The sequence below is a fragment of the Phyllostomus hastatus genome, unplaced genomic scaffold (genome assembly GCF_019186645.2).
Source record: "Phyllostomus hastatus isolate PE091 unplaced genomic scaffold, TTU_PhHast_1.1 phas_contig_40, whole genome shotgun sequence".
In the NCBI taxonomy this organism is placed as follows: domain Eukaryota; kingdom Metazoa; phylum Chordata; class Mammalia; order Chiroptera; family Phyllostomidae; genus Phyllostomus; species Phyllostomus hastatus.
The window spans coordinates 16,929,982-17,074,160 of NW_025333872.1; the positions used below are offsets into that span (position 1 = coordinate 16,929,982).

Here is a 144,179-nt window from a genome sequence, read left to right on the forward strand (position 1 = left end):
TCTGTCTATGAATTTGGCTGTTCTAGGCAGCACAAGAAGTAGAATCATGCAATATTTGTCCTTTTGTGTCAGGTTTATTTTACTTTTCATAATATTTTCAATGTTTATCAATGTTGTATTATGTATCAGAATTTTATTCCTTTTTAATTCTGAATAATATTCTATTTTGTGGATATACCATATTTTATTTATGCATACATCTGTTGGTAGACATGTGTTTTCTACCTTTTGGTTATTGTAAATAATAATTTTTGGTTATTGGTCAAATCTGCTTTCAACTCTTTTTTGTAAATTACTAGAAGTGAATTTCTGGATCATATGGTAATTAAGTAATCAAAGTGAAATATTATTTTCTATAGCAGCTGCACCATTTTACATTTCCATCAGCAATGTACAGTGGTTCCAATTGCTCTATACCCAGTTTTTGTAAAAAACTTTATAGACCTCCTAGTCAGTGTGAGGATATATTTTTTAATCTCAGAATGAGAAAACATTTCTAAATATAATATGGGAAAAAACAGAAGCCATGAAATGATAAATTTGTGAATTTGATTACCTGAAAACAAAAAATTTTTAAGTTTCTGCATGGCTGAAATCACCATAAGGAAAAATAAACTAGAAAATAATTGCAACTTTTAGACAGCAGTTGATTTTCTTAATTTACAAGAAGCTTCTTCAAATAAATAAAACAATTATTACCAACCAACTGAAAAGTGGAAAAAAGAGTGTGATTAAAAAGTTAATAGAAGAGAAAATGCAAATATGAGTTTCTGGTTATGAGATAGTATGAGTTTCAGGTTACCCATCTTCAAAATGGGCTAATGATATCTACTACAGTAAACTAGTAGATTAAATGGTAGGTTATTAATGAAAAAAGTCATATGCTTTAATTAGCAATATAGAGTCTCTTGGAAGTAAAGCAATGCTGTCTACTTAGGGCTGGGACAAAAAAAATAGTTGTTAACTTGGAACTCAGCTAAAAAAATAATTTCTTCAGAACCAAGCTTTAAGAGATAACCAACCAACATAAAGTATTAAAATATAAACCAGATTATTGAATTAGTTTGTCAAGTGAGTTTCAATTAACTTGTCACTTATGGAACAGATGCTGCAAAAATTATATGTATAGGAAATATGTACAGGAAATTTTTCAACTGAGTATCTATCTATGAGAAGAAATCATAGAACTTTTTGATATTAGCAATATAAAATTATGGAAAGAAAAACTATTAAAGTTTCTTTTAACACCCTCATCATCATAGATTGAAATAGCATGAGGCTCCCTAAAATATTCACTCACCAAATGTGTCTTTAGTGAGTCTTGTAACTATTTTAGTGTAATTCTAAGGAGCCTCATTAACTTTGAGGATGATTCTTCCTGAGCAGAACTTCTTGGTAAGAAAAATCTATTTAAATTTCATAAATATTTTGTATGGGAGGTTTGTGTTTAATTGTCATGTTTCACACCAGAGGATCAGAATAATAAAGAACATGCACGTGTGTAGCAGCACTTCTAGTCTCACCTATGAGGCTATTATTAAATGAGTAATTAATAATTTTGTTAAGTATATAGAAAAGCAAAGATAATGAGCTCAAAAATTATTTTTAGGATAGATATTAACTTTTTTAACTCCAATTAATAAACTTAACTTACTCCTTCATTATATATTGAATGCCTTCTGTTTGCTAAATGCTATTCTTGTTTTTTCTGGGTAGAATAGTAAATAAAAATAGGGAATTTCCTGCCCTTGAAAAGACTATATGCTAATAGGAAAAGGTCATAAAAATCATGAGGAAAAACAACAAAGGCAATATAAAAATAAGTAAACAAAATTAAGTAAAGAAGGGTGAAAGAAATTAGAAAATGACTATGGATATTTCTCATATGTAGAGTGGTGGGGGAAGCCTTCACTGTGAGGTCACATCTAGTAAGCCGTATGAGTATTTAGGGAAGGATATTCCACCAGAAGATGGAGAGTGCAAAGGTGCTGCAGTGAGAAGATGTGTGAAATGTATGAAGACGATGTGTGTGTGGAATAGTGAGCAAAAGTGAAAGCCAATGGCAAGGAAATCAGAGAGGCAGTAAGAGGGAAATTTATATACCTTACAGGCTATCGTAAAAACACTGAATGTTACTCTGAGTGGGAAGAAGTGCCATTACAAAGTTTTATAATGAAGAATTATATAATCAGATATATTTTTAAATTTTTACTCTTGTTGCTGTGTGAGAAGAGACATCACGGGACAAGGGTATGGAGAGCAGCTGCTGGAAATAACTGCAGATGCCAAAGAGTACACTATAAGAAAGCACAGCAAAAACTGCTAGATGCACTACAATATTTACTTTCCTCTTATTCTCTAGTAGTAGATTATTAGATCAGCACATTGATGAGAAGTTCACTTACTTCCTCACTTCTTTCATAGTTAGGCATGGCCAAGTGATGAACTCCCTGCTATTAAATAGGGAGTAGAAACATTATGTGAGGAGTCCTAGAAATACTCCTTAAAGGGCTTGAGCCCCCTTTTCTTTGTGCTTTCTTCTCTCCTTGCTCCTAAAAATGCAGACAGGTGCTGGGCTGAAGCATACATCTTTGATTGTGAGAGCATTCAATTCATACAGTGGGACAGTGAGATAGAAGAACTCCTGGTGCCTGGAACCTCCTGAAAATTTCTATCTTGTTCATGCCATTGCTTGTATATTTCTATTAAATACAGCAAAATCCAAGCTTAGCAAAAATAGGAGCAAAAGTGACCAAAAGTTAACAAGTTTGAAGACTTCTATAATAGTTCAAGTAAGAAATGATCAGAGTTAAGACATAATGGAATAATAATAAGTAGTAAGATTTAGGATGTATTTTAAAGGATAATCTAGCAGGATTTGTTGTTGTATTGAATGTAGATTATAATATAAAGGGGAAATCAAGCATGCATCCATATTTTTTTTGCTGAAATAAAAGAAATGGAATATTTAGTGATTTGGGGAAGATTACAAGTGGGGCAGGATTGTTTTCTTTTGTTTAATTTTTGAAGGTCAGGCCTAACCAAGACTTTATTTTGGATATGTTGGTTTTAGTGCTATTATATATCCAACTTGAAATATGGTAAAGACGTCTAATAAATAATTCTGCAGTTCAAGGGAGAAGACCAGGGTGGAGATAAAATTATGGACTTATCAGAGATCATCTAAAGGAATACATATAGATAAAGAAGAGGTAAATGGATGATCTGAGGTGTACCAGTGTTATAAATCCAAAAAATGAGGATGAATTAGTAAAGAAATTCAAAAGCAGCCAGTGAAGCATCTTAGAGACCTGAGGGCATGGGGCAGAGGGTTGTGTTTCAAGAAGAATATAGTGATCAACTGTGGCAAATGCTGCTGATAGATCCAATTAAACACAAATCAAGAAATGACCATTGGATTTGGCAATGTGAATGATGTGCACAATTTTGTCAACAACTGCTTTCATTAGTGGTAGGGGGAAAGACTCAATAGAATGAATTCTAGAAAGAATGAGAAGATAAACACTAGAAACTCCTGGTACAGACAACACTCTTTGGAACATTTGTTGTAAAGAGGAGTAGAGAAATGAGGAAGTCGTTTTTTAAATTTTTTCATTTTTTAGATGGGAATACTATAACATGTTATAATATCTGTACATTCACAGAAAATGTTCAATAGAGAGAGTTGGTGGAAAGGATGAAACAGGAGAGGGGAAGCCACTTCCTGTGCATAAGTGGGCGACAGGGGATGGAATCTAGTGCACCTGTGGAGGGACTGAACTTTTGCAGGACTAAGGATAGTTCATTCAAAGGTTAGAGCAATATTTAATTTTTAGGTTTTTATATTTGGTTGGGACATTTTCTTCTGATTTCTTCAGTTTTCTCAGAGGGTGCCATTATTAGTAATGGCAAGGTCCAGGATACGACCATGGGAGCGGTTACTAAGGTAGGTTGGAGAAGAGATAAACAATAACACAACACAGCACAAACAAACAAACAGCAAAAAACAGTGACCAAGGTATATTGGAAAGATAATCTATGTGTATACTGTGCTCACTAAGAATTAGATACAGCTGCTGGAATCGTCAAGAGAATTAAAGAGAGTGACTGAGAAATCATAGATAACCATAATAAGAGGAGACAATAAGTGGCCAAATTACTCGTGCATTGCACTCCTTAAATTGAACTATCTTAGCTATATCAATGCACTGGCACCTTGAAATAATTCTACATTTGATACAATATTGAATTATTTTATGCAATTTTATCAAGTGCTCACATTGTGCTAGGCCCTGAAGAAAGAAAGGTGAATTAGAATGGCACAGTCTCTGATATTAGATATATCTATCTAACAGAGGAAACAGATGTGAAAATAAATGATAATGTAGAGAAAATATATTACAGCAACCTGCAGAACATTAACAACAAGACATTAGGGTAGTAGTGAATTTTTTAAATGAAAGCCTTCTGGATCATGCAGTCATCCCTAGATGCAGTTCAAAAATAGATCCACCTTTCATTGATTTTCTCAAAAATATCTAGTGAGAACCATATAAAAGTGCACAAAGTACAGAAGAAGATGCAGTGATATACTAGATTCAAATCCCATCTTCATATTGAGTTATATTATGGGAGGTCATGTCATAGGTGAGATTTCCCATGGTTAATTTTTTTCCTGACTTTTTATTTAGGCAGCCATGTAAGTTCTGTTCAGCTAGGGGAAAGTGGTTTTTTTGTGTTACATCAAATTGTCTGAGTCATATAAGTATTTGTTTAAAATTTAAAGCCAGATCTTCAGATAAGAAAAATATTAGGGGAAAACAAAACTAGATACTGAAGACAGTGTGCACCAAGTGTTATCTCTCCAAACATATTCACAAGATTATCTGTGAGAACTTAACAAAGGCTCAGTGTCAGCAGGATATCATTTTTTTTCTTTTTTTGGATTAAATAATAATACAGCTCAAGATGACTCATAATGCCACATGACGGTTAGTATTTACTTCTTTTTTTTTTCCATACCAGATTGTGACACTTGACTAATTCTTCCCACAGGAAACTTTTTAATGATTTTTAAAAATTAATATAAGTAATATTAAAGTTAAGGAAAATAAAAGAGGTATAAAATACAAAGCTGCTTCCAATTTCTTATCCAATATATACATGCACCACCCAGTAATCTTTCAAAAGATTACTTTTTATGACCTGGTTAATATTACTCTGAACATGTTTTATCTGTATATAAATCTACACTCACATATTTAATAAATAGGTTCATACCATTTTTCAATCTGAAATTTTTACTCAAACCATGTCTTGAAAGGTTTTTAATGATAGCACATCTGGGTTCTTTTCATGGCTGTAGAGTATTTCATTGTATACATATACCATGATCTACCAGTTTGTAATTTATGAATGTTTATGTTATTCCCAATGTTTCTGCAAACATAAACAATGCTGCTGTCATACATACATGTTATTTCTAATGGACAAATTCCTAAAAGTAGAGTCATTTGTTCAAGGAACATGTGCAATTTTAATAGATATTGTCAAATTCATAATCCCAACACAACATATGCAATATAGGAGAGACTGATACCGCACCACTGGAAACAGAGGAATAGTATCAACCTAAATGTCTCATAGCAGGTACTGCTTATGGAAGCTATGTCATGTTAATGTCAACTGATGGTCATTGGCACCAATTTAATGCCAGCAGGAATCCCCAAGTTGGGGTGTGGTGATGAAGGAAACTTTACTCAGTGCAAACACCTCAGTTGTGATACAGCACAGCTGCTAGGCAGTCATGGGGCGAGGCAACCTCAAGATCAGGCCCCTTTCCAGCTAGGCAGCTCTGCTCTACTCTACTGAGCTGGTCTGCTCGATTCTGCTGTGATGAGACATCTTCAGTTTTAGCTCCAGCTAGGGAAATGCAGTCTTCAACCTTGATGGAATGAGAAAATGTGCACCCAGAGTCTAATTCCCAGGCCACTGCTCTTACAGTAGACACAATATCAAACTCTCTATTTTTATAGCCCCCCAGCTTGCTAGCCTCTTTGGGCTTAGGCTCAGAAATCCCTTTGCTTGTGATTTTCTGATCTCCCTGCCCAGTTGTATTCAGTGGGAGCAAACCACACTTTCAATCTTGTCCCTTCGCTGGCAAGGCAGCTGTGCATGGGGTCCCTGCCCAGCATGCTTCAGTTCCCCTTTTAAAAAGTTTTTCTGTGTCACAGCTAATCTGCCCTCACCACCTCTCCAAAAAGCCAGAAGTCTCTCACGGGCACAGCTGGTTGCAGCCTGCCTCCACCCAACCCAAGCGCAGATAGAGTCCTTCTCTATCTCTCTGGCACTTTCCCAGTTGGTGTTTAGCACTGCAGCTATGGATGATGAGCTGCTCACTGTGTGCAACCTTGCACAACCTTCCAAGTCACTTCTTGCCCAGGTCTGTGGGCTCCCCACTTGGGACTAGGGTCCCCTGCCCTAAGAGGGGAGGGAGCCACAAAGCTGTAATTTCTGATCAATCTCTTGACATCTACGGGCACCAAGCATGGTGTATTTCCCCTTCAACTTATAAAATTTCCTTGTTGACTGTTGTGAAGCATCTTCTATACCCCTTGGCTCAGAACTTCATATCAGCTAAGATTCCATTGATTTTTTTTTCAGGGGTTTTTTTGTTATTGTTGGAAGATCAGCTGAGAATCCAAAGTAGGGGCTAGAGCAAGTGGACTCAGTTTCCACCTATTTGGCTGCCATCTTCACCCCAACATTTACTTCTTAATGATTATCACACTGTGCCAGTGAATAACCAACACCAAAAAAAAGAATTTGCTTTCTCCCTGGTGTTATCACACACCTTTACTATTGGAATTCTAATACAATATCATAGTTTATTTAAAGAAACTCAATATTTATTGATTTTAATTTATAGTAATATTTTACTTAAATAATTTTTCAATTAAGCATGTAACAATATGTTAACATTTATTTCATCATATTTAAATTAGGGAAAATAATAATATTATCTCATAAGTTTACAGTGAAGCTAAATGATATATGTAAAGCTATGAAAATGTTCAATAAATGTTAGCTAACATTATTACCATTGTCATCAAATTATTATTACAACTACATAGATATTTCATTTTAAAACAAAACCCAACTAGTAGTAGGGCAAGCACATATTGAAGCTTAATTGAATTAGCAGAGACAGAGGAGTGACAAAAAGGGCTGGAATACCATTGAGCTTCAAAAGATAATGGGTTAGGTCCAGGAGAGCCATCAAAATTCTCTTCCCATCTTTCTTCTTAATCTCTTCCCATATGTATCAGTTTTTCCATCCTGGCATATTAGCATTCTCTGCTTCCCATCTTCAGGGTTGTGTTACCCTGAATTGTGCTACCACAACCCTCGAGTTTACATGTTGTAATTCCAGCCATAATGCTTTGGGTAACAAGCTGACTCTCAAGATCTTTTCCATACAGGATATAAAATGTGAGCAGTCCAACTTGGTTCAGTAATCTCATCCTGAGTGTGTTGGGATTGAGCATACAATTTAAAAATGGTTCCATCTCACTCTTGTGATACTTTGGACAGTTTCCAGAGTGAAGAGGATTAGTGTGAGCACTACAAGAAAGATATGCTTTGTCCCATTCTTGTTTCTCGGCACATATTTGTCTTTCTTTCCATGTATCTAAACATATATCCATGATTGCACTAACTGATGCATAACAACAAACACACTCAACTATTCCATAAATAGAGGAATCCTAATATAACATTCCTTACTTCACCCAAAGGTATGCCATAGAGCACATACTGGGGCATTTTTGGGGGAAGAAACAACTGAGACATTCAATATTAAAATAGACATATGAAAAGATTCTCAATGTCACTAATCATCAGAGAGAAGCAAATTAAAACCTGAATGAGATATCACCTCACACTGGTCGGAATGGCTATCATCAGTAAATCCACAAATAACAAGTGGTGGTGAGAATGTGGAGAAAAGAGAACCTTTTTGCACTGTTGGTGGGAATGCAGATTGGTGCAGCCATTGTGCAAAGCAGCATGGAGATACCTCAAAAAGTTAAAATGGAACAGCCTTATGACCCAGAGATTTCATTTCTGGGAATTTATCCGAAGAAACCTGAAACACTAATTCAAAAGAACATAAGAACCCCTATGTTCATTGCAGTGTTATTTATAATTGCCAAGATATGGAAGCAGCTCAAGTGTCCACCAGCAGACAAATGGATAAAACAACTATGGGACATTTGTGCAATGCAATACTACTTGGCCATAAAAAAAGATGAAAATTTTACCCTTTGCAACAGCATGGATGGACCTGGAGAACATTATGCTAAGTGAAATAAACCAGTTAGAGAAAGACAAATACAATATGATTTCCCTCTTATGTGGTATATAATGAACAACTGAACTAACAAGCAAAATAGAGACAGACTTATTGATAGAGAGCAGAATGACAGCTCTCAGTGGGGGCGAAACAGGTGGAGGGGTTAAGCAAAAAGGAAAATGGACTCATGGACATGGACAAATGTGTGGTGATTGCAGGAGAGAGGAGTGTGTAAGAGGAATAAATGGTAATGGAAAAATACAATAAAATTTTGAAAAATACAATAAAAATTTTAAAAATACAAAATAAAACTAAAAGGAAAATTTAATAAATCATTAATTAGATAGCCTAAAGATATTTCTAGATTCAGGCTTGACTAGATTCCAGAATTCAAACAATTTTCCAATATGTGTATCTCAATTGCCACTGCTTTCCCCTCTATATGACCTTCACATTCTGTTCTTCAGAGGGACTTTCTCACTGTGCCTGGGGGAGATGGCTGTGTAGTAGATTCATGGTATATGTTACCAGTTTTCCCTCCACTATCCAAATAGACAATCCAGAGGAAGACTCTTGTAATTGATCTTGTTTTAGTCATAGGAGAAATTGTTCTACTTAAGAACAATGTAGTTCTGTCTACGGTCAGAACTGTGTCATGCATTTATTTCTGAGGTCTGGCATGTATGTGGAGGATGGGGATGTGCTTTATGACTGACAGCCCCATTGGAACCTCATGAGTGGGAAAAAAATGATTCTGCAGTCAGAAGTGCTGATAAAATATTGTCCAATCCATTCCTGTATTCCAACCATGCCTGCCCATCATCCACATTGTAACCAGTTATTAAATGTCTTCACCTAACATACTATAATAATTCCAAGTGTCACCCAATATATACTCAATTCCTCTCTATAGACAACAGATCGATATCATCTCCAGATGACACATCTAGTGATGTGTACTCTCTCTTGATCAACTTCGGATATATGGGTTTCCATGATGTAGTTACACCCTAACGCAATCTACAATGGGGGTAAGCAGGAAAAAAAGAGAACTGCAATAAACTACCCTTTGTGAAAAGGAGGAAAAGAAGAAATAATAGCTGTTAGTAAACCTTAGAAAAATCATATTCCATAGGAAGGAATAGTAAGAAACCCTTTTTGGCCATGGAGTAAATACTCAGTCACAGACCTACCTTCTTTTGCTCTGAAGGCTAGGAGGATTGCCAGGGTCCATTTCCTTTAAAGGCTATATCTGAAAGTAGCACATGGAGATTCCCTCTGTAGGACTGTAATTGCTTGATCCACTCACTTTATGTGGATATGGTAATAATGACTCCAGTGCTGAGTTGATGGGTGAGCACTTACTGATTTCCATTTTCCAGGCATGAGGGTTCTCTGGCAATTAAATATCCTAAAACCTCCACTCTTCTACTTTTTAATTTATTTCTGAAATCTCCTCAGGATAATAAGCAACAGTAACACCCTTGGATCAAGAGCACTGAATCTTAAACCCAATGGTGTTTCTTCCAATAATTGTCCTTAATAATTAGCTGCCTTCTTGAGGCCACTGCTAGAAGACTTCCACTGAGCCCTAGGCTGGTGGTGGTGAGGGTAAGTCCATCTCTGTCCTGTCCTGCTGCATCCCAATGGGTAGTGCTTTACATTACCTACTAACTAGAGAGAGTACTTCTGCTGTCAGTCTGGGTACAAACATTAGGAGACGTTTGGATGATGAGTCTATGACTTAACCCACTCCTAGGTACCAATATTATTCTTTCATCTCCCTGCTTTTGCTCATTCTAACGTTTTTATTGAGCAAATAATTTTTTTGCTCTATAATGAACAAAGCACTGGTTTTATGGCTCTCAGCCATCTCAGATTCCTGTGTTATAATTTATCAACAAATCTAAATGCTCCCTTTCTGTATGCAGATCACTGGATTAAGAATCAAAACTTATCCCCATTCTTTCAGGGTCTTACTGGAAGCTGCTAAAAAATGACCAATATTTGCTAACATTCTCATCTTTTCACTAGGTCCCCAAAAGTTTCATCTCAGGAAGATACGAGGTATGAATTCTGGGATATATCAAATACTGCCAACTTTCCATCCAGACACAGAGATCGTTGCTGCTCACAATGACATCTGGACCCAGACAGTTTCCTGGGTCAGGGTGTTGTTGCCTACAGTTTTCCTTTTTAAGACACCAATTTATATATGAGAACTCTGGGTTACAAGGGACAAAAAACTAACTTAAATCAGATTAAATTTAAAATGGGAACTGGGTTGATGATTTTTTGTTTGTATCCTGAACTCAATCATTTTAGGACCCTCCCACCACACACACACACACACACACACACACACACACACACACTATTTATGGTTTATTTCCCCTTATAAGTTGGCTTGATTTCCTCCCCTTCAGCGTTCCTCCACGTAATTAGTGAAGACGGAGGCCAATACTCCAGGCTCCCTCCTTTCAGATGAACTGCCTCTGCAGAGAGATGACTTGTAAATTCTTTAATTGCTTTATGATATATTGATACAGCTTTAAACTTTACAAAATAAGCATATATGTATATAATTTAGGAATGCTACATATGTAAAGGAAAAAGTATTAGGGCAGATATAAGAATGATAAACATCAAACTGCAGGGAGAGCTTACCTCTGTGAGCTCACAGGGGAAGGAGCTGTGGTGAGGCACACAGAAACTGCAGCTGTATTGGTGATATTATTTATTGTGATATTTTTTCTTATATATTTTACTATGGCCAGGATATTTTATAATTAAAAGAAAAATGATGTTATTTGTGTTGAGATTTTGATTCCAGGGACAACCTCTAGCAGGCTCTATTTGGGCAGCTTGAGCAGTCCATTCCCTCCCCCCACCTTTTTTTTTTGTAAAATGTACAAGGTTACATTGTATGCTGAAAACCCTGTGACTATGGGTAGAATAAGGAGATACTGTTGTTCTCCCCACCATCAGCTGCAAAAGGAACAGGGAAGCTACAGTTGGAAAAAAAATAAAGGAGTGTTAGTTGGGAAAAAATCACTGAAGGGCATTTTAATAGGTTCATTTTCTTTAAGTGAAACTCATTCTTTCTCTAGTTTATTTTCAATCTGTTCAGGTATGGATTCTTACCACATTATATACTGACAACTGAAATTACAACATTAATGCCCAATATAGCTGGTAAACAACGGTGGGGGAAAACAAGAGGGATCTTTGACAAAATAAGTCTTAGTCTTTTCCTTGGTCAATGTCGTTCAAGGCTACCCCAGGAGAGCATAAGGAAGGCTTCTCCATGTGTCGCGGGTGTGTATACACAGTGATGCTTGAATGTGGGTCTGAGGGTGACCCAAGTGGATAACTCTCCCCATACTCTTTTTCATTATGTGCCTCAGAGTTTCCTGCTGCCCTGAAACCTCCTGGACTATCTTCTTTAGACTTCATGTTGGGGGACTCAAGTTGTAAAAACTAACCAACCAATCAAACAAACAAACAAAACAAAACAAAAATGCTGCCACAAGACACTGGCTGTTCGGTCACTCTCCAAACCTTATTTTACCATGAAAGCTCCCTGCAGGTGATTACAAGCTGTCACCAATCCTTAAACATCCCCACTTTTCTCTGCTGATTAACCTCAGCCACAGACCATCGATAGGTAACAATGGGATGCTAAAGGAGCCTTTCTTCCCATGACCACCTCCTGCTTCTTGCTCCTGACAAAGTAGTGACCGAATGACATTTACAATGAACTGTGGAGATCATGTTGCTGGGAACAAAGGTTTGAAGTCTGCTTTAAAGACATATGAGGTGACACTGAGGTGTCAGTGGTGGTCAGGTTTGATAGATATACACCCAATATTTGAATTCAGTGGTTTTTAAATCAGGGTACCTATCTTACCCACAGTACCTGGTGAATCTACCTAATGCATTTCCTATAATTTATGATAAATTTTTTTGTCTAGACCTCAAATATTTTAAATCATTGACCCAGTTTTTCTTTATATGCTTGAAGCTGAATGCAGAACTGAAGAATATCCTGGGCTAAAACGGAAAATTCCAAGGTGCAAACCACATCCTTCCATGTAGCTGATATTTGCTACCATTCCCACTAGTGTTTCATCAGTGACATGTAATTCATCCTTAGCACTCAGCCTAAGTCTCAAGAGTCAACAGATAGTATCTGAATCAAATACATCATTGTGGCATGGTATGGACTATCAACTCCCTCCTCTGGGGTGGGAAAACACTCCCTGGGCCTCATCTTTTCCTGACTTGTCCCATTTGACTTTTTCTGTTGTTTTTTTTTTTTATTCTTAGCCCTTCACCTGACTCTAAACTAGGTCATTCGTTAGAATTGTTTAGAATGCTAGTATGTGGCAGAAGCCAGCATGTATTTACAAATGTGGGCATGGGAAGTAATTTATGATGATGGACACACATCTCCGAGAGACCAAGGACAGAGCTGAATTTAAGCCCACAACAGATCTGGATTTAGGAAGTGGAAAGCAATTAGGACTCAGTTCCATCTTTTCTCTCTACTTTACACTGTCCCTCTATGTCCTTGCTCTCTGCAGACCAGTTTGCCTTACTGCCTACATGACTACATATGGCTACTCCACAGACTCCAGATACATGCTAAAGCTGTCACTAAGTTCCAAGGGAAAATCTGATTGGCTTAATGTAAGACAAATGCTTTCCTTGAGTCTGTAGGTTATGCCAGGTAAAAACCAAACAAACGAACTTAATTTGGATGGTTATTTTGAAACAGTAGGTAATCTATTTAGATCATGATCATTCAAAGTGAACCATCAGCATGGAATTCTGCCACTTAGAGAATAATACCATGTTTTCTCTTAATTCACCTCAGAGCTTGTCTTGGCTTTGATGTTGGGAATAGGTGTAGAATGTCTGCAGTAATGATAACCATAGTAACATCAGACTTTTGTACAATAATTGCAGGTTTTCTAAGCTACCCAACATCTCTTTGAGGTTTGTCAGTATTACTGTAATTATGCCAGATTTAAGGGTATGGATATGGAGACACAGGAATTTAAGGTGCTGTGCTAAGGGGTCATGACAAATCCCAGAGGTGAAGGCTGATCAGCTGACTCAACAACTCTGGCTCAGCAAGTTTAGGCAATGGTATTGGATTCCAGCCTCTGTTCCCCTGGATTTCTATTTTCTTCTCTTCATTTCTCATTCCACATACTCTAGTGTCCCAACTGCTTTTTATAATAGACATTTTAATTAAAAAATGTGTTACTTATATAATAACAAATAGCATTGTAATTTGTAGCAGTAGTATCATATATGTTTTTTTACAGTTTTTTCTTTTTTAAACATTCTTCTTTAATTACTTTCTTTCTTCTAATAATCATATTGATGATGGATTTTATTTTGCCTATATTTGTAAGCAGAGTTGGAACCTTAGGAAACAGCTACCTAAATGAAGTTCAGTGTTTTTAAATTAAATTCCTGTTTAATCCCCACTTGGGAAATACAGATTAGGTTGGAATATGGAAGGCTCCAAAGGCACAAAAGGACACTATTCAAAAGTGTCTGCTTGAGTTTCAATATGAATAATTCCACTCCATGATTAAAGCAGTGATTAAGAGATACATTTTAATATTGTAAGTTTGATATTCAGGGATATAGAAGCCAGATCTTTGGAGCTCATAGTATCTTCCATTTATCCTTTTCAACACTATGTGAACTCTCAGTCCTCAGAAGGAAAAGAGGTAATGTCAGCTACAGAAGCAGTTAAGAGACAAAAGAGAGACTGTACAAGGATTATTTGTGAGAGTTAAATGGAGAATGCTCTAAGTTATAATACTGTATGAATTCACTCACTTTATTCATTCTCTCTTTTCATTCTTCATTCTTATTGAGTTCCTCTTATGCACTAGAGATATAGAGATGGACAGAGAGGGACAAATGCTTGCTGAGAGCTAGTGTGAATTCTCTTGGACCTAGAAGAGTTGGGCTTTTGCATAAGTAACCCTAAAATTATAATTATGGGCGTTTTTTTTAAGGAAGAAAGGGCACATGCAAGTTACTAAACCCAGAACTTATCTGGTCTGAGAAGCCAGGAAGGCTTTCCTGTGGATGCAGGAGTAGTATTTAACTCTGAAGGAGGAGTTCATAGATTTTTTTCTTAAATGCACAAACATGTTTATTGTAACATTGTGACTAGAGGAATAATATAATATGGATATAAAATTCTAATCAATGGAAGAATGCTGCATATATAATAAGTATATCCTCACAAAGGGATATTATGTTCCCTTTAAAAGAATCAATTAGAGTTTGCCTTTTGAAACACAGTTATATTGAGTGAGACAATGAACAAATATAAAAAAAACACAGGGATAATTCTAGAAAGTGATTTCTAAAGGGAAAAAGAGGGGAAGCAGAGTGAGGAAGCAGCTTTCCAGGCAAAAGGACCAGCATTTGCGAATGCCCAGAGTAAGAAGAGAGCATGTAAAACAGGTGAACTAAGGCGGCTGACATCTGGAGCTCAGAAAATGTGGACAGAGGTGCAGGACAAAGAGGGGAGAAAAGGTCAGGTGAAGTAGAGAATTAGACAGTCCAGGCCATGCAAGAATAAGCCATGCTAAGGACTTTCTTTTTATCACTCAGGAAACGATCTATACATTTGAACTACTGGACTGGCCAAAAAATTCATTCATTTCCCCCATACAATAGCTTTAGTAGTGCTTAGTTGTCTTTAGTTTCATTTGAAACAATTTCATTAGATTGTATTGTGACAGCTGCCATATCAGCATGCATTTTTAAAAAATACTAAAATTGGCAAATTTTTGTGCAGCCATTTTAATATTGATGATGGAAGAAAATACACAATATTTTCAGCACATTATGCTTTACTTTTTCAAGACAGGTAAAAATGCAACTAAAATGCAAAAAAAAGATTTGTGCAGTATGTGTAGAAGGTGCTATGAACAATGAAACATGTCAAAAGCAGTTTGCTAAGTTTCTCGCTGAACCATGCTCCACAGTTGGGTAGTGTTTGGGTCTACCCTGCATGGTTTCAGAAAGCTGTAACCCCCTGTGGCTAAGGCTGAGTAGAAGACCTCTAAACCAGGAGGCACCTAAGAGACAAAACTATTTCCCTGGCATGAACACTGCCTGTTCTAATGCCTGGCTCATATTGCATGGTCGGCAGTCAATGACGGGTAACAATTCTCTAAAAAGAGGATGAATCTAAGCCAGATGCGATCATGTGGGAAAACCCTCAGGGAAGAGACTCAGGGGGCTGTGGAAATGAAGGGGTGATCGACATTGACTCCTGCCCCCTCGGCTTTGTTAAAGCCTGAGTCCTTGTTCTAGCTGTGAGAAATCCAAGTTTTCCAGCTGCCTTTGTCTCCTCTGTTGACTCAGGCCTGTGGAAACAACAGGGGCAGTGCAGTCCAGACCAGAGTCCGCAGGCCCCCTGGGTAATTAGACCTGAGGCATAGGATATGCAAGATCCTGTGAGACCTGCTTGCTAGAGGGTGCTCTTGAATTATAATATGAAGGCACAGGCAGGAAACAAAAGTAGTTTTTAGGTCCTGTAGCCTTTTTAAGTGATAAAACCCCAAAATCTCAGCCCAGAATCCCAGCATGAGTTCTGTCAGCCCCTTTGAAAGTTACCTATTCATTTGCTCTTCCCTGCCAGACTGTAATCAACAAACTGTATCTGTATTCTTAATAAAAGCCTGCTCAGGCGGGAAAGTGGGGCGCTCTCCACTAAAGAGAGTGGCTATGCCGTTCCTATTCCTCCACAGGACTCGGTAGTCCATGTGTATGTTTTCTCATATCATGAGAAGCTGCAGCATTCACAGTTACTGCTGGCCAGTGGCTATCTCAGGGTAGACCAGAGGAAGTTGAGAGAGATCAAACTGAGATATTAATAGGAATCAATCAATGTAATACTACACAGGAAATAGTTGACATACTCAAAATATCCAAATCAATAAATTTATTGGTGAAAATGAAAAATGTGTCTTTTATTTTACAGAAAAAACTAAACAGACTTTTTGGCCAACCCAATATTTGTTCATTTATCACTGGGCCATTGCATATCATTATTGAGCTGGTCCCTCAGAGTACTGAGCAGATAATAGAAGCTAAGGCACTATGCCTGGTACAAAGGAATTACTCACTAAATCCTAGCTTTCTACTTCTCTATCCTGCTTCTCTCATGAAAGGTATAATCTAGGTCAGTAGTTCTTAACTCTCAGCCTCCTGCACCTCTATGCTTTTGAACAAATAAGGTTAAGAAGGTTCAAGTCCCAGTCCTGGATTGGTGGCTTGGTTGGTTGGAGCATCATTCTGTCGGGATTGATCCCCTGTCAGAGCACATACCTAGGTTGCAGGTTTGATTTCCAGCCGGGGCACATATGGAACTGATCTATCTCTCTCTGTCTCTGTCTCTGTCTCTCTCTCTCCCCCATCCTCTAACATATCCTTGGGTGAGGATAAAAAAAGTTAATGTCCCCTTATTACAACAAAACAAATTAAAATTTATTGATAAAATAACAACACACACACATTTTTAAAACAGTAATGTCATACCTAATTGTAATATGTTTATAAATATGCTATTTGTTTTAGTATGTAAAAAATATTCACAGACAATCTAACTAGAAAACATTAAGTGGTCCGATGTTTAAGTTACAGATGTCCATGGAAACTGATGAATTTTATTGTTAACTCTGATGCACTTCTATTGTGCTGTGAGTTACAATAAAGAATGATTCTTAGCAAATGTCTAAATTAAGCAGAATATGTTGTAATTGGATTCCTGAAATTTGGTATATGTTAAAACTGCACAAAAATTTGTATTTGTGTATAAAACAGAGAGAAGTTCTAGTCTTAGGCAATTATAATGGATTTTTCACCCTCATTATACCTGGCAGGACCTGCTATTATTTGCATAAGACATGGGTAATTTTCCATTATGCAGGACACATTACAGGACATATGTCATTCCTCTAGGTCCCTGCCCACCAAATGCCAGTAGAGATTGAGAAATGCCTCAATCATTTACAGCATTTTCCAAATGTCTCCTATGGGCTGGGCTGGTGTCCCTTCCACTGAGAATCACTGATCTGATTGGAAGACAAGGCACTGGTGAGGTTAAATTATACCAGCAAACTTTAATAACAGCCTAGAAAAATAATAAAAGGGATGTTATAAGGTCACATATTTTTGGCAGAGAAGTAGTAAAGGGATCAAGGCTTATGCATTTTAAGGAGCTCACACTAGTCAAAGCTAGAAGTAGATGATGTAGGAATAGAGATATGTCTCAAGTGATGGCTATCCTGCAGTGAGGCAGAAAGGAACAAGGAAGCAAGCACCACAGGCTGGAGATCCACTGAGCAGAGGTGGCCAAAGGCATGAAATACAAATAGACATCATGTGTCCGGGAGACAGTGAAACAGAGCTGCAGACATCTGTGAATTTGACCTTCCAGAAAAGGCAGTTAAGTCAAAAGTTTACTGCTACCTCCTTCTCTCTGTCTCTCATTCTCTCTCTTTTTCTTTTAATTAAAAAATTAAGTTATGTCCCAGACATCAGCTAACTTCTGTGAAACCCAGTTCAGGTGATGACTGATTCTGAGGACACTTAGAATGATCACTATTAATATATTTCTACCTAAGTCATATAACATGCAATAGCAATGGATGTCTGTAATTGTGTTAATAATATCGGTGATAATATTTGCTACATAATGCCATGATAAAATACCTCTGAAGGTGGCTATTCATATTCATTCATAAAATAATAAATACCTAATGATTTCTCAGACATTAGGTGAAGCATTTTAAAAGATATTTAAACTGGACTATATATGTTTCAGTAAATACTGGTAATAAAAACTAATGGATATATTTGAAATTGAATAATTATAATAATCAGTACTTTATATCAAATATCTTTTTATTAGCATCACTTCACATTCTGTCTAGCCATCTAATTGTATGACTATGCATTTTACCAATTAATACTGGCAATATTTTAGTTATTTATTTGTTATTAAAAATGTAAGCAACCTAATATTTTCATGTATTTAATATGCAGATGAGAAAGAGAAGAGGAAATGCATTCATGAGGGAGTAGGATATGATGAGTTTAGCTACTTAAAAATGAAGGAGCACTTCTGCCCTTTTACCATTGTATTGCTTTCCCTCATTCCCTAAAATAGTTTATTACAATGATCTATTCTTTTATAGATACTTATAAATTAAAAAATAATTACATTATAATTTTGAAAAGACAGAGGAAGCACAAAGTATGTTTCCTATTCTAAAGAAGTGTGGTGATAAAAAATCAACAAAAAAACACAATTAATCTACATATATATCTAATTTAATTTTACTACATTTAGTTCCACACCTTTTTCACAAATATATATCTTTTTGAACTTTCAATTATATTTAAGTTTTCCCATCTTCACACACACAGGAACACACATATGAACACACACAGACAAGTTAAGGATTCAGATGAATGAATCCTAGTTATATCCACTATGCTTTATTAGTCTTTCCATCCTATGCTCCAACAAGTGCGTGACACAATGCCTTTCCTACAGAATATTCTCAATAAATGTATGTTGAATTAATGACATTTGCATAATATTTTATGTAATAATTTAAATATGGCAGATATGTGAAATGATTACAAAGTTCATTTCCATAATTTTCACAGTAGTCTTACATAGAATGTCATAAGACTATTAAACTAATGTTATGATTCACCCCATAGGTTTTGCCAACACTAACAGGAATTTTGTTTCTTAACTTCCCCAAAGTACTTGGGGGAAATGTTAGACATGACATTCTTTCTATATCAATGGCTTTATCTGCCTGGGAGCCATTGCCTTGAACAGCTTACAATATGAATATTTCAAAGCTCTTGAAGGGACTAGGTGCTTAGTCTACAAATAATGACTTTCATCTACAAATAATGACTGAGACCTTATAACCCAAAGAAATGGCTTCTTCTCATATTTCTAGGAATTTCTGAAGGAACATATGTTTGTTAAAAGCAATATAAACAATTAGGGAAAAAAACTGTTTCCAAGAAGATAATATCTTTTCCAAATAAACTGTAGTTGCTTCTTCTCTTCTACAATTTATGCACCTTTATTTTTATGCATACTTTTGTGCTTATCTATATTAATCTCTGCATTATTTTATTTCATATATATTTTGTCTTCCCAAGTAAATTATAAGTACTCTGAGGGTATAAAAAATACCTGAGACTGCTTTTGAATAACCTTGTGTACTTGAACTCAATTGGGAGCTAAATTGAGATCCATTAATTCAACATGTCCACTATTTTGCTCTTGAACTTCAGACAACTTTGTAGTGTGGGATAAAGATCCAACAAAGATTGACTTGCTATTTTATCAATAAATATTGCCTTGGGAACCTCTTAATAATGAATACAATCATCCCACCTAGTTACATTTTAAGTATTAATTGTGAAATTCTTATTTCAGTTCCTGTTTTTAATATATCCTATCTGTTGTAAAAAAATTAGATTGAGAATTTATTAGGTTCAGATTTCATATGGAAAGACTGCAGTTTATGTCTCCCTGTCCACACCATCTAGATGGACCTTGTTCCTTACCCACTATTCTTTCTGTCCTCTACTATCTCTCTATAGTCTTTGTCTGGGTGCCTATATACAGAGATCCCGAATATCTTAAAAATAACCTTTCACATGACCCTGTTTCTGCCTCTTTCTACTTTTCACACATATGGTTATTGTACACTGTCCTTTCTTCCACTGATAACTTCTAGCAGCTTAAAAGTCCAGTTATTTCTTATTTCTTTCCCTTTAACTTCCACATCCAATCTGACCCCAGATGATACTGATTTTCAATCTCATTGGCTCTCAATTTGGTCTCCTTCTTTCCATTTCCATTCTGCCCACTGTTGTCATCCTTTTTGTGTCACAGCTGGGCCAAACAGCTCTTCCTGACTTCCCAGAATTTGAACTAAAGATCACCAACTTTAAATGGGTCATCGAATCATATCATCAATAGACCCAAGCCTACATTCTTCGCTTCGTAGTCAGGGCTTTTCACAATATGACCCCCAGTATAATTATAGTGGCTACTTATTATGGTCTTATCATATAGCAAGTGCTATGATAAGAGTTTTACATAAACTATTTCTAATTCATAAAATTCTCATAACAATCCTAGATGGTAAATAATACTGACCTCATTCTGTAGGTGAGAAAATCACTCTAAACTATTCTTAAACTTACCTTCCAACACAGCCATGCCCATGGACAAATCAGGCAATTGATTTATATGGTCCTGGAACTTTCTTACAGTCCAGCCTTTATTTACTCTGCATGTTCAACATATAATCATATGTGGATTTCACATTCCTGTCAAGTCTGCTCAGTCAGGACCCAACTCAAATTCTAACAGTTCTGTGAAGTTCTGTCAGCATACTCTAGTGACCTAAGCAGTTAATCATTTCTTCCTCTTATCTCCCAAAGGACTGGAGTCCTTTCCACCTAAAGTTCCTCACACCAGCTTGTAGCTCACACCGGCTTGTACTAATCAGCTCACCTCTTTTGTGCACATGTCCACTCTCCTCATCTAGCTTGTAGGTTCCTTAAGGAGTTATATCAATTTTATATGTTCTCCTATCCCGCTAAGGATGGAATGCCCTTTGCATAGTGTCTTTAATGAATTTTCCCTCTTCATTTACATTTTCTTCTCTCAGATTTTTATTTATTTTTTAGAGAGGGGAAGGGAGGGAGAAAGAGAGGGAGAGAAACATCAATATGTGGTTGTCTCTCATGCATCCCCTACTGGGGACCTGGTCTGCAACCCAGGCATGTGCCCTAGACTGGGAAGAGAACTGGTGACCCTTTGGTTTGCAGGTGGGTGCTCAATGCACTGAGCCACACCAACCAGAGCCATTTTCTTCTCTTTTATTTGCCTTCAGTAATTAACACTGTAGTAGATATCCTTCTTTGTGGTTTCACTTGATTTATGTATGAGTGCATATCAGTAAAATTAGACTTCCCATGAGCCCATTTTAATTTGTTGAGTCTAAATATTCTTGCTGGTTTTATGAGTACATGTATATTTATGAATGCAGTTTCAAAATAAATATTTTGAATATTATTCGAAATAAATATTGCTTCTTTAAAAAGCATTCGGAATTATTTTTGAATGCTTAAAAAGCATACCAGCAAATAAACTACCACACAGAGAACATGTATTGAGTGAGACAATAGCATGTCGAAAATGAAGCCCAGAATTGCAAAATTATTAAAAGGTGAGACATGGAAATTAGCAAGAGTGTAAGAAAAAATTTAAATATATAAAACAGAGTGGTTCTCTGTATGCTGTTGAAGGAAAAAGAAGGAAAAAAGTATAGATCACAGATGCCCAAAGTCTGGAATCTTAGTTTTGTTATTGCTCTGGAAGTTGCTTTTACTTTCTGCCTTTGGCCTTTGCTCTAAGAATATGCAAATCTCATTCCCCCGTCCAAATCTCCTCTTCAGTCAAAACCTATTTCAGATCGCAACAGTTTAGCATTTCCCCAAGTGTTTCATTCAGAGCACAATAGCCAGAAAAGTCATTTTTAAGGTCAATTTCATTTAATGGTAATTTACATATCATGCTGGAACCTTAAAATATGCCTAACTACCCTTACTTTCATTCCTCCAGTAAGAGGCTTCATTTTTGTCGATTGCTGCTAATGGCTACATCTTGAGGACAATATGGTTATACAATTACTAGAAACAATTATGGCTGAGTAACTGAGATGTAGACAAAGAAATAAAAGTAAATTTTATTAATTGCTGTTTTTATATTAAAACCAAATTATAAAAACTCTAATTCCATAACGTTGCTCCATAGCCCCTCATCGAGAGTAACCTGCTTATCATTCAGGTGTTCCTATTTAAAGCAGTGTTTTTTTCATTCCAAGTCAGTAACCAAGGCAGTCTGAAGTCTGAACCAAATCTTTAATGATACTTCAAATTCTTCTTTCAGATAAAAAGATAAACGCACAAGCACTTTTTCTTCCACTTTTCCACTTCCAAGCCCGGAAACACTCAGGTGGTTGGGTAGGGGTCTGCATTGCTGGCTGCTGATTGGAATTATCAACCGCGGGTTGGATCCGCCCCACTCTCTCCTTGGTGGTGGAACCCTGGATCTAGCCCTGCAGCGCACTGGGCCACCGTTTGGAGCATTCCGGAGCCGGGAAGGGCGGGAAATGGGAGTATAGCCCTACTCCTCGAGGTTTACCCCCTGCCCAGGTGAGCGCCACTGTCTCCGCTCGCAGTGGCCGAGGTGTGGGGACTTGTAATTGCTAGGTAGTTACAAGACCGGATAGTAAAGAAAAGCTCTCTACTTTGTTGGTAGAGGATTGGGTTTTGAGTTCAGACAGGTTCCAAGGCCCTTTCTTGGCTGCACGGAGTTTGGTGTGACACTTCGGACTTGTTGTAACCGGTCCCCACGCCCGCCCTCACTCTGCTCCGCACCAAGCCCCGGGGGCGCCGGGCGCGGTTCGGGCCGGAAAAAGCTGCCCTCCGCTGACCTGACGCTCCGCAGGTACCTCCTCTCCTCTCCCCTCCCCTCCCTCCCGCTCGCCGCTTCCTGGGCCGCACACCGTCGGCGGCGGGCGCGGCTGCGCGCGGATTCGAGCGCTGCTGGAGGTGAGTGGGGCTTTCGCTCCCCTCCCGGTGCAGTCGGGTGGCGCGGAAGGGGCTCAGGGCGGCGGCTTACGCCAGGGGCCAGGGTCGGTCCCCACCTGGGCCCGGCCCCGCAGAGGGGAAGGAAAGCCCGCGCTCCTGAGCAAAGACCATTAGGGTGCAGCGTGTTCTGTCTCCTGTGCCTTGTCTACTTTTCTTTCCTCGTAGTGGACGGGAGAGGGAGTTGGAAAGTTTGAGAAGTTAAGTGTCAACAGGGGTGGGTTCTGTTTCCCCAGGGACGGGCGCCGCCCCCCCGTAGACGCGAGATTTGTTTCCTCTTCCTCAGGGGCTGCGGAGGACCTGGGAGAAGGGCTGGGGAGAGCATTGAGGGAAGAAGCAAAGGGTGGAAGTGGAGAGGCTCGAGTGTAAGGGGTGGACGGCGGGAAGTGCAGGTAGGAGCCTAGGCTGCAGAGCTGCGTGGGGTATTCTTTACATCTCGTGTGAGGGGCAGGATTGGAAAAGTTTTTCTTGAGAAAAAAAAATTATTTGTATCCAACCCCACTTCCGCCTCCAGAATAGTGGAGACCCTGTGTCCTTGATTCGTTTGCCACGAGATTGTGGTATATACTGTATCCGATTTTGAGAACCACTGTTCTAGGTGGTAGTGACCTTAAAAGGAACATGTGACTAGGTGCTCCTGGAAAAGTACTTGGAAACTTTAGTCTTATTCTTTGTGACATGTTGAGAGAATTATCACTGATATGTAGTGGGTGAGGAGGCAGACCTTGTGCGTGTGTTAGTTGAAAGCATGGATCTGGAAAGAGACGATAATGCTTTAGGGTGTCCAACCTGTTGGCATCTCTGGGCCACACTGAAAGAAGATGAGTTGTCTTGGGCTACACATTAAATACACAAACACTAATGAAAACTGATGGACAAAGAAGGAAAAGTTTTAAGTAAATTTATGATTTTGTACTGGGCCACATTCACAGCCATCCTGGGCCGCACGTGGCCGGCTGGTTGGACACCCCTGCGGGCGGGAGGTGATGGGAACACAGGATAGCCTGTTGACTGTGCGTGGGGTGATGAGGTTATAGGGTTTCTGACTTTAAGGTAGATGTGAGAACCAACGAGGCCAGAACATTAAGAAAAAGCCAGGCTGGTGACAAGCAGTCTAGGCTAGGCTGTGATGTTCAATACCTCATTTCCAGATTCCTACTTGCTGGACATTTTGCCAGGTTTCTTACTGACAGGCACCTCCCTTCTTTTCTTTCTCATCCCCAACAAATGGTAGGGCCCCAGGGAAATCCATGACTGAGGCTGAATCAGTCCTGACAAGCAATGGGATAGTGATGAAAGAAACTTGTGAGGACAGAAAGCTGGTCTTTTTGTTTTTTTCAAAATAAAGAATGAGAATGGTGTGAAACAGGATGAAAGAGGGTCCTTTGTTTTGTTGGTTTTCTCCCAGTCTTCCTACAGTTCCCAGAATGATAGAAGCCCGCACAGATTTCTGTTCCAAATTCCACCCCCCCTTGCTTTTGCGCTCAGGTCACACCTATTGCGGGTGCTGACTGCACCCTGCAGAGCTTGCCTGAGGGGCTGGGTGGATCCTGCCTTTATGGCTGGCACATTCTAGACCGCAGATGTTCAGAAGGTATTGTGGGAAGCATCACCAGTAGAACAGTTGCTGGAAGAGATTGCACAGATGCAGACAAACCACACCTCTGGTTGCTGACTCAGTGATGTCTCTTGTGATTATTCTATGGAGATTATTACTTTACCTAAAACTGAAAAAAACTCTTGGGATGGGTTAATATTATTATTGTTTTTATCATGTCCCCTCCTGATACCATAGCCCCTTACAGTTTATGGTGGAGGTTCATACACTGAGTATTTTCTTGACTGTCACCCTGCAACAACTCAATTATCTGTTTCCCATTCAATTACATTATTCAATAATGAGTAATATTGTACTTTAAGTCCACAGAATCTTGTGGTGAAAATGTGACCTCAGTCAACCAGGCCTCTTCCATAACATAAATCTGGTTGGTGGAGGGCTTTTGAAAAGGCTCCAGTTAGGTTAATTTAACATATTACTTGTAAAATTACAAGTCGGGCTTGTTTAGCTAGTTAGGTAGGTTTGCATGTCTGTTCCTCTGTAACTTACCAACTATCAGTGCTCCAGGGATGTTTCACCATTCCCAGAATGTGTTAAACATAATGCTACTGTTACCTATGAAATGTATTTTTGTTCATTTAATTATTTCTAATTTGGAAATGGAATGTATTTTAGAACTTTGTTGGTGAATTTATCATTTAAAGTCAGAATGCATTCCCTCCTTATCAGCCCCCCATGGAAATATACCACATTTTACTGTATATAATGTGCATTTTTTCCCAAATTTTTGAGGGAAAGATAAGTATGCACATTATACATGTGTATAATGATTACATACTAGGGGTGTCATGACAGATATAACAGTCCTGTGTGTAATGTGCACAAACCATGGGTGCACATTGTACATGGCAAAATATGGTAGTTCTAAATGTTGGTTTTGATTTTAAGGATACCATATTATACAAATAAGTTAAATTGTGTACAAATAATACCTAAGCTCCATCAAAAAATCATTCCATCAACATTTCTCTGAGAAAATGTGTTGGAGCCTTCAGGTGGTGCCTCCTTCCTACAGAGGTGCGCCAGTGGACTTGGACACTATTTTGAGGTGTCTGTCACAGCCTACAGGGGTGAGTAGGGTTCCCAGAGGGATAGGCACTGCCAGTCCTTGGAGACTGAGCACTGTGGGGCAGTGACACAGGAGCTAGGGCATGGTGAACTCCAACAGAAAGGGCATGTGTGGGACAAAGGGGGTAAGTGGAGTGGGAGCACTTTGGCGTGAGGCTTGGGGAGGAGGGTTTACCAAGGAGTCAGGAGGCTATGCAAGGAGGTAGGGGTGGAGATCAGGGAGGCAAAAGACGTTTTCAGCAGCTATGATGCTGTAAGGAAGATAAGCCTGGGTTGGAGAGATGACCTAAATGTAAGGAATTTTCTCCCCCTTTGGGTACACTGATGTTGGGAAGTACTTGAATAACATTATCATGAATGATATGAGGAGCATTTTTCTCTGGGGACATCTAATTACTACCCAGTTTGTATTTTGTTTTTATTTTCACAAAGTCCTTAGGAGAGATGCCAGATGTCCCCTAAAGGCACATACATGCTATTTATCTTTTGAGCTATGTATCAAGTAATCTGTAGACTGTGACCTTCCCTGGGGAAATTAAGGTGGGTGGTCAGTCTCTTGAGTATGGCAGAGGGTCAGGTGTAATCCCCATGTTTCTGTCAGTGGCCCATTTTAAAGAATTCATACGAAAGCTATACAGTCATGATATCCGAAGGTCTTAACTGAATTTGCATTCTATCCATCCATTCATTAAACATATATATTGACAGTTTTGCATCATGCAATGTGTTCCACTCTCGGGGTATGAAGATAACAAGGTACTGTTTCTGAGCCTCAGGAAGTTCACCGTGGGGTTCTCAAGTATCATTAATAAGTACAAACAGAAATTAATGGATCAGGTTCATTTACTTAAAACATTCTTCATAGTCTCTGAAGGTCTCATCAGATATTGTGTATGTTCATTAATCATTTGGAAAATTGAATATTAACAGATCTGAGTTAGTTGTGATTTTGGACAAGTACTTAAATTCCATTGGCCCCTCAGGATTTTAACTGCATGGTGAAGAGTTTGGACTACATGATAATGAGCATGTCACATTCTAATCTAAAATTCTCTGTGATCACTTCTCATTGAGGGTGCCATAAAATAATGTTAACTAAGATCTTCACAGAGTATCCATGGGAAACTCATTATTTCTACTTCTATTGTCAAATTTTTATTTCAAAGGGCCTTAGTTCTTTTTTTTTTGTCATCAGGTTGCTTCTTTGATTATATAAGCATTACTCACTTTGGTAAGAAAAGGCTGTTTTCAAAGCACTAAAAAGTGACATCTTCTACCTCATTGCCTAAAACTGCATATTGACATGCTGATAGCCTCACTATGCAGTTTATTAAAACATGTTAATTGATGGATTAAACACCAAATTTATCACAGAAAAGGTAAAGTATCAGTGTCTAATACAGAAAAATTCAAATGTCCAAAGAACTAAGTAGGGACCACTCATAAATATAACTGGACTTTTCTTTAAAATTAATCTCAGTGTAAATATGATACCAAAAAAATTTTAAATTGTGACAGAAGTCTACATTTCCTATGTTTAATGCCAAGCAAAAAGAAAACCTCATCAGTTTATCTATATTGAAAGTAATATAGAAAGTGCTTTATTGCAAAAGTGTTTATTTGTATAATACTAGACCAATTCTAGTAAGTATACTCATATCTAAAAGTGTGATTTCACAAAGCAGTCACACTGGAGCATACTCAAAGCCTTGACTCAGAGCTTCGTTATTGAGATGGGGTCTTCAAGCTATTTTAAATTATGTTTTTATTTTTATTTATTTATTTTTTAATTTGAGGGGGAGAGAGAGAAAAACATCAATTTGTTGTTTCACCTGTTTACACATTTATTGGTTGATTCTTGTATGTGCCCTGGGGAGGGATAAAACCTGCAGCCTTGGTGTAGCAGGATGATGCTATAACCTACTGAACCTCAGGGTAGGTTAGGGTAAACCTGGTCTACCTGGTCAGGGTAAAATTCTGTATTTGTTTTTAGAGAAGATATACTCCCTTTTAGTGGGTTAAATCTTACATGTAGAAGAGTTAGTGTGAGAAATTTTAAAGAGCATAAAATCTTTTCAAGGGTATTGAATCCAAAATATGATTCGCCAGAAAGCTGGGGCATTAGCATCCTAAGTAGGTATGTTTATGTATCATACATAGAGTGAACGACTTAATAAAATCATTAGTATTTGAGTTTGGGAAACTAATTGTCTTTTATTTTAATATCACAACATAGTGATACCATCATTTGGGGAAGGTCACAAGTAGTTCAATTTATTTTGTATATATTTCATGTGAGTAATTTTCTTGACTTGTATAGAAGACAGTTGAAACTGAGGCAAAGAAAACATAGTTTTAGATAATATGACAATAATACCTTCAGAAGAGTGCCAAGGTAGTCCCAGTTAAAAATGTATTTTGTATGAATTGGTAAATATTAGCCACACTTTTGGGGTGGGATCTAAGTTGAGAGACTAAGAGATGATTCCTGCCTTTGAAATCACAACTATGAACAGCAAAGGGGTGGAAAGAGCAAGATTCACACCCCTGCACACATGTACACACACAAGTAAATTATGCGGAATGAAAAATCGCCACTGATAGTCATGATACCATGTGGCCATGCAATCCTCTTCCCCTTTACACGGGCCATAAGGACAAATGAAAGTGACACAAGGAGCTGGCAGGCACACTTTCTGAGTCAGGTCTGGTTTAGGCAACTGTAACCAGAGTTTTGTAAACATCAGCTTTGTCTCAGTCTTTATAGTCTTCCATGTTCGAACCACTGTCAGAGGAATGAAGCACAATTGTGAAGAGTAACCTCTTCACAATTTCTAGGTTTACATGTAACCTACAAAACTTAGAAGTGCATCTATACAAATCCAGCAGCCTTTTACCCTTTTAAAGATGTATTCACTTCCAGTGTATTGATTCATTTCAGTGTGTGCTAGTGTTCTATAAACAAGCGAGAGGAGCCAAAGGAGATTCTTTGAAGACAATAAAAGGTCTGAACTAGTGTGGGGTAGTTTTCCAATCAGACTTTTTGGGGAATTTCTGGGGGAAAACAAAAGTGGATCACTTTATTTCAACTGTGATATAGCTGTATAAGCAGATTTGATTAAAAGTGAATCCTAGGGGAAAAGACTAATAAAGGATTGCTACACAGTGAGATTGTTTTGGATATTTTGATTATATATGTGGTTCTTTACATAAATTAAAATTAAATCTTTTCTGACTAGATGTATTATTGACATTTAATATTTTTGGCATTTTAATCAAATAAATTTCTGCCCACTTTTACAATTTTCACATTATTGCTGTTTTTAAACCTCTATTTTTTAATAGTCCAAGATTGGGGGATTTTTTTTGCCATGAAATATTTATAACACTTGACTTTTTATAGCTGTTCCTAACATACCTAAGCAAAACACATTTACTTAAGGCATTTAATTTGCAAACTTTCACTTTTTCATAGATGAAGTATGCTGTTTTGTTAAATATATTCAGAAAGCCACTTCAATAGTTCATATTGGAGCATATATTTATTAGGTTTTCCTACATAACCTGTCCCTCTGTAAATGTGAATATATACCAAGATTTACTTTATTATCTTTTTTTTAATGATAGGTATTTTACTTTTTTATTTTTAAATATATTTTATTGATTATACTATTACAGTTGTCTTCATTTCTCCCTTTTGCACCCCTCCAGCAATCCCCACCCTTAGTTCATGTCCATGGATGGTGCATGTAAGTTCTTTGGCTTCTCCAATCCTATGCTATTCTTAACATCCCCCTGTCTATTTTGTACCTACCATTTATGCTTCTTAATCCCTGAAGCTTTTCCCCATCCTTCCTCCTCCCCCTCCCAGCTGATAACCCTCCAAATGATCTCCATATCTATGCTTCTGTTCCTGTTCTGGTTGTTTGCTTAGTTGTTTTTTTTTTTTTAATTCAGTTGTTAATAGTTGTAAATTTGTTGCCCTCTTAATGTTCATAGTTTTGATCTTCTTCTTTTTATGAAATAAGTCTCTTTAACATTTCATGTAATAATGGCTTGGCGATGATGAACTGCTTTAGTTTTACCTTGTCTGGGAAGCACTTTATCTGCCCTTCCATTCTAAATGATAGCTTTGCTGAAGAGAGCAATCGAGGTTGTAGGTCCGTGCTTTTCATCACTTTGAGTACTTCTTGCCAGTCCCTTCTTGCCTGCAAAATTTTTTTTTGAGAAATCAGCTGATAGTCATATGGGAACTCCTTTGTAGGTAACTCTCTGCTTTTCTCTTGCTGCTTTTAAGATTCTTTCTTTATCTTTAACCTTTGGCATTTTAATTATGATGTGTCTTGGTGTGGTCCTCTTTGTGTCATTTTGTTTGGGACTCTCCATGCTTCCTGGACTTGAATATCTTTTTCCTTCGCCGAATTAGGGAAGTTTTCTTCCATTATTTTTTCAAATAAGTTTTCAAATTCTTGCTCTTCCTCTTCTCCTTCTGGCATCCCTATGATTCAGATGTTGGCACATTTAAAGTTGTCCCAGGGGTTTCTAAGCCAACCCTAGTATTTTTTGTTTTGTTTTGTTTTTCTTTAATTCTTTTCCTTCCTGCTGTTCTGATTGAATGCCTTTTCATTCCTTATGTTCCAAATTATTGATTTGATTCTTGGCTTCATCCTCTCTACTGTTGGTTCCTTGTAGATTTCTCTTTATTTCACTTAGTGTAACCTTCATTTCTTCCTCTATGTTTTTGCCATAGTCATTGAGTTCTTTGAGCATCCTGATCACCAGTGTTTTGAACTTTGCATGTGATAGTTTGGTTATCTCAGTTTTGTTTAATTCTTTTCCTCGAGTTTTCTCCCGTTCTTTCATTTGGGCCATGTTTCTTTGTCTCCTCAATTTGGCAGCCTCCCTGTGTTTGCTCCTGTGTATTAGGTAGAGCTGCTTTGACTCCCTGTCTTAGAAAATGTACCTGTCTGGATAAATGTGGCCTCCTCAAATCCTTGGTGGTCTGGTCCCACTTGCATACAGCTTGATTTTCTGACAGTTATGGTTGTTATCAGTTTTGAGATATAGTTGTAATTCTCTCTGTGGTTGCATGAAGAAGTGAAGCATGTCTACCCATGCCTCCATCTTGACCAGAAGTCCCTGACTTCATTGTCTTAAATAGATGAGTGCATATGACACATGTTCGACAGTTCATTTCATGGGTCTCCATTGTCTGAGTTGCACTCATTTAAATTTATAGCCCTGGCTTGTGCAGCTCAGTGGATTGAGTGTCAGCCTGCGAGCCAAAGGGCCATTGATTCAATTCCCAGTCAAGGCACATGCCTGAGTTGTGGGGCCAGCTCACCAGTAGGGAGTGCACAAGAGGCAACCACACATTGATGTTTCTCTCCTTCTCTTTCTCCTTCTGTTCCTCTCTCTCTAAAAATAAATAAATAAATAAATCTTTAAAAAATATATAAATTCTTTTTACAAATTATACTAAGATTCACACACAGATTGAATGGTCCTGAACCATACTTCCTGTGGCAATCAGGAACTGTGGATCAGTTTTGTGAAGTGCGGAGGAGAGGCAGGCAAACAAGTGAGGTGATGGATGGACAGATAGATAGACAGGTAGGTAGGTAGGTGGGTAGATTAATTGATTGATAGATCCCTAGTTACTTCTCCTTTATGAAGCCCAATGAGTAAAGAATGGAACATAGATCCCAATGTACTTGAAATGCAAGACAACAGACCTTATCCAAGACAGCCATGATACTCAAAATATGCAATAACTAATGACAGGGGCACTGACAAATTAAGAATATAATAGCAAAGTGGCCTTTGAGGAGCTTCCATTCTAGTGAGGGGGATACAGGCAGTGGCAAGTAAACAGATACCTTTATTATTTTACATAATGATAAGTGCTATAAGTTAAATAAAGTCAGATGATAGAATTAAGCATGGCAGAGAGGGTAGGTTCTTTTTAAAATGGGTAGCCTAAAAGGCCTCTGTAAGGAGGTGCCATGGGACTAAGTTAGGAATGAAAATAAGGAGCTTTCCAGGCAGATGGAACAACTAGTGCAAATATCCTTTTATAGGAATTAACTTGGGCATATTAAATGTAAAGAAAGAAAACCTGTCAGATATCCAGGGAGGTGTCCAGAAAACCACTTGAACATATGAGTCTGGAACCTAGGAGACCAGTCAAATCTGGAGATTTGCGATTCATCTGTGGATATATGTTATTTCCTGAAGTAAGACTTGATGAGATATCCTGGGGAGAGAATTGACAGAGGATTATTTTTTTTTATGGGACCATGGTGTAAATATGGTTCTGAATTTCTTTTTTTTTAAAGATTTTATTTATTTATTTTTAGAGAGGGAAGGGAGGGAGAAAGAGAGAGAGAAACATCAATGTGTGGTTGCTGGGTGCCGTGGCCTGCAACCCAGGCATGTGCCCTGACTGGGAATCGAACCTGCGATGCTTTGGTTCTGAGCCTGCACTCCATCCACTGAGCTACACCAGCCAGGGTGACAGAGGATTATTCTTAAACAAATAACCAAATAATTCTCCAGTAAAATGAGTTTATTGAGTTCAACAGAGAATTGCAATTCAGGACATGCAGTTTAATGGCAAACCAAGCGCAATCCTAGAAGGGAGAATCCTCTTTAATGGACTTGGGAAGAACTGTTGTAAAGAAAGAGTCCATTGGAGGAAACTGAAAGTTAAAAGTATAGTGATGTTTCAATGGCTGGGCTGTTTCTGGGCAAGTAGTAGTAGTAAAGTAGTATCACTTCCTATTGGAGATGCAAGGTAGGTACATGACTTCCTGTGGTGTCTTATGAGACTCATGAGAGTTCTCTCTTCTAACCTCTGGAATCTTTTTTTTTTTCTGTTTTTTTTGTTTGTTTGTTTGCTTGTTTGTTTTTATCCTCACTGTGAGAAATATCCTCACAGGACATTTCTTTTATTGCTTTTAGAGTGAGGGGACGGGAAAGTGGAAGAGAAAGAGAGAAACACATCAGTGTGAGAGAGAAACATTGATTAGTTGCCTTTTTATATGCATCCATACTGGGAACAGGTCGCTACTGTGAATTGTGAATCAAACCAACAAGCTGGGTATGTGCCCTGACCAGGAATCAAACCTATGACCTTTGTATGGGAGGATGTTTTAACCAACTGAGCCACACTGGCCAGGGCTTGAATCCATTTTTAAATGAGATTTCTATTTATTAATCTTCACAGTAGAGATGAGTAAAGCTCCCAAGTTCAAGTCTGGACAACAGGAAAACAAGTAACTTTTAAGGCATTTGAAGAAGTTTCACTCATACATGGAATCTAATGAACAAACTGAGGTAACAAGGAAAATGGGGACAGATTCATAGATGGAGAACAGGATGACAGCTGAGAAGGTGGGGGGTGGCTAGGGGGTGGAGGGATTGAGCAAAAAAGAAAAAATACTCATGGACATGGACACCAATGGGATGATTATGGGGAGAGGGGGTATACAGAGCCTAAAAGGTAATGTAAAAAAATACAATAAAGATTAAAAAAATAAAAGTCATTTCCCCTAGCACTTTAGCATTCTCAAAAAAAAAAAAAATCCTAATCCTGTTGCAAGTTTTACCTGCCTTAAGAGTAGATATACATATTTCATTTTTAAAAAGATTTTATTTATTTATTTTTAGAGAGAGGGGAAGGGAGGGAGAAAGAGAGAGAGAGAAATATTGATGTGAAAGAGAAACATTGATCGGTTGCCTCTTGCACAAGCTGGGACAGTGGACCTAACCCACAACCAAGGCACATGCCCTGACCGGATACCTAACAGGCAGCTTTTCACTTTGCGGGAGGTGGACACCCAATCAACTGAGCCACCAGTCAGGGCGATATATATATTTCTTGAAACCAAAATTTGGGTATGAATTTGGATGATTTATTTGAAAAATTTAAGTCTCACACAGCTCTGTTTTATTAAATTGTAAAATATTTCTAAACTTCTCAGGGCTACTCTGGAATATTTAGTTTACTCCAATTTCACTTTAGTGATTAGCATCTTTACTCATAATTCATTTAAACACCCACTTAATTTTTTCTGCTGAAATAAGTTCACATAATAACAGAACTGAAACCCAAAAACATAAGAGAAATGAGTCATGCTTTATAGCTTTTATCACTTTTGTTGAAAAGCACAAGACTTAGAATTTTATTAAAATTAATTTCAATGCACTGTGTTCAGAATAACTTTAACATGATTAAACATTTCAAGGACAAGTTTTTGGGAGAATCCCCAAATGACACTTAATAACATATCTATTCTTCTGACAAAGTACTCATTTGAAATTAGTATTTTTATTTTTTGACCAAGATCTGTGGATTTATCTAATTATTTTTATGGTACTCAGTGGGTTTGTACTTACAAATGGGTAATATTTTGTATTATCAAAATTCTAACTTCCATTTTTATAAACAGAAATGTACCTCAATCTTGTAAAGTTCTGTATGGGTTGTTTCATATTCTGAAAGTTGATACTTCAGCATTTTGGGGGTCTGTCACACTTTGATCAACTCTCATGTTGTTACATTGTTGTTAAGGCAGTATATTATTTTTTTCATTTTATTTTTATTTTTTATTTTTCCTTTTTATTGAACTTATTGGGGTGACACTGATTAACAAAATTATACAAATTTCAGGTGCACAATTCTATAATACATCATCTGTACACTGTATTAATTGTGTGTTCACCACCCCAAGTCAAGTCTTCTTCTAACCCCTCTTCTACTGCCCCCCTCCTCCCCTTCCCTCTGGTAATCAATCACCTAACTATTGTCTGTGTCCACGAGTTTTTTCTTTTTTGCTCAATCCCTCCACCCTTCCCACCCTGCCCCCTCAAGTCCCCTGACATAAATTGTTTATTTAACAATTATGTTAATAATTAATAATTGTGCTAAGAGTCAATCTCTACCATCACAGTGAAGAAGGGAGAGAATGCTGCATTTAATTCACGAGAAGTGGTAACCTGCAGGAATTGCTGCGGGAGTGGCTTGCAGTGGCTTGCAGTGGCTCTACTCCTGGCCCCTGACAGTTAGAGATGACACTGGATCAGTGAGCCACTTCCTGAGACCTCATTAAGGGCATATAGTTATTTTTATGTTTTCCTTCATGGTCCCTCAACCATATAACTTTAGTTTCTGGATGTTCTGTATTTGCTCATGTGTTTGTAAGAATTATTAATATTAAACTATTTTATATGCAGAGTTTTGAATGATCTGTCACAATCAACATAGTACATGAAGGAAAAGAAAGGGAGATATTCTAAAGTGAAAAATAAAAACTATTAGGGTATTTCTTTCTTTTAAAACTTTTCTTTTTGTCCAGTGCAAAACTCCACATGTTTATTGGTAAACCTTTGGTAAACATGTTTTTTACCAAATGTAAAAGAGCCATAAAATCACCACTAAAGACAATCAGTTATTTTTAAGTATATGTTTTTCTTTTTGTTTTTGCATGAATTTCTTTAATCATAATTTTGTTCTTATGTAGTTTGGTAGTCTGCTTGTTATTCACATAGCATCATAGCGAGCATTTTTCCATGCTATTATAAGCACTAGAGGTGGCTTTTGGGTTTCTTGAGTTTTTTGTTTGTTTGTTTTGCATTTGAAAATGAGAAAGTATAATGTTTATTTGACATAAAAAAAATGAAGCTGAACTGTGAAGACTGACTCAGAAGAAACTGGGAAGGGGGTTGGTAGGCAGTTCCTTATCCCACCAAAATAAGAAGCACTTTCCTAACCACCTCTCTACTTCCAGGCAAAGTTACCAAGTTTGTGGGTATCACAAACCTTTTCAGCAGGCAAAATAAATATAATCTTAGAAGCAAAGGGTGCCCCAAAACCCAATTTATAACACAATGTAGGATCCTGTCAAAAATATGTGTTCTGCTTGAATACATACAGAAAAAAGGTATTCAGTAAGAAAGCAAGAGAACAATGAGCCCTGTTAATGAATGAAACTCCTTCCTATTTTATTAACTATGTTTTAGAAGTTTTTATGGCCGGTATAAAGTTGAAGGCCTTTATCTCAATTAATTCCTATTACACACATTGATCAGAACCAGGATGAGATGGAGCTCTTTGGCACAGCACAGATGCTTGGGTGTTTGGATGTTGGGAAAAGAGTATTTTGCTTTAATTTTATTTGCATCTTAAGCCATGGATAGACTGTTCCTCTGCAATTTGACTATTGAGTATATGCTCTAAGTAAAGGGTTTATTGTTTTTTCTATGAATTTCTCTACAGAAATTTGTCAGTGCTTCCAAATGATAGTGAATGATAATGTCTTAATATCATTAATATATATAGGAGGACTTTATATTCTTATATCTGAACTATAGTTTAGACTGTAGTTGACAAATACATTGAATAAGAGCCAGTATAATGAAACCCTGGAATTATTTTGGTGGGGAAGTGATATATCATCACCTCATCCCCAATTAAAAGATATTAAGGAAATAAAGAAATGTTTAGGTATAAGGAAATGGAATTTTCACTTGATACTTATAAAATTAATTTGAGCATTAAATTATTAAATTATATTTTGGATGAATGTAAGCTGTGCCATGGGGCTATTGTTTTTTATGTCATTATGAAGCCAGCTTAGAATTTTTTAATAAGTTTAAATGCCAAATTAGATATCAAATTGTATTTGGCAGCTAGAGTATTATTAGAGTGAATTTTTAATTTAATAGTAGCTCTTGAATGTTTTAATTGTTATCTTAAATTTCTGGCAATCACATTAAAAATGAACACAAACTTGGTAGTGAAAATTTTGAAGAATAAAGAGATATATGATTTTCAACTGTTGTGAACCAGAGATTATGATTTTATGAGACAGAGGGATTCTGAAACAACCCTTTATGAAATATTTTCTCATATTCTAAAGGTAGACATTTTGATAAACATCATAAGATCAGTTACTCCAAAAAAGATTGATTTGAGATTTTTTGTTAATATTTGAAAGACAGTAAAATGTTCTTTAATAAAATTTGCTGAAGATTAAAATTATGTCAGAGAATGTTTTATATCATCACATAAGCTAGAAAAAGTACTTGAAATAATTTCTTAATGACAAATTAATTTTTTATTAAGTTCCTTTATTTTAAAATGTTACAGTTTAAAAATAAAGGCCACCTTTATGTGTATTTATATTATCTTCATGGTGCTGCTGTAACAAATTAAAACAACAAAATTAACAAAAAAATGAACAGCATTTGTTCTCTCATAATTCTAGAGGCTTGTAGTACATTATCCTGAACCAAGGTGTCCTCAGAACCATGTTTTCTTTGAAGACTCTAGGGAAGAATGTGTCCCATGCCTTTCTCTTAGCTCTGATGTTGTCAGCAACCCTTAAGAGTTCCAATCTCTACCTCTATAATCACTTAGATTCAACCCTGTGTAGTTGTCTGTGTCAACTCTCTCCTTATAAAGACACTAGTCATATTGGATTGGGTCCCACTCTAATTGAATAGGTCCTTATCTTAATTTGATTACATGTACAGAAAAGACCCAATTTCCCAGTAAGATCTGAGGATTTGTGCTTGAACATACCTTCTTGGCTGACACAGTTCAACCTATAACACTGTTCAGTAGCTAAATAGAAACAGCCTAAGATAGAAGTCAGAAAAGGGACCTCAGAGATATTAGCTCATAGGATCCTTTCCAGGTCTTGTCTTTGGGTCTTCTGCTTGCACATTAATTCAGTACAGTAATTATAACTTCAGATTATGTGTGATTTAAGAACCTTGTAATTTCTCTTTGAAACATTTTTATTGACTTATTATTTCAGAAGTCTTTTCAGTGAATCTCAATCAGAAACCATAAACAAATTGACAGTAGGTTTGACCATTTATTTATACTGCAGTTGCTGAAATCGTGAATGACAATCTTTTATCGCATCTTAAAAAAACTTTTGTGATCAATTTCTTTTGTATCTTTACAGCAATTTTACATTAACAAGTTGTTTAAATGTAAAATAATAATAATAATGCTAAAAGCTAAGCACTTCAAGTGCTGCTTTATCTCATTTATTCATTACAATGACTCAGCAAGGTGAAGACTACTGTTACTCTTCTTTCCACACAAGACCAAACTGAGCCTTTGGACATAGGTTACCTGTCCAAGAGCTTCACCATAATTGGGCAAACTGGCTTTGAACCTGGCAGTCTCACCCTACAAATAAGTCATCACTCTGTCTTCTATTTATTGCTTTTTTCCTTTTTTTAAAAAAGATTTATTTATTTATTTTTAGAGAGGGAAGGGAGGGAGAAAGAGAGAGAGAGAGAAACATCAATGTGCGGTTGCTGGGTGCCGTGGCCTGCAACCTAGGCATGTGCCCTGACTGGGAATCAAACCTTCAACACTTTGGTTCGCAGCCCACACTCAATCCACTGAGCTACGCCAGCCAGGGCTTATTGCTTTTTTTTTTTTTTTCTATTCAAGGTACATGAGATTGCTCATCAGTATGATTTTTTAATTGTACTTTTCTATTTTGAGATTATTGTCAATACACAGGCAGTTGAGAGAAATAATTCAGAGGGATTCTTTGTATCCTTTTCTCAGTTTTCCCTGCTAGTAACATATTGCAAAACTATAATATTTTATCTCAACCAATACACTGACATTAATACTGTCAAGATATACAACATTTCCATCACCACTCGACATTTACCCTCTCTCCTTCCACACACCCTCCTTAGAATGACTCATTGAGGCGAACCCTGGCAACCACTAAGCTAATCTCCACTTCTTTGTCATAACTGGAATCAGGCAGCATGTAATCTTTTCGGATTGATTTTTTTCACTCAGCATAATTCTCTGGACATTCATTTGCATTATAATGTGCATCAGTAGTTCGTGCATGTTATTGCTGATTAGTATCCCATAGTATGAGTGTACAGCAGTTTAATATTCACCTGTGGAAGGACATTTGGGTTGTTTCCATTTGGGGCTATTATGAATCAAGCCACAATGAACGTTAATAGACAGTTTTTATGCGAAGATAAGTTTTCATTTCTCTGGGATAAATCCCAAGGGTGCCATTGTGGTATCATAAGTCATTTGCATATTTAGTTTTATAAATGAAACTGCCAAACTGTTTTGAAATATAATTTTTTATACCTTGTTTTATATTCTTTGTATTTACATATTTAACATTTGGAAATTATACTTCCCCAAAAATGACACTAAACATTCAGTATTAAATGCAATTTGTAATGGTTATGAGGCATGGATGTGAGTCTGTTATTACATAAGACTATTTTTCTGAAATGAGTCACTTAACTAGTAGATGAGCCTAGTAGTTGCTTCAGCATTCACCTCATAGGGAGATTTTATTTTTTTCTCTACTCATCAACTATATGTTAATACACATTCTGGGCAAGTTTAATCATTATTAATAAAATAGTGTGCTTTTATATTTTATAAAGAGCTACCCATAACAGTATTTTATCCTCAGTTTAAGCCCTTCAAATGTTCAGTGATTGCTTGAGAGTTCAGTATTAAGTCTGTGTCTAAATACAGGTGCTATTTTATTGCAGTGGCCATTCATGCAAGTGCCATTACCTTGCTGTTCTACCTTAAAATTTCTTTGTAGATTGTTTCTTCACAAAAACAGCCCTTGTGATAAATGCATATCTGTAGACAGTGGTTAGAGTACTGCTTCTTCAGGAGAACAACATCAAGTGTTATTTATTTCTTGTTTTAACCCTTGTACACACTGTCTCAACTTTCGTGTTCAAGGCTATTGCATTTTTTCTGCTGTGTTTTTCAGCATTGTATGGTTGTATCTGGCATTACTGTTTGATAAGTTTTAGTGTTTCATTTCTTTTTCTCATCTTCAATTGTTGTTTCTTTTGTGATTAACTTTTCAAGTGTGTCTTTGTGGGTATATTTTGCTTTCATAGTTCTCTTAATCTCTATGATTTCTTGGGTCACCCATAGTTCAAGAAAGAATTTTTTTTTTACCATAGCTAAGTATATATTTGCATAGATGAAGCTCAGAAAAGAATACAGTTTTTAAAAGTACTTTATGCATTTAACTTTCAAATAGGTAATAGGTTTATAATATCACATATTATGGGAATTCAAAAGTTAATTTTATTTTTTTAAGATTTTATTTATTTACTTTTAGACAGAGGGGAAAGGAGGGCAAGAGAGGGAGAGAAATATCAATGTGTGGTTGCCTCTTGCATGCCCCACCACTGGAGACCTGGTCTGCAACCCAGGTATGTGCCCCAGCTGGGAATCAAACCGGCTACCCCCGGGTTTGCAGGCCAGTGCTCAATCTACTGAGCCACACCAGCCAGGGCCAAAAGTTAAATTTTAAAAACTAATAAATAAGTGCTAACAAAACAAGATTTCTTTTTGAACAACCAGCAGTTAACTACCATTTTTAATAGCTATGAATGGTAGATGTGATTTTCATGTGATCACCGGATGCTTATCCTGTCATATGCTGAAATTACCAAATGAAAATTACACCTTAGTAAACCTTAGGGAAGGGTGCTTTAATCAAATGAATTGTTAAGTAGATAAACCCCTTTTTCTTTGTTACAAATGAGTATAACATGTAAAAGAGAACTTTAATGAACACTGAAAAGGTCATTCATTAGTAGTATGATACCATGCATGTGAAGTGAGAAAGGTGAAGATTTCTCAGCCTTGGCACTCATGATATTTTGGGCCAGATAATTCCTTAACATGGGTGCTGTCCAGTATGCTAAAGTATGTTTAGCCATGTCCCTGGACTCTAAACACTACATGTCAGTAGCATATACATGTTCAGTCTTCATTATATCAGATTTAATCTTAGGCTTTCTATACTTTTAGACTGTGTCAGTGAAAATTCTGAGCTTAGACATAGGGACAGGATTGTCTCCAATAAAACAGGAAAGTAGACCCTTTATTTTGCTCCTCAGCTCTGCTTAGTATATGCTGGATCTTTTTCGGTCCCTTCCTGCCCAGTAGAACTTGTGTCCCTATTGTCCATTCCTTTTCAACCTCTCTGTATGATTAGTGGCTCTTATTACATTTTTAGAGTGAAGGAGTAAATAAATGGTAATAGTTCCTGGTTACCCTCCCAAATTGGATTTGAATTTTGGTAGGCCTTAGTCTGAAAAGGCTGTTAAGAGGAATGTTTTAAATTAGAGACAGGAAACTGACAAAGATTTTTTTTTTGGTCAAATCGGTCCTTTAGTGCTTGTAGCACATCATAGAGTTGTACTTCATTTGAATCCACATAGTGGAGATCATGATTTCAAAAGACTGGAAGGTCCCTTATTTGATTGAGATAAAGTCCAATCCAATATCTCACACGGTGAGTGATTGAATGAATAACATTGTGGGGCATTGTGGAGGATGGGGTGTGAGCTTGAATAGGCTGATTTTGATTCCGCAGAGATATCCCTAATTATCTTAATGTCTTAAATTTCTTCACCTGTATGCTCTCAAGCCATCAAATCTCAGGAGTTCTTGCTTTGAACTGTCTCTGGAATACACTTGTCACTTCTTAACTAGGTATTTGAATGCTGAAAGACTGTCCTAGCTGCTTTTCTGTCCTCCATTCCCCTGATAGTGCCAGGCTAATTGTTTCAAACACAGGTTTTGCTGAATCACAAAATCTCCTGTGCCCCTCCACACCTGGCTCCATTGTGTCTATTCAGTGTTATCTCCTACTCCTACTAAAAGGAACCTGCTTTCTGGAAGACCAAGTTTTTTTCACAAGACCTGAATGTACAAGCTCGTACCTGTTTTGTGCTTTTGTTTGTTTTTCCTTCTTATGTGGGATGAAAATATTCATTCTTGCTACCTGATTGTGCTCTCACTCGGCATCCCAGGTTCAGCTGAAACCCACCTCCTGCGCAGGGATCTCTGTAACTCCTATATTCTGAATTGATTTCTACTTGCTTTTATCTGAAAGCATAGGTAGCCGGCAGTGCTCATTTGGCCCTTGGCAATAAACAGCTTTGTTTGAAGTGGTAATAAACAGCCTTGTGTGTGTGCACTTTGCCTCTTCAGCTAATTAATACATTCCTGTAAAGCAAGTGTTTCGTGCTTTTTATATTTCATCAGTATGTGATCATATGCATAAAAGGTAAAATGACATTAGTAAAAACTAATGTCATTGTCTGGCCAGGCACTAATTGCATTCTAATTCTATTTTTTAAATATTTTAAAACCAAAATCAAATAGGCTTATAGAAACTGATACCACCATGTGTAGTATCAGATTAAAGTTAAGAAGGATAGACTTCCTGGATGTCAGAGAAGGAAAGTGTATTTCCTTAGGTGAGAAGCTGAAAGTGGAGGCCTTGGAAATGGAAAATCAACTAATAGCCTATGAAAAGGAAATCTATTTGTGGTAGTTTTCGAATTATGGTGCAATTAATGCTACTTTTGATATTAAATATATGCCATACTGATCTACAAGTAGTGGAAATGAGTAAATGTAAAAATAATGGTTAACATGAATTATAAAATATTTGATTACAGAATTCTAACTGATCTTAATTTTCCTTTTTTTCAAACACCCAGATACTTCTCATTGTTGCACAGATGGATGTTTGAAAGTGGTACTGCCAAACACTCGCAAGCATGGAGACCTCGTCGATGCTGTCCTCACTGAATGATGAGTGTAAATCAGATAATTACATTGAGCCTCACTACAAGGAATGGTACCGGGTAGCCATTGATACGCTGATTGAACATGGGTTAGAAGCATACCATGAATTTCTTGCCAAGGAACGAGTATCAGAATTTCTAGCTGAGGAAGAAATTAATTATATTTTGAAAAACGTCCAGAAAATGGCACAAAGTACAGTACATGGCACTGATAATTCCTGTGATGATACCTCATCCTCAGGGACTTACTGGCCCATTGAGTCTGATGTGGAAGCTCCAGATCTTGACTTAGGCTGGCCCTACGTGATGCCCGGACTCTTAGGGGGCACTCATATAGACCTCCTCTTTCATCCACCAAGAGCACAACTACTTACAATTAAGGAAACTATTCGGAAAATGATAAAAGAAGCCAGAAAGGTAATGATTTTTTATTTCTAAACAAAAAATTGAAACATGGAAAAGCATCGTAATAGTGTAACACATATATATATTAAAATAATCTTTATATGTATCAACCATGCCTAATATTTTCAAGGTATATACACATGGATATATAGGAGGATTGCACTTTTCATATCTTGCAGATATTTGAGAGTTCTGAAGTTGCTGCTAATGGTGGAGAGTTCATTCTCTTGATAATGTATTGTACATTCTTATGTCCCTGAAGGCTAACGAATCTGGACAGTGAATAAGCTGATTTGACATATTTATAAATTCAAAGCACTTAAATTTTGCTTAATCTCTGAAAGAAAACATGTTACTGGTAAATCTGCTGAAATTTTCTTTGTTCTTAATAGGACTGAGCCTTAATTTTTGCTCTGGATATAGTTTATACTATTGAATAAGTCATAGATTTACTTATTTATTTCCTGAGTTGTGTGAAAACAATATAAAATCAGGCATAATAATGTAAAATTCTGAAGGAAGGCCCTGAGTTACTTCCCATTTTGGGGCCTCAGTATTTCTTTATTAAATATTTATATTGGGTTATAAATCTCAGAAATTTTGTTTTAGAGCTCATATTAAACTGTAGACATGTTAAAAAAGATTTTATTTATTTATTTTTAGAGAGGGAAGGGAGGGAGAAAGAGAGAGAGAGAGAAACATCAATGCACGGTTGCGGGGGGCCATGGCCTGCAACCCAGGCATGTGCCCTGACTGGGAATTGAACCTGCGATGCTTTGGTTCGCAGCCCTCACTCAATCCACTGAGCTATGCCAGGCAGGGCTTAAACTGTAGACATTTTCTTCAATCAATTAAGTAAAAGTTACTGAGACTTGTAACATGTCTCAGCAACATGTATCAGTACCATGATAGGCACTTAGGAGACTATAACAGAATTTCCTGGTTGTTTATTGAACTCAACCTAGAGTTTTAAAATGTATGAATGAAAAGTTATGATTTTTAACTATAAAGTGTCTTTTTCTTAATTATGGATATTATACAATATAGAAATTTAAATCTAAAAGGGACCTTAGGGTGCACACATAGGTGAGGTTGCTTTCTTTCATGTCAACAAGACATACTTGAGAAGCTTGCATTTATGGAGTACAGAAATGCAAGATCCTTGAAATCTACAGTGACAAGACAGATTGTTAAGACAAGCAACTAATAACCCCACAGTCATATTAGGGAGACACAATGTTCTGAGGCTAATATCAAATGTAAGCTTTGTAAAAGTAAGGTGTTTTTTCCCCCCAAACCTCTTGAATTCAAATAAACTGACTTTTAAGCATTTTTAACTCCTTCAACAGGATTACATTATAGAAAGCACTAATCTATTTCAGTTTTTAAAAATTAGCTGTAGAATCAGGCACATGGTAGGTGTCCAAACTTTTATTGAATGAATTGAGCTATCAGTTCAATTTCCTGACTGGAACCATGAGTATTTTTAAAACTGGACTATCCTATGCTCTTTGAACAAATTATACAATTGTATTTTGTAAAACAACAGAACAAAAGTCAACAATATATATGAGCCCTTATAAAGGTAAAATAACAAATACCAAGTACCAACATTTGCTAATTTTTATTTGGGGACAGGATACATTTTTGAACCACTCTGTCATTAACTGACAATTAAAAGATACATTAGTGAAGATTAATATTAGTACAGTAAACTTATTAGTATGAAATCTTCAGCCTATACCATGGCTAGTTTCCTATGGGCATTACATTTCTGTGATGCAAAATGAAATTCAGGAGGTATCATCAGTTCTTGTACTAGCACTGACTGGAAACTGAATAGTAGTCATGGCCATTTGTTATATTTTTCTTTTTAATGTGGCAGCTATTTATTCAGAGAGATTCTAAAAGTAATACACTCTGCCTGTTCTTTGTCTGCTGGGAACTCCCATGTGCATTGAGGAACTGAGGAAGTTGAAGTTCATATTATGAAAGAGTAGAGTAATGTTATGCTTCTCATACACAAAATCAAAGTGACATAAAATAAGAAAGAGGATTTTTTACCTCTGTTCAATTTGTATATATACATCCAAGATGAATTCAAAGAAAGAGAGCTATTTGAGCCTTGTAAATTGCATATGTTGCAATTGAATATAAATCATAACAGATAACAAGTGTTTTTTCCTCCCAAAGCATTGAAGAATGTGTTAGTTTCTCCCCAGTTGCAATAAACATTGAGGTCAAATGAGCTATATATATATATGCATTGAATATATATTTCTGAAGTATATTGGAAATTTCTTTATATGTCACTGTTTACTTAAAGATTTTTGAAGGATCCAGCACTCCAGAAATGAAAATCTTTTATAAGATTTTATACTATTTAGCCAATACTGGACAGAATCCTGTGAGAACTTTTAAAGTAATAGCAAATATTAGTATGAAATAAAAGCTTGTCAGACACTTTTTAAATATTAAGCATGGTTTTCATGACTATCATTTACTCAGCAGATAAATCAGTTTGTTACAATCTTCAAAATCAGTGAAAGTCTATTAGTTATCATATAAACTTTCTGTTTTTGAACTGTGTTCAGAGGACAAGTTCTCTTTATTGGTAACTCTCAATGAATTGTCATGGCATTATAAATAGGACAATCTTTTCTTTTTTCCCAGAAAGTCTTTGAATAATGCATATTTTAATGGGTACAAGAAAGTTTTATGCTTCCAGATTTCTCAGGGATTGTTTTTGGTGATTATTATTATGAAACTCTATGGAAATATGAGGCCAAACAAACAGGGCTAGAAACCATCAAACAGCACTCAGAAAGCCATCTCAGAAATTTTATTTTTATTTTACTTCTTCTTATTTTATTTTTTAAAGTATGTTTTATTGATTATGCTATTACAGTTTTCCCAATTTTCCCCCCTTATCCCCTCTCCACCCTGCACCCCCCAACCCTCCAGCATTCCCCGCCACCGTAGTCATGGCCATGGGTTGTACATACAAGTTCTTTGAGTCATCTGTTTTCTATACCATTTTGACCTCTCCCCATCATCTCGGAAAAATTTAAATGCATTTCCACTGTTCTTTTTGCAACTGAGATAAGGTACTTGTGAATATAAATGCCATATTATTGAAAAATCTTAAAATGAAAAGAATCTAGAAGCAATTTTCTTAGCAGTCCAAACATCTGAAGTCTAATCATAATCACCAAGTTAGCCTTCCAGTCCCTAGAGAAAATAAATAAATACTATATCTTGTTTATCTTTACTGCAAATATTTTGGTTTTGAATTTCACTAGCATATGCATTTTGATTTGTTGACCTTAAACAAATAGCTAGATATTTCTCTCTGTAAAAATAAGTTTATTCAGGAACAAAAATGAATAGCAATTTGGGACATGTGGTCTAATGGCAACCCATGCACAGGTCCAGAGAACAAAGGAGACAAATATTTTTTTTTTATAGGGGAAAGTGGGGGACTCAGAGGGGATGTTATAACGAGAGTCCATTGGAGGAAAAAGAGAATTTTGAAGTGTAGTGGCTTTTCACTGGCTGAGTTATAACAGTATTTCATTGGCTGAATGGTTGCTGGGTGAGGAGAAGAGCCTCTTTCCTGCTGAAGTAGTTGTAAACAAACACCTTCCTGTTGGAGATGGGGTTTGAATACTAGAGGTAGTGAGAACTCCCCTCCGGGCCCTCCCCACTCCAGTTAAGATGAGGTTCTGTTTCTCAGTCTTCACAGTTTCTATCTTAAACAATACAATCTTTAAATCATTCTGCTTTTATAAGCAGAATATAATCTTTACATGAGAAGTTCATAGATTTATTTATTTTAGAAATCCATGGATTTATTTTTATTGATTCATTTTATTTTTTCATTATCACTTAGAAGTTGTTTAAAGGGTATTTTTTCATTTTATTTTCTTTTGCTTGCTTTTTTTCTTTTTCTCTTCCTTTTTTTCTTTTGTGTGTTTGTTTATATTGTTATCTGAAAATTTTCCTTTGGGAAAATCCAAGTGCTGGTAACATCTTACTTGTGCCCTACTAGGGCCATATTTTTATTTATGGGTGCTTTTTCTGTCCTCTTTCTATTTTTCACTGTGAGGTTGACATAAATACATTTGGGTTAACTTTTTAAAGTCTGATAGCATCTAGCAAGACTTTCCCAGGTAATTATTTGTCTCTCAAGAGGCGTTCCCAATGATATATGCATGTATTTCTAATTACCATGAATGCCTCTTATAAAAGTATCCTCTCTAATTACTTTAAAAAAGTCATCTTTCATTAAAGTAATTTTTCTTCTAGCCACTCAGTGGTAGATATCCATAAAGTATAACTTTTGATAGTTTTGAGTATGTAAATGTTTAACCAGAATACTATTTGCCTGTTTCCTAATTCTAGGCTAACTGCTTCTATAAGATGTGAATCTTACTCTTGTGAAATATTGAGTCAGGAAGATATATAAGCAAAAGTCTAGTGAAAATTAGGGCAGAGTAATTCCTGAGGTGCCGTGTACTGCATCTCCTGAGTTCAGGTCTTGGTTCCTCCCTGAGTCACTGTTGTTGGGTGTGTCTGCTATGGCCTAGGGAGTTATTAGTAATACAGAGAAACATTAACTACCAGCCTGTCCTGTGGCTGCGCCTGGGAAGGTGAGCAGATGATGGGGAGTTTCCTGGGTTTGACTGGTATTATAAAAATAGTACTGGACTAGAGGTCTGATCACTAGGGCTCTACACTAAGTATGGATTCAACAAGTTGTTGTACCTTCCCAGGTATTTTCATTCGTTTAGTGAGATAAATGAAACAAAGCCTTTTAGTGTTTTTTTTTAATCTAATGTTCCTATCTAAATCTCTGATAGTGCTTATGAACTCAAGATTATTTCAATATGTTATACTCCTTGCTGAATTAATCCATTTACAAATAATTTTTATTGTGTCATAGTGTGTCACTTCCGTCTGTATTACTTTGCAACTATATCCTGCCAGCTAAATGATACTTATGTATTCATCAGTGCCTTTTTTAGACTGAGATCATCTGTCTCTTAATGTTCCCAATTTTTGTTGTGTTTTCCTTTCTTCCCCCTCCCTATTCCATCTCTCACTCTAAGTACTTTTATTATCTGAATTTGAGTCAACATTAGTTTCTGCCTGGAAATACCTACTGCTTAGTCAGATTTAATGACATTACTATTCTTTGATATTAATTTGAACATTTCTCTGAATATAATGCATTATTTGTTAATATATATGTATTTATGTATATATGAGAGACAAAGGAGAAAGAGAGAGAGGGAGATACATTGTTAAAATTACACTCACTTGGCTATGTAACTCCTGCTGTCTATGGGAATACTCTTGCTATGCCAGGCTTCTGGTGCTCTACAGAGAGATAACACATTCCATATTCTGCTCAGTTCATTCACATACCTCCTCCCCTACTACCAATAACCATGATAATATCAAATACATAATTTTTAATAGTTACTTAAGAGAGAGGAGAGAGGAAAGAAGATAGCATATAGGGACTCTTTAACCTTATTAATATAGAGTTTGGGGCTTCCTTGATTGATTTGGTAACAAAGCTGTAGTCTCTTCCTCTTTTTTTTATTGCCAAATTCAAATGATGCTCTTTTAAAGGAAGATTCATAAGATGGTATGAAGGCTCTGGATCTTAGAGTCAGGGGCCAGACTGAATCCAAGTCAAACAGCTTTTCATATTAGACATCACATTCAATCTTTCTGAACTTTATTTTTGCCATCTGTGAGATGGAGATTCTAATATTTATTGGATACTTATGGGAATGGAAAGAAATAGATGACATATCTAACATGATGCCTACCATGAATTAAATACCCTACATGCAGTGTTGTGATGACAGCTCCTTTTCCTCCTCCTCCTTCTCCTGCACCTCTTGCTCTTACCACATTACTGCAGGGCTTTATTTTGTTAAAAAAAAATCCATCAGTTTGTGTTTTTGTATCACTGTGATAGAGCGTTTTTTTCTGTAAAAGTGCAGTATCTAACAAGATAGTGTCTTACTAGGTATGCCATCTAGGTTAGCTGATTGTGAAATGACTATTTGTGAAAATACTTGAACACATTTCTGAAATATCATAATGATTATATACACTGCATTAGTTGGAGAGCAATGCAGTGCTTTCCCAATGTTACTCCTTAGAAAGCTCAAAATGGGAAAATATTGATTCAGCATAGGTATATATGAAAATGAGTCCTGTGAAGACAACTTAAATATATGCAGGATCCAACAGAAGTAACACCTGCTTGAATATGGTTGGTAGGGTAATAATATTGGTGTAGTAATTTATAGTTTTAATTTGAACATTTCATCTAATATGCTACATGGTGTGCTTGGGTGTGATGTTATGTTACAGAATTATATGCTTATGATTTTGAAATAAAAGATTTGTAATGAACAAAAGGGGGGTTATTTGTGCCAGACCCTGTATTTTATTAATATATTTCAAATGTGTTAAAAAGATATTCTTTTTTATGGAAAGCAGGTAATTATGAAAGAAAAAATTATAAACCATACTTTCTTACCTAAAGTTCTGAAGATCTAAAAAACTACAAAGCTCTGATGAAATGCTAAGGGAAAAAGGGTGTGGTCTATATATAGAGAGTCATATAATTTATGGTTCTATATATTTTAAAATATATATAAATAAAAATATATATAACTTTCCACTTTTATCTAAAATTTTAAAAGTGCTAATTTTATTAACTTTTAAAATAAAGATATTATATAAGGGTTTTATGTTGATGAAAAAACAGGATTTTGCAAAATTTGAAGTTCATATTTATTATAGACCTACCATTTATTGCCAAAATTTGGTTTAAATAACTCTGAGCTTATGAAATATTAATTACTGCATATTTCTGACATAATTCAAAAAGTGATAATATTATTTAAGGCCTACAGTAAGGAGTCTTAAAAAACTAATTTCTTGATAGAAGTGCTACTTCATGCTTTGTTGATGCAAAAAATCTCAAGGGTGTGCAAAATAAAGTTGTTAAATGAGATCTTCAACTTGGTTGCACACTAAAGTCATCTGTAATTTAGGAGTTTCAGATATTTCATCCGCGACTTATCAGGTAAAAGCTAAAGATCATTATGATTTTTATTTTTAACAGAATTTCATTTGAAAATTCACACCTCGTAAAAGACTTTAGCCTTAAAAATAAAAATTAGAATTGCTACTAGAGACAATATTTACCAGAAATGCTGCCTTGATAATATCAAGCTATACCTTTATTAATTGTTGGGAAAAATTTAAAACTGAGCTATTTTAGAGTGCACATGGCTTAATCCAATTAAGGGAAATGTTTTAATGCCATTTTCTCTACTCTTTGATTCTCTTTAATTATTTTTTTCTAAATTAAGCTGTGAGAAACCATCCCTGTAAGAACTGCATGTGGTGTGTACAGTGTTGCTGTTAAACTCCAAGGGGTTGTTACTGACTATGGGAAAAAAATGAGTCCTGTAGATTCTCAGATCTGTGAATTAGAATGCTTATTTTTATGATGATTTCTGTTTATTCATTTTCCCTCCTGTTACAAGATTAAAATAAAAACTACCATTTATTTAGTTACTTATTGAATAATGTAATATTTTTCAAACAAGACACCTTTAGCAGTTTGTTAAAATAACAAAGCTAATTGTCATCATGAAACATTCTGTTCATAAAATACTGAGTTTTCCTAATGTCTAAATAACACCTAAATTTCACAGGGATAGAATTTAGCACACCTACAAACTCCGATGCCTCTAGGGCAAAGCCAGGAAAATAACCCTGCCGAGGAAAAGGAGGCAAGTGGCATTCCAGTAGGAAGTGAAAGAGCATGGGGGAAGAGAAGGCAACTTGACTCTGTGGAAGTTCTTACTTAAAATGTTATAAATAAAATGCAGCTTGCAGCCGAGTGTGATAACAAGCTTAGGACCTCAGGTATACAGTGAGGTATCTTATCAAAAGTTAACTTTCGCCCTGGCTGGCATAGCTCAGTGGATTGAGTGCGGGCTGCGAACCAAAGTGTTGCAGGTTCTATTCCCAGTCAGAGCACATGCCTGGGTTGCAGGCCACGGCCCCCAGCAACCACACATTGATGTTTTTCTCTCTCTTTCTCCCTCCCTTCCCTCTCTAAAAATAAATAAATAAAATCTTTTTTAAAAAGTTAACTTTCATAAGAATAAGGGCATATAGCTTCCCTTATCTGTTCTTCTTATGAGATATAAAATACAATAAAGGCTAGCTAAGGGAGCCTTTTTGCAATCATAAGGGCTATAATGCCAGAATGACATTTTGTAGTTTAAGCATCTGCTTGCTCTTCTTCAGTTGCCACAGATTCATTGTGTAGTATACATGTTTACATCAATTATTCAGGTCTTTTAACTAGTCACTTATCAAATTGTGAAAAAATCGGTTTGCTTTTATTATCAGGAGTGGGACTGGCTTCCGATTTTGTGTGATGAATTTATATTATATGATCTAGTAAGGAGTAACAGGTAATAATTGTTGAGCACTTGTGTGTCACTGTGGTAAGCACTCTACATATGTTACCTTAAATTGACCTTCATAACCACCCTGTGAAATACATACTTTTATTATTCATATTTTACAGAAGAATAATTTGCTTTCTTGTGGTAGGCATGGCTCTAGTCAGTGGTAATGATCCAAAATGATAATAATTAGGAAGTAATAATGACTGCATATTCCTAAGTAGAGGTATTAGAAGACCTAGTTGAGAGGGTCTAGGATTGAGACCCTAGGATTGAGCAGTTGGTTATGTGGAAGTATTAGTTTCTGAATGAGCCAGGTACAAGGACATTATGGGGTTGCTACTAGAAGTCAGAAGTAGCATACTTGGTACTAAGAGGAGATTATGATAAGTAGATGAGGTATAATGCCTAGAATGCAGACTAGATCAGGAGATATGGGAAATAAATGGGTTTTCTGAGTTCAAATGTAGGGAAAATTCAAAAAAGTAAGACAAGGACAGTCAGACAGTGAAGTTATCTTTTGGCCTTTGCTGGGTTCAACTGTGAGGGGGACCAGTCAGGCTTTGACTAGCCTTATAGGTAAAAAGTATGCCAGGCTATTCATTCACTCAGCAAAATTTATTTAATGCCTGCTATATATTAGGTACTGTTCTAAATTCTAGGAATATATAAGAGAATAAAATACCAAAGAAACCATAGCTTTGAATGGAGCTTACATACAAATGGGGAGAGAGAAAATAAGCTTAATAATGAGAATTTCTATGGAGAAAACAAAACAAATCATAAATATGGTTGGGTAGGATTGAGATTGGTGGTGGAGGTTAATTTTAGATATGGTTCTCTGAGTAGACCTCATTAAGAAAATGACATTGGAGTCAAGATTTGAGGAAAGAGGGAATGAGCCATATATCTATTTGTGGGCAGCACAGACTAGACAGACTATCTGTCTATCTAATGTTTGGTGCACGTGCACATGCGTGTGCATGTGTGTGTATGTGATTGTGTGTGTGTGGTAAGGTTTAGGGCAGGAACATGGCTCCTTGTTTGTTAGAGTGAGGACCAAGAAGGCAAAGGGGAGCTGAGTAGGTGAGTCTAGAGAGGTAACATGGAGGTCCTTATGGGCCATTGTAAGAACCTTGGCTTATGCTCTATGTGAATTTTGAGTATAAGCTGTTAGAGAATTTTGAGCAGAAGAGAGACATGATCAATTTTTCAAATGTGCTGTGTTTTTAAAGGATACATCTGGATGTAGTTTTGAAAATTGACTATAGAAGCTTAAGAATATCAGAGGCCATTAAAATAATTCAAGTGTGAGTTGATGGTATCTTAGATGGTTAGGATGTTAGCAGTAATGGTTAGATTTTGGATATATTTTAAAGGCAGAAAAATGTGGGATATGAAATAAGTTGAAAAAGATAGGATTACTCCAGATATTTTGGCTTGAGCAATTGGGACGATGGCATTGTCATTGAGGTTGGTGTCAGAGTCATCAGAGGACTGGATTAAGAAGTAGTTGCAGAGGCCAAGTTATAGAGGCTTTATCATGTTCACCATAGCTGTGGCATGGTTGGTCAGTGTAAGCCCAGCCACTAAGACCTACAGAAATGTCTAAGTAGAGATTAGGGTTCACATTGGAATCTAAACACCGGGTGACTGGACTTGCAGGCTAGTCCTGATTATGAGGGTGTAGGTGAGGGATGGCATTAAAAGTAACTTAGATAAGATTCATATACAAAGAGGTGGGTGAATACACAGTGTGAGATAAGAAGAAGACAGACTGGATGTTAACCCAGGACCTGATAAAACAGATTGTATAACCCCCTGAGAAGTAGAACCTCCCACTGGCAATCATTAAGTAACTCCCATATGTTGGGTCTGGTGTACACAAGATATAAGGAGCTGGAAAGTTATTACTTGGGTGATCAATTCTTTCACGGATCGTTTTGCTTGAATAAATTTTGAGAAGTAGGAGATGTATGGTGGAGAGCTTGGCATTTTTATAGAGGGGATGTGGGAAGAAAAGGAAGGTGGGGGTTGGTGGAAGAGGTAGATTGATTCAAACTGTGAAGGTTCTGCAGTCTAGCTTTGTGGATATGGACGGTGGAAAGTTGTGAAATGGTTTTGAGTAAGTCAGTGGTGCCATCAACCTGATATTGGACATATTTACATTTTGTTGGTTAGCTAAAATGTAGAGGAAAATATAAAACAGGTTATAAAGGATAACGCCCCCTAAAAGGCTAACAGTAGCCTAGAGTTGACTAAACTTCAACATAAAACACAGTCTCTTCTTGAATAGAATATACCATCAATTTCCTGCTAGAATTGAAAAACTTTAACTACATACTTAATTCTGTATCTTAAGGAAGGTGATTTTGTGGGTCTTAATGTTATTTTTAAATGTTTAAATGTTTAAACTATCTGATTTTAGGACAATAACATTTCTGTACAAAATCTTTCAACTATGTATACATAATTTAATTCTACATATACTTATTGAATCCCTGCTATGTACAGAGCACTCTGTTAGGTCATACAAATGGAAAAAAAAACACTTCGAGTGGTTTGTAGTCTAATATTTGGAAGGTATGCTTAAAGATTTATGGGAGAGACATAGATAAAATATGGTGGGTGTGACATTTATGTGAGAGACCTTTGTATTGAATAGGATCTGGATTTCCCCCCCACCTTTTTACTCTTTAGGTTTCAGAGTATTATAGAGACATTTCTTGAAGTTTCAAAGTATAAAAAATTGATTTAGAGAAAATATCTTCAGAATGTTTACTGGCAAACAGAATTGTGTTTGCTTACTAGTTCAACTTATTAGTTCAACAAATGTATATAGTAAAGGTTTACTTATTTTTTATTGTGAGAGTACATATATTCCTTATAGAAGATATTTAAAAAATACAGGGAAGGCTTAAGAAAATAGAATTTAGAAATTTTCTTCCTTGGTAGATAAATAGATGGATAGAGATGTATATGTGCATATGTTTGTGTGTGTAGGCATATATAATACCTTATCCAGACCTTTGAAATAAAATATACATGTGTAATATACTGAGATCACACCTGAGATTATGTATAAGAATGTGTCTCCTACTTTTTTTCACTTAGGACTTTTCCCATAATAAAGTAATTAATTTTCTCAACTGATAAGCAATGGCGTAATAAAAGAAGCAGCAGTGGGAGCTATCTGTTCTGGGTGCAGGTAGTCAAGAAGCTCATAGTCTCTAAGAAAATTAAAAACAATACTCAAATGGACCAAAATGCAGTCTGCTTTTTATAAAACCATATGCTGAAAATTGTGTATAATATCAGTGATAATGTGCTCCTCCTCACCAGGGCAGACCCTCATGCAGGCAGGGCAGATCCCTGCAGCTTCCACCAACCCCTCCCCCTCCTCCCAAACCTTGGTACACCAGTGCTAATATAATGTGGGCATGATGTAGTCTTCCTATGGAAATGAAGATAGGCTCATAACTGTTTTTGTGTAATCATTAACCCTCAATAGTTAGTTGACTCTTGAAGATTTAAAAGCGGAAGAATCAGTACATGCACATTTTCTTTAACAAACCAAAATTTCCCTTTGGACTGGATTAATTTCTATTAATTACATTTTAATCACCCCCCCAAGAATGCAAATGAATATTTTAAATGAGTCGATAAATGTGAAAAGCAAAATCATTGCCATTTGGCTAAATACCAACCCAACAGGTGCTCCTGGAAAATCCACAATCATGGAAACAAAAATATTTGAGTCATAGAAGTCATATTCAAGCCTCTGAAATTCTGGAGCAGTTATGGAGGAAGAGTACATAACTAAAAAGCTGGTGCTGTGACCATGTAGTATTTTTACAGATGGGCAGTTGGAAATTGAGAAAGTCCAAAAGTCCAAAATCACCCAACTGATAAGTACCTAGCAAGTCAAATAGTATTCAGGCATCTCAGTTTCCATGCAAAGACTCTTTTACATCATGTCACTTTTTTACTTGGGAAGGAAAACTAAATTTGCTAATGACATTAAAAATGTCTAACACTTATTGAGTGGTAGGTACTAGGCAGTATATGAAGCACTTATGTGTTAACTTGTATGTTCACAACCGCTCTCTAAGATAGGTACCTCTATTGTTTCCTTTAAGTGCTGTAGACCAAAGAGGTTAAATAATTGATACTCTGGTTTAGAAGTTGGAGACAGCAATACTGGTGTTTGAGCCCAGGCGGTGTGTCCAGATAGGACAGAGCACTTCACCATCAGCATTACTTCTGATAGACCATTCCGTGTTGGTACATGCAAGCCAACTGAATTCTCACAACACTTTTGTGTAGATTACTGTTACATTTGATTCCTGGTTATCTACCAGATACAGTCTAGCTCAATAGCATGACATATATGTTGCTCTTCATGTTGAAAGAAGCTCCACATGCATCCTCACCTTTGTGTTTTTTCTTCCTCCACTTGTTTCCAGTCACCTTATACTCTGGTGTTACTAAATTCTCCAGGCATCCCATGGCAACTTATTCCTTCCTAATTTGGTACATGGCCATTCCCCTACCATGGAGCATCCCTTCTCATATTCTATGCCTTCCACTCATTCTTTAAAATCTTTGTTAAATGTTACGTGTTTGGTTGTGTTCTAATCAATTCCTTTACTGGACTTTGATTAGCCGCCCCCTGTGCTATTGTCACCTCATGTACTGTCCTTTGATTTTAGGTGAGACATGTTCTTCATTCTGTCATAAGGCCTGGGTTTTTTGCTGTGCATTTTTTTAGTATCATTTCAATTATAAAGTCAACTGGCTTTTTTAATTGATAATTTAAAGATAATATATGTCCTTTTATGTTTGCTTTAATACTTCCTTTTCATGAAGCATTAATATGATGTAACTGTGTGAGTAATTACTTTTCAATGTTTTTCTTTTTGCTTCTAAACATAGCAGAGCTTCTTGAATCTGTATCTTAGAGTCTATTTGCTCTCTTGGAAATATCTCAGTTAGCATTTTATTTGTTTTTTTACATATTGCTTCTGCCTTACTCTAGATCTTCTTTTCTCCTAGGAATTCTAATTACATATATGATATAAATCTCTGGGGTTTTTTATTAAATTTATCGGGGTGACATTGTTAATAAGATCACATGGGTTTCAAGTGGACATTTTTGTGACGCATGATCTGCACATTGCACTGTGCGCCCACCACCCACAGTCAAATCATCTTCTGCCACCATGTATTGGGCCTTTATTTGTTTGTTTATTTAAATGCAATTCATATAGTTCATATTCATTTTTGTGCCTTCCATAATTTTCTCATCATACTTAATTTTGGATATTTTCTATAAAGCTATCTTTCAGTCATTAATTTGTTATTTTTTAAGATTTTAATTTGCTTTTTAGAGAGAGGGAAAAGGAGGGAGAGAGAGGTAGAGAAACATCTATGTGTGAGAGAAACATCAATCGATTGCCTCTCACATGCCCCAGTCAGGGACCTCGCCTGCAACCCAGGCACATCCCCTGACCAGGAATCAAACCCACAACTTTTCAGTTCACAGGTTGGCGCTCAACCCACTGAGCGATATAGCCAGGCCAATTCATTAATTCTTTCTTAATTTGAGTATTATTTGTTATTAAACTTGGTATTTTTCAGTCATATAAACCTTAAATGCCTCAATAACAGTTATTTTAAACATATATTGATGGCACTGATATCTAGATCACCTACAGGTCTATTCTGTTGTCTGTTGTTTTTCTCGTGGTGTTTGGTCATTTGGTGTGGCAGCTCACAATGTTGGAATTTTTGATTGAATGATGAATATTTAGTATGAAGGTTGTAGAGGCAATCTCTTTTATAGAGGATTTAGCTTTTACCTCCCTTTGGGTTGGCAGTTAAAGAAAGGGTAGATCACCTAATTCCATACAGGTGTTCAGATATTATGATGCTGAGATGTAGTCTTTCCGACTAGTGGGCTATCTCCAGTTTTCACTTACTTTTAGGTAGCTCTACTGGGGTTTCTTTTAAACATTGAAAGTTTTTACAGGAGCCTTTTTTGGAATAATGTGAACTGCAAACTTTATCTTCCCAATATTATTAAAAAGTTTTCTTAAGCTTTTTACTCTTATGTTAACTTCCTCTTTGGTTTCTCTTCTCCTTTTGCTCAGTGACAGTTTAGGATTTGGCAAATGTGTTAAGGTTAGTAACTGAACAGAATCTTGAGTTCACTTTATTGTGATCCTTTTTTTTGTGATTAGAGGTCTTCAAATCCTTTTTGTCTTGGTGAACTGGACTCCAATTTTTGTTTTCTTTATCTCTCTGGGATTACTGAAAACATTTCACCACAGTTCACTGTTTAGCCTTCTTGCTCTGTGAATTGGCAAGTCTGAAAAAATGTTAGATGAAAAAGTGGCAAGAAAAGCTTGGCTTACCTCATTGCTTCTCCTTTATGAACTTGGCCCCACAAATCCTGGCTGCCTTAATTTTTTTTCTCCTGCCCTTACTGTTTCTAGGAGAGTTGGTCTAATACAAACTATCAAAGACTTATGTTAGAGGAGACCCTTTTATTTTATTTTGAATGAATTACTATGATTAAATATCACAAAATCTACATGTGGATTTAAGAAAATTACACCTATTAGGTATATATTAAAGGCATTTTAAGTAAAAGAAAATGATAAATTGTCACTATTTTAATGTTTAGAGAAAATTGTTTAAAATTATGTCTAGTACTAAAATATAAATATAGCTCATTCAATGAATCGGTTAAAGGCTATTTTTATTTCACTCTTATTTTGAGCATTTCTAACATTTTTATGGAAGGAAGTCATCTTGGATTTTATTTTTCTTTCTCATGCTTTATATAACACATCATGAAACTCACTATTTCAATAACTATTCCAATCCAGTTTTGCCTTTCTAAACTATAACGATAAATTTTTGTGCTTAAAATACTACTTAAAGTAGTATGCATCTAAGAATATGTTTATTGTTCTATCTGTGTTATATTTGTGTATTATATTCTGTCTATAAGGATAGATGTTCATGTATACATATGAGGATATATGTACAGACTTTGCAGTTTGTCATGTTTAAAATCTTACAAGGAGACCTCCAAGTCCTTGAAACACACACATTTTAACTCTATGGGAAATGTAATAGGGTTTGAGTGCTCCTAGGTCTCCTAGGTTTAAAGCCTTAAAAAGTTAAGATAGCATTAGAATTATCTAAATATTATATACAAGTATAATTTAGCTGTAAAGTTTATAGGTAAACTTTGTATATATGTGTATGTGCATATATAACTTTTATATTTTAACTTTCTGTTAAACTTATTTTTTAAAACAGAACTATTTGTAATGCTGTAAATCTATTCAAAACATGCAGATGAAAATGAACAGCTCCAAATGAAACCAAATACAAGAGTATTATAGCATTATATTCTTCACATTTATATTATAGAAAAACATAGGTTTGGGAAAGTGTGATATTAATTTTTTAAGTATATATTCATTTCATCTCTTTTCAAAATTATTTGTCACATTTAAAAAAATAAATGTATTCATTGAGCCAAGTACAGGAACATTTTTCCCCTAAGTTACATTTCAAACAGTTCATTTCAGTTAACAATCCAATTTGAAAATGATTCAGCTCATTCCAAACAAACAAACAAACAAAAATTTGTCATACCAGCTGCCTTTTTATTTTTTGTAAAATTACATGGATTCTTATTCAATCAACAGAGCTTTTAAGATTTATTTACATAGTTTCACAGCAGCAAAATTCCTGGACCTCGAAGTCACAGATTTCCCAAAGCTTAGTTTCACATTAATGTGTGTGTCCACACAGCCTTATTTGTAAGGGTAAGACCAAAGAATTTGACAGAGTTCAAACAATTATTTAAAAATAGCACTTCAGAAAGTGAGCCAAAGAATGCACTCATCCATTTACATGTGAAATCCTCTCCTCATCCCCAGAAGTAGAAAATGTCCAAATTTTTTTTCTGATCACTTCTGAAGAAACTGCTGTATACATCACCATCACCTGTGTAACAGTATTCAACGTATGTAATCATATTATTGTAAAATAACAGTAATAAGAACAATGTTTAAAGTTACACATGTTTATCATAGGGCTTAACATTTCAGACAAGGTCAAATATCTTTATTTTCCATTGCCAAGGGCCTCTTCCCTGGACAACCCCTGACCCTTCCTGACTGACAACTTTCCAGCTGGTATCCTTTTAACTTCCAGCCTTTCTTCCTTAAGAGCGTAATTTCAGCTACCCTATCTTCCAATAGTTTTTCAGAGGGGAAAAAAATCTCTGATCTTGACAGCCCTGTACCCCCTGCAATCCTATTACTTTGATTTTTTTAAAGAGTTATTTATTTATTTTTAGAGAGAGAAGGGAGGGGGGAGAGAGAGAGAGAAAGGAGGGGGAGGGAGAGAGAGAGAAAATAACATCAATGTGCGGTTGCTGGGGTCCATGGCCTGCAACCCATATGCCTTGGCTGGGAGTCGAACTTGCAATGCTTTGGTTTGCAGCCTGCGCTCAATCCACTGAGCTATGCCAGCCAGGGCATTACTTTGATTTTTATACTTTAAATTTGTATTCCTAATTGTTTCCCTTCTGCTTTCCAATAGACCCCCCTCTCTAGTGTTGCTTACCTCCATCCCACTATCATTTCTTGCGACCATGCTTTTATCTCTTACTTTTTAACCATTATGCTTCCTTAAGAAAATTTCTCCCAAGTGTCCCTACTTTATCTCTCTTTCCTCCCAACCCTGCGGTCTGCATTTTTTCTCCATTCTTCTCCTGTCCTGGTGCCCCAGAGTCCACTGTTGTCCATGTGGCTAAGACATGCCAGTGACCTGTGTAGTGTTCTTCTGTGATTCTCTTACCATTGATTTCTGTGTATTTCTCCCCATTCTTTCCCTGGACTTATATTATTTCTTAATATCCTTTGGTAACTCTATTGCCATTTCTAGCAAGTGAATGCTTAAAAGATTTTTTATTCTTGGATTTGTTCTCTCTCCACACTTTATTCCTTAGTGCTGCTTTCCACTTTCATGACTTCAGCTACTACTGCTGTTACAACTCTGGTCTTTTGAACATTGGCTTTTAACTCTGACAGTCCACCATCTTTACCTGTACAGCCCAGTGGACCTTGAAAGGCAGTATATCCAAAATAATAGCAAGAAGTTTTTGAAGCTCACTAAACCATTTCTCCTCTCTCCTCCCTTTGTTAAAGACATCATCCTTTCTTAGACACGAAGGCCACAGTACCTTAGAATCACATAGGATTCATCCCTCTCTCCTCTTATACCTCCAGCTTTGTCATCAAGCAGAGTTTTAGACTTCTGCCACATCTCCCTCCACCTAATTCTCTCCATTACTGCTGCCACTATTCTGTTCCCTATTTTTCAGGTTGATTGCATCAGTCCCTTTAACTCATCTTGCTACATAATTCTGCTTTCTCCAATATTCCAGTCACAGTCACTTGCCAGATGATCAATGATCTTGTCATTCTTTTCTAATTATATACATTGATATCGTTGTATTCCACAAGTGTGACAGAAGCACTGACCAAATCCAGCATCTGGCTTTCTAGATTTGACATGCTGTTCTTTTCTACCTTTAAATCTTTGCGTTTGCCCTTCCATCTTCCAGAAATATTCTTCTCTGTCTCTATCACCTAATATCGCATATATTTGGGGGCACCAGTTTTTAATGTTACATATCCTGACTTTACAGTGTGTCCACAACTCTTCAAAGGTCCTCCTTCCAAAAGGTGAATCTGAATTCCCTTCCTGTTGTGTGCAAACTGGATGAAGTGACTCCTTCCAATGAATGGAAGATGGCAGGAGTGACAGTGTGAGCAGATTGCAACAGATATCTTGCACTCTTTTCATGACTTATTCTGGGGGAAGCTAGCTGCTTTGTCATGAGTTCAAACGGTAGTTTAAAAGGAGGCCCACGGGTTGGCCAAAAAGTCTGTGTGTTTTCTTCCATAAAATAAAAGACACATTTTTCATTTACACCAATAACTTTATTGATCTGAATATTTTGAGTATGTCAGCTATCTCCCACTATTGGCTTCTAGTGGGGAGAGGCCAGAGGTGCTGCTAAGCATTTTCCAGTGTATAAGACAGCTCTTTTTGATGCTTTTTTTTTTAAGTGCACACTGACATGGCAGCTGCTACAATACAATGTAACAAAATTGTTTTGAATGAATTAAAGGCAACTAAATGCTCCTAGAGCCTACATATGGGAAAAACAAACTTTTTGACCAACCCAATAAAATCTTCTAACAATAGTTATGTAGGTGAACCATCTTGGAAGCAACTACTCCTTCCCAGCCAGCTGAGGTCACTGCAACCTTCAGTCAGAACTACCCAGTAAGCTACTCTCAGATTCTTCAATTGAATAAGCTATGAGATAATAAATATTTGTTGTTTTAAATCACTAAAATCTGGGGATAATTTGCTATACAGCAACAGATAACTAATAACAGGAAGCCTGATCTCTGCTAGTGAGATGAGGCTACTCGTGAGAATTGTCTTGATTTATGCCACGAACATGTTCTTTGACACAGTCTATTTGTATTGCAGTTACTAATACACTTTTTATAATTTGGTGTATTATGGCAAAGTTTTACAAGTCAAACTGTTTAATAAACTATGTTAATACATCAGAGTTTAAAATATAAACCAAACTTCTAATATCAGTTCAGCAACTTAACACTTTATATCAGAAAGAGTTCTGGCCCTGGCTGGTGTTGCTCAGCTGGTTGGAATGTTGTCCCATACACCAAAAGGGTTGCAGGTTTGGTTCTTGGTCAGAGAACATACCTGGGCTGCAAGTTGTATCTGTAGCTGGGGCACATGGGGGAGGCAACCTACCAGCTTTTCTCTCTCAAATTGATGTTTCTCTCTATCCCTCTCTCCCTTCCTTCCTCTATCTCTAAAATCAATAAATGTATCCTCTGGTGGGGATTTAACAAAAATAAGTTTTACATATGAATATTTACTATCACCTGGTGGGTCTTAAAAGACATTCTCAGCATCTTGTCTCGCATTTCCAGTTATATATATCCAACAGTCATAAACCAGTTAAGGTATTCTAATTCTACTGAATCGTGTTACGTATCAATCCAATTTCCATATTAAATCCAAGGCCTAACACCTGAACAAAGTGATATAGATAGTTATTCTTTTTATCAAAACCTTCCAAAGTTTAGAACCAATGATTCTCCATTGGTAATATTTGTGTGCAGAGAAATATGAAAGGAATCTTCAAAGAGTACTTTATAGTACATATGTGTATACATGTGAGATCTCAGTGTCTAATTTCTATAGTCCTCCTACTTTTCCATTTTGGAAGTGATTTGGCATTCTGATTACTTTAAGTGTCATAAGTGCTGAACTATAATTGGTTTCTTGTCACCTCATTTTAACCTGAATTGGTATGTTTCTTGGTGGTCAGAGAACAGTACTCTTTAATTATTCTAAGAATGAAGCTGTTCTTTTTCATTTAGATGTTTACATTCTTCTGTAAAGGGTTAATTTAATGGTGAGGGAGAAGAGTTTCATTTAGGCTGGTATTTAACAGTGTATCTTTGCACTTTAATCATATAAATGCTGTAGGACATGTATGTAGCCAATGACCTTCAGTGCCTGTGGTGTGGTAGCCATTGATTTAAGTGGCTCTCCCAAGTGTTCTATGTCTAAAATCAACAAGCAGTGGATTGACCATGGATGTGCAAACTCCAAGTCCTAGAAGCATTTTCTTTCTTTCTTTTTTCTCCTTCCTTCCTTCCTTCTTTCCTTCCTTCCTTCCTTCCTTTCTTTCTTTTTTCTTTCTTTTCTTTCTCTCTTTATCTTTTCTTTTCTCTCTTTATCTGAGTAGTGATCAGATGATACATGCAGTCTATTTGGATTCTGATGAATATCTTAATATTTTTATTTTATTTTGTTTTATTTTTATTTCATCTTTATTATATTTTGTCTATTACCATTTAGTTCCATTATACCCCCACCCCCAGCAATCACCATACCGTTGTCCATGTGTATGAGTTCTTTTTCCTTTTTGCTCCATCCCCACCTCCCCACCCCCTCAGCTGTCATGCTGCTTTCCATCTATGAGTCTGTACCCATTTTCCTTGTTAATTCAGTTTGCTAATTATATTCTACATATAAGTGAGATCATATGGTGTTTGTCTTTCTCTGACTGGCTTATTTCACTTAGCATAATGTTCTCCAGGTCTATCGATGCTGTCAGGGTAAAATTTTCTTCTTCTTCTTCTTTTTTTTAACATCTGAGTAGTATTCCATTGTGTAAATGTCCCATAGTTGTTTAAAGATGACAGTCTCATAGATAAATTGGGCAAATATAATTTACTTTCTGTAACTTAACATATGTGGCACGGTGTCTGTCATTAAAAAAACACATATGTGTCCCAAAAATATACAAATACAATCTAGTTTGCACAGTTATGTTATACTTGAGAGAACATATTTACAGAAATTTTAATTAAAATGTGTGTTGTCTTAGAGATCCTAAGAAACTGAACTCTATATGAGTTTGTTCTCAACCATCTGATGTTTGACTTAATGTTTTTGTTTTTGGCTGAAATAAAACACACAGCCTGTCCCTTGACTTTTCAGTAGATGACATATTAGAAAGTGTAACAGGCCCTGGGAATGTGGGGTTCTAATGGAGAATGGCTTTGTTTGGCCATTAGAAATAAGCAGGGGCATATGTTGCAGAAAGAAACTTCAAGATATACAGATGTATGTGGCTGCTTAGGTCAGTCATTACGAGCGTCAGTTCTGGATCCAGACTGCCTGACTTTGAATTTCAGCTAGCTCTGCTGCTGAGCTTTCACTGTGTACTCAGTATGATGCTACAGGTCTAAATGAGTATTTTACTTGGGCCTTGAAAACACTCTAAGGTATATTTTATTTTACCGTTTTTCAGATAAAGAAACTGAAATTCCAAGAAATTAAATATTTTGGCTATAATTTGACTGAGTTTAGCAATTCATACATGGTAGATTTAAGACCAGAACCTAAGTCTCTGGGTTTTTGTCAGGGTTCACAAATACTTTATTCTTGTAAACTCAGCCATTCAGGAAGGATGTGGGAAAACAGCATAACTTTTAACATTAAAATCTGAATCAGTGACAAGAAACATTACAAAGTGGTCCTGGAGAAATGATCATGGTTAAGCTAGAGAGATCTCATTTTGTTAGACTGGAGCAGATATGTTCTTGGGAAGATGAAGGGATAGATTCGATACCATGTCAGGTCCCTTCAGCCTATCATTTTAGTCTTGTTTAAAATTCTATTATACATTGCTGTACTTTATTGAGACCTGTACATTTCTTTTTAAAGTATATGTCATTTTATATCCATAGGTAGATATGCCAATTTGTGCGTCTGCTTGTACTTTCACAAACAGTCTGTATTCAAATGCAGTTGCATCAGCTAGTTTTAACACGCTGTCATATCAAAGCATCATAATTCTGAAAATAAACATATGAGGTTCACGTTTATAGTTTTTACTTTGTGTTGTTCCTGTTGAAAGTGGTTTCAACTAAATTAGGAAAAAAATGAGTCCTGAAACCAATACCCAATAGCATGTAATAGGTCTAAGAAGACTGTTGGTTAAAATACTTTGTCAATTGCTTAAACTAAAAGTAAACACCCAGTATGCTGCCTTCCCAGATCTGGCTGCCTGTTTATAGCATCCATCTAGAATGATGCAGAGAACCAAGAAATAAGCCAGTACCAGGACAGCCAAAATAGATATGGCAAAAAATTATGGCCTTTTGGTGAAACAAGCCTCCTGGTTTCACCCCAGAGTCCATTTATTGTTATTTTTCACACAATTCAAATAAGCTCGCTGACCTTTCTCAAAGCAGATCAGATTCCAAGTATTAGGTTAGAATACAAGGAGCAATACCAAGGAGAAATGAAAGTGTTAGCTTGACATCCTGATAGCACAAGAAAAACAGAAGTATACAAAAATGTGCCATCAGTATACAAAATAGCAATTGCCACTTTCAACAAGCTTTAAAAGTTTTGGTGTCTAGAGTTCACTTAATTAATGTTAGATTTAATTTATATTCAGTAATGCTTGAGAAGTCGGGAAAGATATTCTACATTTAAGAATGTTTTCCATTTAAAATTGGTAGAATAAAAACAATAAGAAATACTTATGGTACTTAAGGTCACATTTCTACAACTATCAGAAAAAACTTAAGATATTTGAGTTTACACATGTTAAGTAGAATCCTTGGAAAGAACTTCTTTAACAAAAATCAATTTGTTAAAAATAAAACATAGTTGAATCTAGGTCAAATCTAGGTTCTGAGAGGTCATCTGAAAACAGTAGGAATGCAGAATAGCATGAAAATACATTTGACACCATCCTGACAGTTTTTAGCTTGAAGTTGTCTGTGTATTTCATTCTCTTGAGTCTTCTTTGTTGTTGTTATTATTATTGCTTTTGTTATTATTTTCCAGTTCAGCGTTACTACATTCCTTCTTGTGTCCTCTCTTTGAGATCTTTCAGGCTACATACTACTTACCAGCCAATACCTCTGCTCTACTGGCGTGGCAATAACCCACCACGTGACCTCATAGAAACAGCAACATCTGGATAGTATGGAAACTACTGATGGGAAATAACTATGGGTACCAAGATTAATCTGAAATAAAATTTATAATCTTCCTGCTGATAATGAAAAGCTTGTCTGCCTAGTTATATATTCTGAATAGTTTAAATGCTATAAATAGGAAAACCCTTACCTGAGGTTAAAATTTGACATTTACTTACCTATCACTGTATTTTCTACTAATATAGGTACAGAGGTCTAAGAAAATGTTCTCAGAAAATGTCCTCAGAACTTTTGATAGGGATCCTAATAACAGTTTTCATCAGAAAAACTGCCTCTGGAAAAGGACAAAAGAACACACAAAACCCAACTGTTAGGTTAGCTGTCAAATTCAGGTCAAAGTGTTTAAGATTTTGTTCAGTAGACTTATGTTCTGGGACTTCTTAGTCATTCTTTTTTCCCCTGGACTTGTAGGACAATGTGGCAGTAACACAGACACACAGTAACACTAAGCGATCTACCAGAAGAAGAATTAAGTAGCTCACATGCCAGTTCACAGCCAGTGATGCTTTTGGCGAGCAGGTAGGGATTAGACATGTATAAAATAGAAGTAGTGTCTATAGTATTTTAGCCATCTTAAGGTTTAAGGAATTTCAGTGTTACAATTATTGCATAAGCAAATATGACAATCAATTATTTGGGCCAAAGAGAAAACTTGAATAAGGAAAATATCTGAATTATACATTTGTACTCCACATTGCCAGTGTTGGGGAGATGGAATCCGCCTTCTACCTTCCATGAGTTCTTGTGTCCAGGCTACTAATAAAATTGGCACAAGGAAGAATAACAGGAGAAAACCCCATTTTATTATGCTTACACAGGAGAATTAAAAGAATAATTCTCTGGAAGAGAAGTAGAACAGGCTGTCCTTCACATAAAGAAGCAATAAGTGTCTGGTGATTTGAAAGGCAAAGGAGAATAGGTTTTAGTGTACTTACGAATTTAAGTGGAATGTAGGTTTGTGGCAGTAAATTAGTAAAAGTAACAGGGGTTTGTTTAATGAGGCTTCTGAGCTCTGGATTCTCTATTTTAGACAAGGCTGTCTCTGCCTTATCTGATTACTCCTTAGTTAGCCCTTTTAGAGCAAGGAGGACACCTTGAAATCACACTTCCTGCATTTAGAAAGACAGGGGAGTCAGGCAGCTCCTGTGGCTGCTTCTTAAGTGATTTTAATTTGAAATAATCATTATTTTATTGTGGGTTATTTAGCGATAGCCTGCCCTGGGCCCCAACATCAGACGTCCCAAAAATCATGAGTATTACATATATACCTTGGTTCTATATAACACATTTCTTCTTCCCTTCTTCTACTCAGATTGACCTTTCTTAGAGTGGATAATATTATTTTCTTCTTTTCTCTTTGGGTGTTTAAAATTTTTTGCTTCTGTAGGGTTCCCAAGTACCCAACATAATATACACCCCCTGTTAATTAATGCCTGAGATAAACAAGCTTCTGGCATATTTGAAACTGCCTATCACTGGTCTGTGTTATCATGGCTCAGAAAAATAATTCTCTGTATGCCTGAAGCAGTGCAGGAATGAGTGGATTCCTTGGGGGACTTAACTTTAGCTCTGTTTGGTGTGGAGCCAACTCTGGTGTTCTCTACACTTTGCAGAGACTCAGCCATGGCAATGTTGGTCTTTGGAGGGCATTTGTTACTTAGTGAGAATTGGGACAAAGGCCTGGAAGAATGAAGGTTTCCTATCACCAGTTCATAGTCACTGTCTTCTGGATATTTCTACCTGAGTGTTTCGTATACACGGCATTTAGTATTTTCCCAACCGAACTCCTTATCTTGACCCCTTCTTCCCAATCAGAGATTGCACTTACTATATTTTCTGATTAAGATAATGGTATCACCATCTTACTGTGGGTTCAAAGTCGTAATTTTGAAGTCATTTTTTTAACTTCTTCCTTTCCCACGTACCTTTCCATACCCCCATTCAGATTTGTATCAAGATGTTTTGAATCTATCACAACATACAGCAAATTAACTCTCCCTGTCGCCATCTGCTCTACTGCAGGCTTGCGTGGTCTCTTGCCTGGGCTCTTTTGGGAACCTCTTATCTCTCTGTTCTCCTGCAGTGTTCCTCCCTGCTGATTTCTTTTCAACCTTCAAGTTTTAATTAACGTTTCTTCACTGCTAAACATTTCCCATACTCCCCGAGTTGTTCAGCATCGCCTTCCATGCTCCTGTGCACATCCCTGTGACAGTCGTGCTGTGACTCGCATCTTGTTTCTGCCCCTGTTCCTCCAGCCAGACCTTGAAGTCCTTGAGAAAGGAACTTTCGTACACATTTTAAGATTCTAGCACATGGTAAATGCCCAGCATTTTTTAAATAAAAATGAAAATATGAGTCGCAATTGGTCATGAAATCCAAATTACTGTTATAAATTGATACACCAGAAATTAGGAAGGCCTTATTATTATAGTTCAAACAGACATTGCATACAGCATTTTCGTCCATTAGAGAATAGGTTTAAGGTTTTCCCAAACATTTCTCTTTTAATCATTTTAAAAATCACCATCAAGGATAATTTTGTACTGAGATTTTAGGGTGTAGGGGGAAATGCAGCAACTCTGCCTGGTTCAAGATACACATTTTATCTTTTGTCAAACCTAATCATCTTAGTGCTCTCTTTACTTGGTTCTTCAGTCATCAGTGTTCTGTTTGAAAGCTAGTGGAAATTGCCAGTTTGAAGGCTGTTTCTCACATTTTGGTGACTGAAGATAAGTTGAACTAGGGGAGCCCAATGGCTAGAATATACACTTTGTCAGCATAATAAGATTAAATGATTCAGGTTGAAACAAACAAACTAAAACAATGAGGGAGCAGATACAATAGTTATTCCATGATATATGGTTACAAAATGCAGTATCGTATCTATAATTGACTAAGATTTTGTGGAAATGTATATGAAGTTATTAATGGAGTAATTATTATAGCATACCTTAGCTTAATAGTGGGGCTTTCATCTTTTAGTATCTCCATGTAAATACAAGACACAGCTAGGAAGCAAGAACAAAGAACCTTAATCTATCTTTAGATCATTGCTGTTCAGCAATGTCAAGAGAGCGAGGCTCCTGCAACCTCCTCCCTTCGGGTGGTATTACCAGGATCTCTGGGAGGACCCTGGCAGTCAGCTCCTTCTCCCTGGCCCCAGCAAGAATCACCTGTGTAAAGAAAGCATCTGTTTGACTGTGATGTGGTGTTCTTAATGCATATTGAGGCGGAAAAAATGAGAGCAGTATTGAAAAAGGAAGTCAGCAATAGATGTGATTTCTGTTCATATTTCAGAAATGCCAAAAATATAATATCTCTTATATTCTTATATTCAAAGCATTTATAAAATAATAATTTTGATGCCACAAATTCTGTCTTTGCTGTTAATTAAGTAAATGTTGATGACTGAGGGAAGAAAAAAGGACACTTCAATGACAATATATACATATACATGTAACAAATATACATAGCAAATAAAATGCTTCACTCATGAAGGCTAAAATGACTGTTCATAAAGTTCCTTTAATAAGAAAGTGAAAGATGCAGGGAAATTGGGGGAAAAATTAGAGATGCCAAAACCGATGAGCATGCTAGACCACCCCATGCAATTCAGTAAGAACGGCTGGGAAATGTGGGTGCAGGACCAGAGGAACTGCATTCACACACATACCTACCTACTAAGATCAGTGTAAAATCAATTGCGAAGCAGCCTTGTGTTTCAGACACTAAAGAGTAATTATAGGTCAAGGTTTAAATGTATTCAGTAGAACATGCCTGACTGTTCTTTGACATTAGTCAGCTTTGCTGAGTTGCTGGCAGCAGAAGCTATTGTTGACACCTGCAGAAAGAACTGGGATTCTATCTCTATATCTAGCCAAACCAGGATCTTTGAAGAGTCTAAAAACAAAAATATTAAAATAGGACAAAGAATACAATCCATACTGATCCTGAATATTAAATAGGACAAAGAATACAATCCATACTGATCCTGCTTTTTAGGCTATTATTCTTAAATTGTCTTGTTCTCCTATTGTTACATTTAGCACTTTTTCCTAGACCAGAAACACCAGCGGGACTGGGGAATCTGATAGATACCTAGATCAATACAGTACCTGAGTAAGTGAAATTCTGTCTGGTTCAGAATGCTGCTCACCACTGTAAAATATGTGTATTGTTAGCTTGAAACAAATGTGGGCAGAGTCTGCTATAGACTGTCTTATCCCCAGAAACCATTATTGTAAAGAATTTCCTGTCCTGTGAAAGAATGTATAACATCACATACTCACAATATGAAAAATTAATAAAATAACTTATGTAGGTTCTTATAAAAATAGCATTGTTTCCTTTACTCATTCCTTTAATATTGAAACATAAAAGAAACAGCAGCTGCTGGTTGAAACTATGTTGTTGAGGCACTGAGTTCTACCTTGGAATGACTTTGAAGAAAAGTCAGTATTTTCCATTTAGATAATTTGAATTAACCAGAGTTTTAAAGAAGTAATGTAAGGTAATTGAGCACTTTCACAGGCTGATGTTGTTTAGTGATAGGTGTGTCGTTTGTCTGGACAGTGGTAATTTGATAGACTGCATTTCCTTCCGTGAGCCCCTCCCCATCTCCTTTTTCCAGCCTTCAGAGGTTAGCTGCTCTTCTCATCCAGGGGGCTTTCTCATTAGGGGAGGGCAAGACTGACCTTCTTTTCATCATAATATGGGAATTTGACATCTTTTGTCCGAATCGCTTGGAGCACAGTTGTTTCTTTTCTCGTCTAACTCTGGCAAAGAGGTTGCATTATTAGGTCAAGCATGGCTTACTGTATTTCTACTTGTCTCTGACATCGACATCAAACTGCATGCCGTGAGAGAACAGGGTGATTTTGTTCCATGATGGTGACTCCAGAAATGGGAGACTATGTCCCCAAATGCTCCCATGTTCTATTTTCAGAGGCATTTGTGACTTTATAGATCGTGAATTCAAGTTTAGTCATTCTAGGATTATGTATGTATTATTTTGATTCTACAGACTTTCAGAGGTAGAAATTTCACAAGTCTAATATGGACTGTAGAATTTCTCCATGTTTGAGACTATGTGAGTAGGAATTGGCTACGTCTCCCATGATTTCAGTCTTCAACTCTACTGTGATTATAGTCTTTTTGAGAATTCTAATCAGTGTGTCTTGGTTATTGGGGAGGCTGCACATGTCCTTCTTAATCATTATAGTTAGCTTGTGTTTGACAATTTCCAATACATTTGTGTTTGTCTTGTGAACTGATGGTCTTTGGCACCAATTTAACACAAGTAAGCATGCTCAATTTGGGGTGCAGTGAAGAGAGAAGCTTTATTCAGTGCAGTGATACAGCATGCCTGTAAAATCAGCATGGTGGTGGAACAGTTCTGGGGCCATGCAGCCCTGGGGCCAGGCAGCCCTGGGGCCCAGCTCCTCTCTGGCCTGACAGCTCTGCTCCACAGTGATCTGCTTTGCTTGGCTCTACTCCATGCTAGTCTGCTCTGCTCTATTCCTGCCAGACATCTTTGTTGTTTCAGCTCTAGCCAGGGAAGTGCAGTCTTCAGTGGAAAGTATGCTCTCTTAACTAGAGGGGAACTAGCTTATAAGGACAGCTCCTGATTGCTCTGTTCTACAAATAAGGATGTCAAATCCTTGATTAATTGGCCCAAAAGGCACTGTCTTGATGGGTCAGAATATAGCTGCTCTGATTGGTCAGTGTGCACAGCTCTGATTGGAAGGGGAAAGCCTCAATTCTATGGGTTGAATTAGGATTCCAAACCTTTATAAGGGCTGGTTCAGATGGCACAGGCAGGCAGGCAGGTTAGTGCAAAGGCAGACATTTTAGTACAGAGGCTTCTTTTATAATGTGCAGTTTGCATGAGAGGCCCCTGTTCAGAAAGATGCTAGGCTCTACCTTTTTAATTTGAGCATGGCTAACCATGCTAGCCACTAGCAGCTCTTCTTAGCAGATGTCTTCCCACCTCCCCACCCCCCACCAGGGTTCACAGTCCTAAGATGAAGAAGACTAGAATTTCAGACAACCCTCTCTTATTTTGTATGTCAGGTTGGTCTTTTTATTTTATTTCTAGTATTCTAATAGTGATATCTAAAATCTTATATACATATACCCTGTATTTCCCTCAGAAATAAGTCTCATTAAGACATATTTTTTCAAGAAGTGCTGGTCACTACATTTGCTCTCTCTGTTGACAGGAATCTTGAAGGCTCTTTAACTTCAGCCTTTAGTATAAAACAAAGTGATTTGTTCAGAATGACTGAACTCCCAATATGTAAGGTGAAATTTACATAGTTTAATTTCATAAATATTTAAGCAGGTACAGTTTAGTTATAAAACAGAGCAAAGCATAATAATATTAATACAACACAGGGTAGCTAGGAGACAATAAAAATATCCTGAACTGATTCTGGTATAGATTTTTTCTATGTATATATTCCTTATATTTTAACAAATGGGTTTATATCCTGGATACTACTTTGAACCTGGTTTGTTTTCACCACGTTTTCCCCATTATATGGATGTACTATAATTGTAATGTGCTATTATTTATTGAATATTTAGGTTGCTTATATATGTATGTAACTATAAAGTGTGTGGAGTTGAATATCCAAGTACATGTATCTCCACATTTGAGTGATGTTTCCCATAGGATAAGTCCAGATAATTAGCATGGTGTGTAAAGGGTGTGGTTTGGTCACCTATTAACTGTAGAGAACATTACCAGTTGTCATCTAGGAAAGTTGTCTCCATTTTCACTACTGCTGAGCTTTCATGTTAGTACCTGTTTTCTCTCACCACTTGCCAACATTGAGTGTTCTGAGTCGCTTCCATTTATGATGCAATAATAGATAAAACATGATAGTTGAATTTGTAATTCTGTCTGGTATTGAAGTCTTGTACTTCTCATATGTTTACTGGTCATGTGTTTTGGCTTTAATTATTTTTCTATAGGGGCATTTGTCTTTATTTTCTTGTTTTCTAACTCCACAAATGTAATACATTGTTATTAACTGTTCTGAAATCATCGTTATCAAAAAGCATCTTGAATGTTTTCTGCTCATTCTTTTTTCATTTTTCCCCTCCATTCCTTTCCACTGGTATGCTTTTTTTTTTTCCTTAAGATATGCTAGGGGCATACTATTTTATCCTATTTCATAATAATGCACTTTTTACTCTTTTCTTTGATGTTTTTGTACATTCACATTTCATTTTCCTGGCAAATAATAGAATCATTGCTCTGCATGCTTACTGGTTGTGCATATATAGAGTGGGTTCTAATATCACTTTCCAGCCCCTCTCCACTGAGGAATTAGTGTCAGCCCTTACTCAGTGTACTAGGGGGAGGGGTCTGTGTTAGGCTGCATTTTGTCCTGTACATCCATCGTTATAGTGCCACCCATTTGGCTAAGTTAGTTGCTTCTCATTTTAACTTTCCTAAGATAATTAATCACAAATGGTTTAAAGTCTTTGTTTACATATTGTTCAATGTTCAATTGTTGTTGTTGTTGTTGTTTTAATTACAAGTGAAGACTATTTCACTCCCACTGCCTCTCAGCCATTCCCACCTCCCACCCTTGATCCTACCCCACTTTGGCTTTTTCCATGTGTCCTTTAAACACGTTCCTTGTTGCTCTACACAGTAGTTGGTCTTCTCAGATACTTGATGGTGTTAGGGAATGTTGATGCCTGAGCAACAAAACTTGTTCAAAAGCAGTGGGCAGAATTATCTTCCAAAAGTCTTCAAATGCCCTGTTCAGTGAATTTACAGATATTACCATTTCTACCTAAAGGTATAATTGTCCAAAGATTAAGTATTGTTCTAACCTAGATTATTGTGTTTCCACTGCTTTCTAAGATAATTTAGGATAAACATGCCTCCCCCAACCTCAATTTAATACCTCTCACAGGTTCTGACAGAGAATGAGAACTCAGAACATTATTTTTTAAATAAAAAAATAAATAGATAGATATGATCCCAACTCTGCCCATTCCAGTCATTAGTGTCTGTTACAGGGGTGGACTGAAGAGATTCTGAGTGTTAAGATATTACACTAAGAGATTCAGAGACTGAGTCAGCAGATGAAATTACCACTAGAACTGAGGCCAAGAAATAGTAAGAACCAGTCTATTTCTGGTTACATGGAACTCATAGAAGCCAAAATTGGCAGAATGGCAGCTGGAGGCAAAAACTAACTTTGTGGAGAAGCCAAACATTAACAGAAGTAAAGAAAAAAAAAGATCCAGTGAGAGAAGTAAAGAGAAGGAGGGAAAAAAGAGGGACTGAGAGAGGGGGAAGATAAAAGAAGAGAGAGCAAGAGAGAGAGAGGGGGGGATTAATTACACATAAAGGAAAGGAAGGATGTTCTGGCAAGGCATGGAGATGATTCCCAGAGGCAGCAGCCCTGGTGGAAGGCAGGACCAGAAAAAGCAGATATGAGGAGAGGCTGCAGGCAATCTGCTAACACCTTGCTGCACTGTAAAGTCTTCTCTGCCTGTACTCATGGTAAGAGGGAGAGGTGGAGAAAGGGGCTTAGTGTAAGCAGGGAGCAGTTATGTGCTGCAGAGAAATTCAGGACTGTGGAGCAGGTTCAAATCAGTGTTGGCTCCATCTGTACCTCTCATAGCTGCTTTTGTGCAGACCAGGTGCCAGGAACCCACTCTTCCAGAAACAGGTTCCCTCTCACACTCCAGTATGAAGCTATCAGGGAATGTGTGATAATGCTGAAAGGTCTAAATCGAGAGTCTGAAACTTTTATTTCAACTGCACATCATGTTCTATCTTGATGGAGAACCTACATTACATTTAAAAAATTTTGTTGATTTTACTTTATTTTTTATCGAATTTGTTGGGGCGATATTGGTTAATAAAATAGCAGTTTCATGTGTACATCATCTGTACACTGTATTGTGTGTTCACCCTGCCAGGCCAAGCCTCCTTCCATCACCATTTGCGCCCCCTTTACCCTCATCTACCTTCCCTGCCTCCTTTCCCTCGGGTAATCACCATACTATAGTCTGTGTCTAAGAGGCCATGAGGTGTATGTATGTATGTATGTATGTATGTATGTATGTATGTATTTTGCTGAATTCCTTTACCTTTTAATCCAGCTCCACAATCAATCCCCTTCCCTTCAGACAGCTGTCAGTCTGTTCTCTGTATCTATAAGTCTTTTCCTATTTTGTTGTTGTTAGTTTGTTTTGTTCATTAGAGTCCATATATAAGTGAAATCATATGGTATTTGTCTGTCTCTGATTGGCTTATTTCACATAGCATAATGTTGTCTGGGTCCATCTATACTGTTGAAAATGGTAAGATTTCCCTTTTTTTGTCAAGTAATATTCCATTGAGTAAATATTCCATAGTTGTTTTATCCACTCATCCACTGATGGACACTTGAGCTGCTTCCAAATCTTGGCAATTGCAAATAACACTGCAGTGAACATAGGGGTGCTTATGTTCTTTTAAATTAGTGTTTTGGGTTTCTTTGGATGTATTCCAAGAAGTGGAATCACTAGGTGGTAAGGCAGTTCTATTTTTAATTTTTGAGGTAACTTCCTACTGCTTTCCACAGTGGCTATACCGATCTGCATTCCCACCAACAGTTAATGAGGGTTCCCTTTTCTCTCACGGATGTCCAACCTTTTGGCATCTCTGGGCCACACTGGAAGAAGAATTGTCTTTGGCCACATATTAAGTATATTGTGACACATAAACACAAAAAAATCTCATAACGTTTTAAGTAAATTGGCGATTTTGGGTTGGACTGCATTCATAGCCACACTGGGCTGGGTGCAGCTGGTGGGCTGCAGGTTGGACACCTCTTCTACATCCTCGCCAGCACTTGTTTGTGAATTTATTGTTGATAGCCATTCTGACAGGTGTGAGGTGACATTTCATTGTGGTTTTAATTTGCATTTCTTAGATGATTAGTGGCATTGAGCATCTTGTCATATGTCTGTTGGCCACCTATATGTCCTCTTTGGAGAATTGTCCAGGTCCTTTGCCCACGTTTAATTGGATTGTTTGTTTTTTATCCAGTTTTATAAGTTATTTATAAATTTTGGATATTAAACCCTTATCAAATGTATCATTGACAAATATGTTCTCCCATTCAGTGGGTTTTCTTTTCATTTTGTTGATGGTTTTCTTTGCTGTGCAAGAATTTTTAGTTTGATGAAGTTCTACTTGTTTGCTTTTTATTTTGTTTCCCTTACCTGAGGCAGTTGTCAGAAAAAAAAATATTGCTATAAGAAATGTCCGAGGTTTTACTGCTTATGTTTTCTTCTAGGATATTTATGGTTTTGAGCCAAACATGCAAGTCTTTAATCCATTTTATTTTATTCTTCTGTGTGGTGTAAGAAGGTGGTCTAGTTTCATTTCTGCACCTTATCTGTCCAGTTTTCCCATTATCATTTATTGAATAGACATTCTTTACCCCATCATACATTTTTGCCTCCTTTATCAAATATTAATTGAACATAAAGGTGTGGGTTATTTATGGGCTCTCTATTTTGTTCCTTGATTTATATGTCTGTTTTTATGCCAGAGAGAGAAATCATTGGTGTGAGAGAGAAAAATGAATTGGTTGCCTCCCATATGCACCTGAATTAGGGATCAAACCTGTAGTCTAGGTATGTGCCCTGATGGGGAATGGAACCCACAACCTTTTGGTGTACAGGAAGATACTCCAACCAACTAAACCACCAGGCCAGGGCAGTCTTATCAGATTTTTAATTAAACTAAAAAAGATTACCCTATATCATTTTTCCTATCATTGTTTTATTCAATCAAATGTTATTAGAGAATGTCTTATTTTTTTCTTAAGTCATATGATTTTATTTACTAATCTCAATTGTTTGAAAATGTCACCATGGAAAACAACCAAAACAAGTCCAAAGCTTTGCTAAATGTAGCTGAAATATGAAATAACAAATTTCAGTATGAGCGACATTTTTGAGTAATGTTAGCACCCATTCTCATAAACTCAGTGCTGTATCTCTTCAGTTCCTTCTTCTCTTGCTCATTTGATCTTTCCTTTCAACTTTTGTGCCTAACATCTCATTAGCTTGCAACATAAGGAGCCTCCTGATGTCGTGAGACACAGGAGGTAGAGAAAGAGGTACAAGAGAAAGTCTTGATACTATTTTCATAGGGAATGAAGTTTTATGAAGTTTTCTTTCATAGAATGTAGAGTTTCAAGGTTTAAAACACCCCAGAGGTCAGAATTGATCAAATTCATTTCTTTGCTCAATGAATGAATTTCATCCATTCTGTGCAGGATTACGGTTAAACACTATAGTGCTGACCAATTTTCAGAGAATATATTAGGATTGAAAGGAACCTCAATTTCTAATGCTAACACATTTTTTATAATGGCTTCAAAAGTGACCTAATGCCATAAATGTTATACATTAAGCTTGAGTAAGTTGCCATATGTTTTTTGTCAAACGAACTGCATTGAATAGACGTGATAAAGAACTGACTATGAAAGAAAATCCACTCGGGTTTAAACAATACCATTATTTATTTAAGCTTTCCTTTACCAAAATTTAGAGGGGAAAAAATAGGTGGGCTTGATGCTTGTAAAATACAAGGCAGATGTTGCTACCTCATTTGTACCAGGTCTTTGCCTCCTTGGGTTTTCATGAGAAGAAAGAAAGGCCTGGCAGATGACGGCAGACATGCTGTGTAAAAGATATTCTACTAATAGAAGCTATATCCAGCAATTTCATTCATCTTCAAACTCCTTATTCCCTTATACTGCCTTCTTTTTTTCTCCATATCATTTTTAGAAACTAATTTTCTTTAATGATCCATTCTATTTACACTGTTGGGGTTCTGACTCGCATATAAGGTTCTTCCATTTTGAGAAATATTCCTAATGTATAGTTCTACCTTAAGGAGAGAAACTTTTTAAAACACCCTTAAATCTGCCTTATTTAAATATTCTGTGAATTTTATCATGGGTAAACATATGATGTATTCTCATTGCTTGATTTTTCATTTTTAAATTAATGAGAAGCATTTTTCAAACAACCACTCTTCAGTTGCATTTTTTAGAAAAAATTTTCTCATAATTTCCATGTCTCTTATCATTTATGCATATATTGGAAATCCTTAATGAGTTTAGATGCACTTGAAATAGAGCCTCTCAGACTAAGTTTCTCCCAAGATGGCTTCAAAATGGCCATAAAGAGACTATAGAGACAAAGTAGAATTGACTACTCTTAACCCAATGGCAATATCATAAAGATTGTCAAAACTTTGAGATATAAGACTCAGATCATAGGGAGTTATATTTCAAGAATGGATCTGCACAAAACTATTTTTTGCCTCTCATTGCCAGTGAAATATTAGCTACATACCTAGAATCAAGTTACCATATTTTTAGGACTATGAGATGCACCAGACCATAAGACGCACCTAGGTTTTAGAGGAGGAAAATAGGGAAAAAAATTTTGAAGCAAAATATGTGGTAAAATATTTAATAACATAAATAACATAGGCTGCCACCCCCCCCATGCCCACAGCGAGCCAAGTAAGCTACATTCGGACTATAAAACACACCCCCATTTCCTCCCAAATTTGGGGGGTACATCTTATAGTCCAAACAATATGGTAGATTCTATGAAAAGAAATGGCCACTGTGTCCATTACCAAGTCTTCTAGGTATACATACACATTCTCAGGCAGGAGAATGAAGTCATATGGTTTAAAAATAGAATACTAAACTAGAAGAAAATTAGCTGTAGTCAGAGTTTCATCACTCGCTGTATAAACTTATATAAATATCTCAGTTTCCATAATCTTTAGCTTTCAGTTGCTGATGTTGGTGGTGTATGATACTGCATATCGGTACACATGCATAAAATATTTCCAAGAACCAGAAGGCCAGTAACAAAATTATAACAATAATCCATGTGCTTCAACACACCTCCTTTCCAGAACTCTTAAGGTTTAAATAAAAAGTACCATGAAAGATTTCTGAGATCTTTTCTGAAAGATTTCTGAAAAGATTTCTGAGTAAATCACCAGAATTTTGAGGCAATGAAAAGAAGAAATGTAAACATTTCCTTGTTTACTACTTGAAAAGAACCCCACAACACTTTGGAGAAACAACAATACATAATTTGATGAATTTTAATGAATTATATTAGTCAGTTGAATGGGAATGACTGAGTCACAAAATGACTGAAGTACTTCCCACCCTTATGTACGTTATCACTCTTGAAAGTAATAAGTAAGCCACAAGACCAAATGAAATAACTGCTGTGGCTTAAGTATAAATAAACTGTAGATGCAGCATAAATTAGGATGCAGCTCATTTAGACTCCGAGAATTAGCAAAGACTTTGTGAAAGGAGCCTTTGCATAGGCTCAGCCTAGAAAGAGGAATTGGATTTTCAGAGACAGAAGATGAGGATTTTAGTTAAGAGGAACTGTGAGGAAGTTATGAAAGATGGTGAAATGACATGGTCTTCAGAGCTGGACTCATGGAATATGTAGAATATAAGAAACTTGAAGAAAAGTTACTTAGACCCTGATAGACATTAAATGTCATTATAAAGAATTTACACTTGATTCTATGAATTATTTTTAAATAGCCTGAAAGATAGAACAGAAATCTGTGAAACTGGAGGCCGGAAACTTTCCCCTGAGTCCCAGACCCTGAAAACCAGCAGCAGGTATGGGTTCCCACAGAGCTGTGTCATAAAGGGCTAAAACACACCAAAGCCAGACTCAAACTCCCATCCGTCTATGCCTGTCATTGATAACACCAGCCATCCAATCACCCCATCCAGGAATATGGGAGTTATCCAAAGTACATTTCCCTCATATACCCATCATCAAATTGACTGTCACATTTTATTTTTGCCACCTAGTTCCTAAATATCTTTGAAATCTGGCCTCTTCTATATTCCTGAGCACATTATTTTCTATCCTCATTCCTACCAGATCTATTTTCCACCCTCCTTTGCCCTTCTTTCCATTTTCAGAGGCTGTTGCAATACACTGAATCACCTGGCCTTTCTTGCTGCCCTTCTTCCTGGCCAGGGAGGTTCCCAATGGGAGGCACCAGCAAGAGAATGAATACTGGAAGAATTCACTTTCTGTGTATTTGTTTTGTCTCTCACTTAAGTGCCAGCATTCTGTTTCCCTTACTGGTTCTGTTAACCATGCTCAATTTCTGTAAACAGTCTTTTCATAAATTTCTCAGCATTGAAAACTCTTAAGGAAATTCTTTTTCCTGCCAGGACACTGAGGGATATAATCCCCCATGCCAATTAGGTTTCTGGGCTTTTGTAGCAAATTTCCAGCTAGTCTTTCCGTGTCCCGACTGTCTTCTTCATACTGCTTTGGAGAAGTAGCTTTTCCAAGCATGATGGCATGAAAGTTTTTATAATAGGAGTAGATATATTATTCTATAATGACAAATATACAGCATATAATATCATGTAAATATGACATCTCAGTTAAAAATATACTTACGTGGATACCTGCCCCAGCTAGATAACTCAGTTGTTTAGAGCATCGTCCTAGTACACGAAGACTGCAGGTTCTGTATTTAGTCAGGGCACGAACAAGAACTCAACCAATGAATGCATAAATACATGGAACAACAAATCTCTCTTTTCTCTCTCTCTCTCAGATGAAAGGAAAATGCCATTGTCCTTGATTATTGCCATTTTTCTTTTCTTTGTTGCTTTTTTTTTGGTAAGTTTTCCTCTGGGTATGGAGGTAACAAGACAGACAGATAAACATTGTGTGTGTTTATAATAGAAAAGTACTTTGTAAATATTTTTATGTCATAAGAATGTTGCTGACCACTTGTTTATTTTTTTATTCAGATGCTAGAATTGAAAGAAATGCTTCTAAATTTCACTTATGAAATTTGAGTGTAATGTAAAAACAGGGCAAACATTAAGTCTAAAAAAACAAAACAGTGAGATGACCTTTAACTGGATAATTAGCATATCTGAAGAAGTGGGTTTGGAAATCTTTTCTAGAAGCCTATAATTATTATTTAATTTAAAACTAAGTATATTATTGAAAATGTTAATTTAACAAAAAGAAAGTGAAAAGGTTAAAAAAAGAAATGTTACATCTTATCAGATATTTAAATTACAAAAGTATTACATAACCCTTTTCTACGCTCCTCTCTGAGGACAAATTACTTTGGATCCTTATTATTTAGCAGACTTATGGTCGCATTCATCAGCTCAATAGTAAAAGCTTGGATTAACTTTCCTATTGAACTTCTCTACATTTTTATGATTGGGATAATTTTTTTCTTCTGCTGTGATTATCTGCATGTTTTTAGGCCTGTCTGGGGTAATTTTGCCATTTGATCTATTCATTCTAACTAGGAAGACTCAAGAAACCTAAATTATGGACATATTTAAATTGTTTTTAAAAAGTATTTACCTTGCCCAAATTGAATTTTGTTAGAATGAAAGTACCTTTTTCATATTATTTTTACCCTTACACATAAAAGATGACATTATTTGGCCTTTGGAAATACTTCGAATTTAAATAAGTTTTATAATGCCATTTTATAAACTTGGTATAGTTACCAAGTTTTTATAGAGTTTTTTTCTAATTTTTATCCTCATTCTCTGTTCTTCTTTAACCATTAACTTCCCCTTGCCCTACATTTCCAGCTTAACTTGCTGCATGAGGATATATTTACATGGAACATATTTCATTTTTCAAATAATATTGTGAAGAGTATCAATCAGCTGATATATAAAGACATAGAATGTCTTTAGTTTTACAGATAAAAATTTTGATTTAACTTAATAAAAACAGTTTTTCTAAATGTGGTTATTTCAGCTTTAATAAAAGCAATCTCAAAACCTCTATTTTCAGATGTAAAATATGTAATCATCAGAAACAGACTTTCTACTCAAAATACTGAATAGTTAGTTCTTTCTTATGAACCTGCTCTAGGAAAGTATTGTATTTTGCCATGAATAATGCACAGCCACGTTTTTGTGCACATTATACACGGGATTATTATACCCATAGTATGTAATCTTTATACTCACGTATAATGCACATTTTTAGTTTTCACTCATAAATTTGGGCAAAAACATACACATTATACATGGCAAAATATTGTAAATAAGTTATATTTTATAATTTTTCCAGCAGAGGAAATGAAGAATTTAATGAGACTTTAATCATAGATTGAAGACCTGAAAATAAAATAGTTGCTACTAAAATATGAAATCTATGTCTTAATACTGTGGCATAACTGGAAAACATTTGTTGTTTTACGCCTGTAATATTGTTTTATCTGTGTAGAATGACTATCATTAGGTGTTTAAAAACTTAAGGAACTGGAAGTGTGTGAGGGGAGGGATTTTTCAGGAAATAGTCTAAGTAATGTGGCTAAAATATATCCATTTAGCTGGATGTTTTACTAAAAATTATTTCCTGTATCTCTTAGCTTTTAGAATAATTGCCAGCAACCACCAAAGGTATGCTGTCTTTCAACTTTCAGGCATCAAAGTGAAAAATAATGCACAATTTACAGAAACTATTCGTGTGAAAATTTTCCAAAAGAGGAAAAAAGGAGTGGTCCAGTTAAGTCAATAGGAGATTAAATATGTATGATTTGACTATAGGGTAAAGACATGGGAACAAGTCATAATAAATGCAAAATGGTATTGCGATACTTCATGATTTAATGTAATTCCTTTACATTTAAGTTTCTTAATTAAATAGAAACTACTATTGAATAAACAGGATTTGTGGTATTTTTGCAATGAAGTATGTTTGATTTTTGTGTCAGGTTAATTAATTGTTAATTAATTAACAATTGTTAATTGTTATAGTTGTTATAATTGTTATATTGTCAATTGTTATAGTTGACATTAAAATGAAAGAATTATTGTCCAAGTAAAGAATGCAGACTCTTAAACCAGAAATAGAAAGTTTTCTTCAGTTTCATTATATTTGTTGCTTTAATTGTTGGGAAATATTTGGTTATGGCCAACATTATAAATTAAAATAACAGCTTGAGAAATGTAAAACACCTCACTCATATTTTCTTTAAATTTGGAACCATAAAGTTTTGTTCAAATATAATGAAATGTTTATTCTTCAAGCTATGTTATCACCAACATTTTAATTAATAATAGCAATTATTTAATAACTTCTTGCCATGTGTTTATAATGCTTATCTATTCTTTACCATGTGCCACTCACTGAGAGCTTGATATATATCATCACAATTTTCCCAACATTTCTAAGGGTTAGGAGTTATATACTTGATTTTACAGATGAGAAATGTAACTCAAGGAGGTCAACTTCCCTCTCTTATTTTTCCCAGCTAGAAAATGGCAGATCCCAGATTCAAATAGGTATGTAGGGACACATATTTGTAGAAGACCAGGAAACACTAAAAAAAATGATTTAGAGAGAATGAGTACAAAAATAAAAGGGAAAATTAGCAAAAATGATACATGACTTACAAAGATAAAAGTAGAAAAAAGTGAGAAGAAAAAGTAATAAGAGATGGAATGAAAGTCTAGAAAGTTTCTTGAATATTTATTTTGTTATAGAAGTTTTCAAACACATAAAAGAAGAGAGAATAATACAATGGATCCTCATGCACCCACCCTGTTTCAATTGTTATCAACTTGTGGTCAATTTTATTTCTTCCAAGTCACCAGTTAAGTTAAAGAAAAGCATATGCGTCAGATCATTTCTTCTGTAATGGTTTCAATATGATTCTCTGAAAATTAAGGAGTTTTTAAAAAAGAACAAATGATCAAACCTAGGAAAATAATAACTAAATATCCAGTCAGTATTGAAATTTTATAGGTTGTTACATAAGTCTCTTTTTACAGATATTGAACATTGCTGAAAAATACCTCAAAAACTTGTTAAAATATCAACTTCAAAGTTACATTTTTAAAGCTCAAATGGACTCTTACTGTAATACTACAAAACTCTTTTAATTCCCCATTAACTTCATATTGTATTGCTCAGAGCAGCTAATCTGAATTCTTTTCATGTCCATCCAAGCCTACAGTCTGAGCCCTCACTGCCCATATACCCATAGAAAAACTTGACCTCCAATGATGAAAAGTATGTTAAGGGCATCCATTGACAGCCTACTAATTTGTTTCTCTTTCCTCCTCTCACCATACCCACCTACCACCAAAGCATTTCTTTCAGTTATCTTCCATTATTTTCTTCCCTATCGCCTTAGCACTTCTGTGTAACAGAAGTAATTATAAGGCAAACTCTTCCTGGTGTGCTCATTCAGTTCTCTGCTGACCACTGAGATATGCCATCAACTAAATCACCTTTTTCCCATTGTATTCTCTTGGTGTCCACCAAACTTCTCCTGTATGCTTAAAAATGCTCGAGTCCTACAATCGTGGAAAAAAAAAAAAAAGACCCTAGATGGACAGATGGGTAAATGGATGTTCTTTTTTAACAAAGAACACATTTCAGCACATTGTTTTGGGCTTCCTTATATAAAAAAATGAAATACTACCTTTGAATTTTAAGTTTATTTTTATAATGGTACAATAATTCTCCATGTAATTTATGTCTCTCATGCCTAGCAGCTCCTGACTTGCCCCTCTCATCTTCCACAAGTATTCAGCCATTGAGTCTTGTCCACTTTTTTACAACTTTACCCATAGACCTTCCTTTTATCCCTGCTGCCACCATCCACTTTAGAACAGTATATATTTATGTTGCATTAGGACTGAAACCCACTAACTCCTCTACCTCCTGGTAGATATTTCCATTTTTATCTTATCCCATATATACTAATATGCATTAATTCCTGGTCAAAATATTATAACAGCAAATGTCACATTGATGTTTAGATCTAGAAACAAATCACATAAAGCTGTGTGCTGCTTGAGAATAGGCACCATGCATGCATGTATGTTTAGTGTGTGGTGGGGACCCCCTTCCTGGCTCATAGAGAGCTGTTTTCTCATTCTGGTGAAGCGGTGGGAGGGGTGAGAGCTCTCTGTGGCCTCTGTTACAAGGGCACTGATCCTCTTCATGGGGGCTCCACCCTTATGACCTAATGACTCCCAAGGCCCCACCTCCAAATATCATCAACACTGAGTAGTAGGATTTCAACATTTGAATTTTGAGAACACAAACATTTAGTCTGTGAAGTGCTGTATAATTACTTTCAATCGTACAATACAATGTAGAAAATCTGGGAAATAATTTTATGCAGTTTCCCTTCTGAGTTGTCAAACATAGTAATTCTGCAGATCTATATTGTAGCCATAGCAGAGCTGAAACATTTCCCTTTACATTTCCTATTGACTTTTATTACAACACCCAATTTTTTTTTCACTTTCACCAAGTCATGTTTGGTGTGATTTTTACAAGCTAAGTACAATGAACATTTTAATCCAATTATTGGATAATTGGGATTAAAACATAGAATTTTAGAACTTGGTACATGCAAGATCTCCTCTAATTTATTTAACATGTAATAGAGGCCACTGAGACTCAGATTAATTTCAGTGACTTCCCCAAGATTACTTAATGTATGACAGACCAAACCAGCTGATATATCAGTATAGCTATTAGTCTGTACTAATAGATACTTAACTATCTGCAGAAATTAAGGCATTTATAATGTAAATCTGTAACCTACTAAATAATACATAGTGAAGATATACATATATAATATTTACATTTATGAATACTTACATATTTATAAATATTGTATATGTAGTATAAAATTTCACACAAAAAGGGTACTTTTGCATAGGCTGCAGAAGGATAAGGGCCAAAAGCACGTATTTGTAATACCATCCTCTGATTTTTTTTTTCTGGAATCCATTTAGCACATTGCTTTTGAAAGTCTTTACAGACCCAGAAATATGTATTTCCTAAGTGATCATTTCCCTGATTTACTCAGTTCTTAAAGTTTTCTAGTTTTGTTGAATTTTATTATAAATATAGTTATTATAGAGCTCCATTGTTTTTTTTTTAATTTGAAGTCCTTATTGGCTTTTCTTCTGTTAGAAAAAGTAAATCTTTCTGTATCTGTGTAGGCAATTACCAAGGGAGTCTGAAGCCTTTCAAATAGTGCTTAATATTTTGAAGCAGAAAAGGTATGGCATTCAATTTTTCAATTTTGAGGGTGGTAATGACCATTCTGTGACTACAGAACATTAACCCAAGGAATACTTACATTTTACTCAGTATGTAGGTCATGTAGAAGCATATTACTAATAGCTTTCAATCCTAATAAGTTACAATGGAATAAACAATGCAAGTTTCAAATTAAAATATCCTAGGTAGTGAAGCATATTTCTAAGGAAATATGTGTATTCAATGTCAATGTTGTGATGAACATTTTCTATCAAAACTACCATTGATTTCTCAGTTCTTTTCATCTTTTCTATCACTAGTTTCTACCTTGTTTTGTTTTTGGTGTTTCAGTACATTCATACATATGAACATACAGTAAAAATAATAAATGGGGGCTTTATAATCTTTATCAGTCAATATGCTTCAACAGAGTTTAGGTATTTTAATATGAAATATTTCTATGAGACACATTTTTCCAAGATACTATTTGACCAGACATTTTCTTTTTTAAGGTTTATATTGCTCTTTCAATCAAATCTCAGCATGTATCACAGTTTCAAGATCCTTCATAATCTGTATAAATCCTAAATTTGTTCTATATTCATAAGCATAAGTTTGTGTTTAGTTTAGTTCAATACATGTGTTAAAATATCACTATCATTTTCAATGCTAGTCTTCCAGCTTGAATGGCTAAAAATAAACTTTATTCATTATTTAAGGCTTTTCCATGAAACCCTGTCAGTGTGTTTCATTCTGCCATGTCCCCGCCCATAGCACTCATGTCTGTATAGAACAGTGTTTCCTGAATTCTTATAGTATATTACTTAACGAGCAATTATGTATTCTTCTGAACATTCTTAAATTGTGTCATGAATACAATTTACTTATCATAATTTTATTGTTGGCATTTATGTTATTTTAATTCCATGTGACCGCCACTGTCTTGGTCACTTCAGGAGAACTCACTGCAGTGAGAGAGATAAGTGAAAACCAACATGCTGAGTCAGAGTCTCTGAAACTGCTAAGAGAGGGGAAGTTCCACTCCAATCTGAAAAACAATTTATAACAGCTTTCTAAAAATTTCTAATTCTCATGTTGCTGATGAATGTGTTTATTTACTTTTTCAATTTATAAGTAAGAGTAAAAGAGGAATTAGTATACAATGTCATGGTAGTTTGTTAAATACCATTTAACATAACCGGTTTCTGTATTGACTTATAAAATCAATTGATGTATTTTTTGAAAAGCCTTACCCTAATCAGGTATATATTTCTTTGATTACATATAGCCACTATGGTAATTTCTAAAGCACAGTATAATTTAGATAACTGAAAATATAATACCTTTAGATCAGGTTTGGCATACCTCATCTATAATTATTTACTCCTTTCCAGAAATGTAACCCACCATTAATTTTAAAAAGCACTACATTTTATTTTACCTCTCTTGGCAAAACTGAATTTTCTGTAGACTTTATACAACTTCTCAACATATCAAGTGATAGTGCAGGTCACCAGATGTCCTGATAAGCTACCAGACTCAGTTGACATCAGATAAGCTTATCAAAGATGTGTCATCTAGCCTCCTGGATTCTGACCCAGTGTTTTGCTCCTCATGCGAGAGAAGAGACTGGCATTTGTTCTACCTTTGGTGTGCCAGCATCATCCATGGGCTGAGTGACTTCAGTTACTTTCTGCACACAAAAACCTTTATATTTTTTTTAATGTGTTTTTCTTCTTTCTGAAGTTTCCAATAATTTGTTACATGAAGCATTCTGACACATTAAAAACAAATTCTTTAGATATGCTGATAATGTCTTAAAGAATACTATGTTGCATAATAATGTTTTCTTATTTTAGAAATTCCTTTCAAGTTAAAAAAAGTAATTGGTACCAAACTGCTCCAGACATATTTTTTCTGAGATATTGTGTACAATAAGTTTATAATATGGACGTTTTCTTCATCTCAGTGCCCATACATCATCACACCACTCGTTAATGCTGAGTAAACTTAATTAGCCATTGTGAATGTGATTTTTTTCCCATATTTGATGTTATAAAGGATATTCACAAGGCATGAGTGAGATTGTTATCACTAGCTTCTCCCATCTTCTGGCCCCTCATACCATTTATAAATAGGAAAAGGACCATGAGAGGCCACTAGATCTGATTGAAATTGTTCTTCCTAGAGAATCTAATTCAAGTATGTTTCATAGGCAGTTTGAAGAATGTCATCAACTTGTATAATTTATGCATAGTTCAGTGTTTTGTTTTACATCTTACTAGAATAAAATGATTTAATACATTATCCATGATTTTGCTCATCTTCTAACATACAGCAGGCTCCAGCACAAATAATACCCCTTTTTATTACAAAATCATAAGCACATAGTTCTGTAACATAACAATATCACACTCAAGCACAACATATGATGTATGATGTTTAAAGTGAAATGTTCACATTAAACTATAAATTATTACACCCATATCATCACCCTACCAACCACACTCAAGCAGGCATTACTTCTGCAGAACCCTCCTTTATGACAGTGTAGGCACTACATTACCCTGGCAGTGGTTGCCGTGTGTCTACTTCTAGATCATTCCATTTCCTCTCATTTCTTGATGATTTTTGTTCTCTGTTACTCTTTTTAATACCATTCCTATCTCAGTTCCTGGCAATTTTGATACACATGAAAGAGCTCTTGCTAAAGACCAGCTCATTGCCCTTCTCTCCTCCCATGGTTTTGTCCTACATTTCTCACCCGTTGGCTCCTAATCCTATTCTTTTTATAGTGTCATGGCCTATAACTGCACATCTTGTGTAACCTGTTTCATATATCCCCATCTGACTACCACCTGTACTTATATTTCTGACTTTCTCTCTCTGCTATCTGCTAATATCAAATATTACTTCGATTATTTTTAAGTTTGTGCTATGGAAGTTTTCAAAAGTAGGAAGAATAATAAAGAGAATTCTCATATACCATCAGCCAGCTTCAACAATTATCAGTTCATTGCCAATTTTGTTTCATCTATTTTAATGTGAGGTAAATATAAGGCAACATCTTTTTGCATATTATATATATATATATATATATATATATATAATGATATCTTACCTTATTTTCTTTATATATTACAGTGAGCATAAAAAATCAACAATTCCTTAATATCTAACTATCCCTTAACCCCAGCAAGACCTCAGGTTCATTAATTCCACCCTCATTTCACACCCTTCTTATTCATGACATCCTCTTTTCCTCTCTTTATCTCCATTTCACATGCACCTTTAATTCCACTTCCTTTGCCCACTTTGTTACGCTCTCACGGCCAGAACTGCATCCATGGTTAAATGAAACTCTTTGCCTGTTCTGTGCTTGTACCCTTGCAACTGAACAAAGTTGAGAATAACTCACAACCACACAGACTGGTCTCATTTCAAATTTATATCCTGGTAAGTGCTGGTACTGCCCTGAAATCATACTATATTTCTATAATTTATTCCCTTTCCAACCATCCTAGATGACTTCTAATGCCCCTTTTCTTCATACCTTTGACATGTCTTCTGTAACTCACCATCTTTTCAGTTGAAGATCTTGCCAGTTCACTGAGAAAATTGAAGCATTCAGAAAGGAACTTCACCCTAGTACCACATCCCTATTGGCTCTTCTACCAGCATCTGCACGCTTATACTTGGCCTTCTGGCTTGATAGTACAGATGCTCTTTTATGTCTGTATTTTCTGTGCTCTAATGGCTTTACTTTTTTTTACTAGATATTATCTTTTATTGCCTACTCAAAACATTGCTCCAAAAATTCTCTTCTTCCCCACCCCATCTCCCACCATCGCTTGCATCATTAATTTTCATTCTCTATTGGAGCTTTTCATTGGCATGTAGACATGCTGTTAATTCTCTCACCTAAAAAGAAAAGAGAAGATACAACTTCTCTGGACTCAGCTTTACCTACCTCTCCATTTTTCTGATTTTTATTGTAGCCAAATTACTCAAAAAGAGTTACCTATTCCTGCTTCTCTCGTTCCCTCCTACACCTCTTCTAATAAACTGTTTGCTTTTACCACTCCACTAAAACTATACTTGTAGAACTCATCAATAACCTGTATAGTGCTAAACCCAATGAATAGATATGATAATCCTCATGTTTGTTGGCCTAGTAGTAGGGTTTGACACTCTTGAGCACACCCTCCTTCTTGACACACTGTCTTACCTTAACTTCCCAGATTGCTACCTTCTCTTTGTTTTCTCAGTCTCCTGTGCTGGTACCTCTTCTTGTCCCAGGGCTCAGTCCTTTGTCTTTTCTGTTTATCCAGTCTCTTTGGTGACTTGTATTTAGTTGTCATCTCTACACCATGGATATCCAATTGACATCTCTGGCCTATACATTTCTATTCAGTGTTCCACTTGGATATCTAGGCATCTCAAACTTCACTTGCCTTTTTAAACTTCTACCTAAAATTTATGTAGCTGCACTCTTCCCTATTTCAGTTGAGGAAAACTTGGTTCTTCAGGTTGAGTCATCCTTTTTTTACCTTTTTTCTCTCACATCCCATGTTTAATTCATCCAGAGGTCCTTTTGGCTCAGAGATGTCTAGTATCTGATTCTTTATCACTGATAGAAGCTAGGACCAGCACCAGCACCTCTGACTGAGTTGTTCTAATAGTTCCAAAGGTCCTTCCTGCTTCTACACTGGCTCTGACCCTTAAAACCTGTTAGTCTGTTGTTACACAGTAGCTTGACCAATCCTTCTCAAACCTAAATCAAATCATTTTATTATCTCAACATAAAAGCCTAACAGCTTACAATTTAATTCAGAAATGAAACATAAGTGCTGAAGATTCAATAATGCCTTCAAGGCATTGCGATTACTCTCCTTTTCTCATTTATTTTTACTGTCCCTTACTATTTCTTGAATGTGCCTGGCATGCTCCTGACAAAGGGCCTTTGCACTGCTGGTGTCTTCTGCCTAGAACATAATTCCTCAAGATACCCACATTCATGACTTCCTCAATTCCTTCCATGTCATTGCTCAAAGGATACTTTCTCAAAGAGATCTGAAACCATTCAAACCCATCCTCAGTCCTAGCTGGTGTGACTCAGTGGATTGAGTGCAAGCCTGCAAACCCAAGGCTTACCTGTTTGATACCCAGTCAGGGCACATGCCTGGGTTGTGGGCCAGGTCCCCAGTAGCAGGGGTGTGAGACGCAACCACACTTTGATGTTTCTCTCCCTCTCTTTCTCCATTACTTCCCCTCTCTAAAAATAAATAAATAAAATATTTTTAAGAAACTGTCCTCAGTTACTAGGGGCCCATTATCCCCTTTATCCTGCTATATTTTTCCTAATAAAATTATCATCTTATAGATTATCATATAATTTATCTATTTAGTACATATGTCAGTTGCTGATGGTGTCTTCCCCCATTGGAATGTAAATTTCACAAAGCACTGGGATTTGGTCATTCTGGTCTGACACACAGTAGGCAGTCAATAAAATGATTTTTCCCTTTTAAGATTATTTCACTCCCATTGCTCCACAGAGTCAGTAATGGTTATTTTCCCAACAATTAACTTAGACTCTCTCAATTTTTTGTGCCTGTTTTTGGATATTCCCCTCTGCCTTTACCTTTTTAATTATGTTCCAATTTTGTCTTTTTTTTTCTTTCTTTTGCTTACTCTATTTCCTAAGCTTATTTTAGGCACATGTATTTAATTTTCTGGTCTTCAAGCCTTTTTATACCCTTCCTCATCTTAGGTCCTTTCTTAGTTATATTTCTATTTCTAGAAGAATTGTTTTCTCTGTCCCAGATCTCCAAGACTTTTATTCTTAACAACTAGTTCCAGAAATCTTCCTTTTCTTTGGAAATGTTTCCCAGGTAAATTTGGAGTACTGATTTCCACCCTTCATCTACCTGTGCCCTCCATCTACCCTGCAGGCAACCTTGTAATCCATGATTCCCATTGGCACATCACTTAACATTGTACTGAAATGCAGGCTCCTTTGGACTCAAAGCTAGTATGAAATTAGTGTTTCATATCTGTGTTTTTATATAGGCATTTGTTTATTTTCAACTTACTTTTTTATCTTCTATATTCATGTATACATTTATGTGTATTATATTATGTATTTCATTTTCTATTTTACCCAATTTTTATTGAAAACATCAATTTCTAGATCTTTCCCTATTGGATATCTAAAATTGTTTGATATTCTTATCTTTAATAGGTCATTGCTTTAGTGATGGACATGTTTACAGATGTGGACATTTTCAAAGAAATAGTGGAGGCATCAACTCGCGGGATATCCGTATACATTCTGCTCGATGAATCCAACTTGCATCATTTCCTAAATATGACTGAAAAACAGGGTTGTCAAGTTCAACGTCTCAGGGTAAGAGTTCTGTTGTTTTTCCTCAGTTGTTATTTTTACAGTTTGTGTACTATTTTTATCTCAGTCAAATTCAAAACATATTAAGCTATATTACTCCAAAAGTAAAATAAAAAAATGTGTGTGTGTGTATAAAATTTAAGATGGAATAATGATTGATCACAAAGGGTCTGTTTGTACTCTTTTGAATGTAACTGAAAACACACATCTGCATAACAAATTTATATGGTGCTTTTCATGATAGTGAGACCCTTGAGCTTCTGAGCTTATTTTGGCAGCCAGTCATAATTAATGCATCTGTTTTGTATGTGCAACCTTGAAACCACCAACTCCAGTGATTTTTTCATTCAGCAGATATTATTTATCACAATCATTTGGTATAGTGATTTCAGTTACATTTAACTTTTTAAAAGGCAGATGCATTTTAATTTTAGTTATTTTGACATGATGAATCTATAATCTGAAAGGATCTTGCAGTAGGACCCTAAGTGATTTATAAACCATCCTGTATAAATGTAAAATAATATCTCCATATTTTAAGTTTTCCTAGAGAACTTCTTCTTTGCATGACGTTTTAAAACTTGTTTTTCACTATTTTTTTGTTTATGTATTTAAAAATTATTTCAAGGATCCTTTCTTGTACTAAGGTTTTATGTTAACATGTATTTTACTTTTCAAAACATTTTCCTTCTAGCCTTAATTTTTATGTTTTATTTACATATAATTCTAGAATATTCGAGTGCGGGCAGTAAAAGGCCAAGAATATCTTTCAAAAACAGGAGCCAAATTTCATGGGAAATTGGAACAGAAATTTCTGTTAATTGACTGCCAGAAAGTTATGTATGGTTCTTACAGGTAAGATTATGTAAATTATGTATGGTTCTTACAGGTAAGATTACAGGTAAGATTGTGTTTGCCTCTCACATTAATAATCTTTTATAGAACTTTATTAGTATTATATTTTAATGTAATCTGTTCAGTTCTATTTTAACTGAGTTATGATTGATATGTAACATTATATTAGTTTCAGGCATAGTGGTTTAATATTTGTATATAATGCTAATGATCACCATAATACTTCTAGTTAATATTCATCACCATACATAGTTACAAAAATATCTTTTTGTTTCCTTTTGATGTGGGCTTTCAAGATTACTTTCTTAGCAACTTTTAGATATGCAATATGGTATTATAAACTGCGGTTGCCATACTGTACATTACATACATGACATCCCCAGCACTTACTTATTTGTAACTGGAAGTTTGTACTTTTGGACACTCTTCACTCATTTCATTATTTCAATGAGTTAAAGTCCATTCATGTTGTTGGCAAATGGCAAGATTCCATTCTTTTTTTATGGCTGAAGAGTATATCACATCTTCTTTATCCATTCACCTATTGAGGGATACTTAGGTTGCTTCCATATCTTGACTATTATAAATAATAGGCAATGTGGTGAACATAGAGGTACTCATTTTTTTTTGAGTTAGTGTTTGTTTTCTTCAGATAAATATCCAGAAGTGGCATCCGTAGGTCATATGGTGGTTTTAATTTTTTGAGGAACCTCGATACTATTTTCTATAGTGGCTGCACCAATCTGCACTTCCATCAACAATGCATGAGGGTTCCCTATTCATCACATCTTCCCAATGATCGCTATTACTTAACTTTTTTGATAATAGCTTAGTGTGTGTTTACCTACAGCATTATCAATCATTTATAGAAGTCATTAGTTTCAAATTTAATGTAACCTATTTAATTATTTCTTAAAAATAAAAAACAGAACCTTTGCATGGAAACTTAGAGACAGGTTTCAGTTCTGGCTGTACCTCTAAAGAACATTAAGACATTGGGCAAATCACAAAACTTCTTGAGCTTCAAGTTCTTCACCCAACAAATGAGGAGGTTGACTAATATCTGTTTCCATATAGCTCTACAATACAAAACGTGTTTTTTCTCATGAAAACAGCACATAGTATGGACTTAATGACAATTGTTCATAAAAATAGAAGCTGTTTATCATTTTTGAAGAAACTGTCAAACAGATTTTTCTTATTTCAGTACTATTAAAAATCTGATAATTATCATGTAGTCACCATAATACTACCAAAAATGCATTTAGGAGTCTGACTGCTAAAAATCTCATGGCAGACACTAGACAGGTGACTCAGACCTAGATTCTACTCCTGGAATGCTTCAGGGCTTCCACTGGTGATATATCTACTCTCTCCTAGCTTAGCTCTTTTGCACATTTCAACCCTGTCCTTACAACTTATCTGCAAAGCTATTGTTTTCATCTGTATTTTATAAATGATGAAATTGAAGTTCCAGTAGTTTAAGACACTTGTCTAAAACCTCACAGCCAAAGACCACAGACAACCCAGGTGTGGCAATACAGTCCAGATCCTGCTGGCTCCAGAATGTCAGTGCTACCCTAATATTCTCTTATCAACTTCAGGCATCAGTTCTGAATGGGATACACAGTGAGGCTACATCAACAGGCAGATGAAAGCACCAACAAGCATATACGCACTGCCAGGTCACCAGGGCAGAGTTGACACATCACTAAAGACTGTAGGAGGAAGCCAGGAGAGCTGTGGGTGTAAACAGGACAATGCAAGGGGAAACCTTAGGAACTTAAAACATCTAACAAGAAGGAGACACCATGTTAAAACGGAAGGCTCTGGGCAAGTTACTAGACTTGGTTGCACCTCAGCTCGCTCTTCTGTAAAAGGAGGATAATGGTAGAACTAACTTGTTGTTGTTGTTGTAAGAATTAGAGTCATGCTTCCAAAGCCTCTAATGTTAACTTATTTTAAGCCTTTAAAAAAAACTTAATCTGCTAACTTTCCTTATTCTAAGTGATCCTTTTTGAAAATGTACTTTGGAGTTCTAAAGGAAAACATATTAAGAGCAGAAATTACAACTAGTGCTTAAAATTAACGAGTCCTTTTAAAGACTCATTATTTGTGTATATGTTAGTTCAAATCACTTTTAGATAGCTTTTAATTGCAATTTTAATTAAAACTGGGAGTTCACTTGACTCATAGAATGGTGTTCGTTAGTTAATGTCATCATAATGAATGCTTACGACCATAGATTCATCAAAACTCTTCTCTAACAATTGTCTTTATGATTTCATGTATAGTTTAAATATATTTCTTTAAAAAATAATGGTTGGCAGCAGCTCTTGTCATTTTTGTTTTTCCTTACTAACTATCATGAACCTTTCCTATTAACAGTATTTAACTGGTGCAACAGTTATGAAACAGTCTTCACAGAAACTGGCTAAAATTGTATTTCCTTTCGGTTAAAACCATCCTTTGTCTCTCATGTTCTGTAATCATCATTGTTTTCCTCATAGGCAAAGTCAAAATGCCCTCTTGTTTGTTTCAAAATTCTTTGCTATAAAATGTCTTCATGTTTTGAACTCTCAGCATTTCTAGACAGGCTTGGTGTCTGTACTTACCACAGACACAGTTGTGTGACAGCCCACTCGTCATGACGATGGTTTTATCAACAAAACATGTTTTGCCTCATGTGTTTTTTTGGAGATAAAATACTAACACTGATGAGATAAAATACTTATATACTTTTTATCAGTGTATGTCAATTAGATTTTGAATTGGATACCCTCATTTAAAATTGTCATGTGAAAGTCTAGAAGATATTTAATATTGTCCACAAAATTGACTGACAGAATTTTATAAACTTTTTTCTTTAAGTATTGTGATACTTATAAAAGTTACTTTCAAAACATAAGTCTCACTGCAGTTATTGGCTCTACCATGCCATTCTGCTCAGACTTGAACATCATCACGTTCAGAAATCCATGCCACAACTAGTCACTGTTCTCATGCCATGGACTTAATGTTATTACCCCCAACCAGAAAACTCAAGAGTTCTGTCAGAGGGGAAGTGGGTTGGGGGACTGAGTGAAAACAGAGAAGGCATTAAGCAGTACAAATTAGTAATTGCAGAATAGCCACAGAGATGCAGTTTGCAGCATGTGGAAGAAAGTCAATAATGTCAGTATAATTGGGTATGGGTCCCAGTGGATGCTCGGAGCAGCTGAGGGGACCACTCTGTAGACTACGTGGTTTACTAGCCACTTTGCTGTACATTTGAAACTGGCACAGAATGTATTGAATGTAAACTGTGGTTGAAAAATAATATAAAATAGCTCTGGCTGGTGTTGATCAGTGGATTGAGTGCTGGCCTGTAGAATGAAAGTATTGCTGGTTCAATTCCCAGTCAGGGCACATGCCTAGGTTGCAGGCTAGGTCTCCAGTAGGGGGTATGTGAGAGTCAACCACACATTAATGTTTCTCTCCCTGTCTTTCTCCCTCCCTTCACCTCTCTCTAAAAATAAATAAATAAAATCTTTAAAAATATACTGTAAAATAATTCTTTTTATTTTTATCCAAGTAAATATATGCACATATTTTAAAAATTCAAGTACTAAAAGATATGCAATACAAAACATGTCTTATATGCCATCTCAATGAACTCCTAATTCCTGACTGCCAGATACTATTTAATTTTTTAGCTAGTTCTTCTGATATGTATTTTATTGTCTTACATAATGTGATTACACTGCTGATTCTTGACTTATCACTTTTAGATATATGATCTTTTGACTTTATATTATGGCAGTTGAGGAGTAATGTATTGTAACCACTCATATCCTCTTGCCCACCTGGCCCGCAGTCACCCAGTACAGTTTTATCACAATTTTTTGGTTAAGTGAGAAGTATGAGTTGACATTACTGAAGTTGTCTCAGAATTGATCATTAATGAGCAATGCAGTCAGTGCTTTATGATTGTTTCCTTCTTCATAACAAAGTTAATAATGACTATTTTATTTTGGTTTTAGTCATTGTCTTTGTTTTCTGTTTATTGCTATTTTTTTCCAGTTGACTACTCATTTCTTAGTACATAAAATCTTTTCCAAATGCTCAGTTACTACCAATGATCTGTGGTGTCCAATCTGGACCAGCAGGTCTTTAACCTGGGGCACAGCTGGGATCCGGGCATTTGCTATATTCTTGGGTAGTTTGACCTACAATTTTTCAAATCCCATTTTCAATCCCATCTTCAGCTCCTTTTTGTTTCCCAGTCATGGTTTTTCTCGAAAGTTTGATCAAGAACATTTTCTATCAGCATGGGATTTTTAAAGTCCAAAAATTTATAATTTTAGAGGATTTATGGTTTAACAGAAGATGAAACTCTTAAATTGAGCCATTTTACTCCAAATTTGGAAGCCATTGCCCTGCATTCAAATTGCTATTTAAGAAGTCTCAAACAGTTGTTATTCCAGTTTTCTTCATGTAACTTTTTTTTTCTTTCTGGAAGTGTCTAGGCTTTCCTTTTTACATGCTATTCTCAAATTTATTATGATGCTTCTAGGTATAGACCTTTTTTTCCTCTTGTTGTTCAGGGCAATCCAAATACTTGCACCTTTCAGTTCTGACAAGTTTTCTTATTTATTCTTTGATCATTTCTTCTCAATTATTTCTGTTGTCTCTCCCTGGAATTTTTATTAACTGAATTTCTGCTTCCATTGTATTATTTTTCCTACATTTTTCCATCCAGGGTTGGAGATGTTTCACTAACTGGGGGATTTTCTCAATTACATCTTTCAATGTTTCCATTATATCTTTTTTTAAAATTTTGCTATCAAATATTTTGAATATCTGCTACTTGAAATATTTTATAGCATCCTGTTCATGTTTCATAGATTTATTAGTTTTTCTCTTTATTTCTTTGAAGATATTAAGCATGTGTGTATTTATACATATTCTTATATGTGTATTTTCTGTTTCCTTCTCTAGGTACATTTTTTGTGTTTGCTTGGTTTGCTTTCAATTTTGCATCAAAGCTTTTAAGCTTTATAAGCAATCTTCTAAACTTTATTGTAATGTCTGTCAATCCTTTGCAATGCCTTTATATTTAAGAATGAATGAGTATAGAACTTACTAGAAACTGTGTGTGAAATGCTTATCAACAGCTGAGTTCACAGAACAGTGATTGGCTGGGATCCTGGAAATTGTGCAGGAAGATCCTTTAATGTTGGTATAAGTTGTCCTTGCATCTCTAGGAGTGGTCACTGTTTTCAGAGGATAATCTCTAAATTAAATATTTCCAATCAAATCTCTTTCTATTACCTGAAACTCTATTACAATATTATTTTCTGGTTTACCAAAGCCTAGAACCTTTTCCAGTTGCCACACATTCACCAGTACCATTGTCTTCTCAGATTCCTAAGTTCCATACCTGGAGATAATCTTATTTCGTAACCTATGCATATTCTTTATGACGTACAAATATTCTTATTCTTCTTGTTACTGGCTCGATAATTTTACTCATTATTCCAATTTCTGCTCAGATTTTGTGTCTTATCACATTATTCCAACTACTTTGTTCATCATAGTAAATGAAATCCTTCATCTTTCAAGTTTATACTACAAGTAGTTGTGAAGAAAAAGTCATTCTCCAGACATCTCCTTTTATTATAATTTATTCAAACTTGGGATCAGATTTTATACAAACTGCTTTGCTTTCAAGGTTCATCCATCTCTTATATTATTTTTTAATGCAGTTAAATATAAGTTGATTTCAGTTTTCTGTAATACATGGTCATTATTGCTTCCTTTTTCTATGTTTCTTCTTCCACACAAATGGTCCTCCCATACTTTTCTTTCATGTCTGAACTTCAAAGTTACCTAGTTTCTATCAAAATATTGCTAAAATCTCACTTTCCTGAAGGATTTTTCATATTTGATAGCTGACTTTTCATTTCTTAAGGTTTCTAACGTACTTTATATTCACTTCAGTTTGATTGAAAATTTCTTCAATAATTCACTTTTGTACCATATGTTTTAAGTCAGGCTGGTGACCAACACATCTGTAAATACAAAATACCTAGTAAATATCCTGTTCATACCATTGATTCAATAAGTATTCTAGATAAAATTAAGCATATCAAAATAAGTTGCAGACTGCTGTTGATAATATTTTATATATTTTAAATTATTACTCTGCACATTTTAAAAAATATCTTCATTTGCCTTTATTATAGTCTCCTTTGTGTAAATAATAAACTCCTTCATTGTGGAGAATGTGTTTATCTCCCTTTTTATTGTATTAAAACCTATTGTATCATGTACATTATTTGATACATAACATATTAGTGATTTTCTTCTTTATCAGCTCAGTGACTCTGTATGTTTATTCAGATTTTCAAACATCAGATTTAAAATCTTATATGAAATGTCAAAATAACTGTTAGCTCTAAACTCTGGAACAGACAGGAATTTCCATAAAGTGCTATCCTAGCACCCTAAATTATACTTACTCAGCAAGTCACAGAGAGAAAACATATGTATTAGTACAGAGCTGTTTTGCACTGTGACATGTTGGAACTACAAGGAATTGTAACAGTTATGTTATTCATGCCCTCATATTATACATGAGGAAACAGAGGCCCTAGCTCACGAGACAGGAGAGCTTAGCAGTAGCCAGTTCTCTCAGCTTTTCCTGTGATGCTAGCTTTCTTGAACCCTCCCAGGAGGCATTTTTTCACTCTACAAATTCTTACTAGGTAAAGGTACAAAGTGCAACATGGCTTTTCTTTGGACTTCTTATAAGTAATGTAAGGAATTATAGTGGATTCAAACCCAAGACTTGAGTTGATTTGTTATTTAAAGTATGAATATGGGAGTGGGGCAACATATCCATATTATAAGCATGTAATGATCGGAGCTATTTTCAATGATGACAATCCAGAAAAAAAACTCTTTTGTCAGCAATAAATGACACATATTTTTAGTGGACCTATATATATTGTCACTAATCTTTTAACTCAGCAAACATAAAATTTTCCAATTTTGATTTTTTTCAGCTATATGTGGTCATTTGAAAAAGCTCACCTCAGCATGGTTCAGATAATCACAGGACAGCTCGTTGAGTCTTTTGATGAAGAATTCAGAACTCTCTATGCCAGATCATGTATCCCCAGCTCATTCGCTCAGGAAGAGTCAGCCCGGGGGAAGCGTGGCAAAGCTCTGTGGGAGAACGGCACTTACCAGCGTTCAGTCTCTTCATTAGCTTCTGTTTCCAGCCAACGAAACTTTCTTGGTAGACAAGACAATACTCATAAACTAGATCCTGGTTACTTCAAAAACAGAGGGATATACACCCGGAATGAACATGACAAGTATGGCATAAGAAATCATGGATACAAACCTCCTTTTGTTCCAAACTTGAATGGGCCAAATACAATCCGTCAGTATCAGCCCAGTCAGAATGAAAATTGGAAGAGGCACAGTTATGCTGGGGAACAGCCAGAAACAGCACCATACCTGTTGCTGAACAGGGCTGTAAATCGAAACATCAATCCTCCTGGTAATTGGAAAAAGTCTTCAGATAGTTTGGCATCCTCATCACGGGGAGGCTATGCTAGCCACCATAACACACCTCCCCAGAGTTTTGGGAATTGGCTTGCCCAGAGGAAGACAACACATTTTGCAGAAAGGAATTCAAATGTGCGGAGGTCTTTTAATGGGACAGATAATCATGTTCGCTTCCTGCAACAACGAATGCCAACCCTGGAAAATACGACAAAGTCATTCTTGCGAAACTGGAGAATTGAATCCTACTTAAATGATCATTCAGAAGCTGCACCTGATTCTAATGGATCAGCTCTAGGTGACCGGCTTGAGAGCTATGATAGTTCTGAGAATTTGAAAGCCAATGCCCTTTATACACATTCTCGGCTTCGCCCCTCTCTTGTGTTTAAACCAACTTTACCTGAGCAGCAGGAAGTTAATAGTTCTGCAACTGGCTCCTCAAATTCAACTATCATTGGTTCCCAGGGAAGTGACATACCTAAAGAGGTCCCAGATACCCCTACAAGTGTAGAGCATTCAACAGACAAACCTTTGCCAGAATCAATCCCCGAGCTACCATCACGGTCAGAGATGCCAAAAATGCACCCCTCGAGGGTTCCTGAAAACCACTCAGAAGTCTTAAACCAAACTACGAGTGGCCATACCGAGTCAAACAACTACTTATATACAAATCTGTGTGTAAATAAGCAGACAGAAAATCTAAAGAATCAACAAAATGATAATATGCTTAAAAGACGAAGTTTCCCATTCTTTGACTACTCAAAAGCCAATTTAGATCATGGAAATAGTAAGCATTATGTATATAGCACACTTACCAGGAATCGAGTCAGACAGCCAGAAAAACCCAAAGAGGACTTGCTGAAAAGTTCTAAAAGCATGCACAATGTGACTAATAGCATAGAAGAGCAGGAGGAGGTGGTCCAGAGAGAGCCTTCAGGTGGCACAACTACCAAGTCGGTTTCCATTGCTGCTTTGCTTGACGTGAATAAAGAGGAATCTAACAAAGAACTCACTTCAAAGAAAGAAGTTAAGAGTTCCCCAAGCTTTTTGAAAAAGGGGTCTCAGAAGTTGAGGTCCTTACTTAGCCTTACCCCAGAAAAGAAAGAAACTCTATCCAAAAGTAAAACATCTCCCTTTTATAGGATGTGTAGTAGTTCTGACACTTTAGCTTCTGAGGCTGAAGACAATCAAAACCCAAGGAAGTCAGAACCAAAAGTTGATTCATCTCCTAGAAGAAAGCATACTTCCTCAACAAACTCCCAAAGCAGCATCCACAAGAGTAAGGAAGATGTAACAGTCAGCTCATCTCAGGGGATAAGTTCTGCATCCAATGAAAATAATGAAATAATACCTTCTCCAGGTCCCACTGAAAACAAGTTCTTAGACAGGGCAGGGGATGCATCTGCCCCAAGATTTAATACAGAACAAATCCAATACCGAGATTCAAAGGAGATTCGTACTGTTGCTGCTCCTGGAAGAAAACCAGCTTCTTCAAGGCCAAAGCCCAATGAGCTTGTGAGGACTCATTCAACTGACCGGCGCATTTATAGTCGTTTTGAGCCATTTTGTAAGATTGAAAATTCTATTCAGCCAACCAGCAACCTGCCAAATGCCAATATACACCGCCCAGAAATAAAATCCTCAACTATGGGTAATAGTTATGGCAGGTCCAGCCCACTGCTGAATTACAACACTAATGTTTACCACGCATATCAGCCAAATGAGAACAAGTTTCGAGGATTTATGCAGAAGTTTGGAAACTTCATACACAAAAATAAATGAGATACTATAATTGCAAATAGATATTAAAATACAAAATGAATGTGGCTATAAATATTTGTCTAAAGAACATTGTGGACAGTTTTTGTAACATGCCAATAGATTTCTGTAGGGGCAAAATTTGGGGTATGATGTATATTTTTACCAACTTACTATGTAAAGTTATTCTGTGTGATAAAGTTGATTGTGCTTAATTATACTAATGGAATGGCTCTATAAACATCATTTTTAAATGGTAAAGGTAAAAAATGTAATTACATTGTTTTCTTCAGATTGAACACGTTAAATCTCAAAAAAAACTTAATGGCAAAATGGTATATGGATTTTAACCATTTATTCCAAAGTTTTTCCTTTCATTTAAAGTCTTTTCTTTTATAAAAGTATCCTAATACTATCAGTGGCCCTTTATAACACATCTTTATAGGGCTCTCATAACTTCAGGTTATGAGAAAATAAGAAAAAGCCTTCTGGTTTTAAATGGTCTTTAAATTTTATAGGATAACTTGTTATGTTTTATTAATGTTTTATTACTTTTCCTGTGGAGCATACATAACAGGCTGGTTGGCACAGTAAAATTTAAACTATGTAGCTCAACATACATTTTTTTATTGTGTCTGAGGGTGCTGGCGAAGTATGGACCTCAGGTGGTACAAGGACATCACAGGAATTTGCTCTCCTTCTTTCCTGAGAACCATCCAGGATGTGCTTCTTTCCACTTTCCCAGGGAGGCTGTATATCACTCACCAGTCGGCTGCCAGCCTTGGTCGTTTCTTCCTTCAAACTTACAGCAAGCCCACAGGAATTGGAAAACCTGAATTATTCCTACCCTTTTCCTAATATAAAGTATTTTAGAGAACATACATTTCTACATAAATTTTTATCTTAATATTGGTATGACAATGCTTAGGTGTTTTGATTGCAAAAGTCTTTGCTCTTTTCCACATGCTGTGCCAAATACAGTGTGACTGGGGTGCAGTCATGGGTGTGAGAAGTGGTGCTCTCATCTATTCTGCCATGAGCAGGGGCCCTAGCTGAAGAGTTCAAGACTTTTTAGATTTTGATTTAATGAGGGTACTCAGATCATGAGCTACCCTGTGCCTTTCTGAGAGTAATGAAAGTTCCATATCCATTACAGAAACTTTAACTTGGCTTTACTTCATCCACAAAGAACAGAATTCAAGAAACAGGGCACCATTTGAAAAATGGAAAGTGTTTCTACAACACTTTAAATTTCACACCTACTAAGTTGCTGTATGGGGTAGTATTTTAAAAATGCAAGATTTATTCAGATATTATCTATGTTACTAAATAATTAAAATAGTGGCATTAAAATATCTATGTCATTTGAATAATTTTCCATAAAACCATGATAAGAAATATGATGGGGGAAAACAAGACAGTTGGGAAAAGAAAACATATATTGAATACTTACCCTAGACCAAGTCTTGAGCCTGAACCTAAAGCAACCTCAGCAACATTTTGTGGGTACCACTGCCCTCCTTATTTATAGTTAATGATCAAGGTGATAATTGAGACACTGAAATTCAGACACATAATGCTCCAAGTCACATAAATAATAAGTAAAGGTACTAAGGTGTCTATAACATCCTGGCACATAACATTACTTCCCAAATGTGTTCAACTTCTGCCTTGCCCAAACTATTAGGAATTAAATGAGAAAAATGTTTATATTTCCTGACCCAAACAGCATTCAACCAAAAAGGGTTTAGCTGAATTCTACCAGACAACAAAGACACATGGGGCTTAAAATAACCATAGTAGGTGGGATTAAGGAATTAAATTGAGGTTGGTTTCTAAATGTAACCTAGCAAGCCAGTTTTGATTGCTAGGCAGTCATTTTGATCCTCTTCTAGTTGACCCGTGACAATGAGAGGAAAGGAAGAGGAACCACTAGTGAGCTCTGACCTGCTTCTGTACTAGAGAAAAAAAGCCCATTAGGGTAGGAAGCTAGACAGTGAATGGAACTTAAATATATAATCTAGATGAATATTCACAGTAAGTCTGTGAAGTAAGTATCCCTTTTTTAAAAAATAAGGAAACTAAACCACAAAGAAATTAGTTAAGTTTCCAAGAGTTACACAACTCTGAATTGGCAGAACTGGGGTTTAAACACAAAAGCCTGTATTTTTAATGCTATACCACACCATACCTTACTGGCCTCTTATTCCTCTAGGCTTGAGGAAACTCCTTTGAAAGTCATCACTCTCTTTTGCTCTCCCTTTACAAATTGCAAAAATATAACAGGAACTAGAGAGCAACAGCACTTAATAAACAGATTGAGAATATACTATTCAGTTTTACCTCATTCACTAAAGTAGGTTTTAAACCTCTCATTAAAACCTAGGGAATTCCCAAGTACTGCAACATAGCATTTTATTGCTTTGGTAAATTGAGTGTAATAGAGTGAAAATTCTGCACTGTAATAAATAAATAAATTTATTTATTATAGTTTGTAATAAATTAATAGCCTAAAAATAAAACTTGTAGAGGGGAAGAGTCATTTTTCATAGTAAAGGTAACCAGGGATATTTATAAAAACAAAAAACTTTGAAATGTGTATTTCCTTGTAATAAGAAATGGAATTCAGTTGCATTAAAAAAAAGCTACTTCTGATTGTTAGTGGGTTGATTTTAGAGTCATCTAGAAATTGTAATATCTTCACAGACAGTGCCAGGTTATTTTAAAGCATTAGAAGTGAGTGAGAGATTTTTAATGTTGCTCTTAGGAAAACTGATTTCTGTCATTCTGGACCATAGTCCTTGTCATGCATTTAAGAAAGGCAGAACCCACAGTTAACCAAACCAGATAAACTTTAATGTAACACCCATTCTTTGTTACTTTTAGTTGGGGCATCTTTCAGAGATAAAGGGATAATGGGCTAATTGTCATTAGGAAGCTCTGAAAACACAAATCCTAAAAATTTAGAGCACTATAACTTTAAAGCTGAAATTACAAAGAGACTAGAGTGTAAATCATGTTTAATAAGAAATAGGAACTTGTTACCTTTTTGTACAGCAACTACCATCCGTTCTGGAAACAGCTTTAATAGTTCGTTGAGTTCCTCCTCTCCCTAGTGAAACTGGGAAGTATTGGATGCTTTGTTTTATGCACTTGTGATGGGCAGCTTAGGCTTTTGCACAGCACATTTATTCTTTGCCATTTTCTTTATTTTCCTTCTATTTTTTCTTCAGAAATATATAGATATCAGAATCTGTTCATAGAGTAAGTTTTCAAAGTTTTACCGTGACTCAGCAACTCCTCAAGGTTAAGGCTGAATGAGTGCACAGTGCTTCAAATAATTACTCACAGTTTGAGTTATAAACAGACACTCCAAACTTCATGGATGTATTTATTTCAAGCAATATAATTTCTTTTTCCCCCAAATTAATATTGGTGGAAAGATAGTGTCATGTAAGTGTACTTTCACATTAAAGTTTGATAAGGTAGTTTTTACTCTCTACATAGTACATTAATTTGTAAGCAGAAACTCAAGAAAACAGGTGTGATTTCAGGGTTCTTCACACATAGCTTCAGAACAGTTTAAGTGCCTGTATCCTGAACACATTAATGTCCCTCTGTTATACGATAGGGTTTAGCCACAATTCTGACGTGGTGTGTTATGGTACGAGTATGGGGAACATGTTGGTAGTCTCACTTGGGCAAGCAAATATGCTATTCAATGAAGATGACATCTGGTGTGATATGGATAAGCAGGAAGAAGGTTGAACTCTGACTGCATCCAACTAGAACTTTTCTCAAGATTATCTGGTTAGTTAACTATTCACAAATATCTGTATTCACAGATATTTGACTTTTATGGATATCTGTTGATTCTTAATGTGCCTATGGCTAAGGGATATAAAGGAGGATCATTATTTCATGTTAACTGTGTGTGCTGCTGTTTTTTAAAGTTTATCATAATATTCAATTTGGTTCTAGAATATCCAAAGTAAAAAGGATGAAATTATAAACCAAATAGTCAAGTTTTAATATATAAACTGTTAGCAAAGAAATATTCTTCCAAATTAACTTTTGTTTTTAAATCTAATAAATGAATATTAAATAATTTTGTACAAACGTCAAAGTATTGTAAGTTGTTTATTTTTTATCTTCATACCATGGATCTTCACATAAGCTTATATTTTCAATTAGTTATTATACTATGAATTTGGATTTTATACATTTTTAAATATGTTTCCATAATTTTAAATGGTTTTATTATGCTTCTTTTTACAGAGAGGGGTAGGAAGGATAAAAAAGAGGGAAAGAAACATTGATGAAGGAGGAAATATCAATCGATTGCCTTTCACATATGCCCCAACCTGGGGCCAAATGTCCAACCCAGGCATGAGACCTGACCAGGAATTGAATTGGAGATATTTTGTTTTGCAGAATGATGCCCATCCAACAGAGGCACACCACTTAGGGCATATTTCTCCATAAATTTTGAAACCATGTCTTAAACACTTTTAGCTTTATTTTGATCAGCAATTATATTTTATATAATTTATCCATATTTGATATTGTGACAATATTCTTTCCTTAACAATACTATATACACTCATTCTCTTTATTTCTATTTCAACTTCAATATAGTAGTTATTTTAAATAATGTGACTTTGAAAAATAGGTAATTTATTTCATTCAAAAATTAGTAACTGATTTGTATGACTTTGTAGCATTTAGTTTGAGTAAAATATTCTAAAGGAACATTTATGTTAGATCAGTTAGTGATATTAAATAAGCTAAAGTCTGAAAGTAATTAAAAACTTAAAATGTATTTTCCTTAGAAAAAAATAATTTCTCTTATATCACAGATTAAGATACAGTTGAAATACTGTGTTTTAGAAATTTAATACCATCTTTGTAAAGGCAAATGTGATTTTTAAGTAGGTAAGTATAATTTTAAGTAAAAACAATTTTTAATTTATTTACCGTAAATGCTGATGTTTAAGAAAAACCTTGTTCAATGGAATAGAAAGGGAAATAGATAAGGTTTTACTTTTTGCAGCCACCATAAAGGAAACTTGTGAATAGGCTCAGTTGATTTAAGTAGTCAAAGACTATCCGGAGGTAATTGGACTAGATAAACACAAGTGCATTGAAAGGAGTAAATGTGTACCCTGCCTGGAGAAAAGAATCAGGTGCAGTGGCATTACCTGTGCTGAAAGCAGTAGGAAACAGAAGCAAGGAATATATATAGAAGAAAACTCTTAACAAAGAAAAGTATAACATCAATCTGGATATTTTTCTCATAATGATCTGTTCCAACAGATTATTTATGTATTTAACACTCATACTAGGAATCTTTGTTGCATTTATGTAGGTTATGGTAGACTTTTGAGTAAGTAAAAAGAAATTTAAAAAATGTCTTGAGTAATCAGAGGCTGTACAAGTTTCATGTGTTTTAAGACTAGCCCAAACTAACAGCAAAAATATGTATGCTGAGACCTAAGATGTCAGAGAAGTGGAAGCTACACTAACCTCCTCCCAGGACAAATCTGAAATTAAAACTAAATTGTAGAGAAATCATCCTGAATAACCAACTGGACACTAGCTGCAGAGAAGCCTTATAACCAAGGACAGACAGAAATAACCACTTCACCACAATGCGACAAGTACGGAGTGTGGAGGAGGCACAAGAGGGCTGGCTGAGCTCCCAGGAACGGCATCTGAAGTTTCAAAGGAATATTTCAAGGGCCATGGGGTTCCTTCTGAGACTGTGGGGTGTAGCCCAAGCTGAGATCTCCAGCTTATAGCACCAGAGACAGGAAAGGAATCCAGATAATATCCAGCTGTGAAAAACAGCAGAATTTCTGTCTGCCTGGGAGAGATGGTAAGAGATACAGAGAGCCTATTAAAGGTCCAACACACAAAAAAAATTTCATTTGCAGCTACTTACCCTGGGCTCCAGCAAAGGGAAGAAAGAGTGGACCAGAGATGCATGAGTGGTCTGGGGTGGTGGCTCTGGGGAAAAAACTGAAGCCACCAAAATACCTGTGCTGAGTCATTCCCCATACTGCACAAGTCATTTTTCTTAGGCAGAGCACTCCCCTCCAAGTGGCATCGGCTTGGGGGAAAGCAATATCCACATCTGCAGGAATTACTCTGCCACACCCTGTGGAACTTAAGCCAGCCTGCTGAGTACAGCTTGAGGCTATATCATTAATTAGGTTTAACAACTAAGGCTGATTTCTAGGAGCTCTGAGACTTTAGCTGACCTTCCTGCAGGCCTGGTGCTGATAAAAGCCAGGCCTGGTGCTCAGCCTGGTTCATTCGGCACACAAACAAGCCCAGCACAGAGGACCACGTGCTATGGATGACTGATAGCCCTAAACAGGTTGTACAGGGACCAGTCACAAGCAGTGTCTGACAAAGGTCTGCTCTGGAATCTTTGCAAATCTACCTAATACATAGAAATAAATACAAAGAAGCAGCCAAAAATGAGAAGACAAAAAACAGACCCCAAAAGAAAGAACAAGAGAATTCTCCAGAAGAAGAATTACATAAAATAGAGGCAAGCAATCTATCAGAGAGTTTAGAGTAATAATCATAAGGATACTACTCAGCACCATGAAAAAAATAAATATAAACTATAAAAAAGAACCACTCAGAAATAAAGAGTGAAATATCTGAAATAAATAATACACAGAAAGGAATAAACAGTACATTAGATGAAGCAGAGGATTATATCAGCGATTTGGAAGACAAGGTAGGAAATATATGCAAGCATAGCAGCAGAAAGAAATAAAAGAATTTTTTAAAAAATGAGAGCTGAAGAAGCATTATACACAACATGAAGCGTAACAACATGAAGCATAACAACATTCACATCATGGAAATACCAGAAGGAGAAGAGAGTGAGCAAGGGACTGAGAACCTATTTGAAAAAATAATGACAGAAAACTTCCCTAATCTGGTGAAGGTAAATCCAAGAAGCGCAAGGAGTCCCAAACTAGTTGGACTCAAAGATGCCTGCACTGAGACATATCATCATTGAAATGGCAAGGTTTAAAGACAAGAAGAGATCCTAAAAGCCACAAGAGAAAAGGTGGTAATTAAATACAAAGGAACACCAATTAGACTGTCATCTGATTTCTCAACAGAAACATTTCAGTCTAGAAGGGAATGGTGTGAAATATTCAGGGTGATGAAAAGCAAGGACCTACAACCAAGGCTATTTTACTCAGCAATGTTATTATTAAAGTAGAAAGAGAGATAAGGAACTTCCCAGACAACACAAAGCTAAAGGAGTTTGTAAACACCAAACCAAAACTGCAACAAATGTTAAAGCACTTGCTTTAAGAAGGAGAAGAAAAAGAGAAAGAAAAAAAAACAGGAAAATAGTCTAACAATAAAATGGCATAATATGTACCTATCAATAATCACCCTAAATGTAAATGGTTTGAATGCTCTGAACAAAATACACAGGGTAGCTGAATGGATAAGGAAACAAGACCCATATATATGCTGCCTCTAAGAGACCCACCTCAATAAAGAGATACACACAGACTAAAAGTAAAGGGGTGAAAAAATTATTTCATGCAAATGGAAAAGAAAAAAAGCTGGGTCGCAGCACTTGTATCCAACAAAATATACTTCAAAACCAAGGCTAGAGTAAGAGACAAAGAAGGATACCATAATAATAAAGGGAAAAACCCAACAAGATGATAATGCTAGTAAACATTTACACACAAAACTTAGGAGCACCTAATTATGCAAAGCAAATCTTGATAGGTATAAAGGGAAAGACTGACAAAAGTACAGTCATAGTCTGGGATTTTAACACCCCATTGACTGCAATGGGTCAGTCTTCCAGATGAAAATCAACAAGGAGACAGTGGCCTTAAATGACACTCTAGATTAAATGGAGCTGACTGATATTTTCAGAGCAATTCACCCCAAGAATATACGTACTTTTTAAGTGCACATGGAACATTTTCCAGGATAGACCACAGGTTAGGACACTAAACAAGTCTCAATAAATTTAAGGACTTTGAAATCATATCAAGCATGATCCATGAAACTAGAAATCAATCACAAAAAGACCACTGAAAAACACACAAAGACATGGAAGCTAGATAACATGATATTAATCAATGAATGGGTCAACAATGAGAAGAGGAAAGAAAATGAAAGATATCTTGAAATAAATGAAAATGAGGACACAACAATCCAAAATCTGTGGGACACAGGGAAAGCAATCCTAAGAGGGTAATTCACAGCATTACAGGCCTATCTCAAAAAAAGCAAGAAAATGCTCAAATAAACAATCTAACTTTATACTTACAGGAACTTGAAAAACAACAACAAACAAGGCCCAAAATGACTAGAAGGAAGGAAATAATAAAGATCAGTACAGAAATAAATGAAATAAAGTCTAAGAAAATGATACAGAAGATCAATGAATCTTCATTGAAAAGATAACCAAGCTGCTTCTTTGAAAAGATAACCAAGCTTGACAAACCTTTAACCAGAATCATCTAGGAAAAAAGACACAGGACCCAAATAAATAAAATCAGAAATGAAAGAGAAGAAACTGACACCAAAAGTTACAAAGGACTATAAGAAAATATTATGAACAATTCTATGCCAACCAAGTGGACAACCTAGATGAAATGAATACATTCCTTGAAATATACATATTCCATAAATAAATCAGGAAGAATACAGAAGAATCTGTATAGACAGATTATACCTAGTAAAATTGCACAGTAATCAAAAAATCTCCCAACAAAAAAAAGTTCTGGGCTGGATGGGTTCACAGGTGAATTTTACCAAACATTTTGAGAAGAACATATAACTCTCCTTCTCAAACTATTTCACAAAAATTGAGAGGAGGGAAGGCTTCCATATTCATTTTACAAGGCCAGCATTATCCTAATTCCAAAAACACATTAAAGACACCACAAAAAAGAAAATTTTAGCCCAATATCCCTGATGAACATAGACTCTAAAATTCTCAACAAAATATCACCAAACCGAATACAGCAATATATCAAAAAGATCATATACCAGGATAAAGTAGAATTTATTCTGGGAATGTAAGGTTGGTACAGCATTTGCAAATCAATAAATGGAATTTACCACATAAACAAAATGAACGATAAAAACAACATGATCATATTGATAGATGCAGAAAAGAGCATTTGATATAATCTAATGCCCATTTATGATTAAAAACTCTCAGCAAAGTGGGAATAGAGGAAGCATACCTAAACATCATAAAGGGGATGTATGACAAAACCACTGCAAGTATCATAATCAATGTGCAAAAACTACAAATGGTCCCCTTACTTCGGGAACAAGACAGGAATGTCTGCTATCACCTCTCTTATTCTTCATAGTACTGAAAGTCCTAGCCACAGCAATCAGAAAAGAAGAAGAAATGAAGACATCCAAATCAGAAAGGAAGAAGTGAAACCATCTTTATTTGCAGATGACGTGATACTCTACATAGAGGACCCCAAAGTTTCCACCAATAAACTTCTAGAACTGATAAATGAATTCAGCAAAGTATCAGGATACAAAATTAATATGCAGACATTAGTTGCATTTTATATGCCAATAACGAACTAACAGAAAAGTTAAGAAAACAATCCCATTCACAGTTGCTATAGAAACAATAAAATATCTCAGATAAACCAAACCAAGGATGTAAAAGAACTGTACATGGAAAATTATAAGAAACTGAAGAAAGAAACTGAAGAAGGTACAAATAAGTGGAAGCACATACTGCGTTAATGGATAGGAAGAATTAACATAATAAAAATGTCCATTTTGACCCAAAGCAAATTATAGATTCAATACAATTCCTATCAAGATTCCTATGTTGTATTTTCCACATCTAGAACAAATATTTCAAAAATTTATATGGAACCACAAATGCCCCATAGTAACAGAGATCCTGAGAAAGAACAAAGTTGGAGGAATCACACTATCTAATATCAAACTATACCACAAGGCAATAGTAATCAAAACAGCATGGTACTGGCATAAAAACAGACACATAGATCAATGGAATAGAATAGAGAGGTCAGAAATAAACCCATAACTTTACAGTCCATTAATTTTTGACAGAGGAAGCAAGCACATACAATGGGCTCAGGATACTTTATTCAGTAAATGGTTTTGGGAAAACTGGACAGATATGTGTAGAAAAATGAAACTATACTACCTTCTTACACCACACACAAGAATAAATTCAAAGTGGAACAAAGAGTGAAATGTTAGACCCGAAACCATAAAAATTGTAAAAGAAAACACATGCGGCAAAATCTCTGGCATTTCTCATAGCAATATTTTATCGGGTATATACCCCAAGGCAAGGGAAACAAAAGAAAAGATAAACAAATGGGACTACATCAAAGTAAAAAGGTTTGCACGGCAAAGGAAATTATCAACAAAATAAAAAGACAACCCACAGAATGGGAGGTCATATTCACTAATACAACCAATAAAGGGTTAATATCCAAAGTTTATACAGTACTTAACAAAACTTAATACCAAAAACAAACAAACAACCCAATTTAAAAAAATGGGCCAAGGACCTGAATAGACACTTCTCCAAAGGGAACATACAGTTGGCCAATAGACATGAAAAATGCTCAACATAACTAATCATCAGAGAAATGCAAATAAAAACCATAATGAGATATCATCTCACACCTGTCAAAATGGCCACCATCAACAAATCAGCAAACAACAAGTGCTAGTGAGGATGTGGAGAAAGGGGATCAATCCCTTTTGCACTGTTGGTGGGAATGCAGATTGGTGCAACCACTGTGGAAAGCATTATGGAAATACCTCAAAAAATTAAAAACTGATCTGCCTGTTGACCCAGCAATCCCACTTCTGAAAATACATCAAGGGAACTCCAAACACTAATTTGAAATAATAACATAAGCACCCCTATGTTCATTGCAGTGTTATTTACAATTGTCAAGATATGGGAACAGCTCAAGTGCCCAACAACAGATGAGTGGATAAAACAACTATGGGACATTGACACAATGGAATTCTACTCAGTTGTAAAAAAAAATACTATTTGAAAAGCATTGATGGAGCTGGAGAACATTATGCTGACTAAGTGAAATAAGCCAGTCAGAGAAAGAAATATACTATATGATTTCACTCACATGTGGAATCTAATGAACAAACTGAACTAACAAACAAGCAAAACAGAGACTGACTCATAGATGGAGAGCTGATGACAGCTAGTGGGGGTGTGGGTAGTCTAAGGGGTGGAGGCATTGAGCAAAATGGAAAAAAGACTCATAGGTATGGACAACAGTGTGGTGACTGTGGGGGTGGATGGGAGGAGGGTATTAAGGGACTAAATGCTAATGGAAAAAAATTAACTTTCAGAAAAAAACATGTGTATGTTAGTTGTCCAAACTGTGTTTTGGTGTACTCCTAGTGCCCAGCAAAATAATGTGTGCATAGAGATGCCCAGTAAACATTCTGTGTGTGAATCCAGTCATTTTCTTGACTGGAATTAGAAAATATATATTCTTTCAATATCAATGCATTAAAATATGCACTTTATAACTATTTGAGTAGCTATTTTTACAAAAGGTATGATGAATGGGTTAATGAAGCAGGGGTTTCTAGTTTAAATTTCAGCAACACTTACCCTGCAATTTAGACATCATTATAGGTCCAGCAGAGCTGATCTTCTGAGAATATTTTCTTGTTTTGAAGAAAAGAAAACCCCTTACGAAGAATTCATCCTAAAGGAAATGGAGTAGAGCTGTTCAAATTGAGTTCGAAGACAATTGGCACATAGGGAAGGAACTGGTGATTTGTGTTAGTCATTTAGAATGTCAACCAACGTAGGCCAAATATATGAGGTTGTAAGGGGAAAATGACTGCTCTGAAATACCCCTGGATGATGTTTAGAAAGAACAAGGCAGACATCCAGGGCTGTGTCATGGCCACCCTCACCTTGCTGTTCAGTATACAGCTTCCAGTTTTCTATAGCAAACTCTGTGCTAATATTGAAGGGTTGTAGCAATAACTGCAGCATCTTTTCTGGGCAACAATTAGCACATAGACCACTTTTGGTGTGGAAGGCACCTGGCAATATTACCACAATGGGCCAGGGCAGTAAAGAAGAGATGCCATGAAGTAGACAAGAGGGTAAATATATCTAGGGTCTCATAGAACATAAATAGCAGAAATTAGGGGGTGCTGAAATCTCACCACAATAGATTTAGATGGGAATTTACTATTCCGGTATTCTTACTGAGTTAGAATGGCCTAGGAAATACAAGTCATATTTGTAACATCCACAGCAAAACAAAATATTTGTAACAAAATTTAGAAAATAAATTTGACAGGATGATCTCCACCATTTCACTTTCCTTAGGAAGAGGTAAATGAGGGTGGGAAGGGGGACCAACAAGCCCCCAAATAAAACAAAAATAAGAAATTTCAATCAGGGATTTATTTTTGAAAACAAATTTCAGAGCATATCCTGATACTAGCACATAATGTCTCTAAATTTCTTTTTGGTAACTATAAAAATATTGTTAACCATCTGTATGTGTCTCAATCATCATGCAGATTCAATTAGACTTAACAGACTACATTTTAGAAAGAACGTTCTTTTTTATTTTTGTACTTTATGAACTACCAAAATTTTAGTTTAGTTAACTGTTAAGGCTAAATAAGTTATAAATTAATTAAATTACAATAAGCATTCTAGTTAATGAGGGTCTACCATAAAGCTCAGAATTAGATGTATTTCTGTAAATGAGGAGTCTAAAATACTTTGACCCTCCCCAAGCAGAATATAATATTTCCCTTTTACAATTCTATTATATATTTTACTAAATCAGGCATAAAAATGTATTGAGCTTAGCAAAAAAGTTTTTAAATGTGTTTTATGTGATTCAAAATTTAAAAATACCTGTTATATCAAGTGCATTCACAATACTTGGCATAGGAATGAAACTGTAAGTGCTAAATTCACTTGATTTCCAGAGGAAAAACATGAGAGATATATTTTGCATTCTAATACTGATAAGGTGGAAGTCCTTGTTTTAAAATAAAATTAAATAAATGGAGGTGAGAGAGCCTAGTGCAAGTAAAAAGCTCAACATTACTTCTCTCTTCTGACAAGCCACTTTTTGAAACTGAACTTCTTTGTGCTTGTTTTCCTTCATATTTAATGAAAATTACATTTTGTACTCGTAGGAGTTAGTAAATATTAAAGACATCTACCTTGTCATTTGAGCCCCCTTGAAAGAAGAGCAAAAGGAAAATATTAGCACAGTAGCTTCACCATTTTTTAAGCATTGCACTGAATTTTTTTTAACCTAGCTAAAGGTACTAATAATTTTTAAATTCTGAGTTCTCTCCAGTGAACTCAAAGTCTGACAAAGAGGTTGCTTTCCAGATGCTGGGAATTTTAACTGTAAGTACATGAGGGTAAATATATATTTTTAAATGTCAGCTAGCTTAAAATGTGTTTGTGTGAGTCCCAAGAAGTATAAAACCAGACGTCAGAGACTGGACAGAATGGGGGTGCTGGGGTGCTGGGGGGCTGGAGAGTGTGCAGACACAGGTTACAGCACAACCTCCTGATGACATGTGGGGAGTGACAGCTGTTCGTCAGCCAGAAATGAGAGAATCTCATGGGCTCCTCCTGGAATACTAAAAACAATGGTTTAAAGAGACTGTAGGATTTCTTAATGTTTAATGAACTTGGGAAGTGAGTTTCAAGTTGCCTACCCTCATGTTTGGGATTCTGAGAGACCATCTATCCCACAAGCATCACATCTCAGCTTGGTTAATGACAAAAGGTGTATTTAATGTTTGGTGACCAGGCCTGAATTTTTTACACACTAAATTATAGATTTCAGATGATACAAACTTTTCTAAATCAGGCTCTGTATTGACTCATCTAAATTTATGCAAGGTTTTTCTCTTATATTAATATATAATCAGCAAAAACTATTTATAGGTCCATTTTTTTTCAAACACTTAGCAAATTTTCTTTTTTGTACCTGGATATTATTTGTCCTATATCTCCCTATAAGACCAATAAACAGGTAGGATGAGTTGGGATTTTAATTCAGTATACATACTATTAAATTACCTTGCTACATCAAACACTGTCTCCCACATTATCAAAATATGTAAACACATAAGTATGAGTACAGAATAGAGACTTTAACAGAATGTATAAGTCTTTATAGTCATCTTTATCAAGACTTTTGGTTCTTTTTTTTTTTCCTAATTCTCCTCCTACATAGCCAGAATTAATAATTATTACAATAATATATATAAAGCTTTTTAGATTCAAATACAAAATATCCTTTAATCTCTGTAACAATTCTGAGCCACATGAGTTTATTCCCATTTAACAGATAAAGAAAATAAAGTTTGTAGGGGTGATGTGATATAATCAAGATCACATGAAGACATTGACCTAATGCTTTTTTTATGTTGTTTTTTAAAGATTGTATTTATTTGTTTTTAGAGAGAGAGGAAAAAAGAGGGAGAGAAACATTAATGTGCCAGGGAAACATGGATCAGCTGCCTCTCATACACCCGCAACCAGGGAACCAGGGGCCTGGCCTACAACCCAGGCTTGTGTCCCAACATGGAATCAAACAAGACATCTTCCAGTTTGCAGGATGACACCCAACCCATTGAGCCACACCTATCAGGGCAAGCCTTTTGGTCCTTAAATGTAGAACTACACACGAATGTCTATTAAGTCACCTAAAAACTGTTGTCACTTTTTAGATGTCTAGATGACCTGTTAATATCAAGAACTTAGTGGTACTCAGTTGTTCATTACTTAATACATTTATTTGATCATTTTAAATAGATTTGAGACTTAAAGTGTCACTGTGTGGGAGGTGATGATAAGAAGCAGTTCATTGGGACCGGAGAGTATTAAACGTGGTCACTAAGCTGAATGCTATAATACAAAAAGGATTTTGTCTGTCTGCATGGCACCATCTCAGGAGACCCTGGTGTGTGCCATGAAAATAAGATTGAAAATGACCTTGGTAAATTTTTTAAAAAGGTATTTTAAAACACAGAAAGGCATTCGGTTTTTAAAAAGTCAGAAAGACAGGCCGCACAAGTATAAACTAAGGAGTGTCTTTGGTTGCCTGGAGAGTCTGTGAAACTGGACATTTTTTGCAGTCACAAAGCTAAAGAATAGTCAATGTGATTGCTACCAGAAAGGCCAGTGCGTGAGAGTGTGGATGTTCACACTCAGAGTGGAACATAGGGAAGGGTGTATTTCAGGAGGACTCTTTTTATACTAGGGTCAAGTAGGGACTTAACTACTAGAATTCTATAAAATAATCATTGATTTATATTCTATTTAAATTAAATTTAAGTAACTAATGAGTTACAAGATATACTTTAATATGGGGGTCCCCCACCCCCAGACTGCTAGCAAAGCTCTCCTGAGTTCTGCTTCCTGTGCCCCCACCCCACTAGCATCTGCCACGAAATCAGTTCCTCGTGCCAAAGGGATTGGAGAACCACTGCTTTAATACTTCTTATTATATAGAGCTAGGGAAAAGAAAAGAAAGGAAAGGGAAGGGAAGGGAAGGGAAGAAGGGAAGGGAAGGGAAGGGAAGGGAAGGGAAGGGAAGGGAAGGGAAGGGAAGGGAAGGGAAGGGAAGGGAAGGGAAGGGAAGGGAAGGGAAGGGAAGGGAAGGGAAGGGAAGAAGGGAAGGGAAGGGAAGGGAAGGGAAGGGAAGGGAAGGGAAGGGAAGGGAGAGGAGAGAGAGAGAGAGAGAGAAGGGAGGAAGGAAGGAAGGAAGGAAGGGAGGGAGGGAGGAAAATGATGTCATCAAGTTTGGTGCTTCTGTGCTTTGTTAAGTATGGAAAGAGAAAACTAAGGACTCACAGACTTGGGGGAGTTATTTTTATATAAAGCATCCTGAAAGGACAAATATTATCTTATTGAAGTCCAGTTAATAAGCTCAAACTTTATCAGCATTAATTATCCATTTAAAAATGTCTGCTCCAGGGGTCAAGAAAGCTACAGTAGGAACAGCTGCACAATAGATCAGCACTAATTATGATAGTATTTACTGAGAGCTCATGCATTGCTTCAAGTGATCCTCACAGAAATTTTATGGGTTAAATTTTACTGTTATTCCCATTTATACAAAGAGGAAACTGAAGTTTACAGATTTTTATTAATAGCCTCAAAGGATATGAAAGAATAAATGGTAGAATGAGAATTCAAATTAAGACAACTAGATTTTAAAACCCATTAAAGAAAAACAAATATTTATAACTGATTCATTGTTCATTGAATTAATTGACTATGATTCAAAACACACTGTATGTCCATTAGTATCTTAACCACAAAGTTCGGACCAGATTTATTATCACAGATTAGAATAAAGAATCATATTTGTCTATTCACCTCAGCGAAATTAATTTGAGGCACTTAGAATACAAAATATTATGGTTCCTAGAACAGCACTCGGCATGTACTGAATGTTCCATAAGTGTTAGTGATGGGAAAAGAGAGGACATTCTTGGCTGCTGTGATTATACCTGGAAGGAAAGTAATGCTGAAAAATATGTGCAGATTGGAGACCCTCCAGCACTCCTAACATTCTATCTTGTACCATCTTTGCCTTGGGAGTTGCAAATTCTTTTCAAGTCTAATTTTACTACTCTTTGAAGTTCCCCTTCTCCTTATCTGCTTTCTGCTACCAGAAGTAAATTTTCCTCCCCACTTCCTGTTTACCTAATCTGTCTTTGCAAAAAAAAAAAAAAATCAAAGATAATCAGACATTCACAGTGAACGGATTTTCATTAGTTTAACACAGGAAATGTTATGGCACATAATAGCTTCTCTGTGTATGTTCAACAAAAGCATACATCTGTCCTTATAATGTTCATTTTTACAATTAAATGTTTCATCCAATTTAAGTCCATGATTTTTCATTAATCCTTTATATTAGAAAATGAAAATATTTTTTAAGATTCAGCAGCTGCCTTCAAAGGGTGTATAATATGATGAGTCCAGCAAGAGTAACTCAACTAAATAAATAACAATAATAAAATACCAAAAGTTCAACCAGAGGTGGCAGACAAAACACTAAAATGAATCAGAAGATGAACGAAACATAACCAGATGAAGATTCACAAACTCTTCTTACTATATATGTGAAAATAATTCAATTTTGAAACAATGTTTGTCCAGAAAATTTGTTAAAGAACTAAATTAGTTAAAGAACTTTTTAGCTCTTTAGTAAAAAGACAGTTTTGGAATATCTTATTGCTTTAAACTTCTTATTTAAAGACTAATTTTTAGAGCAGTTTTAAGTTTGTTAAAAAGTAAGAGGAGAGTGCAGAGAATTTTCTTATATTCCTTCTCCCTGTACATGTATATTCTCATTATCAACATCACTCACCAGAATGGTAGCATTTCTTTTGGTTCTTTCCTAGGATTTCCATCTCCCTGTTTACATTGCCCTTGTGTTCTTGCCTACTGTGTACTTTATCCATTAGATCCCTTGGCATATTAATCAGAGTTGTTTTGTATGCTCAGTTTGATAATTCCAATATTCCTGCCATGTCTAGTAATGATGTTTACTCAATCTTTTGTGGGTTTTTTGTTTTTTGTTTTGTTTTGTTTTGTTTTGCTTTCTGGTATGCATTCTTTTGATTTGATTTGATTCTATTTGTTTTTAAAATAGGAAACACGATTAACTGGGTAAAAGAAATTGTTATAAATTACCCTTTGGTGATGTGGTGTTGAAGTGTAGGGTGGCAGAGGGAGAGAAAGGATTCTATGGTCCTATGATTAGGTCTCAGATTTTTAGAGAGCTTTAGAGAAATTGTTTAGAGAAAAAATGTTCCTCAATTTTTTTCTCCCCATCCCCACCATGGTAGAACAAGATGGCTAAGTAGGCTGTACTGAGGTATTTTCCTTACTCAGTTTTTTTTAGGCTCTGATAATACCTCAGCCAGTCAGGCTATGGTTAACTCAACTCTTCTGAGGGCAGGCCTTATTAAGACAGAGTGCTTTGGCATATTTCAAAATGATTTCTTTTCTGCTGTCCTTGTGGGAACCTGGCTGACTTCCTCAGTGGGGTCCCTGCCTCTGACTGTGTTCCCCTGGAGTTCTTACTCTCATAGTTGTTCACATTGAGAATCCAGCAATTCTTCAGTTTCAGTCGGTGTTCCTACCCCTGGCACTTGTCCCCAAGGCAGTTTCTGCTTGTGGCCATTCCTCAGTGAGCCTTGACTCCCAGTTTTCACGTGTGTCTCTGATTCTCAGGGCACTGGTTTTCCCAGTGTTTCCTTCCATCTCTTACAGATTCCAGAGTTGCTAATTTTTCATTCTGTATAGCTTTTTACCTGTTGTTACTATTGAGTGACAACTTCTAAGCTCCTTACAAATGGAAATGGAGATAGGAAGTGCAGACTTAATTTTTAGCAAGTATTTCACCCTTTATAATCTTCTAATACTTATGTCAATTTTTTTACATAGAATTAAAAAAATAACACCTTACCTCTTTTACTTTTCCACTAAAGTGAGCAATAGTTCTATAAAAGTTGTGCTCTTCCAAGATGTGTCATTTACCTTTAAAGCCCAGGCATAAAAACAGATATTCTAAAATCCAACCTACCAGTAATTGGATGATGAAGCCTTTTAGAGTGGACAGCATGTCACAAATGCAGATTAAGTGTTTCTGTTAGAAGATGCTAATACCATCCGTGATGAGGATAGCATGTGATAACATCATTGACTTTGTTAATTCATAAGTCAATGTTGCATCACAATACTATTACGTTGTCACTTGGCAGTCTATGCAGCTCTGAAAATATTAAAAAACAGTGTTCCTTAATCTTTGTGTCCCCAATTTTGTGCTCTAATATGTTAAATAATGACATCCTTGAAAATTAGCATAATGTGCCACTGGAATGAAAAAAAAAACGAAAGCAGACTATAAAATTATTTTAAATCATTAGATCTAAAATTTAACAGTTAAGATACAAATAAAATATTATATATTTTTAATATTTCTATTAAAAGCTTATCTTAAAATGAACGTTGGAAACAGCATGGTGATAGCTGAGGGGAGGAGGGTGTAAGGGAGATAAATGGTAATGGAAAAAATACAATAGAAAAATTTTTAAAATGATTGTTGATATAAAAATGTTGCTCTTAGATGATGATTTATATAATGGAATTCTTTTTCATTTATTTAATGGACTGAGTCTCTTGCCACTATATCTGGCTTTTGAAACTAGGAAGGGATTATTTTTTTCTCTTTACTGGCAATTAAGTGAAGGTATAATTTGAATAATCATTTGTAATTATCTCTTGGGCATGGTCCCATACCTTTCATCCAATTCCAAAAGCCTAGCATATGTGCTGTGCTTTTGAAGTTAGGTCAGAAGTAGAAGTGTTTATAATATGGGGCTTGACAATCATTCCACTTGAAATAGGACCAGAACTTTACTGCACCACGCAGATGTCAGCAAAACTAAATGCTCTCCTTATAAATTCAGCAGCACGCCGTTTTACAGAAGTGGCAGGAATCACCTTCTGCCAAACCTATCTGCAATGGTCAGGACAAAAAAGATGACTACAGAGTCATTAAAACATGAGTACTTCCTGTATGTAAGAGTCATTAAACTTCACCAACGACCAGAACTGTAGCCTCAGTATACAGTTGTTAAGTACGATCTCTCTAATCAATCAGACCCAGATTTTTTCTCGGCTTCACCACCTATTTTTTAGGGGAGCCAGGGTAAGTTACTGAACTTTCTGATTTTTAGGTTCATTATTTGTAAATGGTCAACAAAGTTTTTCAATTTAGGGTCAGATGATAAATACCTTTGGCATTGCCAGCCACAGAGTCTCTGTTGCTACTATTTCACTCTGCCTTGTAAGGCAAACTCACCCATAGACAGAACATAAGTAAATGGATGTGGCTGTGTTCTAGTAAAACTTCGTTTAACAATATGCAATTTAAATTTTATATAATTTCTCTATGCCAAAAAGTATTATTCTTTCTTTGATTATGTTTCAACCACTTAATAATTGAAAAACTCTCCATAGTTGATAGGCTACACAAAAAGAGGTGGCAGCCCAGACCCATTGGCCACAGTGTGACAAAGCCTGATGTATAAAATGGGCATAATTATAGTAGGTCCCTTATGGAGTTCTGATGAATAAAAGAGATAATGAAGGTGAAGTTTTTAGCATTATTTTGATCTTCACAATTTTTGTTCAAATATACGTGGTTTATAGACTTGTCATCCTAGGAGTTAATATATATATATTTTTCAAGCATGGTGTTATTCAGAATGATTTTGTGTACCTCATTGGGAAGTGTCTTAAGAAACTGGACTAGACCCTCCTGCTTGCTGAGAACTAAGCAGCTTGAGCCAGCAGGAAAGAGAAGCATGAAAGCACTAGATGAAATCAAATGATTTAGCTTTGTAGGCAGCCCCTCAGTGCCACAGGGCTTGGGTAATTCTAGGTTGCAGACAGACCAGCAGCTATGCTGAAGAAAATCCAATTTAGTGGGTTGAACAAGATAGCAGGGGGTCACTCGAGTCAGGAAGTGTACATGTCAGTAAGTCATCAATACAAAGTCTCCTCATTGTGAATACATTCAGAATTAGTCCGCTGAGCAGAGATTTAGAGCAAGGATTCAATCTAGTGTGGTCAACATGCTAAACTCAAAAAGGCAACTTTAGCCAAGGAGGACAGAGACTGACTTTGGCTGTGATTCCACGTGTATTTAGTTACCAGTGCTCAGCGTGGCCCCCTGCCTGCCCAGTTTATAGCAATAAAACTTGCTCCACTGGTCATGAATATTGGTTTTGATTGGTTCAGGAGAGATGGTAGGATTTTAACATTAAACATGTATAAGTCAAGCAGCTGTCTCTCATTTGCACATATAATATCTTAATCTCTACTCAATGGTCAACAGTATGTATTACTCCCATTTTATAGAAATAGTTAAGTGGTGGTGTCCAACAGAGTCTAGTTGGACCTAAAGTTCCCTCTCTTTATTAGCATCGAGGGGAGTTTAATTTTTTCTCCCAAATACCCCTGTTGGCTCCCTCCCTGCAGAAGTTTTAATAACCTAGCAGAAAGTTGGATAGCTGACTGAGCTGCTACAAAGGAAGGACCCAAGGTCTCCAGATAGTTACAGTGCTGGTATTCAGCATCACCTGTTTTTTTTCATTTTATAACATGTCATTTTTTTGGTTAGGAAACTTTCACAGTTGTATAATCCATGGGATGTCACTTGCCATTGCCCACTTCTCTATAAATATGTAAAGTATTATAGTCAGGAAGCTTTATCAGGAAGATAATGAAGCATGGCTTGGTGCCCTCTCCACAGAAGATGTGGAAAGGTGCTGGGGGCATGGTGTGCTTCCCACTATGGGTAACACCCTCCATTCCATGATGGTGGCCCTGATGCTGAGGACAGGCTATAAGAGGCTACCCACAGTTAGACCTGTGCTGGGTAGATCTCATCAAGTATTGGACCCCATCTTTGGCTTAAAGGAACAGGAATTAATTCAGAGTCTGTTCCATTGCTCACTGCTCAGAGATTACCATGACCAGGCTTCATGGCTAAGCCATGCTCTGCACACCCACAGCCTGGTGAGGGCTCGAGTGGGAAAGGAAGACATAGCCAAGCTGGACCAGCAACTGTCATTGCAGTTCTCTGGTGACTTCCACCAGACAAGAAGTACTTTGTAAACAGATGTGGCATTATTAGTTAAAAAAATAATCTAAAGACTTTTGAATCAATGATTTTTAAAACACACCCAACTTTCCATCAGCCATGCTAGAAAAGAAGTTGAATATTACTTTTCTATTCTCTTTTTAAGAAACTTATATTATAAAATCATTGCCATTGGAAGAAAGAAAGAACATGCACCAAAAATTGTAAAATATAATGTGTTGACAGGCATAACATATTGCTAATATTAATGTGGTACTTGATGGTTTAGTTCTTGTAATTCTTTGAGATTTTTCATTCCTAATAAATATGACTTTCATGTTTTATTCTTACTTTTATATTTCCCTCAAACAGGACTCCCCAAATTAAATATGTTTCAGGAATCACAAATCTGAATCAGCCCGAGTCCAAGGTGAGGTCCTTTTGCATGCAATGCTCCCCAGTACAAGCCCACCTGCCTGACAAATGGAGAGCATGACTACTCTATTGAAAATTCTTTAATATTTAGACTATAAATATTTCTTTGTCACTACGGGCATTGCTAATGGTGTGTTTGTGTCAGTTACCCATGTATTTCTTGCCTTGGTCATAAATGACTTGGAAATGGGCAATTTGAACTTGCATATAGCGATCATCTCAGTAGCTATGGCCATAGGCAAACTATACAATCTTCCAATACCTCCTTGAAAAAGTTTTTCTACAGGTTGTGTTGGGCATTCATTGGAATTATGCAAATAAAAGACCTAGGATAGTTTCTGGCTTTCAGGAAATTTTTAGAAAGTGTTAGCTAAATGTTTATCAACATTATTTTTATTGAACTGATCTATGAAAGGCAGGGACTAGTTTTGGTGTCCTGTTCTTTGGACATATACATTGGTGACAAAATCTTCATCATGGGGTAAGTTAATGGATGGAAACAATAAGAGGAACAATGAAGGTGAGTTGCAGATGGGTTTAATGAAAGTGGAATGTGCTTATAGAGGGCTGTGTGGCACTAACGGGCCCAGGAACAGGCTCTGAAGGCAGCACCACCCTTTTTCCAAATATATCTGATGCGGTAGCAACTTCACAGAATGTTTATCCTTCTAAGGTGACTACTTTGACAAGATTCCTACAAATACAATCCTATACATATATGGATGTATTTTCTTGTGTGAAGTAAATCTCTTGGTTCTGCTTAGCTGCTTGGTTAAAAGGCAGGAGTTGGTGTTCATTCTGCCAGGCATATTTTAACACAGACGAGAACACAATGAGGACTGGCAGGCTGACATGCATCGTGTAAGAATAAGTGCAAGTTATTTTTATTTCCTAGGAAGAAAACTACTTTATAAATTCAAGGCAGACTTATATCTAACTTCCTTCCTGATGCTTTGTTAAAATTGACTTTGAAATACTATAAAGAAACAAAGAAGCCCAGGCTTGCACTGTATTCAAAGGAAGGGATATTCAATTACATTTTGTTCCAAATTGTATGTCTGAATTCATAGTAATGATTTTAAAAAGATTCTTTTCAAATGATTAAATAAATTCCCACACTTGCATTAACACAAAATAAAGGACTGTCTTAGTATTGGTGATGATGTGCATATCATTTGTTTGAATACTTTTTTTTGTAATGCTTAACTAATTGTTAGAAATGTATTTCAGTAGGTTGAATTAACATAGCCCTGTCTTTTAGATGTAATATATCTTTTAGCAGCTACATATTTTGCCACACAATTTTTCCAGTAAATTAAAAAAATATAGAGAGACATAGTTGTCATATTTTGAATGGCACAGATGAATGTACACATACAAAAAAAAGCCACAAAAAAACACCCCACAGTATTTTATTACTAAAAATACTGAGAACATTTACTCACTGGGAAATTTTATATTTATTTTTAAAGAAAACAACTTAATTTCCTAAAACAGAGACAATTGTTTCTTTGAAATATAGAATAATTTAAATTATAATATGCCATTTAAAGTAACATTTATAATTTTTTTCAAAATATAGTTTGTATTCAATATTCATAATTAAGTCACTAAGAATCAATCAAGAAAACTATCTCACCTACAGTAATTTTCTAAATTTAACACATCTGCCATTCTCAAACTGTTACATGGCTCAACAGAGATTTTCAGGTGGTGCTCATACAGATAAATTTTTAGGGGCATTTATACTAACTACAGTAACTGACAATTTTGAGCAGTCACCCTGCCATAATTTCCTCTTTTCTCCCATATTTTATGTTTTCAGCTTTATTGAGGTATAATTGACAAATAACATAGTAAGATATTTAAGGCATACAATGAGATAATTTGATATATTAATCCATTTTGAAGATTCCCCCATCCAGTTAATTAACATACCCATCACCTCACATATTTACATTTTGTGTGCGTGAGAACACTTAAGATCTACTGTCTTTTACCTCCTTGGTTAAACTTATTCCTAAGTATTTTATTCTTTTTGGTGCTATTGGCAATGGGATTGTTTTCTTAGTTTCTCTCTCTGATGGTTGGTGTATAGAACACAACTCAGGCTTGTATAATAAATAGTGTTGATTGTAGGTTGGTTAGCAGCTGGACCCTCAGGCAGCAACTGGGAGAGTATGTAGTTAATCTCCTATCAGGTAGAAACTAGGAAATGGGTGTTTTTTGTCTGTTTTCTTAGTGCTGGGTCCAAGAGGGGGGTGGGGGAGAGGTGGGAAGGTGGGCAGGTCATCTGGGGACCCACCCCTTAAGTGGCAACCACAAAAGCTGGGCTGCTGTGGTGAGCACATGCCCCTTCCAGGTGACTCAGTTTTGTCACTGGAGTGGTCTGAAGGGAGGAGCAAGGAGTGTTGTCCACTGGCTTCCAGTTACTGGGGAGGATGCCAGCCAGCCCCTAGCTGCCTGCTAAATCAGAGCTCTGGCCCTCAGGCAGCAGCTTCTAAAGTATGTAGATAAATCCCTTTCAGGAGAAGACTGGGAATTTTTTACCTGCTCCCTCTGTGCTGAGCCCTGGGAGGACACCTGTGGGAAGTGTTTGGTGCACCCTGAAAGTAACTACTGCTTCTTTGTTCACTGTAGTCCTGTGTGATTTGGGGAATACATTCCCATTGGTTATCAGCGCCAGGAGTCTGGGGGTCCATCCCTTAGGTGACAGCCCTTAAAGCTGGGATGCCGTTGTTTGTAGAATTCCTTCCAGGGCATTACTGGCAACTTGGGAGAGGAGGGGGAGAGGTGGCTCTTAGCTTTCTTGATCTCTGGGGAGGATCACAGCCAGCCCCAAATTCCTGAAGCATTACCTGGCCTCGAGAAGCAGCTTTAAAGTATGCAGGTAAACCTTTTTTCCAGGAAGGATCTGGGGGTGAGCTGTTTTTGTTTTTCCCATTCCTGAGTCCTGAGCCCTGAGGACAGGGGCCTGTGCTTGTGCTGTGGGGCCTGTGCTTGTGCACCTATTAAGAACTGCTTCTTTATTTGCTGTAGTCTTGTGGGTCTCAAGGACACTTGCCTCATTGGCCTTCACAGCTAGGTGTTCTGGGAGCCCGTTCTTCCAGTGAAAGTCTTAAAAGTTGGGACACTAGATAATGGAATTCAAAGCTTTTGCTCCTTGTGGGGAATCTGAGAGTTGGGGGTCCTCCACCAATTGTATGGTGCTGAGACCTGGTGGGGTTTATGGCCAGAGTGTGTCTCAGCCTTTCATACCCTTTGAATGTGCTTATTTTCTCATTCGTTTGACGTGTAGGAACTGCTCAGCTGGTGTCTGATGTCTCCCAGAGGAAATGGCTGTGTGTACACTCAGTGTGTGTGTGGTGGTCCGGGGGGCGGGGGGGAGCTCAGGAGCCTCCTAGATTGCATCTTAGGCCAGTGTCTTTCTCTCATATCTTATTTGACAACAAAGTATGTCTACTTTCCCTGTAGAGATTAACATCCACATTACATCATTTATTTCACTGGCATTGTTCCAATAGTATTGGAAAAGAGTTACAAAATAGGCACAATCTTCTAAGAAATAGATCCATGAAAATGATTTCAACAAATATGTTAAAAGCCCTCTTTCCCATGAAATGTGTTCACAACATTTGGCTGGTTCTTGTATTGGATCTGTTGTCTACAAACTGCTCTCTTTAAAAGCATAGTCAAGAAAAACTAAAAAGTCAGCATGGTTTTGGTGAGGATAATTATATATTGGCATGGGTAGGGGAGGTTGTACTGAGTGGCATTAAATATGGAGGCAAAAAGTTTGTTTTGAACTGCTTCTACCGCAGTTAAAGGTGAAGGGCCTACCAAAACAGCTACTGCAGCTGCAGGTCCATGACAGTCACATCCTATGGTCAACTAAGAAAAGCCTATGTTCTCTCACTGCTGACAACATGCCGCTCTCAAGTGGCTCAGACAGACCTGCTGGAGCACAAGTTAGGAGCCCCACTTCTGCAGTCCAGCTTGAGGCAGGAGACCGAGCTGGTGGGAGACAGGCAGGGACTGTGAGGAATGGTCATAGGGCAGGTGTCCACCCTCAGCACGATTCAGAGCGCTCAGTGCACTCAACTGCAAACATCCCTCCTCTGCCTGGCCAGATTTCCCCAGTGTCTGTTTTTCCATTTTAATCTTAGTTCCTACTTCACAACCCATTTTCCTGCTAGGCTTAGCTCTGACCAACTGATCTTTCATGCTGCCCAAGTACCATGTCCTGTCCCCTATATAAGTCACCTGTAGTGGAGATAAAAACAAGGTCAGCCAACCAGATGTCCATCAAGGTTCTGGTTGCCCAGACTTCAGTAATTTTCTCAGTTGGAATTTGACTTGCTGGGCTGTAGTTGCCAAATCAGGCCTGGTAGTATGGACCTGGCCTAGCATTGGTCCCCTTTTCACCCTTTGCACGCTGCAGTTGTATTCTTGAGCACCTGCTAAGTAAGGGTAAGCTGTCAGCCTTATATTAGAGCTGGTCAAGCCCTTAACCTTCACTTCTTACTGAGAATCCAACAAGCTTGAGTGATATCCACCTGAGTTAAACACATGGCCTACTTTGATGATAGATACTCAGAGTGACCAAGGCAAATACCTGGCCCTCCCATCTTCACTTTTCTGTGAAGCCTATGAAAAAGACAACAAGTTAATCTCAAAGTTCTTTCTGAGCCCAATATAGACTCACAGCCCTTCTTCACTAACCACTATAGCTAACTACTACCAATATTTTAGAAGAGTAAAATAGCACCCTCTTTTCTTTTTTTCCTGTTAAACTTCTTTTATTGTATTTTTCCATGATCATTTACTCCCCTTATACCTCCCTCTCGATCACAATCACCACACTGCTGTCCATGTCCATGAGTCCTATTTCCTTTTTGCTCAATCCCTCCACCCCTAACTTTCCCCCTCCCCCATAGCTGTCATCTGCTCTCCATCTATGAGTTTGTGTCTGTTTTGCTTGTTAGTTCAGTTTGTTCATTAGATTCCACATATGAGTGAAATCGTATGGTTTTTGTCTGTCTCTGACTGGTTTATTTCACTTAGTGTAATGTTCCCCAAGTCCTACCATGCCATCACAAATGGTAAATTTTTCTTCTTTTTTATAACCAAGTAGTATTTTATTATGTAAGTGGCCCATAGTTATCCACATGAAATATGTTATATCTGAAGAACTCCTTATAGAATTTATAGACCCTTCTCATCACATCTTGAAAAATGACATGGGAATTAGAGAAGATGGATGAAGATAGGAGAATAGACTTTTAATAAAAGTTAGGCCATTTTAGGCAATTTGATGATTAAAAGTCCCTCAGTATGAATCAGAACATTAATCCTCTTTTAAGATCTGTCAAGATTAAAGGTGATTCCCTTCTCTGAGCTTGATATTTATATGATTCTTTTAGGAACATGAAGAGAGGGGTATGTTGCCATGGCCATGTGACTCAGTTGGTTGGAGTATCCTCCCATACACCAAAAGGTTGCAGGTTCAATTCCCAGTCAGGGCACATATGGGAGGCAGCTGATTGATGTTTCTTTTTCTCCCTCCCTCTCACCCTCCCTTCCTCCCTCCATCTCTCCCTCCCTCTCTTTCTCTCTCCCTCTCTCTCTCTCCCCACCTTCCTCCCTCTCTCCCTCTCCTCCTCTCCCTCTCCCCTCTCTCTTTTCCTCTGTCACCCCCCCTCTCTCCCTATCTCTCTCTAAAATCAAGAAACATATCCTCAGGTGAAGAGAGAGAGAAAGAGACATTAGAAAATTAGAGATACATAATAACATAATAGTCAAAAGAGCTATCCTGTCCTTTCATTCCTTATTAAATATGATGCTAAGGAACATGAATCTGTCATAGTAGTGCTTCCAACTTTGACCTAAATTGAGATTTGTTACTTGTCCAGTAAATTCTGGACCTGGGTTACTGGTGTTCTTGCAGCAATTGAGGATAGAAACATAGAAAAGTGCTTGGACTTTGTAGGTGTTGCAAGGTGAGACCTGCAGGGCCAGTGGGGGTGCTTTCTAAAGTGTGAATTTATCCTAACTTCTTCCATTCCCTTCACTGGGAAGGTTTTGTGAACCCTGGGTGATTTTCAGTTGTAACTTCTTTGATTTATATCACTAAAGAGCAAGTTACTTTCAAATTCCTAATAAAAATATAATAAACCATGTAAATACAACCTATTTTTAAAAAACAGGTTTATAAGAGTAGAAATGTAGACTTACATGATTATTTCTATTTTATATGCTACCTATGTTTTGAGAAGAGGTATTAAGAGACTTTTCATTTGTGTAAAAACAAAACTCACAGTTTGCAATTCCTTTGTACTCTATAAGAAAAAAGGAGATCACTACAAGACAGAGGTCTCACTACTCAGAGATTCTGAGGACCTCCCATGATGATGTCTTTCTCGACAGTTATTTGTGCTTTAGGTTCCCTGTCTTCTTACTTGGCTTCATTCTAACCTTTAATTAGTTCTCTTTTAAGCAAAGTCCCAAAGCATGTACTGAAGACTTCCGTGATGCATGGTTTGTGGTGAAGTTTAGGATATCAAGTCCTTAGGGGTCAGGGAAATAGTAAGTCTCTGAAGGGCACCAGGTGTTGTTCAGCCTCAAGTGGTGGGCATTGTGGTCAACTGGAGGAGGAGTGTTTCATCTGTTGGTGAGTCAAAATGGGCAGAAGAAATCTGTGCCTGAAATTTGGCTCGAGGGCTGTCAGATTGCCACCAATGGTAATCACTGGAATAGTAATATATGTTGATTTTTGTAAGCTTTGAATTGTGGTTCTCCTAATTGTTAGCTGTGAGGCTTTACTCATAAACAAATCTCTTATTTCCCCAAGTTTCACATAGATAATTTTTTTTATATATCTGACTCTCTGCCAGGCTGTTAAATAATTTGTGTGTGTGTATAAGAGAGAGAGAGAAAGCACATCATGAACCATCAAGTTATATAAAGATGAAATATCATTTAGTCAAAAAACATATCAGGTGTTTAATATACTTAGATTACTGCAATTACTGATGCTATCATAGAATGCAAGAACATTTGGAAAGTATGGTTCTTATTCTCAGGGAGGTAATAACCTATTTGAAACAATAAAACTACTATACAGGAGTCATCTACAAAAATGCAAGGAAATACTATTATTTTAAATATAACTGGTGTGCTGCATTTTGCACTGTGGTAGAAAACAAATTATATTTATTTCCCTATTCAAATAACCAGAGCTCTAAGAAAAAATAGTTCTGGCTCCAGGGTTTGGCTCAGTTCTTCGAGCAGCCCTTTTATTCACGTGCACAGCCCCTTATTCTGGATCTGCCACGCATGCTAAGTAAATGGCTTGGCAGGAGAGGCCCCAGCCTCTGTTGCAGTGCACGGGTGTCAGCCAACACCACACCTAAGCCACAAGTCTTTGCCAAGACAAAACATACATAGTAATTTACTTGTTTTATTTTGAGGTGATAACTGGAGAGTGAATTCTGGTGAAACTTACAAAATTTAGGATTTGATATTTCTATCCCAAGAAAGAAACTGATGACAACTTTTAAATAGCTTTTCTCTTTGATAAAAATAAAATGAAATTCTGCATTCTGAAATTTCCCAATAATAATCAAGCACTGAGAAATCCAAGGTGTGGGGAGTAATGTATACCAGAAAAATAATTTTGGAGGAAGTTGGGCCTATAGATCAGCAGATGCTCAGCTGATTTGCTAAGAAACCCTTTAGGTGGTATGATAAATGTAGGCCTGCATGTCATGTGTTTGGAATTTTGTAGCATTTCTCTGGATTTAGTATTATAGAGTGAAGCATTTATGGATCAGGGAAGAAAAACAAAAACAAAACAATGTCTTTGAAAAAATGGAGGACTGATATTTGCCCTATACCCTTAGTAATTGCCTGTATATAAATTTCAGAGACCATCTATTTGAAATACCAGTTTTGTTTGAATTGTACTTAGATCTGAATATTTTTTGTTGTAAATCTTCATTTCAGTCAGACTAACAACCAAACAAAAATCTTCTGATACAACGGGCTTGAATCATGGAATAGTCCTTAACTTTGACTAGAGGGAATTTCCAACAGAGGCCCTCTGCACAACCCAGCTTCCCAGAGGCAGGGCACAGGTCTGTAATTGGGGTGCAGCTTTGGGTAATCTTCATTTTGTCAAAGCCACTCGTTCTTCTGTAGTGAGCCTGAATGGATAGGACCAAAGAAATTTCTGTTGCTAAAAAAAAAATGACATTTTTTCCCAGTGTGGTGCCATAGAATCACACTGAGATAATGACTTAAGCTGCTTCTGCAGGAGGGCTGCCTCTGGAATCAGTGCTGCAAGTCTGCCTATGGATATCATATCATGAAGCCCATACATCTTCAATGTAAGAATGAAGTAGAATAAATCATAATGTAATTTAATATATAGATCTAAATAATATATGCTGACACTGGATTCAAAGTCACTTTAAAATAAGAAATCTCCCCTGAATACAATTCATCATGCATACCAGAACACTGCTACCTTTACATGGGCTGCCCAAAGAATAGGGACTAGGGTAGGCAAAAATATTAATAGTTAACTGTTTCCAGATTTTCCCCCATCTTCAAAATTAAATAAAGAAGAATTACTTTGAGGACTGAATCTATAACCCATTCGGTGAATAAGTAACACTTAGCATCAGTTGATTACTTAATTGGTACCTTATTTAATGCATTTTGCTAAGAATTACAAAGATCACCTAAATTTATATTTTGAATGAGGACTTTGCAAAAAAAAAAAAAGCAAGGAAACTGGCTCTAGTTTCATGTATAATTTTCTCCTGTGAAATGGTTACCACTACTTTCAAGAGAAATTTCTCTAAGGAAAATAGCACAGTATTAAATTAAGGAAGCAATTTAAAGGGGCACTAAGCACATCATGTAGCGTGGCATTTCTGCCTGTCCTCGGTAATCCTGAATCTTTTCGGCCTTAGTTGTCCCCAGTGAGCCAGGGGAGTGACAGCTTCTCGGTTCTGTGCACCCTGCTTTAGGTGAGGCAGTTTATCACTTTTCCTGTATGGTATGATTTCTGAGGTGCTGGAAATATCTTCCTGTCTGTCACTAGTGTCTGGTCCCATAAGCCATTACTGGGCCTTAACCCCTCCCCAAACCCAGCCTTTTCTTATAAAGAAATTTCCAAGTAATGAAGAAGAAGCATCTAATCAATGGCATCCGCATTTAGCATGTATTGATAGTTGAGAGGATTAAGAGAGATTTTCAGAGTTAGAGATCATCTCTTTGAAGACAAGAATAGGCAAAGCACTATAGCTTAACAGAGCAGAAATAGTATGAGTTGAATTTTTGTCCCTACTGGAAAAAACATTTGTTGAAGTCCTAACATATGTTTTAGGATGTGCTCTTGTTTGAGAATAGAGTCCTTACAGAGATAAGTTAAAATGAATTCAGCAGGGTGAGCACTAATCCAATGTGACCAGTGTCATGAGAAGGAGAAATTTCACACAGAGACTGGCATGCACAGAAGCAAGAGGAAGTGAGGAGGACACAGGGAGAAAGCCATGTGAAGGTGGTTGCAGAGACTGGAGTTCTGGCATAGGCTGAGGGGCACCAAGGGTTGCTGTACCCCACCAGATGTCAGGACAGGGGAGAGGATTCTCCCCTGCAGGCTTCAAGAGCATCACAGATCTGCCAATGCCTTGATTTGGACTTCTAGCCCCTGGGACTGTGATACAAAACATTTCTGTTCTTTTAAGCCTCCAGGTTATTGGTGCTTAGTTCAGGCAGTCCTAGATAGCTTGCAGAATGAGAGAAAGTTGTCAGACATGAAATAAAAGGGAAGGATTCTGAGAAATAAAGTGTTTGTCAGGTGATTAATTGTTGAAATAGCTTTTGTCATTGTCCATCAAAGGATTACTTCCTTACTACATATGCTTTAAAAAATACCTAAAAAAGTTAAAATTGAAACTGAATCCACTAATTACATACAATTTTTGATATTTTTACAAATTTCCTTTTAGTTTCTGGTTTATTCACATGTATGTTTTTAGGTTGAGAACAAACTTATACATAGTTATGCTGCATTTTATTTTTCCCTTTATTTTTATCATTGACACTAACACAGACGTCTCCATTCTCTCCTCTTTGCCCACCTCCACCCATCCCTCACCCCCTCTTCCTTTGTCCATCACCACACTGTAGTGTGTGGCTTATGCATATACATCCTTTGATGGATCCCTTCACCTACTTTCATCCAGTCCCCCACTAGCATGTCCCCATAAAAATGTCTTCATAAATGTCCATTTAATGCTTACCTAATAGTCTATAATGTGCTTGAACTACAATCCAATTTAACTGTTATTCTATCATTACATACTTTTTATTCCTTTATAAGTCTGGTATAAAACAACATCCTTATTTAATTGTATTTTAAAGAGATAGTCACATATCTAGGTCAAGTGGTTAAAACTTAAAGGTATTTCAAAAGCACTGGCATAGATCATTCCAGTAATCATTAGCACTATACAAGGAGGGACCCCCCCCTCCAAAAAAAAACCATGGAATTATCTTCTGGACGATGGGCCCTTTGTAGTACAAGCTTCTCCTACTAGGTGAGTATTCTAGGAACCCATCTGTATCAGTGTAGCAGCATGCACTGTTGTGAGAAGCTCTATTCAGATTCAGTGAATTTTTTTTGAAGACTCTTTCAGTGCATTTGCCCATTTCATGATGGGTGATTTCCCAGCACACCTGTCCACACTGTGCTGTTTAGCAGTTTTTGACCAAAAAATGGCATGACTCCCATGCCCCACTGTTCCTATTCACCTAATCTTGCCCCAAATGGCCTTCTTTTGTTTTCCCAGATAAAGTCCACAAAGGGAAATGTTTGGCCCATGTGGAAGAGGTAAAACAAAAAATTGCACAAGTACTTAAAGATATCAAATTGACAAGCTCAAAAACTGTTTTGAGCAGTGAAAAAAAGTCTCCATAGCTGTACTCTATTAAATAGAGAGCACTCTGAAGGTGACTGAAGTTTATACATGTAAGAATAAGTACAAAATTTTTTATAAATAAATTTTGGTTTATTTGGGTCCCCCCTTATATGATACTGTTTATTTTACAACATCCTTGCTAGAATTAAGTATTCTCATTAAAATTCATTTTTTATGAATTTGGCAAATGTAAAACAGTGTCTCAGTTTTAAATTTATATTTTATTTACTACTGAGATTCTATTTTTATTTTTATTCATGATTATTTTTGTAATTTATATGATCAGTTCATACATATTTCTAATTACCTATTGGGACCTTAACATTTTTCTTATAGATTTGTATAAATTTTTGTTATATTTATTATGAGTGCCTCCCTTGGATTGCTTTTTTTATATTCATGTTTTTATGCAGAGCAGTTTTATATTTTCTTTAAAAGTCAAATCTAAGGCTGATTTTATTGGTAATTTCTTCCCATGGTTTTAAACTTAGAAAATTGTTTCAGGATTACCTTAAGATGCTTGACTAAGTACATACTCTAGACAACACCACCTGATTGAATGCTCAACAGCCTATATTTTTTACTTAGGTGTTATTAGCATGTAACATTATATTAGTTTCAGGTGTAAAATGTAATCATTTGATATTTGTATATATTGTAAAATGGTCACTACAATAAGTGTAGTAGACATCCATTACTATAGATAGTTACAATTTTCCCCCTTGGGATGGAAACTTTTAAAGTTTATTCTCTTAGCAACTTTCAAATACACAATAACATATTGTTAGCTATAGTTTTCATGTTGTACATTACATCTCTATCACATTTATTTTATAACAGGGAATTTTTATATTTTACCCCCTTTCATTCCCTCTTCTTCCCCCCACATCTGGTAACAACCAGTCATATTCTCTATATCCATAAGCTCAATTTTTTTTTATTTTGGTTTGTGTTTAGATTACACATATAAGTGATGTCATGCAATTGACTACCTTTCTCTGTTTGACTTTTTTCACTTAGAATAATGCCTTCAAGTTCCATTCATGTTGTCGCAAATGGCATGATTTTCTTCTTTTTTTATGAATAAATAGTATTCAATTGTGTGTGTGTGCATGCATGTGTGTGTGAGAGTCACAAGTCTTCTTTATCCACTCATTCATTAGTAGACACTTAGTTGCTTCCATGGCTTGTCTATTGTAAATAATACTGAAATGAGCATGGGTGTGAACATATCTTTTCAAGTTAGTGTTTTCATCTTCTTTGAATAAATACCAAAAAGAAGAATTACTAAATCATGTGGTAGTTCAATTTTTAATTTCTTGAGGAAACTCCACACATTTTTCCACAGTGGCTATACCAAGTTACATTCCCAACAACAGTGCACAAGGGTTCCTTTCTCCACATCTTTATCAACACTGGTTATTTTTTACATTTTTTTCTTTTTAATATTACCCATTCTTTAATAATAGCCATTTAACAGTTGTGAGGTAACATCTTGTGTTCTTTGGAAAAATGTTCCTTCCAATCTCTGCCCATTTTTTAAAATCAGGGGTTTTTTTTGCCATCGAGTTGTATGAGTTCTTTATACATTTTGAATATTAAACCTTTATCAGATATATAATTTGTGGATATTTTCTCCCACTTGGTAGTTTGCCTTTTCATTTTGTTGGTGGTTTCCTGTGCTGTGTAGAAGCTTTTTCATTTGTTGTACTCCCACTTTTAACAGCATATTTTTAAAATGCATAACATAATTAAAAATAGAAAAGCCATTTTATAAGTGGTCCAGAAATCAATCACTGGAAAATGGCAGGCAATCAAATCAGATTAAATCAAAAGCAATATACAAAGAACTCATGATGCAGACCACAGGGTGGGAGAGGAGTGGGCAGAGAGAGGGAGGGAGGCATTTTAAGCTTGGATGAGATGCCTGTGTTAAAGATGAAAGACTATGAGTCAACAGATAAGAGTCAAGAGTCCTGGGGGTGGGCCAGACCCAGAAAGCATGGAACTCTCCACTCCATCCCCCCCAGCTAATAGCCAGGTAGAGGTCTTCATGGTCAGGTAGAAGCAGTGAGATTTGGGATACAGTGCAGAGAAGCATGGCAATTCCTTCAGTTGCTGGAGAAATCCAGGAGGAAAGTGGAAACTCTGCGATCAGAAGATTAGTTCCTTGTTAAGTTCTTCCTACGTCACCCTGCCTCTCACCAGTATGCACAGTAGACTAAGAACACAAGGAAAAATTTCCAGTCATGTAAGAAAGACAATCCCATGGAAAGGGGGTATGGGTCTCAAGGAATAGAACTAACACCTAATGAAATGGTATGACTTGAGGACAAAGAACAAGACTCTAGGATAGATTACTATTCTCAAAATGATGAAGAGAAAATTTAGTCCATAGGAAAAGAGCCAATAAGAAACCTTGGATGTATAAAATTTATTAAAATAAATAAAATTCCTCAGATAGAATGGATATCAAAATAGACTCAAATGAGTGATTAGTGAAGAATGTATTCTTTCTGCTTCTAACCTCTGAAAGACATAGAAAATTGGCACACTTTTTTCCCTTTGAGTTCCCTTCCAGGACTCAAAGAAAGATAAAGATCTCACAAAAAATCTGTTCAATTCATCTGAGATGTCAAATTGGTAAGCACAAACTTATTTATAGTATTTGTTTATTGTCCTTTTACTGTACAAGGGATTTGTAGAAACATTCCTTGTTTTATATCTAAGTAATTTGTTTCCCCCTTCTTTTATTTTTATTTATTTTTTTTTACCTAGCCTGGCTATTGACCTACCAATTCTATTGATCCTTTCAAAGAACGAGCCTTGGTTTTCATTGATTCCCTCTATTGATTTCCTGTTTTCAATTTCATCAACATCTGCTATAATTATTATCCCCTCTTTATGTAAGTTGGATTGATTTTCTCTAAATTTTCTAGCTTTCTAAAATGAAAACTTAGATGATTCATTTTAGATATTTCTTCTTTCCTAATATATGCATTTATTGTTATAAATTTCCCTGTAAGCACTACTTTTGCTGCATCCCACAAATTTTGATATGTTGTGTCTTAGTTTTCATTTAGTTTAAAATATTTTAAACTTTCTTTTGAGATTCTTCTGTAATCCATGTCTTATTCAGAACTGTGTTATTTAATCTCAGAGTATTTGGGGATTTTCCAGTAATTTTTCTGTTATTGATTCCTAGTTTAATTCCATAGTGGTCTAAAGCATATATTTCATAATGTATATTCTTTTATAAATTTATATTAAAGAATTTTAAGGTGTGTTTTATGGCCCCAAACATAGTCTATCTTGGTGAATGTTCCATGTGAGCTTGAGAATGATATGTATTCTGCTGTTGTTTAATAAAGTATCTACAGATATCAACTACACTCAGTTGGTCAGTGATATCATTGAGTTCAACTATGAGCTTATTGATTTTCTGCCAACTGAATCTCCCTGTATGAGGGGTGTTGAAGTCTCCAACTAGTCTAGTGAAACTGGAAGTCAGTGTTCAGGCTGCTGGTCACTACCAACACCAATAAGCAGAGATAATGATTAAATCTTTATGGATACTTTATTCAGATGCTGATGATTTAAGAAGATGATGGACTATGTACCCTAAGAACCATCTGAACATCTCATCCCATGCCAACTTTTTTGTAAGGAGAAGAAAAGGGTAGATAAGGGGTTTGGAATTTAGGGAAAAAAGTACATTAGGGGTTTGGAATGCAGGGAAAAATTTTAATCAGTAAAAGTTGCAGTCTGGCAATTATCCTAGCATCCCTTCATCTGCTGACTACTGATATATTTTTTAAAGATTTTATTTATTTATTTATAGATAGGCGGGTAGGGAGGGAGAAAGAGAAGGAGAGAAACATCAATGTGTGGTTTCCTCTCATCTACCCCCAACTGGAGACCTGGCCTGCTACCCAGGCATGTGCCCTGATTGAGAATCAAATCAGCAACCCCTAACTTTGCAGGCTGGCACTCAGTCCACTCAGTCCACTAGCCAGGGCCTGACCAGCGATTCTTTATCTGCACCTGGTTGTTTTCTCCCTGGAGTAGAATGGCTTAGATACCATCTTGGTCACTTTCAATTCTCCTGGAGTCCGAGTAAATGCAGTCATACATTCCAGTTCCTGGAACAACAGCTTCCTACATGCATTAATCATGAAGCCTATTAACTATCAACTAAAGCTAAAAATGTTTAACTCTTGAGTTCCTCCAGCAATAATAGATTCATTTGTTTATTTGAGTAGTTCTATCAGATTTTGCATGTGTAGTTTCATGCTATGTTGCGAGTGCATGTACATTAAGATTTGTTAGATCTTCCTGTAGAATTAATGCCTTTATCACTGTGTAATGCTCTTCTTTATCCCTTATGATTTTCCTTACTTTGAAGTCTGCTCTTTCTGAAATTAATGTAGCTATTCCTTATTTCTTTACATTAGTGTTAGTATGGTATATTTTTCCCTAAGCATTTACTTCTAATCTATATGTGTCTTTTTATTTAAGGGGTGTTTCTAGTAGACAACATATAGTTTGGTTATGTATTTAATCAGTTCTGACAATATATGTCTTTTAATTGATGCATTTATCATTGATAATGAAAGTTGTTATTGATATTTTTAAAATATCTGTCATATTTGTTACTGTTTCCTATTTGTTGTCTTTGTCTTTTCCCCTAATTTTATCTTTAACTTTTTTTCCTCATATGATTTTAATTTAGGAACTTACATATATCAGTTTTCTCTTCTCTGTTTGAATATCAATTATATGTCTTCTAAAACTTTTTGTAGTAGTTGCCTTAGGGTTTAAAGCATTCCTTCACCACTAATCCAAGTCCACTATCAAATAACACTACTCTGCTCCATGGAGAGTGTGAGTACTTTATAATAGCAAAATAATCCTAATGGTTTTCTATCATAATTTGTAGCATTGTTGTTATTAATTTTATTTATATCTAAGTATATGTGTATCTATAGTATATACATAAACATACAGAATTAAATACATTTTGGTATTCTTATTTTGAAGAACTTTTATCCTTTAGATCAATGAGGAATAATAAAAATAGCTTTTTTTATTTTTATCAATTGCATTTATTGATATTCTTTCCTTATAAAGCTCCTGGTTCACCATCTTTATAATTTTTTTTTTCTTTTAAGAACTTCTTTTAACAATTGTTCTATGGCAGGCCTATTGGCAACACATTTCCTCACATTTTATTTGAGAAACTCTTTATTTTTCCTGTAATTTTGAAGGATAATTTGGCAAAGTACAGGATTCTAGGGTTTTTTATCTTCTCTGAATTCCTTAAATAGGTCACTTCACTCTCTTCATGCATACATGATTTCTGAGGAAAAATCAATGTAAGTCTTACCTTTGTTCCTCTGTAGATAAGTTTTTCTTTCCCCCTTCTGGATTTTGCAGGATTTTTATTTACCTTTGATTTTCTCTAATTTGAAAATGACATGCTGAGTCAGAGTTTTGTGGAAACTTATCCTGCCTGGTGTTCTCAGTGCTTCCCAGATCTATGGTGTGATTTCTGACATTAATTTGGGCAAATTCCCAGCAGTTATTGCTTATTGGTTCAAATATTTCCTATCTCTCTTCCTTCTTTGGTATTCCCATTGTATTTTACACTTTGTAGTTGCCCCACAGTCCTTGGATATTCCATTCTGCTTTTTCAGTCTTTTTTCTTTTCAGTTTTCTAGGATTCCAGTGATATATCCTATAGCTCAGAGACCTATTCCTTAGCCACATCCAGTCTGCTAATAAGCAGCATTCAGAAGTATTCTTTACTTCTGTTACAGTGTTTTGTATCTCTAGCATTTTTTTGGTCTTTCTTAGCATTTCTGTCTCCTTATTTAACTTTGCTCATTTATTCTGTATGCTGTGTGCTTTATTCACTAGAACCTGTAGCATATGAATTATAATTATTTTAAATTCTTGGTGTAATCATCTTATCATGTCTTGTTCTGATGGTTGCTCTATCTCTATTTTTTTTTTTTTTGCTTTTGATATGCCTTGGTTATTTTTTTTTTGATAGAGTACATGATATACTGAGAAAAGAAACTGCTTTTTAATAATGTAAGGGGAGGGTTCTATAGAACTAGCCCTGTGATCAGGTCCCAGGCTTTTAGTGAGCTTATATCTCTGGAATGTGAAGTTCATGTTTCTCAGTTTTTAACTCTCACCAGGCGACACAGGATGGCTGGAGTGTGCCAGAGTTGGTTATTTCCCTACTCCCACTTGTCAGTCTTGAGCTGTCCAGGGTTGGGGGTATTTTCCTTACCCAGATCAGGTATGCTTTGATGCCCCAGCAGTTTAGATTTTGTTATCTAGTCTTCCATGATAAGACAAGAACTGAGTGCTCTGTGTATTTCAAAGTGACCTCCCTCAAATTGACTGCTGGAAGCCTGAGGGGATTTTTCTTGATATTTACTGTGGGAATCTGTTTGAGTTCCTGGAGGTAAATCTTAGAATATTGTGGTATCCCTCCCATGATTCATTCCCCTGGATGTTTTAGTGCTTAGAGTTGTTCATGCTGAGCCTCCAACTACTAATACATTACAGGTCAGGTTTTCTTACCTCAGCCCTGGTCAGCTGTGACTCCACGTGTTTGTCTGTCCGTCTCTCCAAACTTGGGGGCAGCAGTTTGTCCTGTGTCCTCCCCTGTTTTATGAATCCAAGAAAAGTTACTGATTTTTCAGTCTGTTCAGCATCTACCTATTTTAGGATATATTGGTGACTTCCAATTTCCTTACATGAGAAGTTGAACACAAGTTATTGTTACGTTTAATACTTTTTAACTTTTGTACTAGAGATGAAACATCTACCTCTATTACAGTGTTAGGGGATTCTGACTTTGACTGTGTATTTAACTTTACTGGTAAGTTTTATACATTCCTATGTTTTTGCTTTGTTTATAGTATCCTTGCAGGTAGAAGAACTCTCTTAGCATTGCTTGTAAGGCAGATATATTGGTGATATACTCCCTTAGCTTTTATTTGTTTGGGAAAATATCTCTCCTTCATTTCTAAAGGACTGTTTTTGAAAAACTATATTAAGAGTATAAAGTTTAGCCTTTGGTCCAGTGTATTCACAGGATTCTGTAGTTACCAGCCACACAAAGAATGGTGTGTGTGTGTGTGTGTGTGTGTGTGTGTGTGTGTGTGTATGTGTGTGTAAAAAATTGGGGGTATATCTATAAATGTATGTATATACATGTATATATGTATATATATGATACATATTATAAAATATATATGTAGATACAGAGTTGATTCTGTTTACTTATGGTAGTGATGTTAAATTGTTTGTCAACTGAAATGCCATTTTCATTATACAGGTGAGTCTACTAATGTCCTTAGGAAAGAAGCTAGTCTCCTGACTGTTGAAAATGTGCTATTCCACATGACCCTTTTTGTGCACAACTATTACCAAGTATTTTTTAATTGTCTTGCCTGCCCAGTGTAGCATTTCTCATGCAGTTATCACCTTTTGAAATGTGTGAGCTAGCCAACACTAGCTGAGAAGGGTTTAACATTTTCCTGACTCTGAGTAATGTGATCATAAATTTCTCTGGCTTTCAGCCTCACACAGTGCTGACCACTATGCTTTTTCTTAATCCTTAATTATTTCATGGATCCACAACTTCAGTCAATTTCCATCTTTTCTGTAGTTTTATCACACACAATAGATGTTACTGGAACACTTTGCGGAGCAGCCTTATATACAGAACAGCAAATTTTCTTCTTTTTTCTGGACACACTATGTAGTTGATTCATTAACACTGAACTCATGGCCAGTAGCACTATAGCTCATGCCTGAACAAAGCTTATCTGACACAAGTGTTTTCTCCATAAGGCGTATCACAGCCTTCTCATGCTTAGGAACACTAGATACCACTTCAGCCTAAAGGTGGAAGTCATTTAAAACAGATAATCATCACCAAAAAGCACAAAAAGGCAAAAACATGACACTTATTCAGATTGTGAAAACAACACTTGTTTACAGTATGACAGTTGAAACAAGAAGAAAGATGGTTGCTTGTTCAATCTCATCTGGAAGTAGGAGTGTTGAACTATTCAGAGCATTCAATATTCAGCACTTGTGTGTGAATAATGACAGACTTTGGGGACTGTTAATTTTGAATATAAATTTTAGAGAATAGGCAAATTCACAAAAGTGAAATCCACAAGTAATGAGGAATGCTTATGTGTTTGGAATGATGACAGATAGTAGATGATAGATAGGTTGATGGATGGG

The 144,179-nt window shown here is 36.1% G+C and overlaps 1 protein-coding gene across 1 annotated transcript; it reads left to right on the forward strand.

Moving 5' to 3' along the window:
* Window positions 1-22,963: 22,963 nt before the first annotated feature.
* FAM83B (family with sequence similarity 83 member B) lies at window positions 22,964-106,851 on the forward strand. Its single transcript, XM_045843867.1, has 5 exons — window positions 22,964-23,068; window positions 42,360-42,863; window positions 92,405-92,569; window positions 93,297-93,421; window positions 100,471-106,851. The coding sequence occupies exons 2-5, from the start codon at window positions 42,420-42,422 to the stop codon at window positions 102,758-102,760; spliced, it is 3,024 nt and encodes a 1,007-aa protein (XP_045699823.1). The 5' UTR covers window positions 22,964-23,068; window positions 42,360-42,419; the 3' UTR covers window positions 102,761-106,851.
* Window positions 106,852-144,179: the final 37,328 nt, after the last annotated feature.

Bases quoted from the DNA above. Each gene is read 5' to 3' on its own strand.
- FAM83B (XM_045843867.1), top strand. From the start codon at position 42,420: ATGGAGACCTCGTCGATGCTGTCCTCACTGAATGATGAGTGTAAATCA. The intron at 92,570-93,296 runs GTAAGAGTTCTG...ATATAATTCTAG, and splicing joins GTCAAGTTCAACGTCTCAGG to AATATTCGAGTGCGGGCAGT. The intron at 93,422-100,470 runs GTAAGATTATGT...GATTTTTTTCAG, and splicing joins GTTATGTATGGTTCTTACAG to CTATATGTGGTCATTTGAAA.